The 144,179-nt window shown below is 40.4% G+C and overlaps 2 protein-coding genes across 2 annotated transcripts; both read left to right on the top strand.

Annotated features, from left to right (window-relative positions):
- The first annotated feature begins 52,203 nt into the window (after window positions 1–52,203).
- Ttpa (alpha tocopherol transfer protein) lies at window positions 52,204–81,386 on the top strand. Its single transcript, XM_057790660.1, has 5 exons — window positions 52,204–52,479; window positions 59,553–59,706; window positions 67,093–67,286; window positions 70,051–70,161; window positions 79,489–81,386. The coding sequence occupies exons 1-5, from the start codon at window positions 52,276–52,278 to the stop codon at window positions 79,660–79,662; spliced, it is 837 nt and encodes a 278-aa protein (XP_057646643.1). The 5' UTR covers window positions 52,204–52,275; the 3' UTR covers window positions 79,663–81,386.
- A 9,601-nt stretch (window positions 81,387–90,987) lies between these two features.
- Ggh (gamma-glutamyl hydrolase) lies at window positions 90,988–114,025 on the top strand. Its single transcript, XM_057790563.1, has 9 exons — window positions 90,988–91,171; window positions 94,488–94,602; window positions 100,913–100,963; window positions 103,250–103,334; window positions 104,565–104,703; window positions 108,306–108,412; window positions 108,509–108,599; window positions 112,112–112,249; window positions 113,636–114,025. The coding sequence occupies exons 1-9, from the start codon at window positions 91,063–91,065 to the stop codon at window positions 113,755–113,757; spliced, it is 957 nt and encodes a 318-aa protein (XP_057646546.1). The 5' UTR covers window positions 90,988–91,062; the 3' UTR covers window positions 113,758–114,025.
- The last annotated feature ends 30,154 nt before the right edge of the window (window positions 114,026–144,179 follow it).

Below are 144,179 nucleotides of genomic sequence, written 5' to 3'. Positions count from 1 at the left end.
CACACCTTTTGAAAAGGCCTAGCCTTTGAGTCAAACTATAAAGTGACCTTCCAGGCTGGTTGGCTCACCCTGCATTTTTCTAGGAAGAGTCAGAGCATTTAGCAGCGGTAAGGAAATGATTGACAACTGGAGGAATGATTGTTATTTCTCACCAGCAGACAGGTCCACAGCGTCTGGAGAAATGATTTGGCAGTTTGCAGTTGAGAGCTGTGAGATTAAACCCAGCAGGGGGTGGTTCTGTTGGAATCCCGAGGCTGCTTTATTTCCTCTGCCCTGAATCATGAGTGACTGTTCTTGCTGGTGTTTTCTTCCTCACTCTAAATCCTACCCTCAGAATTCCTTTGCTGTTTGCAAAGGTATTGAGACAGCAGCAGACTGAAAACTTAGGGGCTTGGGTGTTGGTCGTGGCGAGAGGACAGTGCTTCATCTGCCCCGTCAGTGAGAAAGGTACTTCCAGTTTTTTTTTTTTCTATAGTTACATATATTCTTTTTTTTATTTTTTTTAATTTATTTAATTATTAAAGATTTCTGCCTCTTCCCCGCCACCACCTCCCATTCCCTCCCCCTCCCCCAATCAAGTCTTCCTTCCTCCTTAACCCAAAGAGTACTTAGCCCAAAGAGGTACTTCCAGTTTTTAAAGCTGAAATTATTCTGCTCTACTCTCACTCCTGGACAAAAACAGGCCTCTTGTCCAGAGTTTTTCTTTTTAACAATTTCTATGAAAAGCCTTTTATCCAGACGCTGACATGACTATCAGAATACACATTTCAATGCAAGAGTGCTTAAAGGGCTATTGACATTCCCCCGTGGAAAAGAAAAGTGCTTAAAAAAAAAAATCCATCTGTCCATACACAAGTTAATGCTACTTCTTTCTTTCTTTTCTCCCCTCCCTTCTCTTTCTTTCTTTCTTTCTTTCTTTCTTTCTTTCTTTCTTTCTTTCTTTCTTTCTTTCTCTTTCTTTCTTTCTTTCTTTCTTTCTTTCTTTCTTTCTTTCTCTTTCTTTCCTTCCTTCCTTCCTTCCTTCCTTCCTTCCTTCCTTCCTTCCTTCCTTCCTTCCTTCCTTCCTTCCTTCCTTTCTTTCTTTCTTTCCCACATCATTCCCCGCCCTTTCTTCTTTCATCCCTTTCCAAGTTAAAGCCATAATCTGGTACAAGGATTGTATGTCTTCTATGAGCTGTCACTTTAATACATTCACTAATGGCTCTGATTAATTTAGGTTAGATCCAATGATACTGGGTAGCAAGGAAGCAAGCTTAATTTTGATCTAATGCTACTGTTGAGTTTCAATAAGCTGCTCCTTTGGAATCCGGGGCTCATCTCTCTGTCTCTCTGTGTGTATCGTGGATATGTGAGCAGAATGAGTAATCTGTAGATTAGAGATGCTAGACACAACAGGAGTGGCCTGCGGCATTGGTGAGCAGGAGCTCACTTTGCCTTGAGTTTATGAGGTATTAATGGGGACTCAGGCTCATGACAGATTGCTGAGTAGTGTAAACGAAAGGGTTCTGAAGCATAGGATGAGTTTGGTAAGATTTCGATTAATGTATGGATGTGTGATTATGGAAATGGTGATATCATATTTTAGTGAGAGAAGGTTGTATCTATTAACTACTCTCTCATCGTTGCTTTCTCTTGTCACCTGAAGTGTGGTGGTTTTATTCACGGGGAAAGAGTGCAAGCAGTGACATCCATAGCAGCAATGGAAGAAACTGCTACTGAACAGAAGCTTTCAAGTGACCCCCGCATCTCATCTTTCTTTTCTCTACCGTGGTCATGCTGCTTACAGACACCTTGTGCCACCTCCCTAGTCCTAACTACGCTCTCACTGTTGGTTCAGATCTTCTTCCTGCTACTGAAAGTCCCCCAAATTTACTTCTAGTCTGCTTTTTTAGCAGGTGTTTTATCTCATTAGGCAGGGTTTATTTATAAGCTACCAAAATCATTAGAATAGCTTTCTCTAGTTTTTTTCCTTCTCTTTTATATTTCCTCTATGTTTTATAACTTTTCCTCCCTTTCCTATTTCAGAGGGAGAAATACTTGGTTTTATTAATGCAGTTAATAGCTATAAATTTTTTAAAACTTGACTTATTCCAGGATTTTCTAAAAATTTGGTTCTACTTAGTCTCTTGACTTTTTCCTGAGCTGTCATCTTACACTTAAAAAAAAAAAAGCACAAGTTATTTACTTGGATGTACTGCCTTATACAAAATTTTAGTTTCATTTTAAAAAGTAGCTTCAGAGTTCCTTAGTTCCTTACTACCGTAGATGTTTCCTAGCTCAGGTTAGTATTTTCTGAGGTTTTCTCTGCCTACTGTGAAAGTAAAAGTAAGTCAGTGATGGTCTCCCTGTTCTAACAGTTTCTATGAGGTAAGGATTGGTCACAGCTCAAGAGATAGATGCTTTGTTGCTCTTGAGTGTTTGTGGCTTCCCCAAATTCTCATGTTGTAAGGCTAACCCCTAGGAGCAGGTATTAGGATGTGGCGTTGTGGGAGGTGCTTGAGTCCTGAAGTGGAAAAGGCGTGCATAGGAAGGCCAATTTTAAGGAAAGGATTCAAAAGAGGCACTTCCATCTTCCACCACATGAGGGCCCAGTGAGAATCAGAAACCGTACGGAAAAGAGTTTGCCATCTTCAGAATGCTGAGAAGTAGATAAGTGTTGACAATCTGCCTGGTAACCGTAGCATATTTTTTTTTTTTAAATAAAGTCTGAATGGATCAAGATGGATGCTACAGGAGCCTATCCTGATATTAACCAAGTGTCTTCAGTCTGTTTTTTCTCTTACCTCCTACTGAATGTCCAACTCTCCAGAAAAGGAAAAGAAGCTAATGATCTTTTGTTTTATTTTCATCATATAATCCCTCATCATCCCTCATGTGTGTGTGTGTGTGTATGATGAGTTCTGACTAGAATTATAACTATTTTTTAATAGAAAATGAAGTTTTAAAAAATATCTTACAATCTTTAGGCAATATAAAGCTTTTTCATGTGCCAGACTTAACAGAGCTTTAATGAGTTGGTGTTTGTTAGCCTATGTTTGCAAAACAGGCAGGGGAGTTTTCTTTTGATTTGAAGCTAGTCACAGTTTTCAGTTGTCACTAGTCCTTGGAGGGTTATCATTAAATGCCATTTCCTCTTAGAGATTTAAAAACCGAGTATGTCTTTATTTTTTAATATTGAAATGCTTTCTTTCTATCTTTTCTTCCTCTTCTTTTGTTTGTTTGTTTGTATTATTGTTGTTGTTGTTTTGTTTCTTTGAGACAGAGTTTCTCCGTGTAGCTCTGGCTGTCCTTGAACCATTTCTGCAGACAAGGTTGACTTCGGACTCACAGGGACTAAATGTGTGCACCACCACCCAGCAGAACGTTTTCTAAAAATGAATAGGCTTTTGTTTCATATTAGACTTTAGGTTATATAATAGACTTTTAAAAATATAATAATTATATATAATAATGGCTTTATTATAACATTTTCATACAGGCATATGATTTTTTAATCATATTTGGTTACTTTTCCTTTCTTATGACTCTTACTTTTTCTGATTTTTCCTTTTTTTTCCTATCTACCTTTCTTCTTGCATTACATTTTAAATTTTAGGGGAAGTTTGGTGTTGGAATATAGAGAACTAGAGCAGATACTTACCATATGCCTTCTCTACTCTCTAGTCATAACTGCTCCAGCTTTGTGTGTGTGTGTGTGTGTGTGTGTGTTGGGATCAAACCCCAAACTTCAGGCATGGGGAGCAGATGTTGACTTGCTGAGTTACACACAGCTTCTCCCTTAGTGTTCTGTCTTGCATTTGTGAGGCGTACTAGCTATAACTGATGGTCCAGCAATGAATTTATTACCAATTTAAGTTCCTAGCATTTGTCAGAATGCACCTTGTCCAGTGCTATGGGTGTTGATCTGCTCAGTGCCCATCATTGTAGCACTCTGAAGAACAGATTCACTGACTGTAACCCCATGTTCTTCATATGTGCATACCCATGACCTCTAACAACCAGTGTATTTGGTTTCTGTTGTTTGTTTCTTCCAGGGTGTCGTATGGGGTGAAACCTGTCACAGTGGCCCATTCCCCCACTCAGTACTGTGCACATATGACTTTTCTGTTTGTTCATGGCTGGTTGTTTTTATTTGCATAATAATTTCATGAACGTTCCTTAGTGTGTCCATCCGTCTTGGTTGCTTCAAAGTTTTGCCCAGTGAGACTGCAGAGCCTGTATGTGTTTGTGCACAGGTGTTTTCTATGGATTCACATTTCAAAAAACATCTTAGTGAAAGTTTCACAGCATGACTCCCAAGTTCCTTGGTGAGTCCATGTTCAGTTTTGCAGAAGACTGCTAAACTTCCCACAAGTGGCTCTGCTAAATCACATAAGCACCCACAGTGCACCAGCTCCTTGCATCGCACCCCAAGGTCATTCTACTGTCATCCCTGGCTTTTCAGATTTCAGTCATGAAGGTTTGATATGAGCCTCCTTTCTGTCTTAACTAGAGATTCCATAATCTTGCTGTCTTCATTCTTTAATTTGCTCTCTACCTTCTTTCATGAGATATTTGTTTAAGTCTTTTGTCTACAATCTAGAGTGTAGGTTGTCTTTTAATTCTCTTTACAGTGTCTTTTACAGAAAGATTTTTTATTGCTTTTAGTAAATTCCAACTTAGCAGTTTTTTTCTTTTTTTTTCACTTTTTTTTTTTTTTTTTTTTTAAATCTTTGAAGGATCATGCTTTTGGTGGTATTCCTGAAAAGTGGTTACTAAACCCAAGGGCACCCAGATTGTCTATATGTTATCTTTTAAAATTTGATTGCTTGTTAAGAGAAATCCATATGCATCTGTTTAAGGGGTACCAAGGATTTATTAAGATATAAAAGGGAGAAAACACACTCACAAATATAGGATATGGTAAATCCAGTTGTAGAGTCCTTGGAAAGCTGGGGACTGATTACACGCTGCATCACGCCTGACTTGGTCTTCACCATCCAAGAAAGCACAACCATCCTCCCTACTTCCTTAAAAGAGGTCACATAGGCAGACAAGAAGTACAACCTCTATTGGGCCAGGAGCCCAAGGTCATGGGTGGAGCAAATACCCACTACAGCTGAATATATAGGGTTGTTATGCCTTTGAGTTGGTTCTTTTTGTGAATGACATTACAGTCTGTGTATTGATCGATTTTATTGTGTGTAGCTATCTAGTTCTAACACTGCTGAAATTATTACCCTTTTTATATTGAGTTATCTTTATTTTCCTTTCAGAGATTAGTTGACTGTGCATGGGTGATTATGGATTCCTGTCTGTCTAGCTATTGTTTTTTTTCAATATATCATATTGACTTGATTATTATGGCTTTATGGTTAGTTTTAAGGCTAAGCATCCTTCTCTTCAACACCATGACTTTCTCTTCCTTATCTGTATTTTGCTGACTGTTACATGTCTTTTTTCCTTTCCATAGAAATTTAAAAATCAACTTGTCATTACTTACTAAGTATCTTGTGTAAGTGTTACAGCTCTGAAGGAAAAAGTATCCTGATAATCAGAGGCCAAAGAAAACCTATAGCTCTGAAGGGAAAGGTACTAGGTAGTCACAGGCCAAGGAACCTTCAGCTCTTAAGGGAAAGGTATCCAGGCAGTTGGAAACCAAGGGATACCTGCAATTGTTATATATTTAAAGGGCAAGGCATCCTGGTAGTCTGAGGTTAAGAATTACCTACAGTTCAGAAGAAAAAGGTATTCCAGAAGGGTTACAGCTCTGTTCTTGAGGACTGGCTTCAACAAAAAACACTTATTGCAAGGGTAGAAGTGTGGGAAAAATAAAAGCACAACCACAAGACAGTATTGGGAGGGAGTTTCAGGGGTTATTCATATCCCCAAATCATCCGTGTTTATTTTTCCACAGCTTTTTATATAAAATGTAAACCGGGGGAGAAGGGTATTGATCTTTGTCAAACACTTGCTTTACATCTCTTGTTAATGATCACATGTTGATCACCTGTTGATGTAAAAAATTGCATTGATTTTTGAATGTCAGGTCTTCCCTTTTTATCTGTAATAAGTCTCACATGCTGTGGTATATAATTCATTTGATATATATTATTAGGTTTGCATTTTGTTGAAGATTTTTACATCAATGTTCATTAGAGATATGGATTATATGTTTCCTTGTGGCACTACTTCTTCCTCCAGATCATTGGTGCATTGGTTCACAAGGGAGGAGGACACAGAAGTGGGAACAGGGTTTAGACAAGCTGTGGATATGACAGAGATAGCCCTCAGGGAGATGATGTCATTGAACCAGCTTAACTTTATTCCAGAGTTTAGGGAACAGATAGGATTGGGAAGCCTGGGAACAAGCTCTAATTTGCAATAAGTTGCAAGGTCTGATCATAAGGCTTAGTATGTGACAGCAGGGTCCTAGAGCAAAGTTCCCATTGTAAGTCTTAGTTACCAGCTGTTCAGCAGGGGGAAAGCTTCTAGCAGGAAACTATGCCAAGGGTCACGCTAAAGATAAGTCAAGCATCCAGGCCCAGAGATAGCTTTCAGATAAAGTCAATCCTCTAGTTGTAGAAACATTCCCCCAAATAAGGGCAGGTAAAGAGCAGGAAATCTCGCTGGAGTGATGTGGGAGGGAGGAGTTTGCCATGTTGCCAAGCTTAGAGAAAGCTGCCAGGCTATGGTAGACTGCAGCTCTGACCAGTAGGACCTCCCAACATTTCCTTTCTGCTATTATGATAATAATCCTGACTTCATAGGATGAGTTAGGAAGTAGTCCCAATGCTTTGTTTTTTTTTTTTTTTCAGAAGGATTTCGGAGAATTCTAGCATATCCTCCTTAGATGTTTAGCAGACTTCATCAGCGAAACAAGTAGACTTCTGGTACATTGAAAGGTTATTGATAACTGATTCAACTGTCTCAGTAGATAAAAGTTAATTTTCATATCAAGCTTTCTTGCATCTCTCAAGGAATTGCTCTTTGTTTATCTAACTTATCCAGTATGTGGATTTGGATTCATTCCTATTATTCTTTTGTTCTATTAATATGCACAGGCATAGTTGCTAGGTTGCTTAGATGCTTTTCTCTTATATTTCTGCTATTTGTAACTTCTTTCTTTCCAACCCTTGAAAGTATAAGCCTGGCTAGAGAAACATCAGTTTTTCTCCAAGAACCAATGTTGTTTTTTGTATTTGTTGTTTTCATTCTCATTAATTGATATTTGAGTATAATAATAATAGCTTTGTTTTGGTTAGCTGTAGTTGTGTCTTACTACCCTTTCTCCAGTTGCCTTTAGGCTCCTTTCTGCTTTCTGCCATCAGTTCTATGGGTTCCTGCCAGCACCCACTACTCATCTGTGCATCTGTATACTACACAACTTAAAATTAAAAATTTTTAAAAATATTTATTTATTTATTATATATACAATATTCTGTCTGTGTGTATGTCTGCAGGCCAGAAGAGGGCACCAGATCTCATTACAGATGGTTGTGAGCCACCATGTGGTTGCTGGGAATTGAACTCAGGACCTTTGGAAGAGCAGGCAATGCTCCTAACCACTGAGCCATCTCTCCAGCCCTAAAATTCTCTTGATGAGTAATAATCCATTTAATAGTTTCTCCATAATTTTAGTTTTTTGGAGTTTTTTCAATTATGCACAGAGCTCATAGTATGTATGTATAAGTATTTGTGTTGGTAACCAGCTTAGTCAATAAGTGAAAGTGCTGTTGTTGTTTATATGGTAAGTGATGTTTAGCTTTTTCACTATGTACCATATTGTAGTCCTAACATAAAATGTTCCAGTCTTGCTACTTCTATGGATTGCAGACCTTTTATTTTTTTTGGGGGGGGAAGTCATAATTTCATTTCATTGTTTTCAAGGTCTGATCATTTATTTGTTTCTTAAAGACTAGTTTTGACTGGACTCATACTTAGAAGTAGAAGCTTTCAACAAGAACAGACTACATTTCTTGATAATCTGTTTCTGGCATTTTTCTTTGGTTTCCTTCATCCTCTTGGTCAAAACTTTAGCATATTCTGCAACTTTCTCCTTTGTTTTCTTAGTGGATTGTTTCTTCAGACAGCAATACATTGATATTTGGCTTGCAGAATACATGGAGTAACAGGACTCTGAATCTTCGGTGCTTTGGTCCTGGGCTTCTTACCTTCTTTGTTTAAGGGCTTTCTGATAATACCTTGGAGGATATCATCTTCTTTGGTGAGATCGAAAAGCTTCTGGATTCTGCTAGTTCTTTTGGGTCCCAACCACTGAAGCACAGTATTATCTATCAGTCTAGGAATATCCTTCTCTTCCTTTCTGTAATGACCAAGTAAAGAAACCTCAGATGGTTTTCCATAATGCATCTGTGAACAGACTTGGGCTTACTCTAGTTCTTCTTGGTCAAGAATGTCCCTTTTTAAACAGTAGATGCATTCTGTCATGTATCTCAGGACACCTTACTCTTATGGAAAAACCTTGCTTGTTGTTCCACCATTGATTCAGACAACATAACCCTTCCACTCTTCACCCAGAGCACTGGCAACTCCCTTCTGTGGCTAGGTGTTTCTCATAGAAAGTGTGAAGTTTGAGTTCATCATCCATGTCAATGTATTTTTGATAGCCAGTGACCAGGAAGGATATGTGCTACTTCATCTTCAAACAACAAACTGCCTAGAAGGTACCATGCGAAAAAGCTGGCTATAGTTTTAAAATTACATAAGAGTCCCCCCCCCCAAAAAAAAGTGTAGTTGCTTCCCAAGTTCCTTCTTCTCTTAGGCCAATATATTAATGAACCATGAAACATTTGCATTTATGAAAACTTGAAGCTTAATGTTTATAGAAATGTGTTAGCTAATGCTAGAGCTTACTTACACTTTCTCAGTTTTTCCACTGCATCCATCATATGTTCCAGGAACCAGCTGAGGACCCTGTGTTGCTTGTAGTTGTCATATCTGTACAGGTTTCTTCAATCTGAGTCTATCCCTTAGTCGTTCCAAGATCATGATATCAGTCCATTGTTTTGGAGACCTCTTAGTTTGGATTTGTGTGAATCTCATATCAAAGTTGTATTGAGGTTCTGCATGATTTGGATGGACACAGAGTTAGTAAATGTGTCTCTGTGCATCATGTCAAGGCTACACAATAGTGGTCTGTCACCAGTCTTGATTCCTTGGTTATGTGGTATCTGTCAGAGCTCTCTTGTGTAAAGGTATTATCTCTTTGGAAGATTCTAAACACCTCTTGGCTGAATGTGTTAGTTCTTCCTCTGTTCTGTTTTGCTTTCTTTGTTTACCGTCTGTCTGCAACATGAACACATAATACATGGTCTTCCTGGACATGTACAATGAGTTTCAAAATCAAATTGTATAGAATCTCCAGTGTTGTTCCTGCTGCACAAAATTGTTTTGTCTCTTGAATACACTTTATATCTCTATCTTAAAATCAGTTTGTCAGTTTCTGCAAAAGTCTTGCTGGGACTCAGGTCCTTATGTTTGCTCAGTTAGCATTCTTTTCCAGGCAGTCACCTCTCCAACCCTATTTTTAATTTTTTGAGGGGTGACTAGCCTTGGAGTCTTCCTGGTCTGATTAAGGCTAGCTTTGAACTCTCCATCCTCCTGTGTCAGTCTCCCAAGCATTGAAATTACAGGGATGTGCCTTAATACCTGGCTTGTTAATAAGGCATGCTGTACCAGGAAATAGGGAATATAATATAATATAAAAATAAAAAAATCATAGTAAAAGAAGATGCTGCTTCCTTCATCGTTTAGGAAATTAAAGGTTTTGTGCCAGCTGCTAAATATGACCCAGTGGATATTTTCTTGTTTTTTTTTTTGTTTGTTTTTATTTCTTGGTTTTATCATAACATAATAACATTTCAAAATAGTGTTTAGGAGTCTTTAAAAAGTCTAAGATGGTGGTGTATTTTCTTGAAAAAGTAGCATTAAAGTATATGATTTTTCCAGTGCTGGGAATTGAACTCAGGCCTCACGCATGCTCAGCTTGCGCTCTACCACTGAAATGTATTCCCAACTCTCATATTTGTTTTTCCTGAGACTTGATGCGCTACTATGATGCTAGAAGATGCCAGGTCTCTGTGAGCAACTTAATCTGACCTCTGCTTCATAGTCGAGTCTAACTCTGTTCTCTTTTCGGAGTGTGCAGTTCATACTTTTGACACCCAGTTTACCAAGACTATTCCTCATTGACAGAACCTGACTGTTATCCTGGTTTTAGTCTTTTTTGTGTTTTTAAAAGAGAAATTTGGCCACTCCTTATGTTGGCAAATAAACTAACAAAAGAAAAAGAAAAAAAAAATAAAGGCTTTCACCATCGATCTTTTTTTGCTCATGCTGCAAGCAGTTTTGAACCTCGTCTGATGTGTTTTCACCACCTTTCTGGTCATGTCTGGTGTTTTGGGAGATGACTTTAGTATTTTGTTCATTTTTTCTTATCTATATTTTGTGTTCACCATCTCCAGAAGTGGACATCCTTTGCAGTTCCTTACCTTAACCTATGCTTAATTGAAATTTGACTGCATAATATATCAATTATATTTAAAAAATTTAGCATAGTAAGTGTATTTCTCCATATTCATTCAAGATATAAGTTTTCAAATAAATGGAATAATATTTCTTGATATTTATGTTGCTTAATTTTTATTCTTTTTTCCTCTGAATTATTTCCTAACTAGTTGACACTTCCCATTCCTACTCCCCCCCCCATTTCTATTTCTGGAATCAGAATTATTTACCAGCCCTCTACTGTATACACTTATGAGTGTAAACTTGGTCATTGCTGTTAGCCTCCATACCTGCTGTAACAACAAAACCAATTTCTGGTTAGAGAACGAATAGAAACTTTAACGTCAAGTGCAACACCTGTCTTTAAGTTAAAACTGGGAGCAGAATCTTGTGTGACTGTGTAAGTTTTACACCGAGCAAGAAAATATGTCTCCAGTGCATTTGAGGCAGATTTTATGTTTCAAATGCGTTCGAGCCATTCTCGCTGTCATATTGTATCAGCTTAGCTCTTTTCTTCTTAGGGAAAGCCTGTACTTTGTAACATTATTTTGAAAGAATATGACACCATTAAAATGGATATAGCAATCAGTGTTTTAAAGCTATGTCTGAGCTCATGAAAAGGTCTATGAAAGAATCACAGCAGAAAATGTGCAGTAAGCCGTCAGGCAGAATGGACTGTGGCTGCCGGTTAGCCCTGTTTGTAATCACTTCTGACTCTCAAGAGAACAGCAAACTAATTTGGTTTTCTTTCTGAAGCATGTTTTACTGGTTTCTTTGCTGTGTAACAGTAAAGCACTTAAGAATCACATTTATAGACAGGAAGTCCAAACTGGAAATTTCACGACTTCATTTTGATTGAACCTTACAGTCTGCCCTTTAATTTTTCATGAGATATTTTTATCAGCAACCTTTTATATTCTTTTATAAACTAGGCCTTATTTATAAAGCCTTGTGTTTAAGATGGCTTCGTTGTCCTTTAGGTTCTTCTTTTCTCTACATACTTTTCAAATCGAGTGGGCACTAGAGAAATGCCCCCCATGTTCTCTGATGCTTTTTCTAGCTGTCTGCCATTGTTTATCAAATTTCAACTGTTGTGGAAAATTTGGACCACACATTTTATTCACTTTGCTCTTTCTGTAAGGCTTTTCTTTTTTATTTATTTTTAATTAATTAATTTTTAATTAAAAATTTCCACCTCCTCTCCTCCTCCAATTACCCTTCCCCTCCTCCCTCCCCCTCCCTCTTCCTCTCCAGTTCTGTAAGGCTTTTCACAGATTGACTAAATTGCAAAGATGGTATTAGATTTTTCCATGGCTACTTAAAATTTTGGGGTAGAAGAAATTTGATCTCTGTGTCATGACATTCATCTTTGCAAGCTTATATTTTCTGTGGGTGAGTTGGTGGGAGAAGCCTTCAGTGTTAATGAAACTATTGATAAAACAAGCAAGTATTGGATTTTGACGGACTTTTTGGATGCTTGTTCTATGTCAGTCAGTGCTAGGTACTCTCATAAGAGTCAAGTCATGAAATGAGTGAGTGATATCTTATTTTTTGAAAACAAATGTATATAGCCAAGTCTGACTTTGAAGTAATGATTTTTCTGACTCTGCTTCTCAAGCACTATGGTTACAAGTGTGTGCTACTATGCTTGGTTTTGAACTTTGGAACTTTTGATAGAAACTTTGAATGTGGTTAAAGCTGAGCTTTGGAATCCACAGTCCTCCCAGCTTTCCTCCATCCCTCCCTGCCTCCCTCCCTGTCTCCCTCCCTTCCCCTCCCTCCCTCCCCCCTCCCTTCCTTCTTTCTTTCTCACCCAGGCTACAGTTTCCCCTCTCTCCTCGCCTCCCAGCCTCTCCCCCCCCACTCCCCTCAGTTCCCCACCTCCCAATCCACTCCTCCACTGACAGTGTTTTCTTTTTAACTTGAACTGTTCCAGGGGATTGGATTCGAGCACAGCATTGTAGTTGCAATTGTTTTATCATTGGAATTTCTTTCTATTCTGTGAAGGTCAGAGCTCTTTATAACCCTTCTTTAGACACTGTGTTATAGAATGTATATATAAGCTTTGCATTTTCAATAGGTTTCTACTCACATTTACAAACTATAGTGCTATGCACACGTGTCTTTTTACAGATTTGCTTTGTTATCAGTAGCTTATACAGTGGAAGACTGAGTTATAATTGCAATGTTTATCATGAGAGACTTTTTCTTTCAGAAGTTGCCTTATATGCATTTGGATTCCCTATCTTTGGTCTCAGCAGCATCTTATAAGGCCAATGGTATACCACTCAGTTTTGCATGGAATGACAATTATCACTGTCATGATAATTCACAAGATGTGAATTCATCCTGGTCTCTCTAGTTAGCCACAGCAAAGGTGGCACATGCTTTCTATGACAAACAGGGGTTGTCTTCTTCATTCTCTCCTTGTCAGAGAGCAGCTTGGATGTAGTCTTGGAATTTCTTCTTGTCTTTGAATGTCTTTTTTTACAGAAGCCTTTATTTGAAACAATGCTGCACAAATTTAGTTGGTATTAATAACAAAAACCCAGAGTCAGATATTAGGGGATGAAAGCTAAAAGATCAGAGAAGCAGAACAGCCAGCCACTAAAGATCTTAACTTTACAACTCTCAGCCCTAAAAGAGACCGAGTTCCTCTTTCCACACGACCTTATTATTTCCTTTCTCTGTCTGTCTGTACAGACCTCCAGACCTCTGTGGTTCACTAAGGACTAGCTCCTCCCTCTGATCTTGAAGTAAGCTTTATTTGCTAGAGCACAAACAGAATATCACCACGAAACAATGTTTAAATGCCAGTATGGCTTCCTCTCACATCATTTTTCATTCAGTGTCTAGTAAGCCACGTTAGATCAGCTATGTCATTTTTAATGTAAATGTATGAGAAAATAAAAAGAGGGTAGACGACACGAGGAGGTTGCTGGTGGCTTGTCACACTTGCAACAACCTGTTTTCAGATTTCGTCTAAGTTGGCTGTGGAAAGTTGCATGACACACACTTTACACACCACTAGAAGTCAGTGTTGTGTTGATAAACACAGGCACCTTTCGGTTCTGAGGTTAAGGTTTTGAACTCTAAATCTTACTGCTGGGAGTCTTGGGGCTTGGGACTTGCATTCTTTAATAAGCTTTTAATTGATGGTGTGTATAGGATGTTTCATAGGCAATTGACAGTGTTAATGGTGACTTCTTAGGTTCACTGCTCACATTAGGCAACATTTGTGGCTGTGCTCACAACCCCCTGCTGATATCTAGTAGGTTATCACAAAGGTGTGTTGGCAAAAAACCAGTTAATTTTTACTGTATCAAAAACTAAACCCTGATGACAACATTGTGGACAGGTATACACTTACATCTCTGAAGTTGCTTGCATCAGGAGACAGAACAGACATTGCAAGGTAAAGTGAGTTGTAAAAAAGGAAACTAAAAATGTTAAGACTTTTTACAACATCAGGAACTCTGCTCTAACAATGCACCTCTCAGAGAAGTGCTCTAAGAGGAGGGGAGATTGTTTACAGGAACACAGAACATAACTCATTTACTAGTGCTGCACTTCATAAGGGCATTAGGGCTAAGGTGAGAATAGTGTTAAGGTTAGAACAAGAACGGGACAGGAGAGAAGAGAGAAAGGATCTGTAACTTCAGCAGTACAAGGTACCGTCTTCAGGAAACATACACCCAGGTGACTAAACCACCACACAATGGTGTATTTGCAAAAACCAATCTACTTCTACTGTAGTGAAAACTCAATCCTGTTTACAATAGTTAGGAAAGAATTACCCAGATATCTCTGAAGTTGATTGCATCAGGAGACAGCATACATTGCTAGTTTTACTGAGTTCTTAAGAAACAGACTGCACACAGTAACACTTTCATTTAACATGAAGAGCTTCATTGTAACAGTGCAGAAGTACGGAAGGAAATTGTCATTATTCCCAAGAAAGCACAGCACAAGAGTGATACAGTAGAATATTGGTGCAGTGCATAACGGCATTAGGGTTAGGGTGAGCGTTATGGTTAGGGCTAGAACAAGAAAGAAACATGAGAAGAGAAGAGAGTGTCTGTAACTTTAGCAGCACAGTGACCTCTGTAGAAACCACAGGCACTATTGACTAAACCATCACAAGGTGGCGCATTTGCAAAAACCACCGTGCTTCTCCTGAGGTGAAAACAGTCTGATAATTCTTCAAAATGCTTGACATGAGTTTCACAATAAGAAAATACAGATCACACTAATCCTAGTTAACTGAACATCTTCTTGTCCCCTCCCCTTCTCCCCTGTAGTCCCTGTTAGCCCTGCAGTGACCTTAAAGAGTATGTGGTATAGTACGCAGGGTCCACGGACTATCCATGACGTTCACCATGGGACTCTCCTCCTGCTTTCCCTCTGTCATCCCTCTCCCTGTTGACCCTCTGTTCTCCCCAGCTGGTCCCTACATTCTTGCCCTTTTCTATGTATGCAGGTCTTGTGCAGGTGGCCATTACTGCTCTGTGTTCATGATTGCAACAGCCGTGTCCTATCCAGAAGAGCATACTTCACAGCAATCCTCCCCACCCTCCAGGTCTTGACTCTTGCATACCATCTGTCCCCTTGGACTTGGAGAAGGTGGTATAAACAGCCAGTTGAGGACTCAGCACTCAGAAGCTGCTTATTATCAACACGCTGACCTTTTATGAGTCTCCATGTTGCCAGCATTCACTGCAATAAGGAGCTTCCTTAACCAAGGCTTAAATCAGCACAGACACACATTTAAATACTCAGAAGGCAATTCCTCTTGAAATCAATTTAGCAACATAAGCTGGTCGGTGGTGGTGCACGCCTTTAATCCCAGCACTCAGGAGGCAGAGGCAGGTTGATCTTTCTGTGTCTGAGGCCAGCCTGGTCTACAAGAGCTAGTTCCAGGACAAGCCCCAAAGCTACAGAGAAACCCTGTTTTGAAAAAACAAAAATAACAACAACAACAACAAAAAAAAAAAAAACCAAAAAAGTATTCAACATAATCAACTATCATGTAAATGTAAATTAAAAATACATTGTGATTCCATGCATACCAGTCAGATTGACACTCATCAAGAAAACAAATAACAGCAAATACTGAAGATGATATAGAGAAAGGAAAACACATTTTGTATTGCTGGGTATGTAAACTGTGTAGCCACTGGGGAAATCTATATGTATGTTTCTCAAAAAGAAAAATTATTACATGATTGAACTATCTCCAAGTCTCCATATTGTATGACAGAGATATCTGTCTATGTGACCCTACTCACAATAAGTAGGAAATAGAAGCAGCCTAGATGTCCATCCAATGTGCAAAGCAATCCCACACCAGTTTGGCTTCAAAGGGTCATTTATTTGAGGGAAAAAAACCTTACAGAACATCGTCCTACACGGCAGCCAGGAAAGGAGTCTAGTCGCTGGAGCAAGAGAGCTAGCGGAGGGCTGCTGCTGCTTTTTTTTTTAAATTAGTTAATTAATTTATTTATTAAAGATTTCTGCCTCCTCCCCTCCACCACCTCCCATTTCCCTCCCCTTCCCCTGATCAAGTCCCCCTGCCTCGTCAGCCCTAAGAGCAATCAGGGTTCCCTGCCCTGTGGGAAGTCCAAGGACCACACACCTCCATCCAGGTCTAGTAAGGTGAGCATCCAAACTGCCTAGGCTCCCACAAAGCCAGTACGTGCAGTAGGATCAAAAACCCATTGCCATTGATCTTGAGTTCTCAGTAGTCCTCATTGTCCGCTATGTTCAGTGAGTCCTGTTTTATCCCATGCTTTTTCAGACCCAGGCCAGCTGGCCTTGGTGAGTTCCCGATAGAACATCCCCATTGTCTCAGTGTGTGGGTGCACCCCTCGCGGTCCTGAGTTCCTTGCTCGTGCTCTCTCTCCTTCTGCTCCTGATTTGGACCTTGAGGTTTCAGTCCGGTGCTCTAATGTGGGTCTCTGTCTCTGTCTCGTTTCATCGCCTGATGAAGGTTAATATTCTGGAGGATGCCTATGTGTTTATCTTTGGGTTCACCTTCTTATTTAGCTTCTCTAGGATCACGAATTATAGGCTCAATGTCCTTTATTTATGGCTAGAAACCGAATATGAGTGAGTACATTCCATGTTCCTCTTTTTGGGTCTGGCTTAACTCACTCAGGATAGTGTTTTCTATTTCCATCCATTTGCATGCAAAATTCAGGAAGTCATTGTTTTTTACTGCTGAGTAGTACTCTAATATGTATATACTCCATACTTTCTTCATCCATTCTTCCATTGAAGGGCATCTAGGTTGTTTCCAGGTTCTGGCTATTACAAACAATGCTGCTATGAACATAGTTGAGCATATACTTTTGTTGTATGATAGGGCATCTATTGGGTATATTTCCAAGAGTGGTATTGCTGTGTCCAGGGGTAGGTTGATCCCGAATTTCCTGAGAAACCACCACACTGCTTTCCAAAGTGGCTGCACAAGTTTGCATTCCCACCAGCAATGGATGAGTGTACCCCTTTCTCCACAACCTCTCCAGCAAAGGCTATCATTGGTGTTTTTTATTTTAGCCATTCTGACAGGTGTAAAATGGTATCTTAAAGTTGTCTTGATTTGCATTTCCCTGATTGCTAAGGAAGTTGAACATGACCTTAAGTGTCTTTTGGCCATTTGAACTTCTTTTGTTGAGAATTCTCTGTTCAGTTCAGTGCCCCATTTTATAATTGGGTTGATTAGCCCTTTATGGTCTAGTTTCTTGAGTTCTTTATATGTTTTGGAGATCAGACCTTTATCAGTTGCGGGGGTGGTGAAGATCTTCTCCCAGTCAGTGGGTTGCCTTTTTGTCTTAGTGACAGTGTCCTTTGCTTTACAGAAGCTTCTCAGTCTCAGGAGGTCCCATTTATTCAATGATGCCCTTAATGTCTGTGCTGCTGGGGTTATACGTAGGAAGTGATCTCCTGTGCCCATGTGTTGTAGAGTACTTCCCACTTTCTCTTCTATCAGGTTCAGTGTGTTTGGACTGATATTGAGGTCTTTAATCCATTTGGACTTGAGTTTTGTGCATAGTGATAGATATGGATCTATTTTCATTCTTCTACAAATTGACATCCAGTTTTGGCAGCACCATTTGTTGAAGATGCTCTCTTTTTTCCATTGTATACTTTTAGCTCCTTTATCGAAAATCAGGTGTTCATAGGTTTGTGGGTTAAAGTCCGGGTCTTCTATTCAAATCCATTGGTCGACTTCTCTGTTTCTATGCCAATACCAAGCTGCTTTCAATACTGTAGCTCTGTAATAGAGTTTGAAGTCAGGGATGGTAATGCCTCCAGAAGTTCCTTTATTGTATAAGATTGTTTTGGCTATCCTGGGCTTTTTGTTTTTCCATATAAAGTTGATTATTGTCTTCTCCAGGTCTGTGAAGAATTTTGATGGTTTTTTGATGGGGATTGCATTGAATCTATAGATTGCTTTTGGTAGAATTGCCATTTTTACTGTGTTGATCCTCCCAATCCAAGAGCAAGGGAGATCCTTCCATTTTCTGGTGTCCTCTTCAATTTCTTTCTTAAAAGACTTAAAGTTCTTGTCAAATAGATCTTTCACTTCCTTGGTCAGAGTTACCCAAGATATTTTATGCTATTTAAAGAGAAAGAGACCATGTCCCAGTGGGCTGGTATCTCAGCAGCTATTGGCTGAAGGTGCGGAAGGAGCTCCCGCAACATCCATCAATTAACAAGTTGGTAGTGGTAATGTGAACATAAAAGAGGGCCCCATTTTGGAAGAACAAGAAGTCAACAGGGAGAGGCATGAGAGGGTAGTGGAGTGTGAATATCATCGCAATACATTGAATACATGGATGGATTCAATTATTAAAATAAAAAGAGATGGCAATGGAATACATGGATGGATTCAATTATTAAAATAAAAAGAGATGGCAATGGAGGGGTGAAACTGTCAATTTTATCCTTTCAGGTTAGTTATAGAGAGCTTTATCATGGAGTCAAGGAAAATTTAAATCAAATTTATAATTTTGATTATTAAATGACACTTAATATTTTATTCCAAGTTATGGCGATGGCAAGGGGAAATGACAAAGGAAATTGCATTACATGAGAGGGACATGGAAAACACTTCCAATGGACAGTTGGAAGTTTGAGTGGGACAAAAAAATAAATCTGATTCTTATTGATTAATTTCTAAGTTCTTCTTACTCAATGTGTAGGTTACATTTGTGAAGTTTTCATGATGAATTTCTTGCTCTATATTGTAATGCTCATTGCTTTAGACGAGTCTTACTGAGGTGTAATTCACACAGAGTCTAATCTACATTTACGCTGTGCAGTTAGGTGGATTTAGTACTTCAGAGGTCTTTCCCTGCTGTACAGCCCTCCTACAGTGTATTTTCTGACTGATGTTTAATAACCGTTCATTCCCTCTTCCTTCACGATGTAGATCCTGGTTTCTTAAGTATCTCTTCTGGCATTTCTGCACAGATGGTAGTTTTAGGCTGTGCTTTCATTGTATGATGTTTGACACATACCTGGCCTCATGACAAATATCCCAGCTGTGGAAACAAGGAACATCTTGACGCATCATTAAATGTCCTCAAAGTATGAACTCACCCCTTGTGGGGAAACCATTGAGAGCTCCACCTGTGCCCCTTCCATTCTTGTTTTCTATCTGTGGTGTGTGTGTAATAGACACTACTCAACACATAAGTTGTGTTCAGCACATAACATGAAGGTGTCTTTGGAACTTGGGCTCTCCTGAAACTCTTCTTGAACAGATTTACACCATCCCAGGAAACACTAGTCCTTTGCCCTCACAGCTGTGAGGGCAACGACTCCTGGCTGCTGGCTCCTGTCTCTACAGCATCTATGAGCAGGGATGTGCATTGCTGTTTTCCAACCAAGAATCAGACACTGATCTGCCAGATCTCCTTTGTAATAGGAGAATTGCATCTAATCTCTTGGCCAACTCTTTGGAGAAGAAAAAGAGAAGCCTTTACTGAGTCCTACTGAGATAAAGTTTGAATCTCTTCTTCAGAGGCCTCCTCATTACATTGACTTCCCTTCATCTCCACTTTTGGTCTTTTATACTGCAAATGAAAATTCATGAAAAGAAGCTGAAGGTGGAAATGATCGGACGCTTAACAAAAAAAGGAATCTCATACTAGCTCAGAACTAAGAAAACAGATAGGTGTTTATTAAGGGGGTGGAGTTACAAGGTCAGGATGTTCTGCTTGAATGATGGATGAAGATCAGATCCAAAGCAAACCGAACAGCTAAAACGGGGCCCAGAGGCAAGCAGAGAGAGGAAGGAAGGGGGCTGGTTGCACTTCTGCATCCAGGTAAATAGTCCATGAGGCCATGCCCCAGTAGGTGGGTAGGTATTATGTTGGCAAACACTGATTGACTAAACTGTTCTGACCTGGAAAAATTGGGATGTTGCAGGACTAGAGCCAATTATCTTATTCTTTGCTAACCTTAGCATCCTGAATAGTAAGGCTTTGCTCACTTCTGTGTCATACTAGCATCCAGTGACTAACAGACAAGACCCTTTGAAATCTATTAATTTGGCAGACCTCTAGCTTCTACCAGTCCTGAAGTGAAGACTGTCATCTGATAGCGTTGGAAACCTATAGAAAAACTTCCCCAACTTGCTGCAACAACTTCTCTCGTGTTTCCCCCCTATGTATTTTACATGTGCCTTGACTTATGTTTCTCTTCATTTTATAAACCTGGAAACTGTGCCAGGTGGTGGTGGTGCACACCTTTAATCCTATCACTCAGGAGGCAGAAGCAGGTGGATCTCTGTGAATTTGAGGTCAGCCTGGTCTACAAAGTGAGTTCTAGGACAGGCTCCAAAGCTACAGAGAAACCCTGTCTCGAAAAACCAATTAAAACAAAACGAAAAACTAGAAACTGCTTTCGTGCTGCAATGTGAAATTTGTAGTAACCTAAATCTTTGTTTTGGGGCCTTGGTCACTCAAAATGCTCAAGAATAAGATATCCCTCTTTCCCTTTAATATGAGAGCTAAGATTTTGTTGTTGATATTGTTGTTTTGGTATTGACAATACCACACTCAGAAGTGAGTTATGAGAAAATGACTTTGATAGCCCTAAGAACAATTTTCGTATAGTTCAGTATGGCAATCTGGTATTTAAACACCTTGAAGTGTTCCATTTTATCTTCCCGTGGCTCTTGATCAGGTTATTTTCCTCTGTCAATTAAAGAATTAAAAGGCAGGAAAGAATTTCAAGTGTAACCGGAGAATCTTTTAGACTCAGCAGAGAGAATCAGCTAGCAAAGAAAGACTATTTTAGGTTTGAGGCAAGACGTACACAGCCTGCACACAGAGAAAGATCCTCTGCAAAGCAGAGAAGTAACTTGGGACCCCTGAAATCCAATCTCTCCACAAAGCGTGGGGCTTTTAAAAGTTCTTGAAGTGGTCTTTCTTTCCCAATTCAGGGTTGGTCAGTTTGAACAAGGATAGGGAGGCTTTTAGGTCCACAGGTGTGTGCTAAACACATTATCCTGTCTGGCCTTGAACTTGCTGAACCAATCCATAAGCAGAAAGTTTTCTGGAGGAAGAAAAACCTCACAAGGCCTTCGCTGAAAGCTGCGAGGCTGTTGTCGCACGTCAGCAGGGTGGGGAAGACCTACTATTTGTATGTGTACTTATGGCCCCTTTTCCCATCAGTCAGGCAATCTGCCTCTTAGTCCTTCAAAGGGTTACATTATTTATAGTGAATTCCATTTGACATTATGCAGCCATTAAACATTAGCATGTACAGAAATACTATCAGAATGTGCTAGCTGTAGAAAAGGCCATAGCATTTTCTTAAAATTTTAATATTGAGAATATATTTATGCCAGGCACAATTGGTGCACACCTTTAATTTCAGAACTTGGGTGGTAGAAACAGGTGTATCTCTGTGAACTCAAGACCAGCTGGGTGTATATAGCAAATTCTGGGCTAGCTAGGGCTACATAATGAGACCTTGTAGAAAAAAAAATTTTAAAGGAAAAGAAAATTAAAAAGATATTTCTATGCAGAAAACAAAAGAAAATACATTTAGGTAATGTTTGTGACAATCTATAGAAGCTAGAATTTTTCTTTTTTAATATCTGTGTGTGTTTGTATGTGCATTTACATGTTCATGTTCACATGAACTTCTGTGAGTGGAGATTAGAGGACAACTCAGGATGCTCATTCTTGACTTCTGCGCTGTCTGACGTAAGGTCTCTTCCGGTTCACTGCTGCTGTTTCTGCCAGGTTAAATGGCCTGTGAGTTTCTCTAGACTCGATTGTCGCCCAGTTCACTGTAGGAGTTCTGGGATTACAGGTACCCATTACTACGACCTGTTTTCTGTGTGTTCTAAGGTGAATCCCTGGGTTTGCTGCCTCACATTAAACAAACAAACAAGTAACATAACCCCCAAACAACAATGTTCCCTGGGTTGGTGGGGTGCCCTAAGCAAGGAAAAGCCTGAGGCCCCAAGTCTGTCCTTGGGACCTACATTATGCTACAAGAGACCAATCCTTACAAGCTGTCCTTTGACCTCCTAAAGTTTGAGGGGTACACACAAATAAAGATGTAACGCTTACTTTTTAAAAGCGCTTCTCCCAAACTATATACCACATGCATGAGCTGTAAACGGAAAGTGGTCATACATGAAAATTAAAATGAACCGAGGCTTATTCAGGTGTTCCTATTTTAAAACTCAAGTTCAGCAGACAGCCAGGCAAGTTACTCATTTTTTGCTCTAGAAAGCTTCTCTTGGTTTCATGGTTAAAGTCCAAACTCAGCCGGGCTACTACAGGCTGCCCGCCTCTCTGCAGGTTGCCCACCCTCCCCCCTCCTCTCTGCAGGCTTCCTGCCTCTTAACTCGCCCATCTGTGCCTTCTGTGCTTTCGGTATGTATCCGCTGGGAACCTTGTAAACTTCATTTCCCAGAATCCCATACCAGCTGATTTCAGGCCAGCTTTCAAGAAAGGAGAAAGATCTACTTAATCTTTGATCTGTGAGTATTTCTGCAGCAGCAGTTACAATCCCAGAGGACCTAGACAACAATGAGGACACTAAGAGAGACATACATGAATCTAATCTACATGGGAAGTAGAAAATGACAAGATCTCTTGAGTAAATTGGGAGCATGGGGACCTTGGGAGGGGGTTGAAGGAAGGGGAGAGGAAGGGAGAGGAAAGAAAAAAAATGTCTAGCTCAATAAAATCAATTAAAAAAAAAGAAAGAGTGCCTCTTTTGTTTTACAGGTTGAGGGTCAAACTGTAGGAAAGCACTCTACTACGGGGCTCCATTTTCAACTCCTGGGAATTTTGGAGGCAGCGGCTTCTGGGTAGCTCAAGCTGCTCCTTAGGTCACTGAGCAGCCAAAACTGACCTCCAATTTCTGCTCCTCCTGCCTCTGCTTGCCAAGTGCTGAGATGACAGGCATATACTACCACACTAGCCCAGAAGAGGTCTTTTCGAACTACAAGGTCACCAAGGGGCTTTACCTCCTCTTCAGTCCCAACAACAGCATACAGATCAACTGGAGAGTCCTAGCACGATCCCAGTGGCACTTTGTGGTCTTTCATCAGATCCAGTATCATTTTACAGGACTTCTGTGGTCCCAGCAACAGCCTAGGGGTGCTTCCTCCACAGTTCTGGTGTCTGATAACCCCTTTGCATTATTGTCCCAGATGCAGAGGGGTTAGGTGCTTTCTGAAGTTACTAACCCTGAATGGCTCCCCCACGCTCCTCAAAAACAAGCATCATTTATCATACTGATCACCACGCGGCAATGATTGGAGTCATACATACAATTAGTAACTTGGAAACTGTGATCAGTGTTCATAAGCCTCTTTTTTTTGTTCAGTTTAGAAAAGTATCAGTTGTTTAGACAATAATTTGCATTATTGGATTCTCTGAAGTTCAAAGTTTTTAGTGTTAGTGTTCATAGATAAAATAAACTCTGTATCCAAACTTGACTAGATGATAATCTATCTACATTGTTTTTCAAAAATAGCATGGAATATTGCTAAGATTTCTGTTAAATACTTTAAAATTTGTTTAAATTTAAAATGGCTGTTAAGAATTATGTCCCACTATAAACGAGTAGAAACCAACATTTGTGACCTTACGTTCCAGCCTAGTTTCTGACACCTTATAAAGGTGCTCATTATGTTTAATGAATAAAACAGCTAAATCAAAAAGTGGCATATTTGTGATGCTAACTGCATAGGGCAAAACTTATCATTTTCCTGCAATTCCCATATCTCTAGGTTCTCTTCTTTGTAAATCCAAACTGCACCACATATTACTTCTACTTTTAAATCCTGGAAAAATTCCTTCCACCCTAAAACACTCCCTGGAGATGTGTATCACCTCCCCCGTCAATCAAGGCAGTTCTTTGTATGTATTGCTATTGCTGCTGTGGCCGAATAGCTACTGCTGGCCGCTACTACTGAGTGTGACAGGCCCCTGCGGAGATACTGCACACTGGGCTTTCTCCACAGTCACACTCCTAGACCACTCATGCTGATACAGCTTGACCAGCTCCAGTGGGGAGGTGCCTCTTGTCATATCTGTTAGGGGGTTCCCATGGGGACTTCAGGCTTTAATTGACCTTCAAATATTTAGTGAGCTGAACAATAAACTTTCTTGAATGAAGACCTTTCTGTCAGGTCTGAGCACCTTCCCTGGGTGTCTGGGTCGAGTTGCATATCCTTCTGGTCAGAGCGCTTGGATTCCCGTCCACAAACAATCTAGATGGACTCTGCTAACTTAACTCCGTGAAAATATTGGTTTCCTAATGACTTTGTCAACAATCTGTTGATATCTCTCTTTGGACCAATTGTAACCTGATGCACTACAAATAACATACCACTTTATTTCTTTTGTCATGGTTTATGCAAGCTTTTTTTTTTTTTTTTTTTTTGGTTTTTCGAGACGGGGTTTCTCTGTGGTTTTGGAGCCTGTCCTGGAACTAGCTCTTGTAGACCAGGCTGGTCTCGAACTCACAGAGATCCACCTGCCTCTGCCTCCCGAGTGCTGGGATTAAAGGCGTGTGCCACCACCGCCCGGCCTATGCAAGCTTCTTAAAGGCAAACAAATATACAATGATATAAAAATGCCTTCACGAAATATTTAAGACTCACAGACCAATTTTATGTGGTGCAAACTTACATAAATGCTATTCCAAAGGATTATTTGAACTTGACTAAGAGGACGGAAGTTAATTTTCATAACTGGTCTCCAGAACTAACTGAAAGGGCAAGGCTGAGTAAATACGCCAGAGTTGGTCTTTGGATATTTACAACACCAGGAAGTGTATGAAAGGCCACTGCTGAATCAACAGACAGCAACTGTCACATTTGTCCCCAAAACTGTGCTCAGGCACTTCTGCTATTTCTGAAATACAACAGTATTTTCATGTAAGAGAAAAACTATGTGTAATTAACATGTAAGAGAAAAGCTATGTGTTATTTTATTGCTTGTTCGTTTCCCTTTTAGACAGGTCCAGCCTGTCCTCAGACGTAGAATCCTTCTTTATTGGCCTCCTGAGTGTCACTGTACCTGACTACAGTCACTTAAGTCCTGAAATAGGCTGTTTTAGTTTGATATTACAAAATAAAGTTCCATGCAGCCTTGCACAGGGCCCAGTGCAAGCTCACATTTTACAATTATTTATAAAATGAATTAATCAGCACTACATATGCTTAGTGTCTAATTTGCTGTGTAATAAATATTGGAGAATTTTGATCTCCCCTTAAGTCAGACTGCCAATCTATTATACACAAGACACATGAAGTTTGTCGTACTCTCGTTGGCACATTATGGGTATGCATGTGTACTTGAAATGTGAAACTCCCGCTCAAAGTTCTGTGGGCCTTGAGTTACATGACTCCCCCCTGTTCTGTGGTGCGGTCATGTTGACTTGTAGTGAACATAATTTCCAAAGGCAATACATTTGGGTTGAGTTTGGGCTCTCTGTGGTAGTGGTTCATAATTGTACTATTTATTGTGACTATGCTGACTTACATGATGGGCCCATGTTATGAATAAGAGCTCCCAAGAGATTTTGGTATTTCCTTCAATCTGTTGTGATTGACAAATACTGCTTTGTTGATAGATTTGATGAACTTTAGGGCACCTTTCATCTCAACAGCTCCTGAAAAATCCAGTTATGTGTATCTAACATTTTACAACAGATATACGTGCCTGTGTGGACAGGATAGAGGCTATGAGACACTATGTTAAGAGATATGGACATGTAGATATTATCCCTTAATCACTTCTTTAAACTTAATAGGAAAGAGTTAAAATGGTCCATCAAACATAAGATTTTCCAGATCTCAGATAAGTGGAATGCAGAAATTCCACTAATTACACATTTATGTTTAATTAACATTATTTAATAAAATAATTAATTAACATTAATTAATAAAAATTAAATATCTGGGGTTAATAAATAGATGAACAATATTGCTTAAAGTCGCATAGTATTTGGTCAACATTCAGTCCTAAGACAGACATTGTTCCCATCCTACAGGCTTGAATTTTGCTGGGGAGGGAGAGTATTATGTTTGATGAATAAAATCGGTTGAATCAAAACAATACTATAACTGTTTTGGATTGCCAGCTGCATAGAACAAAATGCCATTTCAAGTCTGGTATGCATTTGTTTTGAATTCATATTGCTGGAAGCAGTATGTTTTGTGTAGTGAGCATTGCCAACGTGTGATGTCATAGCTTAGTTGGCAAAGGTTTTGTTTTTATAACACACATAAAATATTCCCACAATGTGTGACAAGTTAGCATCACTATTTTCCTTAATGCCATTCTAGCTTCTTCATACCTAGATTACCCTTCTTTGGGGTCACCCTTTAGTTGTGCCATCCCTGTACATAGTTTCCAGGCAATTGTTGCTCTCTGGTGCATCAAGATAAGTCATTTGTTCAAGCAGCTCATGAAGGAGCTAAGTTACTTTGATCCGGAACTCTAAGTTGTCTTTGGAAGTAGTAAAATTACGTTATTCTGATATTGGGTTTGTTGATAAGTAGATGGTAGCACCAACTTCTATCTTTCTTCTATATGACCTTTTGGGTTCACTTGGGTTAAAAGATTCCACCTATGTGAAGACTCCATGAAAAAAAGTTTGTCAGTTACTGAAAAGGTTAAACAGAGAAGTACTACCGCAGCCATAAAGTTCACTCTTAGGTAAATGTCCAAATGAAATTAAATCTGGACTTTAAATAGGTATTTGTACACCAATGCTCATAATAACCTTGTTAGCGGCCAAGAGGAAGAAACAATTCAGTTGTGCACAGAGAGATGAACAGATAGAAGTATGGACTATAAAATGAGCTACCTGTGTATAAAATAATGTAAAGCTTAGCCATTGTTCTAGTTAGTATCTCTGTTGCTGTCTTAGAACACTAATGAAAAGTAACTGGGAGAGGAGAAGCTTTATTTTAGTTCATCTTTGAGAGAAATTAAGATTGGAACTCAAGGTAAGAATCTAAAGCCAAGGAAAGACAGAGACATGCTGTTTACAAGTCTGCTTTCTGGCTTATGTCCAGATACATTTTTAAAAATACATCTCAGACTCACCTACCTAAGGACAGTTGTCCACAGTAGGCTGGGTTCTTATGTATCAATTAGAAACCAAGAAAGTACCACAACATGCCCAAAGGCCAATACAATGGGAGCAATTCCTCAATTGAAGTTCCCTCTTCCTAGGAATGTCAAATTGACAGCTGGAAACTATGACAGTCATATAAATAATGTAATTTTGTATATGCTACATTAATAAACCTCAAAAATTGTATTACTGTATAGATGGAAGTTTCTGCCCTGTCTAGTCCTGCAGCTGTTCAGTTCCAAATAAACACACAGAGGCTTACATTAATTTTAACCTGTTTGGCCTAGTGCTCAGGCTTATTACTATCTCTTACAACTTAAATTAACCCATAATACTTGTCTGTGCTTAGCCATGTGGCTTGGTACCTTTTCTCATTAAGGTATTATCATCTTGCTTCCTCTGCATCTGACTGGTAACTGCATCTCTCTTTTCCTCCTCCCAAAATTCTCCTAGTCTGATTGCCCTGCCTATACTTCATGTTTGACTACTGGCCAATCAGTATTTTATTAAACCAATAGAAGTGACAAATCTTTACAGTGTACAAGGGCAATATCCCATAGAATTTCCTCTTCTAATCTCCTTTGCTTAGCTTTTTTCCCCCCTGACCATTATCCATAACAACTTGAAATCAAAACTCTAAACAAAGATAAATGTCCTTAACATTTGGAAATGTGGACATAGTTTTCTAGGTTACTTCCTGTTGATTGGGGTTGCTGGTAAACTTTGGAGAACACTGTGAAAATTTAAGATTATGGTCAAATCCTGACTGGAGTATTCAGTGAGAGTGGATTGCTTCAACCTTGAAACTGTTCTGAATGTAGAACTCAGAGAAAACTGCAACAGAGGTACTCTGAGATGTTGGATCCTCTGGCATCCACTCTTATAAGAGATTTTTCAGGGAATCTTCTTTAATCAAATCTGATTTTTCTTAACCCATAATGAATCTACAGCCTCTCATTTCCTGTGGAAATAAAAGCAGAACCTCCTTCCCAAAGTAACATATCTTTTAACTTAAATTTTGAAGTCAAGATATTTTAAAAATATATAGAATGTTTTAGTCCAGCAGTATTTATAATCAAATGTCTTTTAGCAGTTGTTGCTCATTCCTCTGCAGTCAAACAATTCAAAGATAACTCAATAAGATCCAGTATTCAATCTCTCTGTGTATTTTCCATTTTACATGGCTTTTTTATTATTCTATTTCTTTTTAAAGGACTTTTCCTATTCATTTTCTTTTCTCTCCCAAGCCTATTTATATTTTTAAACACATGTACATCATTTAGAGATTTTTTCCATTGGAATCTGTCTTTACTGTATATCTCTATCTTTTTCTGACCACATGAATCTTTAAGTTGCTAAGCAACATGGCTAGGATCAAAGCTGGGGATTTGATACCTGCCTTTGCCCCATTCCTTGGCTTCCTGAGAGTCTATCTTATTGGCAGAGGTACTGGCACATTTATTGCCACAATTCTGTAGAGTTTCTAGGCCCATGCCACCACCAAGAAGCATGCTGCTGGCTGCTCATAAACAGCATTTTAAAAAAAAATTTCAAGACAGGGTTTCTCTGTAGCTTTGGCACCTGTTCTGCAACTACTCTGTAGACCAGGCTGGCATTTAACTCACAGAGATCCACCTGCTTCTGCCTCCCGAGTGATGGGATTAAAGACTTACTCCACCATCACCCAGCCAATAAACATCATTTAAATGTCTGGTAGCAGGGTTTCTTAAAAGAGCCTCACAGTTTTTGCCACCAATGCTAAGTCAGGAAACCTCTCTTAAGGGAGACATGCATCTGCTTTCCTCTAGCAAACAGAGCCCACCTGAGAAATTGCTGCTACCAAGAAGCTGTACTTGACTCTGTTCTTTCATGTCTAGAATCCCTTTCCAGGTTCTCTCAGGTTTTATGTGGATATAGTTGCTGAACATTGGGTGCCATTTGTAGATGGAGGTTTCTGTCCTGCCTGTTCCCACAGCTGTTTGATTTTGAATAAACACTCAAAGGTTTATATTAATTATAAGCTGTTTGGCCTATTGTTCAGTCCTATTACTAACTAGCTCTTACAACTTAAATTAACCCATAATTCTTCGCTATATTTAGCCACATGGCTTGGTACCTTTTCTCAGTAAGACAACCTCATCTTGCTTCCTCTGCATCTGTCTTGTGACTGACTCTCTGCCTTTCCTCTTCCCAGAATTCTCCAGGTCTGATCAGCCTGCCTATACTTACTGCCTGGCAACTGACCAATCAGCATTTTATTAAACCAATATGAGTGACAAATCTCTACAGTGTCCAAGAGCATTATCCCACAACATTAAGGATAGTAAGTCTCACACAGAAGGACAATACTGCTTTATTCCACTTGTATAAGGTACGCAGAATAGGTAAATTCATAGAGACAGAAACTAGAAGCTATTAGGAGCTAGCTTGTGTGAGTACATTGTGGATGAATGGATTTTATCTCAAATATCTAGTTATTAGCTATTAAAGTGATTTTATAAATACATCATATAAAGTGATAATATAAATATTATGTGTTCATATTTTACTGCCAAAAGTAAATGTATGAAGATTATACCATGACTTTATCTCTAGCTTTATTTCAACATCCCTCACATTTCCTCTGCCAACCTTTCTGTCTACTCTCCTATCTTCTTTCCCTTCTTTTTTCACTTTTTCTAATTTTGTTGTTAACAAGGTATCACTATGTAGCCTTGGCAGACCTGGAATTTTCTATTTAGACCAGGATGACATAGCACTCTTTGAGATCTACCTGCTTCTGCTTGTCTAGTGCTAATATTAAAGATGTGCACCACAATTCCTGGCTGCTCTCCTTTTCCCCTCACTTTTTAACTGAAGCTGATCCTGAACTTCCAAGCCTGCTTTAGCCTTCCACATACTGGTATTTGAAGGGACATATCACTATGTCTGGCCTTCTTATATGTTGGAGCAACATTCATGATGCAACACGTGTGGCTTGACTGACGCTAGCTGTTAAGTTCATTGATATCTGGATTGGAGAGATGGAAGGTGTGAGCAGTGTATTCCTTAGAAGCAATGAAGTTCAAGGACTTGGAATAGACTTGCATGTTAGTACAAGCAAAGATAGAAATCAAAATAGATTTCACTAATAAATAACAAGGCAGATTCATGTAAGAACACTCATAACAAAGCAGTATTTATGAAGCAGAAAATCTAAATTATTAGTCAAACCATCTTTAGCCATAAATCAAGTGTGAGCATTCTGGTGTGTATCCATGTATCTATCTTAAGGTAAAGCTCTTGAACAAACAGAAAAATGCAGGTTATGTAGTAAACTTGTATATGCCTTCATTTAATCGATGCATTTTCTTTTGTTTGGCTAAAATCCCAACATGAAAGAACCAGAGGAATCCCACCCAGAGAAGACACTGAGTCTCCACAGTCTTTCACCAATGAGAACCAGAAGCTGACTCTAGCCCTGTATTTGGATTCTAAACAAAGGGCCTTCAGGCTTCATCACAGGAAAGATAGTATTATAGTATTGCCAGTTTTTGTTTTTTTTTTTTTTTTTTTTTTTTGTATATGAAGTCTTTTGAGATTGGGTTCTGAGTCAGATGAGCCAAGTATGAGTATGTAGAGGCATTCTGGGGTTCATTTTTGGCTCCAGAGTTTGATGTTATCAATCATTCACCACTCAGAGGCTGTGCTCAAACCCCCGCAATGTTCTCAAGTGGCAGTGACTCACTCATGTTGGGAGCCAGTTTTAACTATTCTGTGAGGCACACAAGAACCGATCAACACCGGTTCTCTTTTATATGCAGGTGATAAGCGTGTCTGTGTGAGTTTGTGTGTTTGTGTGTAGTCTTTCCAAGGATGGAGCCCCAGACCTCATTTGTACTAGCCAGTGTGCTAACATTTTGTTACACGCAGCCTGACACTGTCTTTCAAAGCAATAAATATTTGAAACTTGATAGTCTCATTTCTAAGCAGGGATGGTATTACCTGCATCACAGCTTTATGGTGAATTAAAGATAATGTATATAAAATAGTCAGTACAATAGCCGACACAGCAGTAAATATTAATAGCTTTTAATATATTCAGTCAGTAGTTTTAGTATTTCTCATAATGATGACAATACCTACCTGATCAGTCAATTCTATATGATAGTAATTTGATTTCTGTAGCTTAAGTTTATATAAAAAGTATTTATAGATTTGAAGATGCATACATATTGGTGAAAGGTACTGAGTCTGAGGTTTGATATTGAGGCCATGTCTCAGTTGTCAGAGTGCTGAGATTTCATGCATGAGCTCCTAGGCTTAGTTTAGATATTAATCTTAATTTGACTGATTACGAGCTGCGTGACTTGGGGAAAGTTCCTCAGCCTGGGTTCATCAGTTTCCTTTATAACATATGAGTAATAGAGTCAACTCTGTAGAACTGCAGTGAAAATGAAAGACTTGAAATTAAGCAAAGAAAACCAGCCTACAAATCACAATCCCAGAGAACCTAGACAACAATGAGGACCCTAAAAAAGACATACATGGATCTAATCTACATGGGGAGTAGAAAAAGACAAGATCTCCTGAGTAAATTGAGAGCACGGGGATCATGGAAGAGGGTTGAAGAGGAGGAGAGAGGAAGGGAAGGGAACAGAGAAAATGTAGAGCTCAATAAAATCAATGAAAAAAATTGTGAAGAACATATCATATTGCCCAGCATATAATAAGTGTGTAAGTCTTTGTTTAATGTATTTTCATATACACTATTATCACAAGTTGCTTTCAAATGAATTATTTTTTAAAATATTTATTTTATTTATTTATTTTACCATCTGACTGCTGTTTCCCCTGCTTTTTCTCCTCCCGGTTCCTCCCCCCAGCCCCCATCTGCCCTCACCATCCCGTCCTCCTGAGTTTTTATTCAGAAAAGGGCAGGTCTCCCATGGATATCAACAAAACATGGCATATCAAGTTGAAGGCAGGACAAGGTGACACAATATGAGGAAAAGGATCCCCACACCTGGCAGAAGGTCAGAGACAGCCCCTGTTCCCACTGTGAGGAATCTCACATGAAGATCAAGCTACAGAACTTTAACACACAGGCAGAGAGCCTAGGTCAGTCCCATGCAGGCTCCCTGGTTATTGGTTCAGCTTCTGCGAGTTCCTATGAGCCCAGATTTGTTGATTCTGTGGGTTTTCTTGTAATGTCTTTGATCCCCTGGCTCCTATAATCTTCCTTCCTCTCTTCAGCAGGATTCTCTGAGCCAGGCCCAGTGTTTGGCTGTGCATGTTTCCACCTATTGCAGGATAAAGCCTCTTTGATGACAGTTGAGTTAGGCGCCAATCTATGGGCATAGCAGAAAATCATTAGGAACCATTTAATCACTTTTTTTTTTTTTTTTTTTTTTTGTCAGTTGTGTTTGGTTCTATCCTAGGTTTCCAGACTCTGAGTCCTGGCTCGCTAAGCAGTGTCGGGTGGGGTCCCTCTTGTGGCAAAGGTCTCAAACTGTCATGGGTTAGCTACTCCTAGAATTTCTCCACAATCTGTATCCCAGCACATCTTGTAGGTAGGGCACATTATAGATTGAAGGTTATGTGGCTGGGTGGGTGCCCCAGTCCCTTCACTGGAAGTCTTGTCTGGTTACCGGAGATGGCCCATTCAGGCTCTGTATTGCTAGGAGTCTTAGCTAAGGTCACCTTCATAGATTTCTGGGAATTTCCATTGCACTAGGTTTCTAATTCATCCCCAAGAGGTCCCCCAAATCCAGTTGTCTCTTCCAGCACTCTCTCTTCCAACCTCCCCCAAAGCAATACCTCCTGTTCCCACCCCCACTGCCTGCTCCACCTGTGATGTCTTTCTATTTCCCCTTCCCAGGTACATTCAAATGGGCCCTTGGACCCTTCTTGTTACATAGCTTCTTTGGATCTGTAGATTGTAACATGCTTATCTTTTATTTTGCAACTAATATCCACTGATAAACGAGTACATACCATGCTTGTCTTTCTGGATCTGTGTTACTTCATTAAGGATAATTTTTTTCTAGTTTCATTCCATTTGCCTGAAAATTTTATGATATCATCATTTTTAATAGTTGAGTACTGCTTCATTGTGTAAATATACCACAATTTCTTTATCTGTTCTTGGCTTGAGGGACATTTAGGTTATTTCCAGTTTCTGGCTGTTATAAATGATGATGTTATGAACGCAGCTGGGCAAATGTCCTTGTGGTATGAGTGAGAATACTTTGGGTACATGCCCAAAATTGATATTACTGGGTCTTGAGGTAGATAGATTTCCAATTTTCTGAGAAACTGCCATATTGATTTCCAAAATAGCTGCACAAATATATACTCCCACAGGCAGTGGAGGAGTGTTCACCTTACTCCACATCCTCTCCAACATAAGTTGTCATCAGTAGTTTTGATCTTAACCATTTTGACAGGTGTAAGATGGTATCTCAGAGTCATTTTGATTTGCATTTTCCTGATGACTAAGGATGTTGAATAACTCCTTAAAAGTCTTTCAGCCATTTGAGAGTTTTCTGCTGAGAATTCTCTATTTAGATTTGTACCCTACTTTTTCATTGGATTATTTGATATTTTGATGTCTAGTTTCTTAATTTCTCCATATATTTGGAGATCATCCCTCTCTGTCAGATGTGGGATTGGTGAAGTTCTTTTCTCATTCTGCAGTCTGTTGTTCTGTCTTTCTGACCATGTCCTTTGCCTCACAGAAACTTTTTAGTTTCAGGAGGTCTCATTTATTAAATGTCAACCTCTGAGTTTGTGCTATTGTTGTTATATTTAGGAAATAATCCAATGCATTCAAGCCTACTTTTGACTTTCTCTTCTATCAGGTTTAGTGTAACTGGATTTATGTTGAGATCCTTGATCCATTTGAACTTGAATTTTGTGCATGGTAATAGATAAGGATCTATTCGCATTCTTCTATATGTTAACATCTATTTATGCCAACACCATTTTTTGAAGATCCTTTTGTTCCATTTTATAATTTTGGCTTCTTTATCAAAAATCAGGTGTTCACAGATGTATGGATTTACGTGTGTGTCTTCAATTTGATTCCATTGATCCACCCATCTGTTTTTATGTCAATAAAATGTAGTTTTTATTATTATACCTCTGTAGTAGTGCTTGAAATCAGGGATAGTGATACCTCCAGAAATTCTTTATTACAGGATTGTTTTCAGCTACTCTGGGTTTTTGTTTTTCTATATAAAGTTGAGGCCTTATTTTAAGGTATGTAAAGAATTGTGTTAGAATTTCGATGTGTTTGAATTCAATTGTGTTGAATCTGTAGTTGTCTTTAGTAAGATGGGCATTTTTACTATGTTTAATCCTATCAATCCATGAACATGGGAGATCTTTCTGTCTTCTGTTATCATCTTCAATTCTTTCTTCAAAGACTTGAAGTTCTTGTCATATAGGTCTTTCACTTGTTTGGTTAGAGTTACACCAAATATTTTATGATATTTATGGCTATTGTGAAGGGTGTTGTTTCCCTGATTTCATTCTCAGCACATTTATCATTTGTATATATGAGGGGTTCTGATTATTTTGAGTTAACCTTGTATCCAGTCGGCTCACTGGGAGTTTTTGTCAGCTGTAAGAATTCCATGTAGATTTTTTTTTTGGTTTCTTATATATATTATCATATCATCTGGGAAATATATGTTTTAACTTCTTCCTTTTTTAATTTGAATCCCCTTGATCTCTTCTAGTTGTCTTCCTGCTCTAGAGAGAAATTCCAGTATTGAACAGATATGGAATAGATATGGACACAGCCTTGTCTTGTTTCTGATTTTAGTGGTATTGATTTGATGTTTGTTTCAGCTTGCTATATATTGCTTTTATTATGTTTAGAAATATTCCTTGTATCCATGATCTCTCCAAAACTTCTGTCATAAAGAAGTGTTGGATTTTGTCTATTTTGTTGATTTTCTCGAAGAACCAACTCTTTGTTTCATTGATTCTTTGCATTGTTTTCTTTGTTTCTATCTCATTGATTTCAGCCTCCTTTCATTTACTCCTCCTGGTGAGTTTGTTTCTTTTTGTTCTAGAGCTTTTGAGTGACTACTAATATGGGGTCTCTCTAATTTCTTTATGAAGGCACTTAGCACTCTGAACTTTCCTCTTAGCACTGCTTTCATTGTGCCTCATCTCATAAGTTTTGGTATGCCATGTATTTATTTTCAGTGAATTCTGGGAGATCTATAGTTTCTTTATTTCTTCCTTGACCCAGTGGTTGGTCATTCAGTAGAGAGTTGATCAGTTTCCATGAGTTTGTGGGCTTTCCATTGTTTCTATTGTTGTTGAAATCCAGATTTCACCTGTGGTGGTTTGGAAGATAGAGGAGGTTATTTAAGTTTTTTTTGTGTTTGTTGAGGCCTGCTTAGTGACCAAGTATCTGGCCAGTTTTGGAGAAGGTTCTGTGAATTGCTGAGAAGAAGGCATATTCCTTTGTGTTTGGGTAAAATGTTCTGTAGTTACCTGTTAGGTCATTTTGAGTCATAACATCTGTTAGTTCCATTATTTCTCTACTTAGTTTCTGTCTGGATGAACTGTTCATTGGTGAAAGTGAGGTATTGAAGTCTCCCACTATTAATGTGTGGGGTTCATGTGTGATTTAAGCTTTAGCAATGTTGGTTTTACAAATGTGGGTGCCCTTGCATTTGGGGCATAGATATTTACAATTGAAATGTCATTTTGGTGGAATTTTACTTTAATGAATATAAAGTGTCCTTCCCCATCCATTTTGATTAATTTTGGTTGGAAGTTCATTTTGTTAGATACTCAAATTACTATCCCAGCTTCCTTTTTGGGTACATTTGCTTGGAAAACTTTTTTTCTAACCCTTTGTTTTGAGGTAATATTTGCCTTTTATGTTGAAGTGTGGTTCTTGTATGTAACAGAAGGACGAATCCTATTTTTGTATCCATTCTGTTAGCCTGTGTCTTTTTAATTGGAGAATTGAGTCTACTGATATTGAAAGACAGTAATGATCAATGATTGTTAATTCCTGTTATTTTATTGTTGTGTTGGAATATTCAGGGCTTATAGTAGGATAACTGGGTTCTGGTGGTGACATATTGCCTTAACTGTTGCTTCTTGTGTTCTTACACTGACTTCTAGACATCTGGGTTGAGAGTAATTAAAAGTCTAGGTATTGATTTCTCAATTTGTCTTTATTGGATGGGTGTTTTGTTTCTAGGTTTCTGTTTCCTTTCTGCTTTCTGGTCTATGTGACCTGGGCTTCTCCCAATCTGTTTGGTTTCTGGTAGTGTGGACTCTCTGTCCCAGTTGGAGTCTGGGGAAAGGCAACAAGGAGGACATAGGACAGGTGACAGTGTGGGTGGATGTTGAGATATTGAGTGAGTGGGAGAGTTTGACCAGCAGGCAGGCACTGATTGCATTTAGCATGAGAGGCCCCTCATGATCTAGATTCAGGGCTTCAATGTGGGAGACAGCAGCATTCAGACAACACCATTTAGAGTGAAATTTTATTATTTGTTGCCTACGTGATTTTTATTGTACAGTGACAAGATAGTGTGAAGTCTTCAAAACTGGACAAATAAATGCCCTGAATCTAGATCATGAGGGGCCTCTCATACTAAATGGAGTCAGTGCCTTTATGGGATTTTAAGGCACATTTATGCCTTCTGTGAGGGGACAGAGCAAAGGCACCAAACATTTTTATTTTATTTACTTTATTTATTTTATTACACATCTGAATAAATTTCTAGCTATCAAATTTCTGCATCTGTTTTTTATTTTCTTTTTTAAACTGAAAACACTCTTTCATACAATATATTCAGACCGTGGTTCACCCATCACCAATTCTTCTCAGATCCTCCCACCTCCTCACCTCCCAACTCCATGCTGTCTTTCTCTCTCTGAAAACAGATAAAAGGCAAACAAAAAGCAAACCAAACAGAATAAAAAATAATGAAGATAAATCACAAGAAATACAAGCACACACAAAGAGTGAGAGATATAAAATACAAAATCAGAAACCTTAATATATGAGTAAAAGACCAGTAAGACAAAAAACAAAACAAAACAAACAAACAAATTGATATGGGACAAAAGTCTACAAAAATAATCATTGAGCTCATTTTGTGTTGGCCATCTATTGCTGGGCATGGGGCCTCCAGTAAATATGGTTAATATGGCCATTGAGACCCATTGGAGAAAACTAATTTTTCTTTGCAGATGATAATCAGTTGGAGAAAGGCTTCTGGTTAGGGAGGAAGCTTGAGTCCTATTCCCCCTCTAGGCATTGGGATCCATTTAAACTTGAACCTTTGTAGTCCCTGTCTATTCTGCCACACTCTCTGTAAGTTCGTCTGTGTGTCAGTCCTGTTGTGTCTCGAAGGCATTGTTTTCTTGGCATCATTCATCCCTTTTGGCTCTTACAATCTTTCTGCGTCCTCTTCATGAGCCAAGAGTGAAGGGGTTTGATCAAGACCTCCCGTTAAGGACTCGGCTGTTCCAACATCTCTCCCCATCTGTATATTTTCCAGTTGTGAGCTTGTGTGTTAGTTTTACCATATGTGAGTTTTTTTTTTTTTTTTTTTTTTGGCTGGGAGCAAGTCAAGTCCCTTCCAGACACACACTGCAAGAGTGACTATGGGTCACAGCAATCCAAGGGGAACTTCAGCCATCATTAACTTCCTGCAGTTCTGTGTAGGGGTGAAATTTCCCTCTTCTGTGTTAACATGCCCATTCCTATTGGCATTGTTCCAGTCTTGTTTCTGTAGTCATTTTTAGGACAGACTGTTTCATACAAGACTTCTGGTACCCTGGCTCTTACAAGACTTTCACCCCACATTTCTGTGATGTTCCCCAAGCCATAGATTAAGGAACTATGGTGTGGATGTATCCACTGGAGCTGGTCTCATGATCAGCTGATCTCTGCTGATGTGGCATTTCCCTCTGTATGCCTGAATACCATAAGTGAATGAAGAAACTGCTTTGGGCCTGTTGATAAGGCAGAATTTACGTGGGCAGGGAAGACAGAACTGAATGCTGGGAGAAAACAAGGGTGGAGTAGAGAGATGCGATGGATCTGCTGGAGACAGGCACTGAGAATTTTACCCAGTATGCCACTGCCATGTGGCGATACACAGATTAATAGAAATTGGTTAAATTAAGATGTAAGAATTAGTCAATAAGAATCTAGAGCGAATGGACCAAGCAATGTTTGAATTAATACGGTTTCTGCGTGGTTATTTCGGGGCTAAACTAGCTGGGCAGCCTGGATGAACAAGTAGCCTGGCTCTCCTTTCAACACTCTTCATTATGTTCAGATGTGGTTTTCTATGATGGTTCTCATTTGCTATAAAGAGAGGCTTCTTTGATGAGGTACAGTAGCTACACTTATGTAGTAAGGATAAAATTTAGAATGTAGCAAGAAACTATACTGATTTAGCAATAGAAGATTATGTTCTAAGGTTCATGACTTCACTAGCCTTGGGAATCTGGCTAAGTTCTCAGTACCAGACATGAATTCCTTCTTTTTGACTGGATTTTTGATGTGGGAGTGATTTCTTTCTAATGGTTGCTTTCATTGGTTAATTAATAAAGAAACTGCCTAGGCCCATTTGATAGGCCAACCCTTAGGTGGGTGGAGTAAACAGAACAGAATGCTGGGAGAAAGAAGCCAAGTCAGTGAGTCGCCATGATTCTCCCACTCCAGACAGATGCAGGTTAAGATCTTTCCTGGTAAGCCAGCTCATGGTGCTACACAGAATATTAGAAATGGGTTAAATCAATATGTAAGAGCTAGCCAATAAGAGGCTGGAACTAATGGGCCAGGCAGTGTTTAAAAGAATACAGTTTCCATGTAATTATTTTGGGGCATAAGCTAGCCATGCGGGCAGCCGGGTGCCAGGGACATAGCCGGACGCTTCTTATTACAACAGGTTTTAATTCCAATTACACAACTATTGGTTGCCATTGACACGTGAGTATCACTGCACTTTTATTCATATCTTGCCATGCTGGTAATTGTCACGGTCCTTGGCATTACAGATAAGAAGGACAGTTTAACTGCTTCCCTCCCTTCAAAACTTATGACCTTAATAATCTTAATAGTCCTCTAGTAGTTCTGGACAGAAGCAACTGGAAATAATCAAATTGTATAATTAGTGTGGTTTAATAAAAGAATTGTATATCGCACCAAAAAGATGTGGAATCCAAAATCATTAATACCTGCAGACCTTGTTCTAAGTCAAATACTGTTCTCCTAAGGTAATTATCCTTCCTAGAATCTCAGAATATGGATATATTTGGGAGTAGGGCCTTTGTAGATGTGATTAAACTAAGGCCATACCTAATTCAGTATGCCCGGTAGCATGAAAGTATAAGAAGAGAAAATAGTCTATAGAAGCATATATAGAGAACACAAATGTTCACAGAAATTGATGTGATATGGCAAGCTATATGACAAGGGACATTAAACACCTTGGCAAGAAGCAAAAGACAGGAAGAGTGTAACATATTTGACCCAGAGTCTCCAAAAGAGGAGCAAGGTCCCACAACGCTTGGATTTCAGAGTTGCTTCAGGACTGCAGTGATGAATCCCTGTTGACTCACCCCTGATGGTGGTATTTTGTTACAGCAGCTCACACTAACTAATACAGTCTTGAATAGATAAAAGGTAGGTAGTTAAGAATACCTAGAAAGCAAGATCATGGCTACAAGTCAGGTACCATTATGGCATTCAGCAACGGAGTATATCCAATCTGTGAGTTCAGGTGGAGAACCAAGGGAGTGATGCCAACCTCAAATTCTCCAGCTGGTACCCTCTGTTCACCAAACATAGATAGGAACCAGAGGTCAAAAACACACATTGAGGAAATCAATGAAGGTCAACTTTAGGGTTGGAGAGATGGCTCTGGGGGTAGTATGTTTACTAGGCAAGCATGAACTAAGATACCCAACACTCACATAAAATGTCAGGACACCTACCTTTAACCCCAGTGGTAGTAGGCAGGGAGACAGGTGGATCCAAGGGACTCAGTGCTTAGCTAGCCTTGCTAAATTGCTGTGTTCCAGGTTCAACTTGTCTCAAAAAAAATCAAATGGAGAAAAGAAAACATATTTAACAAATGGTGCTGGCATAACTGGATATCAACATGTAGAAGAATGAAAATAGATCCATATCTATCACCATGCACAAAACTCAAGTCAAGATGGATCAAAGACCTCAATATAAAGCCAGTCACAGTGACCCTTATAGAAGAGAAAGTGGGAAGTATACTTGAATGCATTGGCACAGGAGACTACTTCCTAAATATAACCCCAGTAGCACAGACACTGAGAGAAGCAATTAATAAATGGGACCTCCTGAAACTGAAAAGCTTCTGTAAAGCAAAGGACACAGTCAACAAGACACAATGACAGCCTACAGAATGGGAAAAGATCTTCACTAACCCCACATCAGACAGAGGTCTGTTCTCCAAAATATACAAAGAACTCAAGAAATTGAACACCAAAAGAAGAAATAATCCAATAAAAAATGGAGTACAGATCTAAGCAGAGAACTCTCAACAGAGGAATCTAAAATGGCTGAGAGACCCTTAAGGAAATGCTCAACATCCTTAGTCATCAGAGAAATGCAATCAAAACAGCTCTGAGATTTCATCTTACACTTGTAAGAATGGCCAAGATGAAAAACACTGATGACAACTTATGCTGGAAGAGGTTGTGGGGAAAAGGGAACACTTCTGCATTGTTGGTGGGAATGCAAGCTGGTACAGTCACTTTGGATGTCAGTATGGCAATTTCTCAGAAAATTAGGAAACAACCTTCCTCAAGACCCTGTAATATCTCTTTTGGGTATATATCAAAGGATGCTCAATTGTGCCACAAGGACATGCACTCAACTATGTTCATAGCAGCATTGTTTGCACATAGCCAGAACCTGGAAACAACCTAAATGCCCCTTGACCAAAGAATGGATGAGGAAAATGTCGTACATTTACACAATGGAGTACTACACAGCAGAAAAAATGATGACATCTTGAAATTTGCAGGCAAATGGATGGAGCTAGAAAACATCATTTTGAGTGAGGTAACCCAAACCAAGAAAAACAATTATCATATGTACTCATTCATAAGTGGTTTTTAGACATAAAGCAAAGAAAACCAGTTCACAAATCACAATCACAGAGAACCCAAACAACAAGAGGAACCTAAGAGAGACTCACATAGATCTAATCCACATGGGAAGTAGAAAAAGACAAGATTTCCTGAGTAAATTGGGATTATGGGGACCTTTGGAGAGGGTGGAAGGAGAGGGGAGGAGAGAGGCAGGGAGGGGAGAAGAGAAAAATGTAGAGTTCAGTAAAAATCAATTAATTCTTACGGCAAAAAGTGTGATAGAAATCAATTAGGGGGAGATATGTGATGCTGACCTCTGGTCTCCATATGTACACATATGGAAAAGTGCACCCACATGCATATAAATATGCATACACATTTGCTCACACGTATGCCCACACACATGGTGCCATGCTGATCCTGCATATGTCTATCGTATCATATCCAAAGAAGACAGTGCTGAGGGAAGGATGTATTTGAGATGAGAGTGGAGATTGTTACATACTCCTAACACTTACGTGTTAGTCAGTGAGATACTCCTGATATGCTGTGTCTGTTATATAAAAAAACACATGAATTTCAGGGCTGTTACCAGTGCATTTGCTTTTTCGGAAGACCCACATTTGGTTCCCAGTAGCCACATCAAACAGCTCATAATTGCCTATAACACTCTTTCCAGGGGATCTCATGCTTCTGGTCTCCATGGACACTGAAAAAAAAAAAAAGCAAAACATGAATTTCATGTTTACTCTTGGATTTCATCCCTAAAATAGCTCAGATGTTTGGGTGTGATAGGAATGTCCTCGTCCTGCCAGGGACACTCTGGTGAAAGGGTTGGCACTGTGCAAAGTGGTAAAGTTTCAAGAGAAATCTTCAGGTCACTGGGGATGTGAGACAGTCCTTGGACAATCCACTGAGTTCTCCTGAGAGCAGTACTAGACAAAGATCAAGTCTGCCACTTGATCCTCTTTCTCTTCCTGCTCCTGCTTGATTCATAACACCTTGTTCCTACATATATTCCTACTCTTGCGTGGTGCCATCTGCTGCCCTCTGCTGAGGCAAAGTAAGTGGTGGTGGTTGGGGAGTCACCCATGTTGAGACTTTGATCCTCAAATCTGAGTTAAATAAACCTTCTTCTTTTGATAAGTTAGCTGCCTGCAGTATTTTTGTTGTAGTATCATTAAGCAGAGAAATATAGCAAAAAATTTTAAATTCAAAATCCAAAACCACTTCTGATTCTATATATTTCATAAAACCTATTTGTCACACAGCTTTTAGACAGGCAGTGTTGAAAGGGGCCTGGTATAAGAAAAGACTTAGCTGTAGATCCAGGCTCTGACACTATTGTCCTGACTTACTAAATGGTGTTAGAATTATGTACACATTCAAAGAATCACATTGTGATTTTTTTTTAAAAAAAAAAACTAACAGAAGTCAGATAAGCCCTGTCCTATTTATAACACTTTTTAATGAATGCAGCTGTTAGTCAGGCTTTCTTGGTGGGTACTGTAGTGTTAGCTTTGTTGAAAACTGAGGCAAGATGGTAACTTGAGTACATAAGTTTGATATCAGTCTAGGTAACATAGTGAGAGCCATCTCAAAACAAGCAAAAAATAAACAAACAAAAAAGCGGGACACAGTGGTGCATGCTTTTAATCTCAATATAGGGAGACAGAGACAGGGGAACTATCTCAAGTTAAAAGCATCAGCAAACAAACAAGAACAAAAACAACACACACACACACACACAGACACACAGATCCTCCTTTGATGTTGGGCCCTGTTAGAGTCAGAATGCTTGGACATAGAACAAGGAGTAATTGCAGTGCTGTATTGCTTATGATCAGCTTATCTGACGCACCAACCTATACCGTTCATGTTGTAGCAAAATGCTGTTATGTTCTCATCCAGCGATTCTCAACCTGCCCAATGACTCTTTCACAAGAGTTGCCTAAGACCATTGGAAAAGGAAGATATTTATATTACAATTCATACTAGTATCAAAATTACAGTTAAAAAGTAGCAACAAAGATAATTTTATGATTGAGGACCAGTAACAACATGAGGAACTGTATAAAAGGATCCTAGCATCAGGAAGGCTGAGAACCACCACTGTAGCCAACTGTACAACCCACACCACATATGAATGCAGCTTAAATTCTCCAAACACTTGCTCCTACTGATTTGTTATCACTCCCATCACTCCCATCTGAGGCATCATGGAGATGCCCCTTAAGTAATTAAATGGAGGAAAGAATCACATGGCAGAGTTTCTAAGACGGCACACACTGCAGCGGCGTCAGTTGGGTATGGACAATGATTGCATGACTGCCTGTTTCATGCCAATTTTGATAGAATGAAGAAAAATCTACCACTGGGCATTGTTCAGGAGGTAGAGCTCAGTTATTCATCTTTTTTATGCTGGAGGACTTCAGGCCCGAATGACATTTTTACTCTGACTTTCAGAAAGTGGCCAATGGTGGAGTCAAATGAGGGACTTGGAAGCAGTCGTCCTACAGAATTGGGAGGCAGGCCAATGGGTGGAAACATATGTAGTTGTACCTCTTGAGTAGGCACAGGCTGAGTACTAATGGTGTTTATATTTGTAGTGGGCAGGTGAAGTTAAAAGTCCTCCAAGGGCCTTTCCTGAGATGATGCTTTCCTTTTCAGAGGGTAAAGCAACCCTTCCTGGAGTTGATTATTCTTCTTCATCTAGACCTGCTCAATGCATCCAATTACAACATGTGAATTATGGCAAGAAAATAACATACACATGGACTCAAGACTCAAAAACATGGGCTTTTTTCAACAACTCTTAGATGCTCTTCACGGGTTTCCCCTCAATAAAAACTAGCTTTCAATGCTTAACGTAGCATTGTTTCCTGGAGTCACCCCTGAACCCTTTCCCTTGGTCGCACTGAGAAGCTTTCATTTGGGAGAAGCAGTGACAGGTCCTTAAAACAGTGCTACTATGTGTTTACTTTTCTTATAAGAGTAGTTTCAGAGAAACCATTATGGTCCTACAAGCAGTCCCCACAGACGCTTTGTCTTCAGTGTGGTCTCCCACACACATATTTTCTCTGACTGCAAAACTTGTTTTTTAGCACAGAAGAATAGCATTGGTCCACACAAATAGAATCTGCCGTGCCTTTTCTATCCCTACAGTTACAACAGCCGCTGACCTAAAAACCAGTTGTGTTGAATAATATTGAGTCAACTTGGCAGGTTCTAGACTCTCTGGGTATGCCTTTGAAGACTTATTAGATTAGGTCAGCTTCTGAGCATGCCTGTGAGAGACTTTCTTCATTGAGTTGATTGAGGTTGGAGATCCCTCTCTGGATCTGAACCAAAAGAAAAAGAAAAAGCAAGCTAAGTTTGGGAGTTCATCTCTCTGTGCTTTCTGATTGCCACCTCAAGCTCCTACTTTCTGACTTCCTCACTATGATGGACGGCACCCTTGAACTCTAATCCCAAATAAACCTTTCCTCCCTTCAGTGGCTTTTGTTGGGCCTTTTGTCACAGTAGCAAGAAAGGAACTCATGTAGTAGCAAAAACTGAGAAAGAGCAGCCTAAGGCTTAGTTCCAGTTCTACCTGGAAGAACATTCTGTTAGTTGGTGAGTTGTCCCAAAGATCTAGAAATACCTTAAACAGGGTCAGTCACTACATACTGCCTCAGCACCCACCATCCACTCAGGAAGCAGCAGTGATCATGTTCCACTTGCTGTGACATTTAACCTACTACTACAGAAATGTTTCCACGTACTAAACTCTGAAGTTTTGGCTTAGAAAACGTGGAGATCTTAATTTCATAAAGGAAAAAAATTTCACTGGGGAACACAGTAACTGAGTTATTCCAGTAAATAAACTGAAACTTCCAATAGTCAGGCAAAGCTTCTAAATAAACCATTAGAAGAAGGGAGTGATTGTTTGAAATCACCATAGGAAAGGACTTTCTGTTACACAACAGGGACAAAAGACTATGTTTGCGACCAGAAAGTTCACTCAGGAGTCCTCTGATCTGTGGCAGCAATCTACGGAAGCTCCACTCACTAACATCAGGACCACCGATGTGTCTGGATGCCTGGAGTCCATAGAAACAAAGGTTTGGACCATCTCTTCAGGTAAAGAATTTTGTGCCACTGAAAGAGAATAAAGGGACCATGGGATGGATAACAGATGAGCTGGCTATTAATATTAACTTAGATAAAACTAATCCATTACCTATTATCAACACGTTGCAAAACAGGCAACTTCAATAGGTTTATTGCTTGCGTTTCTGAGCTCAGCCAAGGTTGGCTAACAAGCTCTGCTGATCTATCTGGCTCACTCATATGACTAAGAATCACCTGACTGAAATAGCTTCAGTTTGGAACTTGGCTTTGCTGCAGGTATCACCCTGCAATGGGCACATTCTCATGATGATTTCAGAAATTCAGGTGGAGTCTCAACAGATGTATTGATACTCTGCTCAGGATGGCACAGCAATCTTTCTCCTGTTCTATATTGACAAGCACAGGTATAAGAAAGGGAGGATGGAGACCTGATCTGCTTACTGAGAGTAACTGATAATTCATATAGTGAAAAGTGAAGACTCAGGGTAAGATGGAGAGTATGGGTTGTAGGTAGAGACAGTACCTTCCTAATAATTTGGGTCACATTGGGTTGTACAATTATTCCTCTCCTTGTTCAAGTGAGTAGCATCAGTGATTTCCATTGTAGTGGACTCTGTTATGTCTCACGTTCCCTTGGTGATTTCTCTGCCTACACCTGTGAAATAGTCCCCTTATCTAAGCTCCAGTCAACTGGTCTCTTTGGATGTGTTGTCTTTTTCCTTCTGTGACCCTAACTGGTACGTTCTCTTGAAGATTGTCAAATGAGAGTAAGATGTTAAACGCATCCATACTGGAGGTGAAGGGATAGTTTAGCAGTTAAGAACACTAGTTGTTCTTCCAGAGGACCTGGATTCATTTCCTTGCATCTGCCTAGTGGCTCAGAAGCATCATAAAGTCAGTCCCAGGGGTCCAATGCCCTTGTCTGGCCACTGAGGACTCTGCAAGCACATGGTGTAGACATATATGTAGTCAAAGCTATACTTACAAGGTAAAAATTAATATTGTTATATTTTGTAAAAAGGTGAAGTATTTAAGTAGCTGAACAATAACCTGAAAGGTGGAGATTAGAGACGCTGACATACATACACCTAAAGTTTGTAACATTTTTTTACATTTTATTATTTTGTGTGCATGCCTGTGTATGGGTACCTGTGTGCATGAGCCATAGTGCATATGTGAAGGTTAGAGGACAAGTTTCCAGCATCTGAAGTCTGTTCTGTCCTTCTACCATGTGTGTTCTGGAGTCCTGTGAACTCAACTAGCTAGGCTTGCTGGCAGGCAGCTTTACTTGCTAAACCATCTTCCTGAACCAAACTGTACCTTTTGACTTCCACCTAACCTGTTATCCTGCTGTTTACTAGAAGCCTACATAATAACAGTTGAGTATTACATGCTTAGTATGCGGTGGCTACTATATAAGGGCAACAATATGTGGAAAGTTAAACAGAGATGTGTTCAAGGTCGAACAGACATATTTTAGATAAATGGGTGGTCTTCAAACACTTCAGAGCTCTACAGAATATGGCAGTTTAAGGTGTTTGAATAACCTAAGGCTTTTCATGACAGTGAGACACATCTGCTCCTGGCAGTATCAAATTACTTCGTAAAAGAATGTTGGGTATTGAAACACCTCCATATGGAATTTGCTTTCTTTGTGCAGAAGTTTGCCACTGGGCAAGAAATTGCTCTTGCCTCAATTGCTGACAGTATGCTGTCCAAATCAGATGAGCAGCACACAAGAGGTGACTGCCAAATTTTGTCAAGACAATGTAGGAGTTCAAAATTCCTGCTTCACAGAAAAGTCTGTCAGGTATTCTAGGCATGTAGACCAAAGATAGATGCATCAAATGTTGCAGAGGAACCTTGGGTAACTCTGCAGGCAGCCAGTTGTTTCTGTCATTTCTATAGTTTTAGGATCTGTTTGCTCTGTACTTCCTGTTTACTCAGGTAATATTACATCCTTTTTGGGTCTTTGATGGGGTTGAAGACTAGATAGTTACAGTTTTCCTAGCTACCAAATTCTGAAAAGAAACTTACAAAGGAGGTATGAAGTATATAAGGTTGAGAGACATAAAAGCTTAAATTATTTATCTAGGAAAATGTTTTGAGGTCTAAAAAGATAGTTTTGAGTTGCTAATACAAGTTAGGACAGTGAATTAGGTACAACACTTTGCACTCACCAAGATAAGGTAGATAATAGAGTTGTTTCTCTGAATTTGCCTAATAGAAATGGACTGGACATTGTGAATGAAATTCTTATGAAAATTGTTCTCCTTTTTACTTAGATAAAAGGGAAAATGTGGGATATTTTTACATGGTGTGAAAATGTATTGCTGTAATTGCTGCAATAAAAGTTGAATGACCAATAGCTAGGCAGGACATGGTAGGACTTCTGGGGGGGGGGGGAGAGCAAACTGGAAAGAAAAGAGCAGATCTCCAGGCAGACATGGAGGAAGCAGCCTGAACAGTACAGAGATGAAGTAATAATCCATGTGACAGAACATACATTAAAATAAATGAATTAGTTCAACTTATAAGAGCTAATGGGACAAGCCAAAACTAAGGAAAAACTTTCATAATTAATAATAAGCCTCAGTTTCAGGCCAGCCTGAACTACAAAATGAGACCTGTATCTCAAAATGCTAAAACAAACAACAATCATAAACCTTAATGACATATGAGAATCCTGAAGTTTTTATATAGATTCAAGATACATTATTGAAAAATCAGGATGTTTACATTTTCCATTAAGTAATTGATTTTTACTGTAAGAATACTTCTGTGCATATCTGCTCCACTACCCTTTCTCCAACTTCTCTCTGCCCTAACAGAGTTCCTCAGGTGGCTTGCTTTCCACAGTTCCCCCGCCACTTTCTGGTGTATTCTGAAACCTTTGCACCTGCCCGTGGGCTGCCAGTAAGCTCTGTTTATATAACCTTAATAGAATCAATAGGAATAACGTTGTGCGTATAAATTTTACAGATGCATAAATAACAAACACATATAGTGAACTTTCCAAAAAGGATGCCATATTCAACATGCTTGAATACTTTACTTTCTTCTTAAGTTCCAAGAAGCAGATGCTAATCCTAGGGAACCATTCAGAAGGTAATTTTGAAATAATTATTTCTTGAAGGAGAAGAAAAATGCTGTGTCTGTCTTGTTCTAATCTATTTTTCTGTTGCTGTGATAGAATAATGGCCAACAGAAAATGGTTTGAAAAAGGAGTTTCTTTCATTATATGTTTCCAGGTAGGAATCTATCACTGGGAGAAGTCAGGGCAGAAACTCAGGACAGGAACCTGGAGGCAGGAACTGAAGCAGAGAACACTGAGGCGAATTGCCTATTGGCATGCATTCTGTGGCTTGTTCGGCCTGCTTTGTTCCAAAACCTAGTATCCCCTGCCCTGGGTGGCTCCACCAATAATGGGTTGGCTCTCGCAGATAAGTCATTAACCAGAAAAATGTTCTATAGATGGACCCAGATACCGGATGGAGGTAATTCCTCAACTACCCACGTCAGACTAGTTTGTGTCATGTTGACAAAGAAACTAACCAGCACCCTTGTTATATATGATTTTTCTGTTGTCTTTACCCCCAATCCACATAAGAATGAAAACCTCTCCACCACAAGAGGAGTGTTGTTTTGTTCAGAGGGTGCCACCCAAGAACCACTTCATAATGACTGAAACATCTGATATTCTTTTTTTTTTTTTTAAAGATTTTTTATTTATTACATATACAATACAGTGTTCTGCCTCCATGTATGCCTGCATGCCAGAAGAGGGCACTGGATCTCATTTTAGATGGTTGTGAGCCACCATGTGGTTGCTGGGAATTGAACTCAGGACCTCTGGAAGAACAGTCAGTGTCCTTAACCTCTGAGCCATCTCTCCAGCCCAACATCTGATATTCTTGTTCCCTTCCCCCTTCTGAGTTCCTTGATGGCGAGGGTCTGTTTTCACCTGCAAGATCAGCCTTCTGTGAGCATGTGCTGAACATTCAAGAGAAATTAGTTTTATGGATTCTCCTCTGTCTAGGAGGCAGTTCAATTCTACGATAATTTCGATGGACGGAAGTGAAGAAAAAAGTTCTTTTATGCATTTTCAGGTTTCCGGGTCATCTGTTGGCGGTGATATTCTTCACTAAACATCCTGATACCATCACTTAAGAGTTTGGTGTCTCAAAGTTGTTTTAATTTGCATTTCCCTTATCGCTAAGGAGGTTGAGCATGACCTTAAGTGTCTTTTGGCCATTTGAATTTCTTCTGTTGAGAATTCTCTGTTCAGTTCAGTGCCCCATTTTTCAATAGGGTTAATTAGCATTTTAAAGTCTAGTTTCTTGAGTTCTTTATATATTTTGGAGATCAGACCTTTGTCAGTTGCGGGGTTGGTGAAGATCTTCTCCCAGTCAGTGGGTTGCCTTTTTGTCTTAGTGACAGTGTCTTTTGCTTTACAGAAGCTTCTCAGTTTCAGGAGGTCCCATTTATTCAATGTTGTCCTTAATGTCTGTACTGCTGGGGATATACGTAGGAAGTGATCTCCTGTGCCCATATGTTGTAGAGTACTTCCCACTTTTTCTTCTGTCAGGTTCAGTGTGTTCAGACTGATATTGAGGTCTTTAATCCATTTGGACTTGAGTTTTTTGCATGGTGATAGATATGGATCTATTTTCATTCTTCTACAGGTTGACAACCAGTTCTGCCAGCACCATTTGTTGAAGATACTTTCTCTCTTCCATTGAATACTTTTAGCTCCTTTATCAAAGATCAGGTGTTCATAGGTTTGTGGGTTAAAGCTAGGGTCTTCTACTCGATTCCATTGATCGACTTCTCTGTTTTTATGCCAATACCAAGCTGTTTTCAATACTGTAGCTCTGTAATAGAGTTTGAAGTCAGGGATGGTAATGCCTCCAGAAGTTCCTTTATTGTATAAGATTGTTTTGGCTATCTTGGGTCTTTTGTTTTTTCATATAAAGTTGATTAATGTCCTCTCAAGATCTGTGAAGAATTTTGATGAGATTTTAATGGGGATTGCATTGAATGTATAAATTGCCCTTGGTAGAATTGCCATTTTTACTATGTTGATCCTCCCAATCCAAGAGCAAGGGAGATCCTTCCATTTTCTGGTATCCTCCTCAATTTCTTTCTTCAAAGACTTAAAATTCTTGTCAAATAGATCCTTCACTTCCTTGGTTAGAGTTACCCCAAGATATTTTATGCTATTTGTGGCTATCATGAAGGGTGATGCTTCTCTGATTTCCCTCTCTGCTTCCTTATCCTTAGTGTATAGGAAGGCAACTGATTTTTTTGGAATTGATCTTGTATCCTGCCACGCTACTAAAGTTGTTTATCAGCTGTAGGAGTTCTTTGCTCGAGTTTTTGGGGTCGCTTATGTACACTATCATATCATTTGCAAATAATGAAAGTTTAACTTCTTCCTTTCCAATTCGAATCCCTTTGATCCCCTTATGTTGTCTTATTGCTATTGCTAGAACTTCAAGCACTATATTGAAGAGGTATGGAGAGAGTGGACAGCCTTGTTGTGTTCCTGATTTTAGTGGGATGGCTTTGAGTTTCTCTCCATTTAATTTGATGTTAGCTGTCTGCTCGCTATAGATAGCTTAGTTATGTACGACCCTTGTATCCCTAATCTCTCTAAGACCTTTATCATAAAGGGATGTTGAATTTTGTCAAATGCTTTTTCAGCATCTAATGAAATGATCATATGTTTTTTTTCCTTTCAGTTTATTTATATGATGGATTACATTGATAGATTTTTGTATGTTGAACCAGCCCTGCATCCCTGGGATGAAGCCTACTTGATCATAATGGATAATTTTTCTAATGTGTTCTTGGATTCGGTTTACCAGTATTTTATTGAGGATTTTCGCATCGATGTTCATGAGTGAGATTGGCCTGTAGTTCTCTTTCTTGGTTGGGTCTTACAATGGCACTAGGTTTCGATCCTAATACATGAACTGGCTTTGTGGGAGCCTAGCCTGTTTGGATGCTCACCTTCCTGGACCTAGATAGAAGTGGGAGGACCTTGGACTTCCTGCAGGGCAGGGAATTTGGGCTGCTCTTCAGTACCTAGAGGGAGGGGAAATGGAGTGGGGGGAGGGGAAGAGGAGTGGGGAGAGGGGGAGGGGGCGATGTGTGGGAGGAGGGGGAGGGAAATGGGAAACGGGGAGGAGGCAGAAATTTTAATTTAAAAAGAATAAAATAAAGAAAAATAAATAAATAAAAAGAGTTTGGTGGTGAAATCTAGACACATACATTTATGATGTTTAAAAACTGCCTGCTTTCACTCCCACCCCCTAGTATTTGTATATGACTCTAACAGAGCTAGATGCCAAGATCTGGGAAGCATTTTCCTGGACAGAAGCAAGGAGTGGGAGGAGCAGTAAGACTGCCAAGGCTGTTTCCTTGAATTGCAGTTTGGAACCAGTTACAATACCGGAGATGACCGGAACTCACTCAGTCTTAAGGAAGGAGTACTGTGGAGGGTGCCTAGAGTTTCTGCCACAGGCTGTTAGATAGCTGTTTAAAGGCTCTTTACTGCTTTGCAGAGAGGATCAGAGGGGGAGGGCAAAAAGGAAAGGGTGGGAAAGGTCCTCTGGCAGCCTACTCATAAACATTCCAAGTAACTTCTTGTCTTTCAACACCAGGACTTTCCTTAACTGGGACTGGCTCGGGCTACTATAGAAAGCCCTAAGAACGCGATCAGCACCCGAAGGCACCACGTGGGTTCTTTTAAGAGGGTGCCCTGTCCCTTGCCCCGGCGGGGTGAGAGAGTCCAGGGCTGCCTGGGTGAGTGTGCGTGAGGCGGCGGCCAGGGCGAGGGGCGGAGGGTGGCGCTGGGCCCACGCTTTTCCCCGCCGCTCTGGCAGCGGCGGTGGCTCGGCGGGCATGGCAGAGATGCGGTCGGGGCCAGTGGCCGGGCCACAACTCAACGCGCTGCCCGACAACTCGCCGCTGGTACAACCCGGCTTGAGGGAGCTGAGGCGCCGAGCGGAAGAGGCGGGCGTCCCGCAGACCCCACACCCGCTCACAGATGCCTTCTTGCTGCGCTTCCTGCGCGCCCGGGATTTCGATTTGGACCTGGCCTGGCGGGTAAGTGTGAACCGGGCAGGATCCACGGGAGCCGGGCTTGGAGATGTGGCTGCAGGTGCGCCCAGAGCCCCGGGTGTCCCTCCTTCCCTCCCCGCGGAAACTGGGGTCCCGACCGTCCGGTCGGACTTCTCTCCGTCCAAGACGGTCTCCAGGATTAGGCAAAGTGGAGATGCGGAAACTCAGCCCTTACACACCTGAGTAACTCCAAGAGAGGTCAGAGAAGGACGAGATGGACATCTGAAGGCATCTTGAAAAGGACTGTGCTAATAGAGCTAAATGACAGGGCTATCAGGCAATTTGGCATGTTTGGAATTCAGGGCGGGAAGCGCGATTCTTTTGTGCTACAGGTATTCACAGCACGCAGGGGAGGGATCCTCGGACTAAAGAGGTGCGACCTTGAGTTTGTCCATCAGGGTCAGAGCTCTTATCTGTTTAGTAACTGTGAGGACAGGACAGTAGTTTCGAGAATTGTACGTTAACCTGTAACTGCTAGAACAAGATGTGCCCAGCCCTGTGCTTGGCACAGAGTAAGTGGTCAGCGGTCAGCGGGAGATCTGACCATGACCGAGACCCTTCTCCAAGGGAAAACACTAGGGTGCTGAGTTCCAACATCTCTAAATTTATTGAAACTAATTTTATTGGATAAGTGCTATGTATGGCAAAAGCAACACAAATAATACAAAATAGTAAAAAGTGCACAGGAACTTCTGAAAAAAAGAAAAGAAAGAAAACTTCCCACCACAAACTTTAGTTAGTAGTTGAGTGCCCAGAAGTAACATTACCTGTTACTTCGCGCATGTGGACTGTGTTCTCTCGTACAGGTGCCTGTGTTTTTATTTTTTATTTTGGCTTTTCTGGGCCACTTGTTGCATGGAGTCATGTCGTGTGAGCACAAGCATACACACCTTACACTTTTTTGGATTCTTATTTTCTCTTAAAATGGAGGTATTACATTAAACATATCTAATCAGTTCCCTGTTTGTGGCTGTGGAGATTGTTACCAGGTGGTGCTAGGACCCGTGCTCACTGCTCATACCTTCATCCAGTGATGGGGACCCCAGTGTCACCATGCTCCCTGCTCATGCCTTCATCCAGTGATGGGGACCGAGAACTGCCATGCTCATCATTTAACCCTTCATTTAGTGTTCCTCTTTTTTTTTTCCCTTTTTTTATAGCCTCATTCTGTCTAGCTGAATAAAAAATGCCATTGGCAAGTGGGTGTCTATTTTCTTCTGTCACTGACTTTGCATTCTAGTTTGTCTTTATACTTCATACATAAATGGGAGCTAACCTTGATGCGTCCTTACTGCACAAGTTCATCAGTTGCCAAAGTATGATGCTCCTGTTTTCAGTGAAGAAAAATGCAGCAGCTTTGCAGAGAGCTTTCACGTTGTTTGCTACACCGATAAAATGTGCACTGCATAATGGTGTCTTATGCATAATAGTGCCTCCTAGATGAGAAACAGCTTTTCATTATAGCATGCATTCATTTTGTTATAACTGAGGTTAACCACATTTGAGATATCTAAAACTCATTTTTCCAGTTATCTTTATTGTTTTAGCCACTTGTTCCATTTTTTTGCTTCAAAAATACCTATCTACAGCAAACAAATAAGGTCTTTGTCCCAGCTTATAGCCTTTCTGATATTTAAACCCTGTCCTTTCTGAAAGACTAGAATGTTTAAATATGATTAAAAGTATTGACTAGTTTTTGTTTGCTCTTGGGTTTCATTGGTGTTTTGTTCTCTGGTGACGTCAGCCGGGCATCAGGAGGAGGCTCCCAAGCTCACCGTGTCATCATCAGGACTAAGTCCTGATGCGCAGCAGCCATGGAGCTGGGGAAACAAGCTTTCTCCATCTGTCCACTGTTCCTTGTTTTTATTTATTTTTATATATTTTATATACATTTATTTATTTTTGAAGAGCCTTTCACAGGACCAGCCTTTTCCTCTTATGGGACTGAACTCAAGTTTTAGACAGGACAAGCACTCACTATACTATTGTATGAAACCCTTACCCTCTGTTTGGGGTACTGCAAAATTATTTTTCTTTCTTTTTTGAGCTGAAGATTGAACCCAGGGCCATGTACATGGTAGTACAGTCATCCAAACTGAGCTGCATCCCCAACCCTTTTATAAATGCTTCTACCAACAATTTCTTTAGAAATGGATTATGAATTGCTCTTTTTTCAATGTTGATTTCAATTTAATGAGATTATTTTGATGTTAGGAATTAAATAACAGCTGCACCTAATAAATTTAATTACCACTTCACTTCTTTCCCTGTTCTTGCTGGGTGTGAAGTTTCTGAACATGGTGATCAATGAACGCACTAGCATGCACTTGGCAGCTACTGAATATTAAAACACAGTCCCTATATTTGAAAGAAGTTCTTAAAAATACAAGGAGCTATCTAATAACTAAATCTATGAACTGTTGGTCTTAGCTGCTTTTTAAACAGTCATGCATATGCAGGTAAGCATATAGAATCTGTCTGTAGCCTTCGCGAGAATGTGTACATTTCCTGTATTCCGTCTTTTGCTGAATGATTTTCATTGCACAGACCCTTGATGAATTGCCTAGTAGGGCTGTGTCTGAGACCGCTGGACAGAACCCAAGTCTCTGCTTGTGACCTCTCTGTCTTGTCTGCCAACTGGAAGGAAAGAGGAAAGGGCAAATGTCTGCAACTTTCTATTTTTTTCTGAAGTGGTAGTGCAATCTCTCCTCATGGTGTATAAGTTCTAACACTTTGTAGGAAGAAAATTCTAGAATACCCTCAGTTATATTCTTATTATTCTGGTTTTCTAAGCTTTGGTAAATTAGTATTTTCTAGTCTTAATAGCTTTCAGTACTCACTGTTAAGCTGCAGCACAGTAGAATAATTAACCCATCAGTACTCAGACAGCTGTAGAGTAACCCATCAGTACTCAGACAGCTGTAGAGTAACCCATCAGTACTCACACAGCTGTAGAGTAACCCCTCAGTACTCACACAGCTGTAGAGTAACCCCTCAGTACTCACACAGCTGTAGAGTAACCCCTCAGGACTCACACAGCTGTAGAGTAACGCCTCAGGACTCACACAGCTGTAGAGTAACCCCTCAGGACTCACACAGCTGTAGAGTAACCCCTCAGGACTCACACAGCTGTAGAGTAACCCATCAGTACTCAGACAGCTGTAGAGTAACCCATCAGTACTCAGACAGCTGTTGAGTAACCCATTAGTACTCACACAGCTGTAGAGTAACCCATCAGTACTCACACAGCTGTGGAGTAACCCCTCAGGACTCACACAGCTGTAGAGTAACCCCTCAGTACTCACACAGCTGTAGAGTAACCCATCAGTACTCACACAGCTGTAGAGTAACCCCTCAGTACTCACACAGCTGTGGAGTAACCCATCAGTACTCAGACAGCTGTAGAGTAACCCCTCAGGACTCACACAGCTGTAGAGTAACCCCTCAGTACTCACACAGCTGTAGAGTAACCCCTCAGTACTCACACAGCTGTGGAGTAACCCATCAGTACTCAGACAGCTGTAGAGTAACCCCTCAGGACTCACACAGCTGTAGAGTAACCCCTCAGGACTCACACAGCTGTAGAGTAACCCCTCAGTACTCACACAGCTGTAGAGTAACCCCTCAGTACTCACACAGCTGTAGAGTAACCCCTCAGTACTCAGACAGCTGTAGAGTAACCCCTCAGTACTCAGACAGCTGTAGAGTAACCCCTCAGGACTCACACAGCTGTAGAGTAACCCCTCAGTACTCACACAGCTGTAGAGTAACCTACCAGTACTCAGACAGCTGCAGAGTAACCCATCAGTACTCAGACAGCTGTAGAGTAACCCATCAGTACTCAGACAGCTGTAGAGTAATCCCTCAGGACTCACACAGCTGTAGAGTAACCTACCAGTACTCAGACAGCTCTAGAGTAACCCATCAGTACTCACACAGCTGTAGAGTAGCCCATCAGTACTCACACAGCTTTAGAATAACCCCTCAGTACTCAGACAGCTGCAGAGTAACCCACCAGTACTCAGACAGCTGTAGAGTAACCCATCAGTACTCAGACAGCTGTAAAGTAACCCATCAGTACTCAGACAGCTGTAGAGTAACCCCTCAGTACTCAGACAGCTGCAGAGTAACCCATCAGTACTTACACAGCTGCAGAGTAACCCATCAGTACTCACTGTTAAGCTGCAGCACAGTAGAGTGCTCATATAGCTGTTAATCTGTGGCTCAGGGCTTTGGTTGAAGCTCAGGAAAGCCTGTGCTACTGGATTGCTTCCCTGGATCCTTCCAGTCCGAACAATAAGCATGAAAATAGCCTCCATCTGTTTGACAAGAAAATGTCTAGTTCTTTACATTTCTGTCTTAAGCTTGAAGGATTCACAATAGAATACTGATAGTTTTTATAAGAGCAAGACAGACCATACTACACATGTGCGCATGCACACACACACGTATGTATGTGTGTATGTATGTATGTATTCCTTGAGTCTTGCCATATAATTCCTGGTATTTTTTGAGGACTCTACCGGCAAGAAGACCAACAGTGTATATGTTCCACTAGACTTTGGGCCAGAAGTGAACCGAAATAAACTTCATCTCTTTGTAAGTGGCATCATCTATGTTAGTATACTCTTAGCAACAAAATAACCCAAAACTATTTTTTCTTCTTCTCCATAATTTCCATCAGACTAGCTTCTTTTTGTGAGGTTTATCATACCATATGTAAATTTCAATCTTCATTTTTCTTGGTGGATAAATATAATTTCTTAAGGTTTCATTACCTATGTAATGGGATAATGGTAATTTCTTATAAGGTAAAACTGAGAAGATGGTACTGTACTTCATAAAAGTGGCATGAATACTTTGTGTGTGTGTGTGTGTCTGGTGTCTATGTCATGGTTTGAAAACAGACAGAAAATGTAAGAGAGTACCCACCATAAACAAAACATTTTAAGTAGACATTTCTAATTTTTGACTGAAATAGACAGCTTTCAGTAACAATAGTAAAAAATATTTATTTGCAGCTGTTTTGTTTTTTTTTTGTTACTGTTGCTATGGACTTGAGTTTGGTTTGAGAATTGCTTAGTAGCAATTTGTTTTTATTATTAACATTTATGCCAACTGTATTTGTGAATTTGTTTATCAATGTAGAATAAATGACCAGAGATTTGGATTCTTAGCCCTTGGAAGACTTAAGTGTCAAGATGCATGGCAGTGATTGTTCATATTTACAGAGATGATTCTTTTCAAGCGTGGGCCCAGCTGATGGCTTCACACATTGATCTGTTCTTTTATTCAACCTGTTTTCATCTCCTGAGGCCACAATCTGAAGATATTTGCTGAATGTGCTGCCTCCATTAGAACGACCCTCTCTAGCAAGACACACTTTTACATTCCCAGGACAATGAAACCATTATTCTATATGGTCACCAAGGTGTTGCTTTCAGCATTTCCACAGAATACAGATTTAAAGACTTAACCTTTGTCTGAGGAAATTGTCAAAATATAACTGAGTATCATAAAATGCTATTGACACTGATTCTGATGCCACCCAGGACAGGAGGAGCAAGTATGTGGACAGAATGAATGCATCAGAGCTACAATGTGCCTCTTGTTCTTGCAGCCTTTGGAAATGTCTATTTAGGTCACCAATTATTTTTGCTGGCAAATTGAGTGATTTTCTTCTTTCTTACTTTGCTGCATTTGACTATTAGCAAGTGTCTTGTGTAAGCTAAGGAGACTTCATTAGATGCTGAAATGACAGAGATAGACAGAAAAAGAAGATGACAACATGAGAATAGGAAGAGGAAGAGGAAGGAAGGAGAGGGAGGAGAGGACCACAGAAGCTCTGTCCTGTAGGATTCCATGGTGATACTTTTCTCATAGTCCAATTGGCCCTTCTCCAGCTCAGTGCTAGCCAGGGACTTATTCCCCAGCTCAGAATTCCCCTTCTGTTTAAACTATTATACAGGAGGATTATCTGGATTACCACTGTTTTATGGCTACAGCTATCATGTTTATGGTAACAGATTTCAAATATGAAGTTCCTTTGATGAAGATTCCCCAGATTAAGACCCTAAGTCAGTGAAGGACAAAGTTCCCATGCAGAATCTTCCTAGTATTTCCACAAAATGCTTGCCATTTCTTTGCCTTTCACCTAACTGAGGTTTGACATGGCTAAGAGCACCCTTTAAGCATAAAACAATTCAATGCCAATCTAGGAAATATGACAATGCCAAAAATCAAAAGAAAATTGATGATTGATAATAACTTTTGGTTGACTGGCCAATTATTATGGCACTTCTGTGGGTGGCACAGCGAGTTTCCTTTACACTGTATTTTGCCAAGATCTAAGTTGCAGTTATATAGCTTCTTTACTTCTAATTTGTTTGATTGGATTTCAGTCCTTCTTCCAAAAGTATTAGGGGTAGCATTTTAGTTATCTATTGCTAAGTAGGAAACCTCCCTTAATGTTTTTGATGTACAGCATGATTCCACACTTGCCTGTGCTCTGTGACTTGGCAAAAGCTCAGGGCAATGATGCATTTTGGTTCCTCATGGTATCCAGTAGGAATCTGACTTAAGTTAGACTATATAGGATGGCCTCTCCACTTCCTGGGTTTCTCTCCATGTGGTCTGCTCCCATCCAGTAATCTTACATATGCCTGGCTCAAACTCAGAAGGCACCAGGCTTTTGGGTCCAGCATAGTTTCATTTCCATAGCTCCAGTATTTGACACAGCAGGGTATAAGATCAACTCACACGCACAGCCAATTCCATGTCTTTCGGGAAGGTATACATCAGAAGGTCTGGACTTTCTTGTGACTATTTTGGGAGACTGTTAGGGAGGGCAACTAAAAATGACAGAGTCTTGAGTTCATGGCCAACTCCTGCGGTCTCGAATTCTTAATGAAAGGAGCTCTGTCTTTTATAATGAAAAAAACTTCCAGATTCTGATATGATAGATGACAATGTTCACACACAATATCAACCCTTTCAACTGTTTTACAGAATGTTTACCATGTACATCATTTATGGACACATTTAATTTTATTTTTCAGTTACTGAAGAACTATTATAAATGGCGAGCAGAATGCCCAGAGTTAAGTGCAGATCTGCACCCTCGGAGCGTCATTGGACTTTTGAAGGCTGGCTACCATGGAGTGTTGAGATCCAGGGATCCCACTGGCAGCAGAGTTCTTATTTACAGAATTGGTAAGTCATATGCAGCTCATTTCCCTCCTGTTTTGTTTTGACTTCTCCCTTTCATTACTCGCTGTTCTGGTGTTTCTTTTCGCCAATGTTTTATCTCATCAGGCTGCTATAGTACAGTCCCATAGACTGGTGGCTTAAACACTGAATTTTAGTTCTTACTGCTGGAGGCTGTGAAATCCGACATCAAAGCACCAGTGATTTTGATCTGATGAGGGACCATTTTTCTGGTACACAGAGATTTTCTCAGCCTGACATGACATAGTATAAAAAAAATATAGTCGCCCTTGGGGCATCTTAAAATGGCACTAATCTCATTCATGAGGACTCTACTTTTCTTCCCCAATCATCTTCCCAAATCTACTTCCCAACACCATGAACTACATTGTTAGGATAGCTCGGCAAATCAAAGTGTTTGCTACAAAAGTCTGATGGCCTGAGTACAAACTTTGGAACCCATAACAAAAGGAAACACCCGACTCCCTAAAATTATCCTCTGACTTCTATATTTGAACCTTGGCATACGCTCTCTCTGCCTCTGTCTCTCTGTCTGTTTGTATGTATGTGTTGTGCCTGTCTCTTTCTTTGTGTGTGTGTATGTGTGTGTATGCGAGTGTGCATGTATGTGTATGTGTGTCAGAGGGGTGCAGGCAGAGCACTACCATGAACTTAGAGGTAGATTTCTAGCATATAACTTTGGAGGAGACATAAATTTTCAGATCTGTCAGTGGTGACCTGTAATCTCTGTTGCTTCTTTAGTTCTGTGTGATTAAAACTTCCAGTCAAGAGAAGAGACTCTCACTCTCCCAGCTCTGCTTCATAGTCCATTTAAAAGAATGCTGCTAATCAACATTTCAGGAGCAGAATTTCCTTCAAATATACTTACGAAGAACTATCTCTGTCTGTCTGCCTGCCTCAATGGAGTCTCAAAATACTGGTCATGCAGACGAACTTTGAAGTTAGCTGGCTTTGAACTTCTGGGCTCAAGCGATCATCCTGCCTCAGCCTCCTAGTACTCAGTGTGATTCCAGGCAGGTACCATGCCCAGTAGCCCTCTCTTTAAAGATTTAAAATGCACATGTATCAGTGTTCACTACTTACCTCTACATAAGACCTCTGCCTTTATCTCAGTTGCTTGCTTCTTTGTCAGGAACAAGATACTGCTTTTAACTCTTGAATGTAAGTGAGTATCACTGGAGTCTGCATGTGATATCACCAACAAGCACAAAGTGGCAGCTTTCCTGTCCTTCTGTTGCTCCATGCATTCCAAAGGAAGCTTCTTAGGGATGGGGTGGCCAGCATATATGTTTGAATTAGCAAAGAAACTAACATATTACAAGAACTTAGGGTTTAACAGTAGAATTCAAATTTCAGATAAACCACAAAGAAGTTTTTAGTGTTCCCAGGACACACTTATACGAAATCTTGTACCCAGTTTACCTGAGATTCACCTTTAAGTGATGTTTATATTTTATGTTTATATTTTATGAGCATAAAAAGCGAAACATCCTGATGCTTTATTTTGTCCATCTGCCCCCTTTTAAGTGTCTGGGTTTTGGAGTGCCTGGCTGGGCATTTGTTGTTGTTTGCTTTGTTTTTCTAGTTTAGATACTGAGACAAAATAGGTGAAAACAAACTTTTTATAGTGAGAAAGCCAATACGATTTTTTGGTCGCCAATATCTTAGTAGCACATTAACAGCTCTATTGGATAGCCTAGGCTTCTGGAAGTATAGTTACTTAAAAGTGTGTTATTTAGGAGCTGGGACAACAGCTCAGTTGGTAAAAAGCTTGTTATGTAAGCATGAGCACTTGAGTTGAGATTCCCAGAACCCATGTAAAAAGCTAGTGCCCGCTCCAGTGCATGTCTATAATCCTGGTGATGGAGACAGTTGCCTGGGGCTTGCTGCCCATAAGTCTAACTGAATCAGTCAGCTCGAGGCTCAAAACATAAGGTAGAGAATGATAAAGACGTTCACCATTGACCTCTGACCTCCATGTATAGCCACATGTGCTTATTACACACACACACACAGAGAGAGAGAGAGAGAGAGAGAGAGAGAGAGAGAGAGAGATGTGTTGTTTAACTCAAAGATATTTAACCTCAAAGATACATAGGTTGAAGGAAGGTCAGGAAAGAAAGGTATATTATAAGCCTCCTGTGTGTTGTGTTATTCTAGAATGAAAGGAAGAAACTCAGAAGTATTTTATGAATAAAAGGACAGAATAAGATTTTGTAGATTTTCTCAATTTTATTGAATTGATGGAATAGCTGCATCTGTGATAAACTTTTCCCCTAGAAGCCTAGTGCAGTAACCTCCCCTCTGTACTATGTCTGCACAGTAAAAGCAGTGAGAAAATGCAGAGTCCTTCCTTTTGTGTGCACTTCTATCAGCACCATGACAGAGGATGTAATCTGAAGCCTTTACTACTACCATACTATAGCAGCAAAAGCAATTTTAGCAATGAAGATTCCGTTTCAATCATATTTTAATTGAGTTATTATGAGTTGAAGCTATGGGGCATGTTGACTTTATTGAAATCTACAAAATGCACATAGTAAAAACCTATAAACACAGAGTTGCTGTGAGAATTACATCTTATTTTATATAGCACATGCATGCACATATATATGTACACACACACATATATAATAAGAACATTAACTGACACACAATAGTTAATAAATGCTAAGTAGATTTAGGGAAGAAATAAAATTCTAATTTCTTATGTCTTTCTTTATGGCGCTTACTTAGCTTGTACCGTGCAATAGAACCTCAGTGATGCCCCTGTTTGACAGTAACTACTAGCCTGCACATAACTATAGCATATATATAGCAAAGTGGAATTGAAGCTGTTGGGATGAGGAACTGAACTTTTAATTTATACTCACAGGAGGTGAATACAGAACAGAACAGGTCTGACAGGTCACTGGCTCAGAAATTAGTCAGAAACTGTTTTATAGTCTGCAAATCCCCTTTGCGAGCTCACGTTTCATCATTGTTGCTTTCCGTTCTGAAATTCCTTTCCGTTCTGAAGTTCCTCAGGACACTGGCCTCAGCCTTCACTTCACATGCATCTTATCTCTAAAAATTAAAAAAGTTATGTGTATTTGTGCATATCTGTAGTGTCCTAGTTTTTGAGCTGAATAAATACTTCCCATATTCTTACCAAGAATCTGAGTTGCTGTAAATCAAAGGGAAATCTCATGGCCATCTCTTCCCTTTCTAGGTCTTTATCTTTTTCCACACAGCGTTTTAATACCAACTAGCAATTAGAGCTGTTAAGGCTCGGCCTCTGAAAACAAAAACTCCTCCTTGGTCCCACTCCAGCCTCTACCTGCCACCTCTGGTCTCAACTTTCCTGCCCTCAGCCAGACTCTTTGTGTTCCTGCCAGTCACCAGACATGGTTCTCAAGATTCTCATGTAAGCCCTGGTCTCATTTCCCTCCCAACTCTCTGAAAGGACTTTAGGCAACTGTGGTAAGCAATCCTCTTTCCAGCAAATCTGCTCAACGGGCCAAGTTCTATTTGGCTTCTGCAGTAGGCCAGCACTTCTCTCCTGTGAACCACTGTTCTGTGCCTCTGTTACCATGCATTCCAGGAGGCTTTCCTTCATCCAGAGCGGCCTTTCTTCATTTCTACCACAGGAAGTACCTGCTTTCATCGGCCTTTCAGTTCTGGAATTCCTTGGGACACTGGCCTCAGCCTTCATTTCACGCGTATCTTATTTCTAAAAATTAAGAAAGTTACGTGCGTTTGTGTATATCTGTAAAGAGGTTTGTGCACACGAGTGAAGATGGCCAGAGAGACCAGAGACAGTATGGGGTCCCCTGGAGCTGAGTTACAGGAGGTTGTGAGATGTTTGTGAGAAACGTGGGTTCTGGGAATGAAATTCAGGTCCTCTGCAAGAATAGAACACTCTTATCTGCTGTGTCATGTCTCCAGCCTATCAGCTTCTCATATGTATCTTTATCTCTCTCTCCTGTAAAGGAGGAAAACAGATCTATTCTAGACAGTCTCTATCATAGGTATATACACACAAATGATTACCAGAACTGTGTCTTTACCATGTTTTATTCTTTGGGGATTCAGATTAATGCAATTGGTTGTCTGTTCTTCCTGCATCCAGTTGGCAGTCTTCTGGGCAACATTCTAGAATGTGTACATATGATCTTTCTACCCCCAAACACTATCTCAATAAATAGCACAGACAACTTACTTGGAAGCCAAAGCAAGGATATTTGAATTTCTGAGCCTTTCAATTTCTTAGTTGTTAAACTTTCTTTTATTCTTCTTCCCTCTTTTCCTCCCTTCTTCCCTCCCTTTGACAAGATCTCACAGAACCTAGACTGGCTTTGAACTCAATGTACAGCAGAAGATGACCTTGAACTCCAAATCTCTACCTTCCAAGAGCTGTGATTCCAGCTGTGCACCACCACACCCGACCTGAAACATTTTCTGCTTCACATACCCTTTAGGCATTCAGTGGACTCCAGTCTGAATTGCTATGCATTTTTTCAACTAAGGAAAAATTTTTCTATCATTAATGTTCCATTCTTGTTTCCTGCTTTTTTGTTTGTTTGTTTGTTTCTGACTTATTTGGGTTTTGAAATGTCCAGATTCAGCTGCATTGGTCTCAATTTTTTTGACAGTACCAGATTGTGTTCTTTTATGTGAGATTGGGAAACATTCTTCAACTTGACTTTTTAAACCATTATTCTTTCGCTGGTTGGCTCTCTGCTGCGACTTAACTAACCCATCAACTGACGTTTTTCAGTTAATTTTTATTTCTAAGATTTCTACTGAATTTTTAAAATAGCCTCTCTTATAAAATATAATATTTTTATTTATTCTTTGAGAATTTCATTCATGTGTATATTTTGATCATATCTACCTTGTCAAGCTCCTCGCAGACATCACTCCACATCCCCTTTCCAAACTCCTGTCCTTTCTTTAATAACCCGTTAAAGTCCAATTAGTGCTGTCCATATGCAATTGAGTATACAACCATCCCCTGGAACATGGGCAGTTGAGCAGGGGTTACATCCCTGAGTACAAGAGGCTTTCTCTTCCCAGAAAGGTCATCTGACAATAGCTTCTTGCCAGGATGGGGGTGCACTGAGTCCTTCCCCTATTCACGCTGGAATGTTCACTGACTTGATCACAATTACCACAGCTGTCGTGAGGTCAGGAGTTCACCAGCATTGCCATACCCAGAGGACAGGGCTTCCCAGGAGTCTGAGCCAACTTCTGCTTCTTACAATCTTTCCACTAGGTCTTCTGAGATGGTCCCTGATGTGGGGTGTGTGTGAGTATGTGTGTGTGTGCACGCGTGTGTGTGCCTGTGCGTGTGTGTGATAGATGTCCCATTTATGGCTGAGGACTCTGCTCCACAGTCATTTAGTCTCTCCACTTTGACAGTTGGTAAATGTCAGTGTAACTGCCATCCACGGCAAAAAGAAGTTTTTCCAGTGAGGGCAGAGAGCCGCACTGATCTATGTGTATAAAGACAAGTATTTAGAAAACAGTTTGCTACTGTAACCATTTAGTAAAATCGTGGTAATAGATTCCCCCACAAGGGTTATGACCTTCCTGTCTATCGTCTTGTGACCAGATTTACAATACCAGGTATGTGGCAGGCCTCACATATAATTGGGAAGGAGTTGCTTGCATAGTGGTTATGCCACTATTGCCACAATGGGCAGATCTGGCTAGATCTGTTATTACGGAATCTCTCTGGGTTCACAGACGGGTAAGGGTGTTGATGACTTTTATCCTGCAGTAGCATATATTACACCTTTCAGCTCCAGGAAAGCTAGCTAGCTATGAGGAGGCTAACCGGTCCTGTGATGATGGAAGTGTGTGGTGTCTTCAGCAATATGGTCTTATCGCCAATAATTACCCTCTCTGAAACATTTCTTTATTTATTGTGTGTATGCTTGTGTGGGTGCAGGGGTGTCACATCATGGGTGAGGTCAGAAGTCTACTGTACTATCAGGAACCAGTTCTTCCCTTCTACCACGCTGCTTCCTGGTATCGGGCTAAGCAGTCCGACTTGGTGGCAGAAGACTACGCCCACTGAACCATCTCGCTGGCCCTATCTATCCTTACAAATAGCTTCTTCTTCATCCCTCACATCTGTGAAGCTATTCCTTCTTTTCATTCAGCTTCGTCTTTTAACTGTTTTCTTGATTTTTACTGCTTTGTCTATGGTGTTTGGTTCCTGTCTTCTTGTATGTGTATCGTATGACAATTTTTAATAAATCTTGATCATTTTTAAAGACAACGTCCTTCCCTGACCGTTACTACTATCATTTCTGCTTGCTATGACCTGTCTTAAGGATGGTGGGGAGGGACAGGCTGTGTGGACAGGAATTTCAGTACCTCCTCTTACCATAGGTACTGTGTTTTCCCTGGGTGTGTATAGCTGCCTTTCCAAGCCAAGCTTCCTGCCCAAGCCTGTAGGGGCATGACTGATGTGTGCTGGTCCCTGAGATCTGGCAGATGACCAGCTTGTCTATGTGCTCTACAGGCTTTTCCTTTAGCAACCTCTTTGGTTGCTGTGTTAGTCATCTGTCCATCATTGTGACAGGGTTCCTGAGGAAATCAGTGTGAGAGGAGGAAAGATTGGCTTCAGAGGTTTAAACCCATCATTAGTTAGCATCATTACTGTGGGCTAGTGTTGATGCAGAATGCTGTACCAGGGAGAATGTGATGGAGGACAGCTGACAAGAGTATGGTGACCAGGAGTCAACAACTGAGAACAAGAGACAAAATATCCTCGTCAAGTGCACACACATAATGTCCCACTTCCTCCAACCAGGTCCTACTTCCAAATTCTCAGTATCAGCCGCCTGTCTGCTAAGTTATGAATCCATAGATGCCTTAGTTCACGGATGAGCTTAGGGTCCTCTTGAGCTAGTTCCCTCTAGACAGCATGATCTCTGGACACCGATGGACATGAGCTGGTGGGTAGACTTCAGATCCAAACCACAAGCTGCTGCGATTCTTGCTGCTGATTGCAACCCAGGCTCACACTTTTTTATTTCTGATCTTGGAGCACGGTCAGAGGCATGTTCATTTCCAGGCACGACCCTCTCTTGAAGTGATGATGTGATCTCATTTATCAATCACATTTGATCTGCATTTCTGGATATGATTCTAGGCCATGTTCTTAAAATCTATTCATATCCAGAAATTTAAGGAAACAGGGAGAAGCAGGCAAATATTTGGACCTCAGTTCAATCTATTTATTACTTAATTCATGATTCTTTGTTCATGATTTTATTTTTACACATCCTTTAGGCCTTAAAATAATTTGTTCCCTTAAAGAATCTTTCTGATTCTTCACACAGTGGTAAGATGCAATGTCTTTTTAATTTATTGTAGCATCCTGGGACCCAAAAGTTTTTACAGCCTATGATGTATTTCGTGTAAGTCTGATCACATCAGAGCTCATTGTACAGGAGGTGGAAACTCAACGGAATGGAGTCAAGGCTATATTCGACCTAGAAGGCTGGCAAATTTCTCATGCATTCCAGATTACCCCATCTGTAGCCAAAAAGATTGCTGCTGTACTTACAGTGAGTATACATTGAAACTATTAGTGTGTATATACATATATGTGTGTGAGTATGTATATATATATGTGTGTGTGCGTATACATTGTAACTGTTAAATATATAACAGTGTTTAATTGTGTTTGTACATTTTTTGAAACAAATATTGTACATGATAGATATATTTAAAGAATGTCAATAGTAAATATGTTATTTATTAAAAATGTAACAAACCTCAAAATTAAATACTTTCAAACTAAGTAAATACAGAATATACACATTTAAATATAAAGTGATTTTATTTTATTTTTGTCACTTAAGTTTTCTTCCTAAACTAAAATGTTGACTCAAGCCAGGTGTGGTAGAATATATCTGAAATTCTGGCATTTAGCTGGTACAAGCAGGAGGATCAAAAGGCCAGCCTGATGAGACCTGGTGTCAGAACAATAATAACAACAGAATGATAATAACAAATTTTTGACTCAAAAATTGTTGTGGAAAAGAATATTTGTTTAACTCTGTAAAGACATGTTGCATTTGTTTATGTTGCAGAATATTTTCTAACTATGGAAAGATGTGTTGTATTTGTTCATGTTGATTTGTTTAACTATGGAAAGATGTGTTGCTTTTTCACCTTGCCTGCCTAATGCATTTGATTGGCCTAATAAAAAGTTAAACAGCCAATAGCCAGGCAGAGGAGGGATAGGTGGGACTGGTGGGCAGAGAGAAAAGGGGAGCCATCTAGGCAGCCGGCCCAGACCAAGTCAGCCAGACACAGAGGTAGCAGGAAAATAGGATGGACGGTACACAGATGAGGTAAACGAGCCTTGGGGCAGCACATAGATGAATAGAAATGGGTTAATTTAAGTTCAAAAAGCTAGTAGAAACAAGCCTAAACTAAGGCTGAGCATTCATAATTAATAATAAATCTTATGTCATGGTTTGGGGGCTGGCAGTCTATAAAACCTCCTACAAAAATATAACAATGGTGCAATGTCACATGTCTTGCTAGCTATAAATTGATATGCCTTTCTTGAGAAATCAAATCTTTGTGTATATACCTGTGTTCGATATACCTGTATTCTTGTGTGTATACCTACACATGCATGAATGTATGTAAGAAAGCCAGAGGAAAACCTTAGGTTTTGTTTCTCTGTTGCCATTTCCCGTATTTTGATACACAGTCTCTCATTGGTCTTCACTGATTAGATTCATTGACTGGCTGGTCAATGATCCCCAGAGGCCTTCTCCATCACTCCAGTGCTAGGACTATAAGCATATACCAACATGCTCAGTTCCCCACAGCTCATCAGTTTAGGGATCAAACCCAAGTCCTAATGTCTGCATGACAAGCATGTGAGTAACTAAGCCATCTTTCTAGCCCCCAAAGTCTTTTTTAAAATGCCATTATCGTTAACCTAGTAATACTACTTCTGGGACCCAGCTAATGAATTATCTTGAATACAGTAAGGGCACTGTACATTGTACCAATAATAGTTTACTATGTGCTAGATACTTTCCTAAGGCTTCCAAATGTTTTTATACTTAATGGCCATCCTGGGTGATGGCAGACAATGACAATTTCAAACCAGCAGTGACCCTAGGACCCTAGTGCAGGTCTGCAGAGTGTAAAAGCTGTTCCTCAGTTACGTCTCTTGCTAGGCACAGACAGTGCCTTGCAGCTTAACGTAGAGGAAAGTTAAATACAACTTACTTGCCCCAAAATAAGAAAGTGAGCACTTAAATGATGACATTCATTTAATGGACCATCCTAACAACGTTAAAACTCACGATGCTCACCACAAATTATATTGCAACAATGAGACAGGGCAGAATGCAAGAAGGCAGTTAAGTTTAAATAAAATTATACATAGATTGTGGGAAAAACCCAATTAATAATACATCTCAAAATGGCAAGAAGGGGAAAATTTCTTCATAAAAGAGAAAAAGTATGTATTAACCTCAATTACTAAACTTTTGGGTAAGAAAACTGAATGAGTTTATTTTTTTTAGGTATTAACATTTTAAGCTTTCTAAGCAGTGTATGACTTGGACACTAAAGATATATACCAATGTAAAAAATTTAAAATGTGTGTCTATTATGATATTGTTTCAGTTTTCATGGATGCTTGATGTTTTTCCTCTAAAAATATTTTTGGTAAAAATATTGAGTTAAAAATGTCTCAAATTGTGATTGTTTCCTTAGGAGAAGCTTTATGTGTGACTAGGGAGTGGATTTTCTGATCCAAGTGTGTAGATGGCTATTAAATACTTGGCCTAAACTAGGAGGATAAAGCCTTCCTACAGGTCTTTTTTGAGTCCACTGACAGTGATAGATAAACCAGGCTTTTGTGTTGATGGAATAAACCAGTTTGAAAATGGAGTCACACTTTAGAGTCTGTTGTAAATGTGTGTGTGTGTGTGCATGTGCACACACGCATGCATAGAGGACAGAAGTTAATGTCTTCTATTGTTCTCTATTTTATTTTTTGAGACAGGGTCTTAAAATCAACCTAGAGCTCATCATTTCTTCCAGGCTGGCTAGAGAAGCAATTGCTTGCCTCTGGTCCTCTGCTCTGGGGACAGGGCAGCCATGGCAACTGTTTATGTGACTGCTTGTTGCCTGAACTCAGGTCTCCATGCTTGCATAGAATCACTTTACGCATGGGCCATCTTCCAGACCATTGCCATAAACTTATAATGTGTTCATGGAAGAGACTTCTCTTTAGGAATGTATCTGCAGTATTTATGTTGTGTTCTTAAGGTTGATTCTTTTTCCTTTCAAAAGGATTCCTTTCCTCTGAAAGTTCGTGGCATCCATTTGATAAATGAGCCAGTCATTTTCCATGCTGTCTTTTCCATGATTAAACCATTTCTGACTGAAAAGATTAAGGGCCGGGTGAGTAAAATATATTCAACCTATTTTATCTCCTGAGAACATTCTTGCCTTTTCCCATTTAAGGACAGTTTTACTATATTCCCATGTCCCTTGGCCATAAACCATTGGAAAAATATTGAAAATCTTATCAAACATGTCAAGGACTCTTATAAATTAAAATTTACTTTAAAAAATCTAGCATTCCTGGCTGTGAGACTCTGGGGAAACTGACGTGCATTTATCACTGGAGAGTAAAATATATTCCCTGTAGAGGGCAGTGTGGTAATAGTTATGACAAACTATGTCAGCATTTTCTGGAAATTCATCAGCTAGATATAGCTGTGTACCAACAAAAACATAGATACAGAAAAAGATTAAAACCATCAAGCATTCACCATGAGGGGCTGGTCGAAGTAACTGTGATAGATTCACACAAGACTGCAGGGTGTGTTTCAAGGTGAGATGTATTTCATGCAGATCAGTGTTGATATTAGGCTACCTTTTTTTGGGAAAGTGGGAGAGTAAGAACATATAATTATGGTTGCACCAAAATGTATTTTGTCAGGATAAACAGAAATATGGGTGATTTCCAAATGATCCAGTGAGGGTGGGTGAAGGCAGAGTTAGTAGCAAAATCCCTGCATGTTTTTAATCTTGTTTTGATTTCTAAGTTATGTGAATGTGTTGCTTATATAAATAAGAATTCATAGTGTCTTAAGTATCAAACACACGTAACTGAAACACATTATGCCTGGGGAGTATGATTTCATGTCTGACCGCTGAATCAAAGGGGTTGGCTTTCACTAACCTGTCCTGCTGAGCTTTATGTAGAATTTTTTGATTCAAGTTTTGTTGTTTATAATGTTTGAAAGGTTTAAAAGTTTGTTCTCCACAACAGCAACTGCTTCCCTGCACTGATCCGCAGAGGATCATTCTTACAGCTTCCATTCAGGGTACTGTTAAGCTGTCCAGCTTGTCCCTTACTTCTAGGTTCAAGTGACCCTCTCACTTCAGCTTTCCCAGCCGCTGGGGGATGCACAGGTTGCGCCATTTGCCTGATGCAAATGGTTCTGGAGGATCATTGTGACTTAAGCCTAAAAAAATATAAGTAGTGATGGTATTTATTATGATGGTGTTAGTTATAATGAGATACTTAGAAATTTTTCTTCCATCTTTAGAAAGCATAACATCTTATACCTGGTCAGAATACTATGATCCTATAGAGGTTCTTTGCAGTTTAGATGATCCAGCTGGTATTTCTATTTATTTCCTTAAACATTGACAATTCTAAGCATGTATCTCATCTATTTTGCTCATTCCCCGACCCCTTACCCTTTTCTCAGGCTACCCCACTGCTATTGAACTACTTCTTCCTACCCAGTCCCTCTCCTTCTTTCTTGTATTTTTATTGCTATTTGTGACTTCCAGTGGGTATTTCTGTCTTAAAGAAAAGATTTGCTCTATTCTTTAGTTATTTGTATGTCTGTGGGGAGGTATGTATCTATGAGTGCAGGTGCCCCTGCAGGCCAGGAGAGAGTATCAGATCTCTTGGAGCTGGAGTTAGGTGTGGTTGGGAACCACCTGATACAGGTTTTAGAAACTGAGCTCTGGTCCTCTGGAAGAGCTTCAAGCACTCTTATCTCTCCAGGCCAATTTCTTTCTGTCTTTCAGAAAAATCATACCTAAATTCTAAGCTCTAGTGAAGCTGGCCACTTCTGGCTACTTTGAATTTAGGATTTTATGTAGGCAGTATTGTTGTCCCTTCGGTGTAACTTAGTAACGTTGGATACCATCTGAACTCTTAAAGTTCTAAAAATAAGTATATCTATTTTGGGTTATATTCTGAACAATTAAAAAAATTGAGAATAACTAAATCGAATGAAAAGAGAGAATAAAAGCCAAAAAGAGAAAAACTTTAAAGGCTCAGATGTTGGGACTGGAGAAATGGCTCAGTGATTAAGAGCAGTGCCTGCTCTTCCAAAAGTCCTGAGTTCAATTCCCAGCAACCACATGGGGGGGGGGGGGCTCACAGCCATCTATAAGTGAGAAACGGGTGCCCTCTTCTGGCCTGCAGACATACATGCAGACAGAACACTGTATACATAATAAACAAAACAAAAAACAAACAAAAAACCCTCAGATGTTAAGTGAAGCAGCTTGGTGAAAGTCAACTCACATCAGACTTGCCAAGATGGGTAAAGAACCCAGGCACTTTTCCTTCTCAGCCTCTTGGCAAACAATATACATGTCAATATTTCTCCTTTCCATAGAAGATAGAATTTCTTCTCCGCTAACTGATTGCATCTTAGATACTCTAAAAATGTCAAGGGGTTGCAATCTGGAGTTACAAACTGCCCAGTGTTGGTGCTGGGAATGAAGGTTCGCTGAGTATCTCTCCCTTCCCAACCCTCATTGTTCCTGCAGTTCTGCAGGGAAATGATCCACAGAGAGGCAAGAATGAAACTCGGTTCAGCAATGACTTTAGTTAGTCAGGCTGGCTCAAATTTCTGGAGTCTGACTCCAGGCGGTTTATCTCTTAGAAAGTTAAACACAATAAACTTTGGGGAACAAGTTTCCTCCTGACAATTGTCACAACAAAGCTTAAAGCGGTGCTACGTGGGAACTATTTTGCAAACTGTGTCTTATTTGGAAAGCACCAGTGACCCCTTTCACAAGAACGGGTTCTGTTGACTGAGGCGGGTCTAGGGATCAAAGGTTTGTAATAAGCATAACAGCAAAAAAGACAAATAAGCCTCTTGGGGGTTGGAGAGATGACTCAGAGGTTAAGAGCACTGGCTGATCTTCTGGAGGTCCTGAGTTCAATTCCCAAAAACCACATGGTGGCTCACAACCATCTGTAATGAGATCTGGTGCCCTCTTCTGGCCTGCAGGCATACAAGGAGGCTGAACACTGTGTACACAATAAATAAATAAATAAATAAATAAATAAATAAATCTTTTTTAAAAAGCCTCTCTTGCAAAATACGTGTTTTTTTTTTCATAAGAATGTGTTATAGTGACTTAGAAACAACACTTAGGAGTCTGCGGGATTCTGGTGATGGCTGGCTCAATAGAACAGCTAAAGGTTACCAGATTGTTAAACAACATCCGCTCCACCCAGATGTCAATTTTGCCCATTGAAGAAAAAAGCCTGTGTGTTTAGCAGTTCTTGTTTCTCTAGTGTAAGCCTGGGGGCCTCGTGCCCTTCTACACCCCTACCTGTGGGAAAGATACTTTTGCTTATTCTTTAGTAAGATCCACTTTTGATTTCTATGCCTTGCTTTATTTTGCCTTTACTGGTATTCTACTCTTTTAAAAATTTTAAATGAAAATTTAGGGTTCACAACTGTCATAATTTCTTGATGGTATTGCATCCATTGTCTGCAATTATATAAATTGCTCCTCATGAGCCTAATTGTGAATGCAACTATATGCTTCTATTTACTATGAATTAATATCAGGTAGTAAATTTTATCATCCTTTTGTAAATATACAAATGCAAATCTAAGAAAACACTAAAATTATCATCTACATCAGCATAATCTAAATACAAGTACCATTCCTAGATAGGAGAATAATAAAGGATGCAGTATCTATATGTTCCTGCCAGGCTCAGTGTATCCTGTTTTGTGAGGTTTGTTTTTCCACTGGAAATGCTTCTATTATGGTGAAGTCAAAGATAACACCTTCTTTTCTTTTCTTTTCTTTTCTTTTCTTTTCTTTTCTAATTAATTTATTTATTAAAGATTTCTGCCTTCTCCCCGCCACCGCTTCCCATTTCCCTCCCCCTCCCCCGATCAAGTCCCCCTCCCTCATCAGCCCTAAGAGCAATCAGGGTTCCCTGCCCTGTGGGAAGTCCAAGGACCACACACCTCCATCCAGGTCTAGTAAGGTGAGCATCCAAACTGCCTAGGCTCCCACAAAGCCAGTACGTGCAGTAGGATCAAAAACTCATTGCCATTGTTCTTGAGTTCTCAGCAGTCCTCATTGTCTGCTATGTTCAGCGAGTCTGGTTTTATCTCATGCTTTTTCAGACCCAAGCCAGCTGGCCTTGGTGAGTTCCTGATAGAACACCCCCATTGTCTCAGTGTGTGGGTGCATCCCTCGCGGTCCTGAGTTCCTTGCTCGTGCTCTCTCTCCTTCTGCTTCTGATTTGGACCTTGGGATTACAGTCTGGTGCTCCAATGCGGGTCTCTGTCTCTGTCTCCTTTCATCACCTGATGAAGGTTAATATTCAGGAGGATGCCTATATGTTTTTCTTTGGGTTCACCTTCTTATTTAGCTTCTCTAGGATCACGAATTATAGGCTCAATGTCCTTTATTTATGGCTAGAAACCAAATATGAGTGAGTACATTCCCTGCTCCTCTTTTGGGGTCTGCTCACCTCACTCAGAATAGTGTTTTCTATTTCCGTCCATTTGCCTGCAAAATTCAGGAAGTCATTGTTTTTTACTGCTGAGTAGTACTCTAATATTTATATATTCCATACTTTCTTCATCCATTCTTCCATTGAAGGGCATCTAGATTGTTTCCAGGTTCTGGCTATTACAAACAATGCTGCTATGAACATAGTTGAGCATATACTTTTGTTGTATGATAGGGCATTTCTTGGGTTTATTCTTAAGAGTGGTATTGCTGGGTCCAGGGGTAGGTTGATCCCGAAATTCCTGAGAAACTGCCACACTGTTTTTCAAAGTGGTTGCACAAATTTGTATTCCCGCCAGCAGTGGATGAGTGTACCCCTTTCTCCACAACCTCTCCAGCAAAGGCTATCATTGGTGTTTTTTATTTTAGCCATTCTGACAGGTGTAAGATGGTATCTTAAAGTTGTCTTGATTTGAATTTCCCTGATCACTAAGGAAGTTGAGCATGACTTTAAATGTCTTTTGGCCATTCGAACTTCTTCTGTTGAGAATTCTCTGTTCAGCTCAGTGCCCCATTTTATAATTGGGTTGATTAGCCTTTTATGGTCTAGTTTCTTGAGTTCTTTATATATTTTGGAGATCAGACCTTTGTCAGTTGCGGGGTTGGTGAAGATCTTCTCCCAGTCAGTGGGTTGCCTTTTTGTCTTAGTGACAGTGTCCTTTGCTTTACAGAAGCTTCTCAGTCTCAGGAGGTCCCATTTATTCAATGATGCCCTTAATGTCTGTGCTGCTGGGGTTATACGTAGGAAGTGGTCTCCTGTGCCCATGTGTTGTAGAGTACTTCCCACTTTCTCTTCTATCAGGTTCAGTGTGTTTGGACTGATATTGAGGTCTTTAATCCATTTGGACTTGAGTTTTGTGCATGGTTGATAGATATGGATCTATTTTCATTCTTCTACAGATTGACATCCAGTTTTGCCAGCACCATTTGTTGAAGATGCTCTCTTTTTTCCATTGTATACTTTTAGCTCCTTTATCAAAAATCAGGTGTTCATAGGTTTGTGGGCTAAAGTCAGGGTCTTCTATTCGATTCCATTGGTCTACTTCTCTGTTTCTATGCCAATACCAAGCTGTTTTCAATACTGTAGCTCTGTAATAGAGTTTGAAGTCAGGGATGGTAATGCCTCCAGACAATTCTTTCTTGTATAAGATTGTTTTGCCTATCCTGGGTTTTTTGTTTTTCCATATAAAGTTGATTATTGTCTTTTCCAGATCTGTGAAGAATTTTGATGGGATTTTGATGGGGATTGCATTGAATCTATAGATTGCTTTTGGTAGAATTGCCATTTTTACTATGTTGATCCTCCCAATCCAAGAGAAAGGGAGATCCTTCCATTTTCTGGTGTTCTCATCGATTTCTTTCTTCAAAGACTTAAAGTTCTTTTTAAATAGATCTTTCACTTCCTTGGTCAGAGTTATCCCAAGATATTTTATGCTATTTGTGGCTATCGTGAAAGGTGATGTTTCTCTGATTTCCCTCTCTGCTTCCTTATCCTTAGTGTATAGGAAGGCAACTGTTTTTTTGGAGTTGATCTTGTATCCTGCCACATTCCCAAAGGTGTTTATCAGCTGTAGGCGTTCTTTGGTAGAGTTTTTGGGGTCGCTTATGTATACTATCATATCATCTGCAAATAACGAAAGCTTAACTTCTTCCTTTCTAATACGAATCCCCTTGTTCCCCTTATGTTGTCTTATCGCTATTGCTAGAACTTCAAGCACTATATTGAAGAGGTATGGAGAGAGTGGACATCCTTGTCGTGTTCCTGATTTTAGTGGGATGGCTTTGAGTTTTTCTCCGTTTAATTTAATGTTGACTGTCAGCTTGCTGTAAATAGCTTTTATTATATTTAGGTATGATCCTTTTATCCCTAATCTCTCCAAGACCTTCATCATAAAGGGATGTTGAATTTTGTCGAATGCTTTTTCAGCATCTATTGAAATGATTATATGGTTTTTTTCTTTCAGTTTATTTATATGGTGGATTACATTGATAGATTTGCGTATGTTGAACCAGCCCTGCATCTCTGGAATGAAGCCTACTTGATCATAATGGATAATTTTTCTGATGTGTTCTTGGATTCGGTTTGCCAGTATTTTATTGAGAATTTTTGCATCGATGTTCATGAGTGAGATAGGCCTGTAATTCTCTTTCTTGGTTGGGTCTTTGTGTGGTTTTGGTATCAGGGTAACTGTATCTTCATAAAAGGAATTTGGCAATGACTCTTCTGTTTGTATATTGTGAAATACATTAAGAAGTATAGGTATTAGCTCTTCTTGGAAGTTCTGGTAGAATTCTGCATTGAAACCATCTGGTCCTGGGCTTTTTTTGGAAGGGAGATTTTTTTTTTATTTTTTTAATTTATTTTTCATTTTATTTCATGCTTTTTAAAATTAAAATTTCCGCCTCCTCCCCGTTTCCCATTTCCCTCCCCCTCCTCCCACATATTGTCCCCTCCTCCCACTCCCCTCCCCCTCTCCCCACTCCTCTTCTCCTCCCCCCCACTCCATTCCCCCTCCCTCTTGATACTGAAGAGCAGTCCAAATTCCCTGCCCTGCGGGAAAACCAAGGTCCTCCCACTTCTATCTAGGTCCAGGAAGGTGAGCATCCAAACAGGCTAAGCTCCCACAAAGCCAGTTCATGTATTAGGATCAAAACCTAGTGCCATTGTCCTTGGCTTCTCATCAGCCTTCATTGTCCGCCATGTTCAGAGAGTCCGTTTTCAACCCATGCTTATTCAGTCCCAGTCCAGCTGGCCTTGGTGGCCTCCAAAATTTCGGTTCCACTGTCACAGTGGGTGGGTGCACCCCTCGTGGTCCTGACTTCCTTGCTCATGTTCTCCCTCCTTCTGCTCCTCATTTGGACCTTAAGAGCTCAGTCCATTGCTCCAAATTGGGTCTCTGTCTCTATCTCGATCCATCGACAGATGATGGTTCTAAGGTGATATGCAAGATATTCATCAGTATAGGATAGGGTCATTTCAGGTTCCCTTTCCTCAGTTGCCAAGGTACCAGCTGGGGACATCTCCCTGGACACTTGCGAGCCCCTCTAGAGTCAAGTCATTGCCAACCCTAAGATGGCGCCCTTAATTAGGATATATATTTTGCTGCTCCCATATCTACCTGGAAGGGAGATTTCTGATAACCATTTCTAATTCTCTGCGACTAACTGGTCTATTTAGATCATTCACCTGTTCTTGGTTTAGCTTTGGTATATGGTACTTATCCAAAAAAATGTCCATTTCTTTTGCATTTTCCAGTTTTGTGGCTTACAGGCTTTTGTAGTAAGAGCTAATGATTCTCTGAATTTCCTCTGTGTCTGTGGTTATGTCCCCCTTTTCATTTCTGATCTTATTTATTTGCATGTTCTCTCTGTGTCGTTTAATTAGTTTGGATAGGGGTTTGTCAATCTTGTTGATTTTTCTCCAAGAACCAACTTTTTGTTTCATTAATTCTTTGGACTGTTTTTTGTGTTTCTATTTTGTTGATTTCCACCCTCAGTTTGATTATTTCCAGTCTTCTACTCCTCCTGGGTGCTTCTGCTTCTTTTTTTTTCTAGAGTTTTCAGGTGTGCTGTTAAGTCCCTAATGTATGCTTTCTCCATTTTCTTTAAGTGGGCACTTAGTGCTATGAACTTTCCTCTGAGCACTGCTTTCATCGTGTCCCATAGGTTTGAGTATGTTGTTTTTTTATTTTCATTAAATTCAAGGAAGACTTTAATTTCTTTCTTAATTTCTTCCTTGACCCAGGTGTGGTTCAGTAGTTGACTGTTCAGTTTCCATGAGTTTGTCAGCTTTCTGGGGGTAGCATTATTGTTGCCTTCCAACTTTAATCCGTGGTGATCTGATAAGACACAGGTGGACACTGATTTTTTTTGTATCTGTGGAGGTTTCCTTTGTTTCCGAGTATGTGGTCAATTTTCGAGAAGGTTCCATGAGCTGCAGAGAAGAAGGTATATTCTTTCCTATTTGGGTGGAGTGTTCTATAGATGTCGGTTAAGTCCATTTGCTTCATTACCTCCAACAATTCTCTTAATTCTCTATTAGGTTTCTGTCTGATTGACCTGTCCATTGGTGAGAGAGGTGTGTTGAAGTCTCCTACTACTAGTGTGTGTGTGGTTTGATGTCTGCCTTGAGTTTTAGTAATATTTCTTTTACTTAAGTGGGTGCTTTTATATTAGGGGCTTATTCAGGATTGAGACTTCATCCTGATGAATTGTTCCTGTTTTAAGTATAAAGTGTCCATCTCAATCTCTTCTGATTGATTTTAGTTTGAAGTCCATTTTGTTAGAAATTAGTATGGCCACACCTGCTTTTTTCTTAGGACCATTTACTTGAAAAGCCTTTTCCCAACCCTTTACTCTGAGTAGATGCCTGTCTTTGTGGTTGAGATGTGTTTCTTGCAAACAGCAGAATGTTGGATCCTGTTTTCGTATCCAATCTTTTAGTCTGTGCCTTTTGATAGGTGAATTGAGACCATTAATATTAAGTGATGTTAATGACCAGTGGTTGTTTACTCCGGTTATTCCTATTGTTTTTGGTAATAGAGTTTGTGTGTCTCCCTTCTTTGACTCATGCTGGTGAAGGGTCGCTAGATGCCTGAGTTATTGTAGGCAGTGTTGGCTATGTTGGATTCCTTGTGTTGTGATTTTCCTTCTATTGCTTTCTGTAGGGCTGGATTTGTGGCTACGTATTGTTTAAATTTGTTCTTATCCTGGAATGCCTTGTTTTCTCCATTGATAGTGAACGATAGCTTGGCTGGGTATAGTAGTTTGGGTTTGCATCCATGGTCTCTTAGTTTCTGCAGTACCTCTATCCAGGACCTTCTGGCTTTCATGGTTTCCATAGAGAAGTCAGGTGTAAGTCTGATCGGTTTACCTTTATAAGTAACTAAGATAACACCTTCTAAAATACCGTGGCTCTTTCAGATTCACCTGCATGGGAACAATGACAAATCAAGCCTACTTCAGCACTTCCCAGACATTCTTCCTGTGGAATATGGTGGTGAGGAGTTCTCTATGGAGGATGTTTGCCAGGAGTGGACAAATTTTATAATGAAGTCTGAAGATTATCTCAGCAGCATTTCTGAGACCCTCCAATGAGAAGTTATTTCCGGGGAATGACTTCCTCATTATAACTTCAAGGATGGGATCCTGTCTGGTTACTAAATTCAAGAGCAAACCTTCTAAATGAATTGAAGCTTATCAGACCTTTAAACATGCAACATGGAGATCTGGGGAATGTTTTAACTCTACAGTGCTCTGTTCCTTTTGAGTTAATTAATGTTAGAAGAGATTCCTGTTTACATGCGAAGAACAAACATGGCCACATCTAAAGTGCCTGTCCCCGTGTGTCTTTGTATGGTTCGGGAAATTTCATTTTAAGCAAAATTTTATGATCACATTGTTTAATACTAGATTGATGACTAGTCCAGCACAAAGATACTGTGCATATTGAGTGATGGAGAAACAAACTGTGCTCAGTTGAGGATGGTGTCAGATTAAAATTCAGACTGCAATCTGAATACAGCTTTCTGCCGGCAGGATAGTTTATCTCAGGAAAATCCTATGTTAGCATATGAACAGCAGAAGAAGCCTTTGAATGTAAGACTACACGTCGCCGTATTGTATGCAATGAAATCACTATGGCTGATAGAACTGATTTAAAACTTTAGAAAATATTCTGGCCACAGTCGATGCTGTCTTATGGAGTCTTGTGTTTTCGGATAAGTAGAGGATAGAACTGTAGCTTCTGTTTATGTTCTACACAGGCTTCTCATACCTGAAAAAAAAAAAGAACTACACAAATAGTTTACATGATATTTAGCCATCAGCAGTTATAACCAGCACTTTTCAAATTAGTCATAAAAGAATTTGAATTTTCCTATTATCTCAGAATAGTCTAAGTTCCATGATTCACGTTTAATTTAAACAGTCATAGGTAGGGTGTGCTGTCTGTGCCACAGTGCGGTGCATGGTGCATTTTTAAGACTTTCATTCACTGGGAAAGATGTAATCTTATCCCATATTCAGTTCAGTCTTAAATTCCTGACATAATTTTGTACTCAATGCTGTCTATTAATTTTATTTTAAACTTGAAAGAATACAAAGTAGAGAATTTATTAAATATGTGCTCAACATTAATCATATATTAGTATCTTTGTGCAAGGATAGTTTTCATTGCACAGGGTGTTTTTCTTTATAAGAAAATGAGTCTAATCAGATGAGCTGATACTTATGATTCTCTGTACATATACTTCTGACAAAATCAAAGAGGTGCAGATGTTCTTCAGAGAACGTGTTTAATTTTGATTTAGCAATTCGATGCTACCTTTACTATTAATTTTACTAAAGGAAAATCTTGCTTTTTTTCTTAAAATGTTAGTCTTCTTTATTAAATCATAAAATTTAAATTGTATAAATAAAAATAGAAAACCAGTTAAAGGACTAAACAGCAACAAAACACCTCCAGCTAGTGAAACTTTTAATCTTCGAGGGAAACTCAGATGTTTCTTTATTTACATGTGGCTGTTCAATCACTTGCATGATTCTGTGGAGGCATGGCACATGCCTATAAAGGCTAATGTTGCAAATGCCTTTTTAGTGTGTTCATTAGCGATGAAATTTTTCTAAAATGCAGCAGTTCAATGAAGACCATTGATAAACAGTGTGAGTAGACAGTTCTGAATGGTTCTGGGCAAATAACTGGAATTCTTTATGTGCCTTCACTGCAGTTGTGCCAGAAGTGTTTTCTGGAAGGTGAATTCCATAGGTGTTTACTATGTAGTAGAACTTCACAGTAATTTGTTTTAATATTGTTAAAAATAAATATCTTTCTCATACACCATGGTGTCAATTTTTTATTTAAAATGTAAATGAGGCACTATTTAAAAACGCCTTTTCTTTCAGAAAATAATGAAGACAAACTACTTCTCATTGCCCATTATATGAACGTTGATTCCTTTCTTTCTAAGTCTTAGGTGCAGGCTGCTTTATCCTGCTGCTGAGCTTGGTGGCCTTGGCTGTGTCTAGTACGGACACTGAGCCACACACTCCAGTTCTGGCCTGGGGTTATCTGTCTTTGGAGTTCGTGTGCAGTTTTACATGGAAAGTTAAAAAATACCTAAAAAATAAAACCTAGTCAAGAAAAACAAATCATTTGGTTGATACAGTAGCATGCTGATTTGTGGTTTTCAGTTTTATTTTCATGTTGCTTAGACTTTTAACTCAAGTGTGTACGGCTTAGCTTCTACAATTAGCTTTGTGGCTCCTTGTATGTATGTGCCTGAGGACATGGGTTCTAGTTCCAGCATTTCATAAAACTTAGATAATCCAATTTTAGAACTGTTTCCTACCAACCCAGATCATGATTTTAATGGTTAAACTAGATTTTACTGATGGAAATAGAATTAAAGTTCTTTCAAAATATTCTCTTTACTACTTACATTAAATATATAGATCAAAAATTAAATTATAGAAAGAAACCAACCCAGCTGATGAGTGACATTATGCTTTCTGGAACGCTCCTCACAGACTGTATATGCCGAGTTTTGCCTTTTGTTAGATGGCAGAATTGGGGGTACTGGGAGCTACAAACTTGGAACCAGAAATGAAGCTAATCATATTAAGACTGGTGGAAACCACTGCTTAACCAAGACACAGACCTGCCTACTCCGCCACAGCCTCAGTGCTCTTACACACACAGCCTCAGCACTCCCCCCCACAGCCTCAGCACTCCCCCCACAGCCTCAGCGCTCCCCCCACAGCCTCAGCGCTCCCCCCACAGCCTCAGCGCTCCCCCCACAGCCTCAGCGCTCCCCCCCACAGCCTCAGCGCTCCCCCCACAGCCTCAGCGCTCCCCCCACAGCCTCAGCGCTCCCCCCCACAGCCTCAGTTCTCCCCCACACACAGCCTCAGCACTCTCCCCCCCCAGCCTCAGCACTCCCCCCCAAAGCCTCAGTGCCCCCCCACAGCCTCAGTGCTCCCCCCACAGCCTTAGTGCTCCCCCCACAGCCTCAGTGCTCCCCCCACAGCCTCAGTGCTCCCCCCACAGCCTTAGTGCTCCCCCCACAGCCTCAGTGCTCCCCCCACAGCCTCAGTGCTCCCCCCACAGTCTCAGTTCTCCCACACACAGCCTCAGCACTCCCCCCCACAGCCTCAGTGCTCACACACACACACACACACAGCCTCAGCACTCCCCCGCAACCTCAGCACTCCCCCCACAGCCCCAGTGCTCCCCCCACAGCCTCAGTGCTCCCCCCCACAGCCCCAGCGCTCCCCCCACAGCCTTAATGCTCCTCCCACAGCCTTAGTGCTCTCCCCACAGCCTTAGTGCTCCCCCCACAGCCCCAGCGCTCCCCCCACAGCCTCAGTGCTCCCCCCACAGCCTTAGTGCTCTCCCTACAGCCTTAGTGCTCCCCCCCACAGCCCCAGCGCTCCCCCCACAGCCTCAGTGCTCCCCCCACAGCCTTAGTGCTCTCCCTACAGCCTCAGTGCTCCCCCCACAGCCTTAGTGCTCTCCCTACAGCCTCAGTGCTCCCCCCACAGCCTCAGTTCTCCCACAAGGCTTCAGTGCTCTCACCCAGTCTCAGTGTTCCCACCACAGCCTCAGCACTTGACTAATTGCTCTTTTCTTGTCAAGTCAATCATATTGCTTACTTTTTCATTATTACTTTTATTTTCTGTGTATGGTGTTTTGCCTCCATATACTTCTCTGTACCACATATTTGCCTGGTGCCAATATAGGCCAGAAGAGGGTACCAGATCATCTGGGACTGGAGTGACAGATGTCTGAGACCTACCATCTGCTAAGAATTGAACGTAGGTCCTCTGGAAAGCAGCCAGTGCTCTTCACTGCTGAGCCATCTCTCCAGCCCCACATGTCTTGTTTTTGACAGCACTGTGGATTAAATTCTCTGTTGTGGCAAAATAAATAAATAAATAAATAATAAAAAAAAATTCATGACCAAGGCAACTCTTATAAAATAAAGCATTTAATTGGGAGCTTGCATACAGCTTCAGAGGTGGGCCCACTGACATCACGGTAGGGAGCATAGCAGCAGGTAGGTAGGCTTGGTGCTGAGAGCTATATTCCTGATCCACAGACGGCAGGCAGAGAGAGGGAGAGTGGGCCTGGCATGCACTTTTGAACCCTTCCTGCAATAAGGCCATACTAACCTTTCTAATCCTCAGGCAGTTCTATCCCTGGTTCCACCAAGCATTCAAACATTCCACTCCCTGGTCTCTATGGGCTAGTAATCATATCAAAATGCAAAATGCATTCAGTCCAACTTTAAAAGTCCCATAGTCTTTAGTCCCAAAGGCAATCTCTTAACTGCAACCTCATGTCAAAACAAAAGCAAAAAGCAAATCATACGCTTCCAACATAAAATGTAACCGGATATATACTACCATTCTATAAGGGATGAAGAGGAGAACAGTGGGGAAATGCTGGCCCAAAGCAAGGGCAAAAACCAGGAGGGAAAACTCCAAATTCTGCATTTTATGTCTGATATCAAAGTGCTCTTTGAATCTCCACTTCCTTTCAGCTCTGCGGACTGCTACACCCTTCTCTCTCAAGGTCCAGTTCAAAAGCCAGTGTGCAGCTCTTCTTGGCAGGAATCCCATGCCTCTGGCATCTCCCACATCTAGCGGTCTACAACACAATGCAGGCTTTACCCTCGTAGTTTCGCATAGTGGCTTCTTTGGGCCTTCACGCAGAAAGACACATACCTGGCCTCCGTGGTTTTCCTTTGCTGCACAGGGAGAGTCAAAAACCCCTTTCTTGAATCTTCAACTTTAAAGCCAGCCCCATATGGCCAAATCTGCCAAGTTCTGCTGCTTGCTGATGCTACTTTGCTTTCAATTACATTTGCAACAGCTTTCTGTTGTTGATGGTTTCCTTCACTGCTTAAGCTTTCTTTTACTTCCTTCTCACAAGTCGGAAGTTTAGCTGATGGGGTCTTGCCCTGAGGTTAGTATTCCCTTTATTCTATTTAGAATTCAGTTTTTCTTTAAACTTTGTATGTCCTTGGGCACTGGACTTGCCTCAAAAATTAAAAAAAAAGTTTCTTACTATTCCTTTTCTCCTCAAACTGTGTATTTTATATTTCTTTTTGCTGTGCTTGCTCTTTTTCATTTATTATGGACTTTGAGACTATGGGTAAAGACCACAGACTCAATCCAAATTATGATTGAGTTTATTATTACTGTTAGCAAGGAAAAAGCCATAGAGCCAGGTTGAAGGCATGCTATCCAGAAGGAGCTACACACAGGTTTTTAAAGGTGGAATTTGCAGGCGCTTGAGAAAGGGCGTCACACCTCTCAGCTGTGAGGAGTTGTCCCTCTTGCTCACTGCTACACAGTGATAAAGGAGCTGTCTCACCCTCACACTCACAGAGATAAGCAGGTTTACAAAAGCCAAGGCAAGTGGTTACCACACAGTAGCCACACCATTCAGGGGAGGGCACAGGTGGCTTCAAAGGCCAACAGCTCCTAAGGAGGGTACCTGGTACAGACTGTAGATCTGCCTAAGACTGAGCCCTACTAACCACATGCCAGTCAATCCTAGGCCATCTTGAAATCTCCTCTGCCAATGGCATTAATCCAAAACTCTTCAATTCAGCATCAGGCAAATTTTTAGGGCAAGGGCAAAAAGCAACCACATTCTTCACCAAACTAGCACAAGAATGGTTTCCAGGTCAGCAGATAATATTCATCCCCTCTGCAACCTTTGCATTGGGCCCTGACAATTCACATTGCCCTTAGCACCTTTGCTAAACCTAAGCATGATTTCCTATGCTCCTACTAGTATGGCTCTTGAAGCCCTGCTTCTGGTTTTCTAGTCCAAAGTCCCAGAGTCTTCCACATTCTTTAAGCAATCAGCTTGGGCAAGTCTATCACAGCAATACACCACTTCCTGGTACCAACTTCTGTCTTATTCACTGTTCTATTGCTGTGAAGAGACATGGTAACCAAGGAAACTCTTGTAAAGCATTTAGTTCGGGATGACTTTCATCATTGTGATGGGGAACATGGCAGCACCAGGCATGGAAGGCACGATGCTAAAGAAGTAGTTGAGAGTTAGATCCTGATCCACAGGTAGTAGGCAGGGTGGAGGGAGGGAGGGAGGGAGGGAGGGAGGGAGGGAGGGAGAGAGAGAGAGAGAGAGAGAGAGAGAGAGAGAGAGAGAGAGAGAGACTGGGTCTTGCATAGACTTTTGAAATCTCAAAGCCCACCCCCAGTGACACACTTCCTCCAACAAGGTCACACTTCCTAATCCTCAGTTTCACTCCCCGGTGACTATAAATTAAAAGATATCCATTACAAACACTAAGCAGATATTACTTAGGAGAGAGAAAACAGTCTACCAGAAATAGTTGGGTAACAGTACATTATATAGTAAAGGACATCTGAGTAATTCCAATAATGGCAGCAGGAATAGCTGAGAGCTCACATCTTGAATAGTAAGAGGCAAAGAGCACACAGGGAATGTCATGAGTCTTTTGAAACCTCAAAGCCTGTCCCTAGGGACATATCTCCTCCAGCAAGATCGCACTACCTAATCCTTCCTAATCAGTTAGTTCTACCAACTGGGGAACAAGTATTCAAACATATGAGCCTGTGGGGCCATTTTCATTCAAGAAAAAACAACACGGGCAAAGACAAAGAGAGGTGAACAAGTAGGACATTTTTGAGAATAATAAACAGCCATGCATTTTGTCAAGAGGGATGGTATGAGAGAGTGGCTCAGTCATCTTGGAATATGGGAGGCCTTGGATACCAATATCATTAAATATTATAGACTATGCACAGTAGATTTGTAGACAATGAGTCAGTGGTAGTTCACAGTTCTGCATTATATAAGAACACTTTCATACAAGTATTTAAGGACTAAAGTTATGTTTTAAGTTTAAATTATTGTGATTAAGAGATCTGTAAAACAGAAATACATCTAACCTGTAAGCCCTTTTGCCCAAGGACAGATAAATTCCTGGAATGCTGGGGGCTGTTTATGTAAGATAATAATCCAGGTGTTTCCACTTCTATAAACAAGCTTGGTTGTCCCAACTGCACAGGATGTACTTGATCACACATAGGCAAGAAGTATGTCAGGATGTATATTTGCTCCGATTGGGTGAAGTCAGGAAGAATATAGCCTTGTGGGTTTTGCCTTTAATAAGCACCCAACATAATTTGTGGCCATTCTCTGGGAATCCTGGTATGGACCTGGTTAGTGTCTTTTGTCCTGGCCAGTATTTAATCAAAGTTTGCTTCAAATTTGGTTCAAAATTTGTGATCGTGGTCTTATTCTTGCTAGTGGGATTAACAGTATGCACTGCATGCTGAATATATCCCGCATCCTATTCTTAACTCTTCCCTTTCCCCTTCTTATCTCTTAAGTTCTCTTTGTTCCTTTAGAAAATTTCTACTTCATGCCCTATATACATAAATGATCTTGTATACCTTTATAAAGATTAGAAACCATAACTGAGAGAAAATATTAAATATTTGCTTTTCTGACTATCTCAATTCACTTTATATGATTATCTCTAGTTGCATCCGTTTTCCTGCAAATGACATAACTTTGCTCTTTATGGCTGAAAAAATTCCATTGTGTATATATACCACCTCTTCAGTATCTACTCTTTTGTTGCTCCATCTCTAGGTTGGTTACATAATGCACCTATTGTGAACAGTGCTGCAATAAACATCAATATGCAATAATCTCTGTGATATGCTGACTTGGAGTCTCCTGGGTAAATACCCAGGAATGCTATAGCTAGATTTATGATAGATCTACTTTTAACCTAGTTTTAAATTAACTTTTGTTACATTTTATTTATTCTGTCTGTGTGGAGTGAGCATGCCCATGCCACAGTACATATGTTGTCAAAAGATAACTTGAATGAGTTGATGCTCTGCTTTCATCACGTGGGTCCTGGGAATTAAACTCAGGTCATCACACTTCGTGATAGTCATTTTTACCCGCTGAGGTTTCTTTTTTGGTTTTTTGAGAAAGGGTTTTTCTGTGTAGCTTTAGAGCCTGTCCTCGCTCTTTAGCTCTTTAGGCCAGGCTGGCCTTGGACTCACAGAGATCTGCCTGCCTCTGACTCCAGGGTACTGGGATTAAGGGTGTGTGCCACCACCACCCAACATCCACTGAGATTTTTAAATAGTCCCTCTTTTGTTCTTTGGAAATATTTCCATACTGATCTGTGTAGAAGAGAAACTACTTTATACTTTAGTCAACAGTACCTTAGTTCCTTTTTGTCCGTATCTCACTTAACATTTATTGTTTCTTTAATGTCATTAATGACTGTCATTCTGATTGAGGTGAGATGACATATCCATGTAGTTTTAATTCATATTTCTCTGACAGCTAGCGGGTTAAATGTTTTTTCATGTATTTATTAGTTATTTGTGTTTCATCTTTTAAGAACTATTTTATTACTCAAATTGTTGAATAGGTAGTTTAATTTTTGCTGTTGTCTATATTTTTTGAATTTTTAAACATGTATTCTAGGTATCAGTCCTTGACAGATGTACAGTTGGTAAAGACGTGGCCCTACTCAGTAAACTATCTCTCACTTGACTAACACTTTCTCATGCCTGACAGAAGCCTTTTGATTTTCCGAGGTCTTGGAATGGTTGATCGTAATTGCCAACTTGATGGGATTTAAAATCACCATGGATTCAGAAGTGGTGGTAAATGCTTTCAATCTTGGCACTAAATGACAACATAACAGGTCCTAAAATGAGAGGATTCTCTTTAAATCCTGGACAGGTGTTTCAGTAAGATGGAAACCTTAATGTGGTGACAGGGGAAGCCAGAGGAGCTTTCAGAGAAATCCACTGGACATGGGAAATACGTGGCTTTCATACTTAAAATATACATCACGTGTACACACATCCTTATCTACAGAATTTCATTGTGTAATTCAGCTGACCTTGACCTCACAGTGATCCACTTGCCTCTGCCTCTTGAGTGCTGAGATGAAAGGTGTGCACCACACATCTGACTTTCTTTTTTTATAAATTAGTTTTGATGGTTGGTAGGACATTTCACATCACTTGATTTGATCCGGGATTAACATGTGACAAAGTGCACAGAGGAGCCAGGTAGTGATTAGGAACACAGATTTGTGGCAACTTCTTGACTGCCTGTCTCAGGGAGAGAGCTGCATTGCCTGATTTTAGGCTGTGAGATCTGGCTTCTTAGTGTAAACAGCATTTTTTTTATAATCAAATCACTGCTTGGCCCATTAGTTCTAACTCCTTATTGGCTAACTCTTACATATTAATTTAACCCATTTCTATTAATCTGCATATCACCAGGAGGTAGTGGCCTACCAACAAAATCTCAGCACATCTATCTCTGGTGGCGGGTCCATGGTCTCCTGACTCTGCTTTCTTCCTCCCAGAATTCAGTTCTGTCTTCTCCGCCTACCTAAGTTCTGCCCTATTAGGCCAAGGCAGTTTCTTTATTCATTAACCAATACAAGCAACACACAGAGGGGACTCCCACATCACCTCCCCTTTTCTGTTTAAATAAAAAGGTTTTAACTAAAGGATAGGTCTCTGTTCTAACAGAAACTAGAATTTGTTGGTTTCAGGTGAGCCTTATGGCCAATGCCATTACAGTTAGCAAAACACATAGGAAGTGAAGAGCTGATATGGTAGAAAAGAGGAAGCAGGAGACCCCCCAAGGGGCTAGTCTTGCTCCATATACAGTAACACTACACTCCTACCAGACCAGATCCACACCTCTGAGATAATATCAGTTGATTTATGAAGGTGGAGTCGGACTGACCTACTTACCTTCCATTAGGCCCTACCTTTTAAATTTTCCATGTCGGCATGGTCTCACTGAGGACAAAGCTTCAAGCGTATGTGTGAGGGGAGAAGGGTGCCACACTATAGCAAGGTTACATGTTAGGCAAATACTTATTATCTGAGAAATGGTAGATTAAGAAAACGTGGTATCTGACATTACCTAATAGCTTCCTAAAAGAGTTAAAAAAAACTAGCAGTCTACCACTTTATCATGGACCAACCCATTCATTTTCAATAATACTTCATTTTAAATGTTTTTGATGGTCGTAAGCTGGTTTTATGAACACATCTGACCATCAAAGTTATGAGCACACACATACACCTATATTTACCTACCAAAGTCTAGTACTTCACCTTTCCCACTTATCACTTCTCCAAATCGAGTTGATTGTTTTGATTAATTGCAGGCAATTATCTCCCTTTGTGAAGAGTCAATTTCTCCTCCAGCATAGATGCATACTTACAATAGATCCTTATCAACTCAATTAGGCTCAAACCTGCTTGGCATTTTCTCACTATCTTTCACCACATCCTTTAGGACTTATCATTCACCACACCCTTCTGCAGTATTCTTCCTTTGCATTTGTTTTTCTTGATGCATGTCAGAACTTTGCTGTTGTTCTTTCCACAAGTCACACTCTGCCTTTTTTTCTAAAGCGTAAGCCTTTTACAGAAAGACACCATTCAATAGATCTGTTCATCTTCAATAGATTTTTCTGTTTTAATCTGGAGTCTAACTGAGCCTTGACAAATAGGAACTTCCGTGCTGTAGGCTATGAACGCATGCATTCTTCCTGTACCTTCAAAATACATTTGTCAACCAGAGCCTTTAATTGTTTAGCTATTGCTCTTGTCATTATTTTATATGATGACTAGTACTTTTCTGGGACTGGCGCTAACAACGACGCTTATCAAGGACCATGCATTCTTTGAGTGTGGCCTGATCATGCCCTTTTGGGGTAGGTTCCAGGAGTCAGTCCTTCCCTTAACCCAGTTCTAAGGCAAGGGGACCGGCGCGTCTGTGGTCTGCTCTTCAGTTCCTCCAGAAGTCCGTGTGCCTAAATAGAGATCAGTAGAATGTCTCCAGGAAGTCATCCCGCGTCCTAACATCGAATGCTGTCAGCATATCTGAGCCAGGGACCTATGCTTTTATGCAGCAGAGTTCTTTGGCGACTTCTAGAACCTCACAGGCCTCCGCTACTTGGTTACCACACAGGAACAGGCAGGACCCGAGGTCGCCGTCAGGTCCTGGTCTGGTCGCCTCGGTTCTGTGGTTCGGTGTGGGTGACCTCTCCCGGAGACATAATAGTTCTCAGGGAGAACTCACAGCACGCGGAGGCCAGCAGGAGTCCACCCGCCGAGTCTCCACAGTCTCAGCAGCGGTCGCCCGGCCCGTGCCTCTCGCGGGGCCGCGGGTCGCGGGTCGCGCGCAGGGCGATGGGGCGGCGCCGAGCACGCTCCCTGAGCCGCCCGCCCCCGCCCCGCGGCCGCCGCACGCGCGCGCCCGGACTGCATTTCCCATAGGCCTGAGCGGCGCGGCCGTGCGCGCCCTCGAGGCCCGAGTACCGCCCAGGCCGCGGGGCCGCGCCCCCCTCGGCTCCCCCTGTGCGCGCGCCGCGCCGCAGAGCCTTTGAAAGGCGGCCGGAGGCGCGGGCGGGCCAGGGGACAATGGCGAGCCTGGGTCACCTGCTGTGCGTGCTGGCTTTGCTGCTGTGCGGGTCCCCGAGCCCCGGGCTATCCAGACCCCATAAGCGCGGCCCGAAGAAACCCATCATCGGTAAGGAGGCCCGGGACCACGGCTAGGACGCCCTCAGGGTGGGGACGGGTGTCGACGAGGGGCAGCCCGCGAAGCTGTCACTGCTCCGGAGAGGTGTGCGGATCCCCGACGCCCGCTGTTTCTCATCAAAGCAGCCTGGGGTGGTCCTGTGAACTTCAGGAAGCACACAGCTCAGGCAGACTCTGGATTTGAGGCTTCCGCTTTTGAGCGAAAAGAATTTTAGGGAGAGCGAGTTGTGAAGCCGAACTGGGATTTATCAAAAGTGTTAAGAGAGACTCTCAGTGTAAAAATGAAGCACACGGGAGAGCATGGAGTCTACACAGAAGACGCCACTTTTAATGACCAAGTGGTCATTATTCAAGAGGTGTCCACAGGACCTCCCTCTCTATTCCTGTTCTCTTTTTCCATGATGATAATTAAGATTGTAAGGAGGATGCAGAGATGTTCTGAAAAGGATAAAACCAGAATTTCAAGGGTTGAGCAAAGTAAGGGGTTAGGATGTGTCTTACTGTAAATGAAGTGAAACTCCTAGAAAATTAAAGGTTTACCGCAGAGAAGGGAGAAACACCTTTATAACGTGAATCCACTCTTGAGTGTTAGCTGGTGGGAGGATTCAACCAGACTCCAGTGTGAGGGGTACTTTTCCTGCCCTGTGTCCCCACCATTTTCCCTGCCTTTCATGTCCCAGAAATTCTGCACATGGTTAAATTTACTCACATTTCCTTGGTTGAGGACATAAATGAAGGCACAATAAATAAAATAGAAAAATGAAATAGGTAAGGAATTAAAATGTGACTTGGACTTTGCCGTTCTTAGCAGCAAGCGACAACAGTGGTTCTGAGAATCCGAATGTCAGTTCTGTTTGAAAAGTAGAGCGTGTAATAGTTTTCAGCATCTTTGCATTTCAGATGGTAACATTGGTTTGCAATCATGTCAGACATTTGAAAAACCATCAAGGAGAAATTTTGATTAAAATTGGACAAAAGATGTTTATGGGTAAGCATAAGTAGGATTATGCCGTTTGATTGGTGTTACAGTTGAGCACTAAACAGAAACTAGAAAATTTGTTTATGAATTTGGGAATGACCCAGTTTTCAAATGGGTTGCTTACTAACATTTGGAACCTTTTTGCCAAAGCTGTTTCTGGTGATGGTTAGGTTCTTCAAGTTGAATCATGTAACATATGTAGTGAATTGTATTTGTAGGTTTAGGGAAAAGAAAGAAAAAAGAAATGATGACAGGAGATTGATTTTATTTTTTAGAATCGAAGCAACTCTCAGTTGAGTATGGCAAAAGCATGCTTTTGGTTAACCTGATCAATTGCAATTTTTCGTTTATATTTATAGTTATTTTGCATGTGTAGTTACTTTTTTTGTATATTTACAGTTATCAGCTATATTGTATGCTTGTCACATGCACCTGTGAAGGTCAAAAGACAACTTTAGGAGTCACTTCTCTCCTCTCTCCATATGGGCCCTAGGGATTGAACTCAGGTCCTCAGGCTCAGCAACAAGTGCCTGTACCTACTGCTAAGTCGTCCTGAAGCCTCCTCCACCCAATCAATTAAGATAATATAGTTGATGGAGCACATAGTCTGTGTAAGCTACTACTTTAGGAAATGCAAAGGACAAGACAGCCACAGAAGTTGTGAGATACCCTGAAGTGCACATGGTATTGGGGGCACATGTTGAGAAACAGGGCATACAGCCTGAACTCTTTGCCTAGGAATGGGAGAAATAAAGGGGCTGGGGTGTGATGGTGGAATTAATTTACTGTTGCAAGCACTTATGTTCCCACGATTCTTCATGCAGTCCTTGTAGCACCTCCCCTCCTGCTTTACATCACTCTGTCTCCCAGGGTACCGCTGTGCTCTTCTTAGCCAAATTTCATTTTTCATTGTGAAGACTATCTTATCTGAGGGGGAGGAGAGAAACCTTCTTACTAGATACATTTGGACATTTGATATTCATGAGTGATTCCCGTCAACTATTGTAAGACGTCAAGAATACCAATACGATTGTCTCACTGAGACAGTTCGAGTGACAGGCTATCTCACAGAGTCACAGATAGTCAATGCGCAGATGTGATGTTTCTTCGTTGTTTACTTTCTGGAGGCCAGGGCTGGATCCAAGACATTGTACATGTTAAGCATGCCCTGTCATTCATTGATGTATGTTGGACGTCAGTGTGCTGGACTTGGGTTTCGCTGGTAAGGGGAATTCAGAGAGATGAGAGGGACAGAGCATGAAGTCGTAGAGTTTATGAAGTTCCAGTAACCTCTGAGGAATATAATGAAGATGGTAGCCTCTATTGGCCTGCGTATCTCCGTTCCATTAACCATTGCCTTCTTGCTTTCTCTGACATATTTCCAGTCTGATGGACTTCTTGCAGAGTGACCAGCTAACTCATGACCTTGGCATGGTACTGTTCTTTGCCCAGAATTTCTCTTCTTCCAAATGTGGGTGTATGGTTCATTGCACCACCCCACTGATGCCTTGGATTAAGCGGCACATTGTATCTTCCTCAGAAGGACTTGCTCCACCACTCTGAAGACTCATTCTACTTTCCCAGGGAGGACTTGCCACCCTGTTTAACAGACATTGTAAATGGAACACCTATTTCTTTGTCTTCCTTCTTGACACAAGCACCAGCCCTCATAATTGGATCTAAAAATAAATCTCTGTATTGTTTGTCTTAACCTCTTTCCTCTTCCACCCACTAGCATTAAAGCCTGCAGGGTAAAGATTTTTCTTTTCTTTTTCTTTAATTCCGGTGTCTTTAGCACCTAGTTCAGTGCCTGGCATACACTGTGAATAAACCATAGTGAATGGACGAGGGGACGGTGATGTCGTCAGGTTTATTTCTGTGGGAAACTAAAGTTTGAGGGTTCCTTCAGAAAGGATAAAGACCTGTTAATAGTCTCGATGGGTTTGGTGAATGCTGGTTACCTAGATAGATGGTTTAGAGAGATGGAGATGAAAGGTATTTTCACTTTGACTTTGCTGGCAAGTATAGAAATGTGTCTTTGTGGGGGAAGGGGTTGGCACCCTATAGACTTAGTGAGTGGTCTACGGTTGTGTGAAGAAAGCTGGGGCTGTTATAAACTTACTTTGGGGACTTCTGAAACATTCCTGGTGTGGTAACAAACTGCGACCACCCTTCTCCACTGCTCTCCCAATGACTATACGTAGACTTGGAGGAGATGCAGGTCTGTGAACTGAAAAACCAAAATAGTGACATTTGCATTATGCCACCATTCAGCTTTGAGGAAGAAATAAATTACATTGCTTGAAATTAATACTTTTTTAAAATTTAGGAGTATTGATGCAAAAATGCCGTACCAAGGAGATGAGAAACCTGGGAAAATACTACATTGCTGCATCCTATGTGAAGTACTTGGAGTCCGCAGGTGCGAGAGTTGTACCCATAAGGTATGCTTCTGGGGTTTCTACCAAGGGTGTAAAGAGCCGTCTTTTATCTCTAAAATGAATGCCTTCTTTCCTATGATTGCATCATTAAATGAAATGATGTGGCCTTTGATTTCAGCCATAAACTTATTGCCTGGAGACTCCCATTAAGTTGTTTTTAAAGTTCTGTATGTCTATAATGTCACCGAAAGTATGCTATATGTCTGTTAGCATTGAGAAAGACATGATCGCTTCCTTCACCCCAGAAAAGACACTCCTCACAGACACCATAAAAATCATAATAGAATCTCCAGTTTAGTCAGCTTCCTGCTGACTACTAGCATAAGGGAACCCTTCAGGGATTAGGACATATTTTAGAAGATGACTATAAATATATTTACACATGTGCCGAAAGCTTGTCAGTGATGACTGTATTAGTGTTGCTGTAGTGTCAGTGAGAGGTATTTTAGTTTTAAAAGAGTTCAGTTCGGGATTGGAGACATGCCCCAGTGGTTAAGTGCGCTTGATGTTCTTCCAAAGCCTCCCTGAACCTGTGTAGGGCAGCTCACAGCCACTTGGAGCTTTAGCTCTGTGGATCCAACTCACATGCGTGCATGCACACAAACACACGCACGCACACACACACACACACACACTTAAAGAAATATAGTAATAAAAACACCTTTACAAAAGTATTTATTTTATGATAATATGACTGAGAAAAATAACACAATCTTATACTTTCAGCTCAAAGGCGTTGATTTAATCACTCATTTTTCACTTGAAAAAAGTTAAAGAAAAATCTTATAAGCACACTTACTTTGTCAGCTAAAATCAGTGCATGAGAATCTTGTAGAATTCTCATCTAATCTATTGTGAAAATTCATGTACAAAACACTATTGCAACCTATTGTGCAAATAATTGCAATAAGGAGTTATAATTTATATACTATTAGTATTCAAAAGGTAACTATTATGATTTAGAGCAGTGGTTCTCAACATTCCTAATGCTATGACCTTTTAATACAGTTCCTCGTGTTGTGGTGATCCCTAGCTATTAAATTATTTTCTTTTGCTACTTCATAACAGTAATTTTGCTACTTTATCTGTCCTAATGTAAATATTTTTGGAGATAGAGGTTTACTAAAGGGGTTATGACTCACAGGTTGAGAATCTCAGATTTAAGGCTTTATTAAAAAAAATAGTCTTTATGCTGAGATTCTTAAGGATTGTCTTGTTTCATCTTTCACATTTGACTGTCTTTACCCTTAAGGTTCATGTTTAATTTGTTTGTGCTGAATCTGATCTCATGTGAAATCATTTACTCAAGTTATAGAGCTGAGTAAGAGGCCCCTGAGAGTCTCCAGCACAGTGTTTCAATGTTTATGGAAGTTTTAAACCCCTATTTAAGAGGTTAGTGCAGATGTGGGAGAGACACTGCAGAGCCATCACAGTGCGCAGTCCTGTCCAGAGGCTGCTGAGAGGGTGGGTGTGAAATAAAAGACGGGGGTGCCGCTGAGGTTATGAGTTGATAGGTACGTGGCCTTAAAAATAGTACAAATGACGACTCATCAAATACAAGGGTGCAGAGAAAGAAACAGGTGGGAGTGATGGAAGCTGGGGAGTCTTGAAACCAGATGACTTGTGGAATATTAGCAGTTATGACAAGATACTGAAAACCTGATTGGCAGCACGTGGGCTAAACTCCAGCATTTGCACCAAAGTTGATTTCCAGACTTACTGCTTGAAACTGGGATCATGTGATCCTGTAGTAACTGTAATGTTTGGGGCAGAGATTCTACGTGTACAATGAAGAGACTTTTTGCAGCGTTACTGTTAGATTGGTTGCTGGGGCCACTTTCTGATTCAGAGGGGAGAAGAAGGTGGATGGGAGACCTGGGCAGAATTCAGGTGTAGGTGATGCTTGACCTTGGTTTCAGCCTACCCTTTCTGATCACCTTTCTCAGGACTTGGTGCCTTCAGGTTGCCATTCCCAACTGTGGGACTATTAGAAAAGACAGGGTCCTGAAAGGTTGAACACCACAGCCCAAGCTGGCTCCATCTATTTTAGAATACGCTCAGTCAGTTCACAAAGCATTTAAAATAGTTCTGAACATAGTTCCCTAGGTCTTCCTGTCAGTGGGAGAGCTGTTGCCATCTGGCACTAGTGACTCCATGGCTTTCCATGCCACTGAAGCTAGACTTGTGCCATCAGCATTGGGCTCATTTTGATTGTGGAGACAGGAAGCTATTTCTCATGAACTGTTGAGAAGGTTTTTAAAAAATTATGCATGTATATAATGCATTATGATCACACACTCATTCCTACCCTTTAAAAAATAATAGTTCAAAGTTTCTTTGAAAATTTCATACATGTATACAATGTATCCTGATCATATTCACCCCTTCCCTCTTCCAACTTCCTGTAGGACTCCCAGCCCACACCAAGCGTATTTCCCTTTCAACTTCATGTCTGTTGAAAAAATACATTTTTCAGCCAGTACATCCAATTAGGGGCTCTTATTCATATCCACTGGGGCATGGACAACCTACCAATATCTCAAAAGAAAAGTGACTCTCCTCTCCTATCAGCCACCAACTGCCATCAGCTCCTTCGCTAGGGTAGGGGCCTTGGTAGCCCCTCCCCCATATCTGCTGGAACTTTTAACTGGCTTGATCTTGTGTAAGTTTCATGCCTGTAACCATAGCTACTGTGAGTTCAGCCATGGGTTTTAACTATGTTGACAGTACCATTGGTGAAAGCCCTCTTGTGGGACAGGCTTCAAATTCAAGCAAGGGAATGGTTGTTTATTCTCACAGACAGTCTTGCCACTATTGTTCCAATGTGTACATCTTTCTTGGCAGGTCTGTTATTTCATCATGTAGAATCTAGTGCTAGGTAAGACCGTTGGTGTCTTTCCTCTGCCAGAAGCCAGTGTAACATCTTTCAGCGCCAGGAAAGCTAGCCAGCAGGAGAAATTCCTGCTCAGTTCAAGACTGATTTCTTTGTGTCCTACAACCAAAGTGTATGATGTTGTGAGCAGCCTTGTCTTTCACTATTTCCTTCCACCCTGCCAACCACCCTCTCATCCCAGCAAACCCCTTCCCATCTTCATGTCTGCTTTGTTTTTGTTTTGTAACCCTCCTGGTTTAACCAATGGACATTGTGTGGAGAGTTTGTGTAGAAGTCCATCCCCAACATAAACTATCTGTCTGGACCCACATGGAGGCATGGGAATAAAGACACAACTCACATAGCTTTATTAGGAGGGAGATTCTTAGTGAACCCTCATGAAATCCTGAGTTCACATACTGAAAATTCCTCTGCATTTATTCTCCAAACAGCCATATATATCAAAACATAAACTGAGGGGGAAATTCATTAGCATTCTGTTTCCCAGGTAACCAGGTGAATGGCTTTAGTCATGCTCACACCTTTGACCACACCTTTCTATGCCCATTTTGTCACGTCTTTCTATCTTCCTCCTCCATATGCCAGCTCTGTCATGTAGGCCGGAATTAGCATCTCTATCCCAGGTGTCCTCCAAATTACAGAGGAGCAGAACAACATCCTGACCCTTTGCTAGGGTAGTGATAGCCTGTCTGGAAGGCTACATGACCACCTCAGGTACCAACTATGGCTTGAGAGACTGGCGGCCATACCATATAGAAATATGGGCCTACAAGCCTGGACAACTCAATAGTAGCTATACCACTGAAGACTTAACTTTCTTCCCTAGGCAACCATGACTGCCTGTAGTTCTCAGGGGAAGGATGAGGTCCTCTGAGACCTTTTTCCATACTTGGTTGAAAGCTTATTTGCCCAAGCTTGTGCAGGCTCTGTGTAGACACCTGAAGCTGCTGTGCGTTCCTGGATACGGAGACCCTGTCATATCCACAAGACAGCATCTTAGAGTCCTCCCTTGTGTCCTGCTCTTAAGTTCTTTAAGTCTCTTCTGCAGTGTTCCCTGAAATTTGGAGTGATCCCAGTATCCTGATAGAGCTGGGTATTCAACAGTCACTCTCATCACCTTGGTTTTGAGTTTCTGCATTAATCACCATTTGCTGTAAAAATGAAGCTTCTCTGACCAAGGCTGGGGCAGCACTGGTCTATAGGTGTAAATAAATATTTAGGGAACAGTTTGACAACATGTCCATTTAGTAAAACAGAAGAAGCAGGTTTACTCTTAGAGCCTGTGATCTCCCCAGCCATGGGCCTTTGCCCACACCCATAGCACCAGGCATGAACGACCTTTAGAGTAGCCTCACACTGAATTAGAATGCAGTTGGTTATCTTCCAAAAGCCATGCCATGACTGCACCAGTGGACAGTCCTGCCCGGCAGGCTGGTACTGCAGTCTGTAAGAGTCTCAACTGAGGTGATTTTTTTCTTCTCTAGCTTCCTGCATACTGCCTTTTGGCACCAGGAAAGCTAACCAGCAGGGAGTAAGCTTTCAGATTAGTTCAAGCTTGATTTCTTTGTGTTGTGCAATTAAAGTATACGGTGTCTTCAGCAATAAGGCCAGTGGGCAACCTGACAAGAATTTTTGTGTTTAGAAACACCTGACAGGAAGCAAATGACCTCTTTTTTCAAATCATGCCTTGTTTTCCCTGGCATTTTCTTGAGACAGGTATGTTCATGCCACACTCCGCAATCATGTGACCTATTAGTGAGGAGCAGGGTTAAAGCATAGTCACAGATGGTCTGGATGCTACTTGGTTAGCCGGCTCGGGGGCTTTGGTATGCAGCTGGTGGTAGTGACTGCCAATCATGGTCCATGAGGAAGAGTTTGAGATTTGTGGGAGTCTGAAGAGGTGGGATTGTCAGGATACTGAGAGCACATGAACTTTATCCACCCCAAGGCACAGTCACAGTTAATCATTCTGTAGGAGCTTCACAGATGGCTTTGAGGCTCTGAACCGAAAAGAAGTTTACTATGACTTTGGAACAACCCACGTGGATTTCAAGAGTTTACTGCGACTTAGAGGAGAGCCAGGAAAGTTTACTGGCAGAGCATAGGCACATGCTAGGAATTAGAGATCCCTTAGCAACAACAGGAGCCATGCTCTAATTCACCTGTATCCACCTGTATCTCTTTCCCGGGGCAGAAATGGACCATATTCTACTGAGGAGCGCAAGCTTTTATCACTCTGTGTGTGGACAGGTGTATGGAGAGGTCTTGTGGAAACAGTGTCGGAGAGTTACTGTGTTTCATACACATTTTCTACAGACATCGCATTGTGATTTAATTAAAAGTTGTATGTGGATTAGTTTCTTTGGATTTTCTCTGGGGAAAAGAAATAAAATCATCAGCAATATGGTGATTGCTAAGAAATCTTGTAAGGATTCTTGATCAAGTATGCTTCAGAATAACTGAGTCGTGTGTCATTAGATCTGGATTGTTCTGGATTTCAAGTAAAGTACTCAGTCCTTTGCAGTTGGTTGGAGGGGATGAGATGTTGGGATTTGGTGTCCATACATACTGTTTCCATTTCTCCAAGCTACCTGTAGGGAAGATGTGTGATAGTAAAGCTTTTTAAAAGATGTATTTGTGTGTGTGTGTGTGTATGTATTTGTGTGTGTGTATGTGTGTGTATGTATGTGTGTGTATGTGTGTATGTGTATGTATGTGTGTGTATGTGTGTGTATGTATATGTGTATGTATGTATGTGTGTATATGTGTCTGTATGTGTATGTATGTGTGTGTATGTATGTGTGTGTATGTGTGTGTGTGTATGTGTGTGTGTGTGTGTATGTATGTGTGTCCCGTGCGCACATGCGGGTACTCACAGAGCCCAAAGAAGGTGTAAGAGCCGTATCTGGAGTAACACAGTAGCCCGTGACGTGTGTGAACAACTGGACTTGGATGTTCCAGAAGAGCAGCAAGAACTTTATATTGTTGAACCATTTCTCCAGCCCCATAAAACTTTCAAATTTTTTTGTTTTTATATAAAATGGCTGAATATTTTTAGGTTTCTTGGTAAATAGATATTACTAGTGTCCAGTGTTTGATTATATTAGCATCTGCTTTAAAATATTGAATGTAATTAATCCCAGAAAAACAGATTAACATTTTTGATTAGCTACACAGGGTATAATCCTGTGATTTTCATAGCTTGACAAGAATACCTCTAGTGTAGAAATGCAGTATTGTCCGATATTTAGGTAAAAGTGTTGTAGCACTTGCCCTGTATGTTCAAGGCCTTGGGTTCAATCTGCAGTACCTGAAAAGACTTAATTTTTTATTTAAATGTCTAAAAATTAAGGTGGTGACTTCTTTTCTCTTAGGCTTCAGAAATGATTTCCTTTATAAAACTGTTTTTATTATTTTCAGGCTCGATCTTTCACTTACACAATATACAGAACTTTTCAGATCTATCAATGGGTAAGTTCGCTTGATATTGTATCAAGTCTTAATACAGTGTGCACATATTAAAGTTTTCTGATAGCTTCCCAAGTCCTTCTGTTGGCTGTTTAGAAGGGAGATGTAAAGCTGCAGTGAAGAATGAGAGGTAGGACAAGACCTGGAGGCTGAAGCCTGTACTGTAATTCCAGTTCTCTGGGAGCCCAAGAGAAGAGAGCAGAAAGTTCACCAGTCTGAGAAAGAAAAGACAAGAAGGCCGAGAGTGCAGCCCAGTGGTGGAGGACTTGCCTGGTCTGTAAGGTTCAGGGTTAGTCATAGTCCTGAGCAGGAAGCAAGTAGGAATGTGTAATTGTTACTTACGGCACCCATGATTTTTAACTTAATTTTTGTTTAAGTGCCTAAATATTTTGAAATATCCAAGTCCTATGTCTGAGGTTACTGGTTGATCATCTTTCAGAGGTAATTTGAATAGTTCTTAAAAAAAACTCTTAAAAATAGTTCTTAAAAAAAGTCTCTGCTTCACCATAAAATATGTGAGTAGTTAGTCCATAAAATGGTATTTGAAATCCAATGAAATCCAGCTTGAGGAGTTATGTTAAGACACCTAGGAAGTTAAGACACTGACCTCCTCCCAGAGACTGACTCCCTCTCCACAGCACAGACTCTGAAAGCTGGGCACTAGATTGGTGAAAATTACACTAGACAGTTGTAATTTACTGTCTCTGAATGGAAACAGAAAAAAATAAAGTATAATAATGTAAGCTCAAAAATTACTTTCCCTGAGGTAACGTGGAGTTAACATCATACTGTCTTATGGAAGAACATATACCAGACAAAGTATGGAGCCTGTGCTCAGAGAGACTGTTATCTGGGTATGTTGGGCCAGTTTTACTGTGTAAAGAACTATAAGGTCCCATGAATTGGGTGTGGTCAGAGGCAGCTTTTAAAATACAGAGTTAATGGGGATTGGTCTCTTCCAGTCATCCAGGGCTTCCTGCTGTGGTCTGGAATAGTGTTTCAGCACACAGACTTAGTTTCCTGACAATGGAAACCAGTCTTGTCACAAGTTGACACGAAGCCTGAATCATAGAAGAAGAATGATGTATTTCTTCAATGCAAAAATGGCCTCTGGCTGGTAATAGGGCCTAAATGTACTTGTCACACAAGCCTAGTGAGCTGAATTCATCCCCCCATGTGGAAAGAGAACACACGTTCTGTGCTCATACACCTCTCTCTCTAACACACACACACACACACAGAGAGAGAGAGAGAGAGAGAGAGAGAGAGAAAGAGAAAGAGAGAGAGATAAATTCAAAATAAAAGACTCCAGTGTAATATTACAAACTCATATTCAAATATTTTTAGAAATTTAATATGTTTAGTCCAGCTTTTGTTGGCCAGAAAAACCAGACCACTTTTGAATAGCTTTGTTATCTCAATGATATATTGAAAATTATTGTATTTTCAATATAGTGGTTATTTCAATATTTGTTAAAGAATTAAAACATTTAACATTAATCTAAAAACCTGATATAAAAGCATCATTGTTTTATATATTTTATTTATTTGGGTAGAATAAAAAGAAATCTAACATTTGTGACTCATCTAAGACTTCTGAGAATGACAATTGTGTGGATTTTCAGGATTTCCTAATACAGTGCTCATTTCTTTCTTTGTGTGTGTGTGTGTGTGTTTTGAGACAGGGTTTCTCTGTGGCTTTGGAGCATGTCCTGGAACTAGCTCTTGTAGACTAGGCTGGCCTCAAACTCACAGAGATCCGCTTGCCTCTGCCTCCCAAGTGCTGGGAATAAAGGTGTGCGCCACCACTGCCAGCTCTGTGTTTATTTCTTAAGAAGTATCAGGACTGTGAAGAAGCAAATTCTTGTAGATATTTAATTCTAATCAAAGTAAAGGTTCTGATTATTATGTGCTTTGTAGTTTTATTCTCTCTTGGGACTTAAAATAGATGTGTATTTATGGTTGGCTTGGCCTTGCTGATCACCTTAATCATAGCCAGCCACACCTGGAGACTTGTTTCTTCATCTCCACCTCTTCAGTCTCTCTCCCTTTATTTTTTCTGCTTTTGTTTTGTTCAGATTATATTTTGTTCAACGAGCTTGTTTATTGAAGAAGTTTTAAGAGAATATGTGCAAAATTATTAACCACAATAGTTTCTGAATGGCTAGAATTATAAATATTATATCTGTATACTTGAGTATATATATATATATAGTAATTATGTAATAGTAATAACGACATTTTTAAATGAAGCATATTTATTTACTTGGTAAATGGATTTTGTTTCAGAATCCTTTTTCCTGGAGGAAGTGCTAGCATATCACATTCAGAGTATTCCAGCACAGCCAGAATATTCTTCAACAAGGCCATAGAGGTAAATCTGCTGTTGCTTATCACTCCAAATGGGTTGTCTCTTTTCATAGGGATGATTATCTTTCATAAAGTATACAGTCTTGCTTTCCTTCACAGATACCCCAGCCTTACTCTCCTTAGCAGTCAGACACGTGCTATGCAGGAATCAAGTGTCTGTTTCAGCCTGTTATTTTTGTTTCATGTAATTTAGGGATTCTAAGAGTGAGCCACACCTCGTAGCTAGTAGAGCTGTAGCAGAGCTAGTACAGCTTGTCCCTCTCTTTGATCTGTTCTTTTTTGTATGGGGTGTGATGCCTGCACTACTAACTCCCCTCTTCTTGGTTGTTCCATCCAGCTTCACCCTTCTTCAGAGCCACATGTTGACACCAGACGCAGCTCATGCTAGAGAGGTTTTATTCTGAGCCAAGTACAAGTCAAAGATAAAGAGTTACAGAACAAACGGAGTTTAAAAACTGGTTTGCCAAGTTGATGGTGACACACTACAGCAGAGCAGACAGGTCTCTTATGTGAGCTTCAGGTGCTAGCTTACAAAAGTTATAGCTTTAGGGCTGGGGGAAGCCAGATAGTCGCTACGTTCAGCATTGTATTTCAAAGACTGTAGCTAATAGTAATAAACATATCAAGTGATAGGGTTGGTAATAAATGCCTATTAAAACAGATTAAAGATAGCTCAGGATAATTCAGGCTCTTAATCTGCAGCATGCTGTCTCGACACAGGCACAAAGTTCTAGTTAGTCAGTCTAGACTCTGCAAGACACATATGGCTTTATCAGAAAACTTCAGTTCATATACATATCTGTCTGTTAGCCATGCAGAGCCCGTAGCCACTATGCATGCCTCGCCTTGGACTTGCACTTCTGCTGTAGTTTCTTAGATTCCTGTTTCTCCCTTGAAATATTGCTAGCAATTTTTCATTTATTGTTTCTGGCCTCTCCTAAACATTTTCCTCAATAACAACTCTTTTAAGATACTTGCTTAATAACTTTTAATAGCTAGACTAAGTAACTCATGGTCTTTTAAACTCCTTGGGTCAAGGCATAATGTGCCTACAACTGCCCTTTTCCAACCTGCCTCAGAGTATTTCTGAAGACAGATTAAGTGTAGCCTACTTATGAATCCCAGAAAATTCTACAGAAATCTGTGTTGCAGTATCTTGTTAGAGACAGACAACAGACAAAGACATACCTGCAAAGTTTGAATGAACATAGCTTTCTCTTTTGTTCTCCCAAAGAGTTATGATGATGGAGACTATTTTCCTGTGTGGGGAACATGCCTTGGATTTGAGGAGCTTGCCTTTCTGGTTAGCGGAGAGAGCTTACTAACGCTTACAAACACTGTCTCCGTGCCATTGCCATTGAACTTCACTGAAGGTAAAAATACACTCCAACTCTTCTAAAAATATTTCTCAACAGCACTAGTAAACACTGAGTATCAAGTCAGAAATATTTATTAGTATTTGAATTATTTGGTGACCAAAGTCATGAATTCACTCTGTTACTCATTTGTGGAGATGACAGGAAAGTTTGTCTTTTGATAATTAATATATTGCTTCTAATGGTCTCAGGATCATGTGATTAAGAATTCAGAAACCATCAGTTTCTCTTAGTCTCATGTCTTTTCACTGAAAAAGTTTTTACCTCTATAAATTCTTTCTGAGAATTAATCAAAGTGATGATTTCCAGTTTGCATGTGTAATCCTAAAAGTACAAATCTTATAAGTAGATATTATTGCTCTCATGCCAGAATTCTCTTTGTCTACACATGTTGTTTTGTCTTGAATGTATTATAGTGCAGTTTTCTTCTGACACTAAACACTTGGAAATAGCAAGACTTCACAAATTAAAGGGCTTGGTGCCCAACAAGACCATTGTGTTTGTGTGCTACCGACAGACAAATCACCAGGCTACACGCACACTCTTGCTAGGTGCTGTAACTTCACAGAGCTCAGGAAGGTACTTATATTTGCTTACCATCTTGGAACTTCCATGAGCTTGGGTTTCTAGAGTTCCAGAATTTTTATTGACATTTTCTTTCAAAGCATGTTTGAATTATTGTTCAAATGGCTGAATTCAGTCTCCTGAACCTCTCCCATTTCCAGAGTTTGGGTTGGTTGAAAGTCCTCTAGTTACTGATTAGTCTATCTGGTATTCAGCCCCATTCTGAAGTAATGTAAGGGTTAAGTATTAATCATCTCATTAGCATACTATTACTCATGAAATTTCAGTGGTTTGAGACACGCTTAGAAATCTTAAACAAATTCCATTCAAATTCTAGATCATTTTGATTAAGTGCTACCGACTATAGATGTTCTCATTAAGGATTTTGGGAGGGAAGAGTAGTGATCATTCATAGAATTCATAGACTGTCCCATACATTCCAAAGTCTTATTTTCATTATTTCAATCCTTGCAAGAGTATTATGGGAAGTATATGTTTAAGGTTGGGCTTTTGGGGTTGCAATATAACAGAAGCCCAGTTTATACAACAAAGCAATTGTTCAGGGTGCTTGGGTTCTCAACTGAAGCTGTTAGCAAGAATGTAAGCCTGACTTGGCATCAGCCTTGAACACTCGAGGACTGTGTTTTCACTCCTCTGCAGGTATTCTGATCTCTGTGCCTAACTATAGTCCCTCATGCCTCTCCCAGTGCCAGAGGATGGCTCCTTCAAAGTTCTCTAGTCACACGGTTAGTCTCTGGTAATCAGCACCATTCTGAGGTGTTTCGTGGAGAAACACTGCTTCCTTTGTCTGTTTGCAGAGCAGATCTTTTCTTTGGCTTAGTTGGTGCTCCTTCCTCCTTAGTTGGTATGCTTAACCTTTCTTCAGTTGATTAAACTCATTCTTTGTCAGTTTAGTACATGAATATAATGTATATTTATTCTCCCACACCCTCTCCTCTCCCTCTCTTCCCTCCTACCCATTAACTGCCCTCCTCCCTTTCCCTCATTTATGTCTTTTTGATTTTTGTTTTGTGACTCACTGATTTTAACCACGCCTCTCTGTGATCATGGGTTTTGAAAGGTATTTCACATTCCTTCTGTCTGTTGACCTTTGCACTTTTCCTCCTCCTGCTGCCATGTCCCTTGAACTGTGGAGAAGGTGGGATGAATGTCCTGTTTAGGACTGAACATTCTTCTGACCTTTATACTTTTCCGCCTCCTGCTGCCATGTCCCTTGAACTGTGGAGAAGGTGGGATGAATGTCCTGTTTAGGACTGAACATTCTTCTGACCTTTATACTTTTCCGCCTCCTGCTGCCATGTCCCTTGAACTGTGGAGAAGGTGGGATGAATGTCCTGTTTAGGACTGAACATTCTTCTGACCTTTATACTTTTCCTCCTGCTGCCATGTCCCTTGAACTGTGGAGAAGGTGGGATGAATGTCCTGTTTAGGACTGAGCATTCAAGCATCACTTATTCTCATCACTTTGATGAGCCACGAGTCTACATTCATTGCAAAGAGAAAATTCTTTAACTAAAGGCTAGCATTTGTCTGTAGGTATAAACACAAATATTTAGATTGTGGTTTCTCATTATATCAATTTAGCTAAACAGCAGTAGTGAGTTTCCCTTTAGGGCCCATGATCTTCTCAGCATCCATGTTTTACATGCATTGGCCCAACCATAGACACTTCTCTGGAAACACTGTGTTTTGTTCACCATTTACTCATCCAGATTATGTCTTAATAATGTTTGCTGTTGAAGGTCAGTGACTCAGTGGATTTTATTTTTTCATGTATAAGTCGTTTCTCCATACTTAAATTATTTTAGGTGCCTGGATTTTATAGGCCCAGGTGTATATTTTCTCCTATGAAGGCAGCCTTAAGTCTAATCTAAGAGAAGTTGCTTTACTGCCGTAGCAATCATGACACTTATCATCCCAAGGAGCATATCTTGCTTTTCAGGTTGGCACTGTAGTTTACAGGGTTCACAGCTGGGTGAAGCCATTGTTGCCTTTTCTCCCTCAACAGCTTACACGGCACTTTCTGGCACTATGCAAGCTCTCCAGCAGGGAGGAAGCTTCCATCCCAGTTCCAGCTTGGTTTCTTCATTTTATGTATCCAAGGGGTGTGGTACCCTCAGCAACAGGATCTTACTATTGAGTTCTGGGGGCAACCGAGAGGAATGGAAACAGCTTATATTGTTGTAGGAGTCTCGTTTCCTCCCTGACCAGCAATTCATAAGGCTGTGTCCCACATCTACCACTGGGATTTGTAGAAGCAGCATTTCCTAGTCATGCAGGGTGTCTCTTTTTTTTTTTTTATTTTTTAAATGTATACATTTTAAAAGAAGATTTATTTCTCTCTCTCTCTCTCTCTCTCTCTCTCTCTCTCTCTCTCTCTGTGTGTGTGTGTGTGTGTCTGTGTGTGTGTGTGTATACACCAGAAGAAGGGGTAGAATCTCCTGAAGCTGGAGTTAGAAGTGATTGTGAGCTGCTATACATGGATGCTAGGAATTGAGCCTGAATCCTCTGCAAGAGCAGCAAGTGTTCTTTACTGCTGAGTCATCTTTCTAGCCCTGTCCCTTAAAAGTTTGAATTGGTTTACAAAGCAGTAGGTTATCTTATGGCCTTTGGTTTTCCTTAATCTGTTCTCCGTGTCCTCTTCTTTTAAGTTCTATATACCTTTGAAAATACATTGGAAATGCTACGTCCTTTTCTGGGAACACAAGCATACAGATTTGGAAATTGTTCTTATTTTTCAGAGGTTTCTGGGACCCAGAGTTAAGATTCTCTGTTCTTTCATGGCTAGCCTGTTTGTAGTTATTCATATTAGAAACTTAAGACAGGGAATTCCATCTGGAGCATATCACCTTTGTATGCATGTTTGCCAGGCCTTGGCCCGACTGCACGGCTTACCATTTACTCAATCTTAATTATGTCTTAATAATGGCTGCTGTTTGGCTGCAGGTAAGTGACTTAGTGGGTTTGATATGTTTATGTGTTTCAGTCATTTCTCTGTGCTTAAATTATTTTAGGTGCATTGCGGGGCAGAATGTTCCGGAATTTTCCTGCCGAGTTATTGGTGTCACTAGCATTAGAACCTCTGACTGCAAATTTTCACAAGTGGAGTCTCTCTGTGAAGGTATCCCGTGGTCCACCATCAGTAGCATCTCCTTGGGGAGAAGAACACATTTTGGAGAACTACGGAATTGACCCTTGTTCTATTCTTCTATTTTAGAACTTTACAGAAAATGAAAAGTTGAAGAAGGTTTTCAATATATTAACAACAAATACAGATGGCAATATAGAGTTCATTTCATCCATGGAAGGTATGTGCCGCTATCGAGCATATAGACTTAAAATTTCCTCGCTTTAATTTTATAGACCTCTTTTCTTGGGAGTGAAGTTATATGACTTTAGAGTTCAAAGACGGAACATCCTGTCCACATTCCACATCAGTTGAGGCTGACCTGGGGCGATGATGGAGAGGAAGAGAGAGGGTCAAGGAAGGGCGAGGATGAAGAACTGGATGGAGAAGGCACTCTGTCATTTAAGTCAGCGCACATCTCTGTGCTCCTCATTGCGAATGGTCTTTGAAAAAATTTTGAGTTAATAAAAAAACGCATGGCAAAATATATACTATATTTTTGTTTGCTTTTTGAGGCAGTCTCTCTCTGTAGTGCAGGCTAACTAGGAATTCTCTGTCCCAGGCTGGCCTCCAGCCTGTAGCAGTCTTCCTGTTTCAGCCTGCGGAGCTTTGTGGTGACAGGTGTGTGCTACCATGCTTCCTCCTAGATGGTGAAATCTATTGAATTTAGTTTTCATTTCTATGATCTTTCAAAGCATGATGTCAGGGCAGATCTATAACTCTTGATGGTAACTTGAAAATATTTTTCATAGAGGAGATGTATAATTATTATAGTAGTTATTGCACCAAAGAGGGGATTTGCAAGTGTTCGTAACACTTGATTGTTTTAGTGTGTGTGGTGGTGAATATGGTTTTCAAGAGATGTTACTTTCCTGACTTTATGTTCTGGCTTTCAGAATGTGTGATGACTGCATGGCTGTAAACTTAAATGGGACTATTGAGAAAAGGCTGATGGGGTTTTTGGAGGAGCTGGAAACAGGAAAGGGATGCTTTTGTATCATGTAGACTCTTTGATTTGGTGAGGCTGGAGAGAGGAACCTGAGAGGACAGAGTCCTAGAGAGGAGAATGCCACAGTAAGGTGGGACAGTGATTGTTACTTGGAGATTGGCCTTGCCACTGTGACTTCGTCTGTTTTATGTTGCTGTGACTGAATCTCTTGAGACTGCATAATCTAAAAGGAATAGAAGTTTATTAATCTCCACTTTTCTGGAGGTCAGTGGGTCCTGGAACATAGTGTTAGCATCTGGTTAGGACTTCATAGCTATAAAGATTATCACTGAGTTTCACATGGCAAATCACGAAGGGATGTCAGGGCAGTTTTCCTTCTTACAGAATCACTAATGTTATTATGGCCTCACCTGTCTAACCTGTTCTAATACTAATTCCTTCAGGTTCCACTTCTATATACCAGTAACAAGATTTAGGAATTAACTTTCCAGCATCCAAATCTGGGGGAACACTCCTAAACCATAGCATATTTGTTAAATCAAGAGGTGGGAAAAATATCTATGCAGGAAATCCCGAGAAATGTTGGTCAGCTCAGGGTGAAGTGAGGTTGTTATCTTTCTACCCAGTTGCTAGAATCATCACCTCCCAAACATCTTGCAGTATAAATCTTGAGTCCACTTTGGCTTCCCTGCCTCATTGTCTGCTTCTAAAAACTTTAAGCTGATTTCTGTTTCCCAAGTCTATCTTGTATAGACTTTCTCCTCTCTACCCAGCTTCCTCCTAACTGCCCATACCTTGCACCTAGGCATGAAATCTCACTGAGAAACAAGCCTCGACTTACCTGGTCATGTAACCCATGCTCTCTGCTGCTTTCCCTGCAGACTGTGTTCCTTTGAGATTTGTACATCCATTTCTGCCCTCTCCAGACAGAGCAGTGTTTCCCACCTCTCTTTTCTCCCATATTTTCTCATGTCACCCAAAGCTCCTCATGTCCCTGATGCCTTCTGGTAAGCTCTCTCCTACCTTGAAAAACTCAAGCTAGCTATCTCATCTTTGAGAAGCCTTCATCATTTTCCGCTTTATGTCTTGGTGCTCTGTGTGTTTGCTTTGTGTTCCTTGGGCATGTTGCTCTTTACTTGTATTTGTTCAAGCTCTTTCTTTCCCTTTAGACTAAGAGCCCGCTGAGAACTGGAGTCTTGTCTTTCCTTTTTCTAGGGCTTTGGGGAAAACAGAGATAATGAATGAATGGCCATTTAAAGTATAGGGTTGGAAATTAGAGATTTGGGTTCTTTGGTTCTTCTGATCATGTCATCATACCAGACTTTTGTGAAGATTTCAGAGCCTGACACTTTGATGACAGCCGTGAGTTAGGAGCCCTTGATGCTCTGCTTCTTGCATATTTTTATCTCACTTTTGATCTTGTTCTAAATTAGTGACGTGGGTTATAATTTCTACAGTTGCAGAGGAATGCCTTTGGGCTCTCAATAACCATTTTCTAAACAGCAGGCCTTACTTGTTTCTGAATGTCAGCATCTATATGTCTGTGTGTGCCTGATTATCAGATAAATCCTCATTTAGACATTTTTAATCTCAGCCGTGCTTTTGCCTGTGAGTCCTCCCAGAACAGACAGAGACAGTGCAGCAGCTTGAGAGGGAGAGGAGGCAGAGGGATGTGAGGGGTGTGTGTTTAGAGCTGCTCGCTGGCCGTGTTTGTTTCTCGTGCACTCCAGTAAGGCTGGATGCAGTGTTTACTTTCTCTCAACCTGCTGTGCAAGTGGAGAGTAGGAGTGACGCGTGAGAGGATGGCATTCTTTCTCTGGATAGCTGTGTTTTCCAAGTGCTTTCTGAGAGCCATCATGGTTTCCATTCTAAAGCGCGGATGGGGGAGGGGCAGACGTTTTCTATTCAAACGAGGAAAGACACATGTGGATAAAGACTTTCAGAGATATATACTGTCCTAAAAAACTGAAACTGCTAAAGCATGTAGGAAAGGTGAGGAAGTGATGCATGACCTTTTCTCAGTTCTAACCAGTCAGCATGCAAATGGCCATTCTCTTATATGACTTCCTCCCCACACTGAACTGTTTTCATCCTAATCCAAAAGTTTAAATAATTTTACTTAGCTAAGAGTATGTAAGATATCTAAGAGTTCTAAACATAATTGACCTACAATCACTCAGAGTACAGCTGTTTTTAAACCATCAAAGTTTATTTTAGCAGTTGTTTCCCTAAAGTCACTAATCATCCCATAGGCTGAGACAGATTGGTGAATATAAAAATGATGGCATGATTTGTTCTTATTTCCTTAAGTCGTTATGGGCTTAGAAAATGTATGAAGAGGGGCAAGGTACAGACCTAGAGTTGTGTGTCACCATCTGCGTGTGCACTCGGGCCTGAACATAGACCTCACTGGTAAAATGTATACCTGGCGTGGGTGTGGCCCTAGATTAGATGCACAGTCAAAGAAACCGTTCACCTGGCTGTTGAACTGGAAGGATTCCCAGGCCAGCTGTTTTACTTCACTCTCATTTCCTGGAAATACAACTCACACTCACGTTTTAAGAGGATACAAACCAGTGAGATGCCCTGGCCATGAGCAGTGCTTTGTGTGAGACCATATGTGCAACTTTAGGGGTTTGTGATTTTGGTGAGTTGTAATGTTTTATATGGCATTTATATGAAACAGTGTAGGAACATCATTGCAAACCATTCTTTGTGCTTACTGGTGTGTGTTCTCCACTCAGGATTTACGTATCCAGTATATGCGGTCCAGTGGCATCCTGAGAAAGCCCCATATGAGTGGAAGGACTTGGAAGGTATTTCCCACGCACCAAATGCTGTGAAGACTGCATTTTACTTGGCAGATTTCCTTGTTTCTGAAGGTAATGTATATATGGGTGTAAGATCTCTTTATTCCATTATGACTTTGGAGGGAAACTGTATGCCCTTCTCTTGGCTCCTGTATATTTTTTATTCTTTAGCTGTTAAATAAGGTCTATAGATTTAGTTAGAAAATATTAAATAATGTGAAGGCCTTGAAATTGAGATATTAGGTAGTCATTAAAAATCAGGGCAACTATTTAACAGAGTCATCTGTGATCTAGTGGCCTGAATCCTTGTACAGTGATTTAAAGAATGTGGAGTTCTTATTTCTCCTTGAATATTTTCAATTCTGATTTTTCAAGAACAAACAATGATGTAATTATAATAACTTCGGGGGCATTATTTGTTATTTTTTCAAGACAATGATATAAATGGCAGTATATCCTGTCACAGCCCGGGGCTTTATGATTGTCTGTAAGCAATGGGATCCTGAGAAAAGTTACTAGCCTGGATTTTCATGCATTTTATATTTGTGGTTAAATGGGAAATTTGGGTGTAGGTATGTTGAGTGATATTGGTGAGAGCATAGAGGCAATATGCAGGGGACAGACATCATTGAGGTGACCAGTTGAGGACTCGATGAGCCCAGTGTTCATCTTAGCCCCAGCTTCCCCCTATGCTTTTTGTCTACCTTCTTGCTCATATTAGAAATCTAACAAACTCTATCTGGTCTGTGTTTGAAATGATATATACTTGAATGGAGGAATTTGTGAAAAACATCCAATACGTAGTGTTGGTCCAAAGGGGCATCTTCCTCTGTGGGTGGGAGTGGATAGCCATAGTGGGCAGAGCAGGCTTTGCTGTAGCTTAAATATTATGGTGGTTGTTGGATCTATATCTGCCAACATGCTTTATAAAAATATCAGGACCTGTATTGACCCTGACATTATTCTCAAAGCTTAGTTCTCACCCGTCTACAAACTTCTCACTGGCCCCCTTTGTTGAATACTTTCTTGTTTCCTCTGCTGGCGATCATTTTAGTTTCTCCACTCCTTTAACGTGTGCACCCTCCCAGTGCAGGTGTGCTATAAAGAGTCCACCATTTAATTCTGCGTGTCCGCTCAGCTATACTTCCTTGGTAATGGGTCCATGTCCTGTCTCTACATTCATCCCAGGCCTTTATCAAGTCCTGTGCACATGTAGCCTTGTGATGAATGGTAGACTGAATTGGGGGCGAGAGCCGCTCTAACAACAGCCACTGTAGTTACATCGGCACAGCTGTACTGGTGTTGTATGCATCTCTGAGGCATTTTTCTTCTTGCGCTTTCTTTCCCAGTGAATAGTCCTGATCTCAGGAAGAACTATTATAAAGTAGTCTTTTGAAAATCTTGTCAACCAATCTTTTATAAAAACTGAACATTATTTTTCTAATTTTTCTCTTGCAGCTCGGAAGAACAATCACCGCTATGAAAATGAATTTGAGGAGATGAAATCCTTGATATATCAGTTCTCTCCAGTTTATACTGGAAATATTTCTTCATTTCAGCAATGTTACATGTTTGACTGAAAGTCTTCATTTGGTAACAAAGCAACTTGGCGTAATTCAGTGACAGGGATTTCTGTCTACAGATTGAATTGCTAAATCACTGCTCTCGGCACTGTGAGAAGGCCACACAAATGCCTTTTCTGTGCCTGCTTCTGATTATTCACTTAATACATGATTATTTTTTATCAGATTTGATAATTTGACAATGAAAAAGATAAATAGTCATGGTGTCTTTCATAAATAACTTTTGGTGTCTAAAGATTAGAAAAATATAATTTTTTTAAAAATATACTTTGTGTGTGATTTCTTATTGTTTCCAGGAATAAAAGCCACCCCAAATCTACCCATCTTATTTTGACTAAAGTCTTTTCAAGTTCTCCCTCCAGGTTTCTACGACTTGAATGACAGGCGTGTGTGTGAGCGTGTGCATGTATGTGCACGCACCTGTGTGTACATAAAGATATATAGACATTTTTCTTTCTTCTTTGTTTTAGCTCATGATTAATTTACTGAAATCAGAGTCTGTATATTTTAATTTTTATCTGCCATAGTACGTAACACTACACTGCCAAGAAATACCTCTGGCTACTTGTAAAATGAGAAGTTTCCCCCCCATGGAAAATAATTGGAAAACATTCATACATACATTTCTGGTGTGTTCCAGTATATTCTCTTTTGTGCTACTCTCCTCAACCACTTCCTATCCTACATACATCTGAGCCTATGCTTGTACATTAAAACTGTTTTCTGAAAGAAGTCTAGGCATCATGTCTTTGTTCAAAATCCTATAATACTAAAATAAGACATGAAGAAATCAAGTTGGTATTGATCTGGAAGCTTCCTCCTTGCTTGCTAACTTTCAAAGTACCAGCAGGTGCTCTACACGTTGCTGGGAAGAAAGTTCACCAATGGTCTTACCTAGTTCTGACCCCTGCAACCCAATGTAATGACTAGCCTGACAAGATATACCCATGCGTACAATAGTGGCATGAATGTTATGGGGGTAATCATCTGTGTTCCGATTGGATTTAAGGGCTACTCTACAGGAGAAAATCCATGCTTGGTATTGTAACTCTGGTTAAGACCTGGGAAGGTCATAGGTCTTAGAGGGAACCTAAATGGACATAATATCAAACTGCCTTCTAACGATGTATTTCTACGCATAGGCTCTAGGTCCTCATCAGAGAAGTTTCTTTTTACAGTGGATGGCAGTTAATACAGAAACTCTAAACTGGCCAAAGTGTAGAGAATGAATATCTCTGGAATACTCCACCATAAATAGGATGCTTATGTTGCATACCCTCCTCAAAGCTCAGGAAACTTGGAAGAGGAATGGGAAGTGTTTAAGAGTCAACAGTTGGGTTTTATCCCGTGCTTTTTCAGACCCAGTCCAGCTGGCCTTGGTGAGTTCCTGATAGAACATCCCCATTGTCTCAGTGTGTGGGTGCACTCCTGGAGGTCCTGAGTTCCTTGCTCGTGCTCTCTCTCCTTCTGTTCCTCATTTGGACCTTGGGATTTCAGCCCGGTGCTCCAATGTGGATCTCTGTCTCTGTCTCCTTTCATCGCCTGATGAAGGTTAATATCCAGGAGGATAACTATATGTTTTTCTTTGGGTTCACCTTCTTATTTAGCTTCTCTAGGATCACGAATTATAGGCTCAATGTCCTTTATTTATGGCTAGAAACCAATTATGGAACATAGGGGACAATGAGGGCTGCTGAGAAGTCAAAAACAATGGCACTGGGTTTTGATCCTACTGCACGTACTGGCTTTGTGGGAGCCTAGGCTGTTTGGATGCTCACCTTACTAGACCTGGAAGGAGGTGGGAGATCCTTGGACTTCCCACAGGGCAGGGAACCCTGATTGCTCTTCGGGCTGACAAGGGAGGGGGAGTTGTTTGGGGGAGGGGGAGGGAAATGGGAGTCGGTGGTGGGGAGGAGGCAGAAATCTTTAATAAATAATTAAATAAATTAAAAAAAAGAGTCAACAGTTTAGGGAGCACTGGGGTGAAGCAGTGTCTTCTGGGTGATGAGCTAACAGCAGCTGTGATTGCATCCCCAAGAGCTGTACAAGACCAAATCAGTCTGCATCCCACTTTGGCTGGGGGAGGGGTTCACAATCCTTGTCCTTGTTGCTTTGCCAAAGTGGCACAGCCTAGAGTAATATGAGAAGTGAGCTTCAACTGAGGGTTTGTCCAGATCAGATTGGTCTGTGGCGAACTGCTTGAATTCTTAACTGATGTTGGTCTCACAGTGTTCTGTGCCATTCCCTGAACTGGGTGGTCCTGAACTATCTAAGAAAGCAAACTCAGCATGAATCCAAGAATAAGTAGCTCCTTCATAGCTTTTGCCAAGTTCCTGCTTGAATTATTGTCTTCATTTCCCTCAATAATAGACTAGTGGGGCTGGTGAGATTGCTCAGGGGTTAAGAACACTGGCTGCTCTCCCTGAAGACCCAGATTTGAGTTCCCCATTCACATGGCAGCTCACAATCATCTGTAATTCCAGTACTAAGGATCAAATGCCTTCTTCTGGCCTCTGTGAGCCAAGTACACATGAGGTGCACAGACACACATGCATGCTGTCCTGAGTAGATTTTTATATCAGTTTGATACAGGCTAGAGTCATCTGAAAGGATGAACTTTTTTTAACTGAGAATATGCCTTTCATAAGATAAAGCTGTAAGGAATTTTCTTAGTTAGTTATTAATGCAAGAGGGTCTAGTCCGTTGTGGGTAGGAACATCCTTGGACTGAGATGAGAAAACAGGCTGAACAAGTCATGGGGAGTAAGCCTGTAAACAGTGTGCTCCTCTATGGCTTCTGCATCAAATCCAGGTTTCTGCTCCGATTTCTCTCAGGGATGTACTGTTCCCTGGAAGTGTAACTGGGATAAACCCCAAGTGCTTTTGGTCATGGTGTTTCATCACAGCACTCTTAACCCCAAGACACCGGCAAAACACCCGTACTCATACAACACATAAGCAAAATATTGTTAAACATTTTCTTGTAAAAAATGAGACTATAGCCTGTAAACCAAAGAAATTCTTTTCTCCTTAAGTTGTTCTGGTCATAGTGTTTGTCACAGCAACAGAAAGGAAACTGGAACAAGTCTTCATCCCCAGCCAAGGAGATATTACTAGTTGGTGACTGATTGAGGAGACACAATGGCTTTTGGTATGCTCCAGTGGATGGTCTGATACCCATGAGGATATAATTATACTCAGTGAATTGACAAAAGACAGAGAAGATGGGATATTGGAAGGGAGGATATGCTTGTTAGTTTTATGTCAACTTAACACAAACTAGAGTCACTGGAGAAGAGTGATCCTCAATATCAGTAAGAAAATGCCTCCATAAAATCAGGCTGCAGGCAAGACATAGGGTAGTTTCTTTTCTTTTCTGTTTCTTTCTTTTCTTTGATTTTTCTTCCTCCCTCCCTCCCTCCCTCCCTCCCTCCCTCCCTCCCTCCCTCCCTCCCTCCCTCCCTCCCTCCCTCCCTCCCTTCCTTCTTTTCTTCTTTCGTTCTTTCTTTCCTTCCCAGGATGCAATTTCTCCTTCTTGTTCTCCTCCCAGTACCTCCCCACCGTCACCACTCTGTACTCCGTAATCCACACCTCCCCCATTTCTGTTCAGTAAAGGGCAGGCCTCCCATGGTTATCAACAAAGCATGGTAAATCAAGTTGCATAAAGACTAAGCACCTCCTCGTGTATTAAGGCTGGGCTAGGTGATCCAGTGTGAGGAATAGGGCCCCGAATGCCAGCAGAAGGGCCAGAGGCCACCCTTGCTCCCACTGTGAGGAGTCTCACAAGAAGACCAAGCTATACAACTGTAACATACATGCAGAGTGCCTAGGTCAGTCCATGCAGACTGGCTGTTGGTTCAGTATCTGTGAGCCCCTATGAGTCCAGGTAAGTTGATCCTGTGAGTTTTCGTGTGGTGTCCCTGGCCTCTCTGACTCCTATAATCCTTCCTGCTCATCCTCTGCAGGATTCCCAGATCTCTGCCTAATGTTTGGCTGTAGGTCTGCATCTGTTTCCACCAGCTGGTGAATGAAGCTCTCTGATGCCAACTGTGCTAGGCACCAATCTATGAGTAAAACAATATTGTTACACTTCATTACATTGACATCTTTCATCAGTCATGTTTGCTTCTATCCTAGGTCTCTGAGTCATCCAGTAGGGCATTTTCTTAATTAGTGATCGATGAGGAATTCCCATTGTGGGAGGGGCCATCCCTGGTCTGTTGGTCCTGGGTTCTATAAGAAACCAGGCAGAGTCACTAAGCAACACTCCTTCATGGTGTTTGCATCAGCTCCTGTCTTCTGGTTCCTGTCCTGTTTAAGTTTCTGTCCTGACTTTCTTCTTTTGATGATGAACAGTGTGTGGAAGGATAAGCCAAGTTGTTTTGGTCATGGTGTTTTATCAAAGCAGTAGTAACTTGGACAGAGGGAGATGTGGGGTGGTTGTCTGAGAGGAGGTGGAGGCAGAGAGTGGGAGATGAATATGCATCAAACTACATTTTATACATATGTGAAATTCTCAAAGGTAAGTGTAAATTATTATATTAAGAATATTGAATTAGCTGGGCGGTGGTGGCACACGCCTTTAATCCCAGCACTCAGGAGGCAGAGGCAGGCGGATCTCTGGGAGTTCGAGGCCAGCCTGGTCTACAAGAGCTAGTTCTGGGACAGGAACCAAAATGCTACGGAGAAACCCTGTGTCGAAAATCCAAAAAAAAAAAAAAAAAAAAAGAATATTGAATTAGTAAGAAAGAAATAGGAAGGAAGGGAGAGAAAGAAAAAGAAAAAAAAAAGAAAGGAAAGAAAAAGGGAGGGGGGGAGTGTTGGAACATGATCAAAAGAATAACGCATGGTGAACAAGGCCTCGAGGACCTGTGAGGGGGGCTCCAGGAAAAAAAAAAAAAAAGGACAGAGGGCTTTTTACCTCAAGTGCATTTTGTTCCCTGGATTATTTCTGGATGTGATTTCCTGTGATGACCTGTGACAAACATTTGCATTCAGTTCATAAGACATGTTTATTCCTGTTGGATGTCAGAACACAGCTATAGAACCCAATCTGGTGAAAGGAAATGCTGCGTGCTGTTTTCAGTGTAACTTCAGTCTGGATATGACTGTCTGCCTTGCTTTCATGCTTTCCCAAATATAACCTATAGTATGTGCCAGGCATTGTGTTTAAGTTGTGTGTTTCCCAGAAAGTTCTGGGGAAGGGCTGCTTTGTTAATATTTAGTATGTGCTTACTGACATTTATTTACCCGTTTTTCTAAACCCAAACAACTGTCTTTAGATCATTACTTTCTGCATTTCATTCATGCATAAAAGTACATTGAAACTTACGGCATTAGACTGTGGTCTGCCCCATTCTTTCAGGTCCTCAGACCCCAGGTCCAGCAGATAAGATCTGCTCAGGTTGGTGGAAAAGTCGACAAGAAGGAGGGAGGGAGGGGAGAAGGGAAAGATGAAGGAAGGAAGGAAGGAAGGAAGGAAGGGAGGGAGGGAGGGAGGGAGGGAGGGAGGGAGGGAGGGAGGGAGAGAGAGAAGGAAGGGAGGGAGGGAGAGAAGGAAGGAAGGAAGGGAGGAAGGAAGGAAGGGAGGGAGGGAGAGAAGGAAGGAAGGGAAGGAGGGAGAGAAGGAAGGAAGTCTATCCCTGCTCAGAAGCAGCACTTTGTTGACTATTCCTTGGACTTGTATTCATCTTATTGAAATTATTTTATACTGAAGAGTATACAGTGTTTATTCATGTATAATTTCCCCATTGACACTAGCTTAACACATATCTTGTAGGAATACATGAGAAACACTAGATGTCAGGAGAGAACCAAATCCTCTGGTGTTTAACCAGTTGTAGATTTGAGGAAACTGTTAGAACTCAAACAATAGCTACCGTACAGTTGTGATTATTTAACTACTTACGGCTGTATAAATGTAGGCTTACCTCTAGTACCATCCGACCTATGAGGAAGCTCTGACTAAGTCAAAGTCAGAAACAAAATAATTCCAACCATCTATTAAGAGACAGGGCTTTTACACACAGAAATAATTGTGTAGATTATATCTAATATTCAAATTTCATCTAGGCAGAATGATTCATGTCTGCAATCCTAGCATCCAGGAGGCAGAAGCAGAAAGATTGCCAGCATTTCAAGGCTAGCTTTGGCTATACAGTGAGCTCTAGGCTAACCAGGGCTCTGTAACATGATGCTGTTTCAAAACAATCAACCAAAGAAAGCAAAACCCCAAAATGTGTTATTTCCTCTTTCTTTCTAACTGGGCAAAATTCAGGCCCAGAGATGGTTTTCTGGGTAGTGCAAACCAGCTGCTCCTGTGCAATGTGCTCCTGGGGATGTGGTTGCCTGCAAGGAAGGCTCAGTCAGTCAGGGACCATGGGGATGTGGGTGCCTGCAAGGAAGGCTCCAAGTCAGTCAGGGACCATGCCTTCACTTCTATAAAGACATACAAGTGACACTTTAAGCAAACGTGGGCACTCTGTGTTATTTCCCTGGAGGGTGAACCTTGTCAACATGTGCTGAAGAACATGTTTTGGTTTCCCTGGGTTTGGGACAAAGTTCTTACTGCCTCTTGTTCCTGGTGGCTTTGTTCTCTGCACATATAATTGGCAGAATTTTAGGCTTCAATTTTTTGACATTTGTAGTAATTCTCAACTTCAGTTTCACAATGAAACTGATCTTTAGAAATCGCTCTGTCACACTAAATACCTTTGGTTGGAGTTAATTCAACCCAATCCCATCTGAAAGCTGTTCCGTAAGAAATGCAGGAGGGTTAGAAAATCTCAAAATGGAAGCGAACATTGATTATCCCAGTGAGCAGTGGGGACATTTGATCCCCACTAGTGATACCTAAACAATATTAGCCACATTACCTCTGCATTATAATGAACTGTTCATAAGCTACAGGTGACAGTTCTTTCTTGTCCAAGTCACGTGTTGTCTCTTGTATACTCCCAGAGGGTAATAGGGAAAGAAAGTACCAAAAGCCAGGGTGGCACAGATCAGGCCCTATTTCTATCCTTGTCTTAACTGTAGTCTTAGCCTTAAAACTTTATACTGCCCCTCTTCTAAGGTCCAATGACAACCAAAGTTCAGTTCCACTGAAGTTTATTGACCTCTGGAGCCTGGGTGAGGGATTATGGGAAGCAGGATGGGTGACTCCAAAGCAAACACACTGGAAAATCTGTGCCTAGCATGGGTGATGGCCTTTTGGATGAGTGGATGGTGTGCTTTTCCACTAGTCCTCTCAACTTATATACTCCAGCCCCTCCTCAAGCCCCCAAGACCCCATGCATTTAGGACAGAGTTATTATATACACAAGCTCAGGAAGAGTGGCTGGATCCTCTGGTGAGGGTCTTTAAAGACACTCTCTCCACCCCTCCTGCTAGCAGGGAATGCAAGTCAACAAGCCCAGCTGTGAGGGTGTTTTGCGAGTAGACCCAGCTGGTCTTCGGAAGATTGCTGTTATTTGACTCAGCACAGTGCTTGCTGTACAACCCCAAATAGAGATTTTTATAGTGTTTGAAAGTCTGGGGAAAATATGCTTTCTATAGAGTTAAACAGGAGTTTTTGTCCTGGATCAGAATAGCAATCTGACATTTCCCATAGAAGAACCTATTATTTCTCCTCCAACTGTGAAAAGTGAGTTGAAGAGAGGAGGGTCATTTGCATTCTTTTTCTTCTGTTGTCAAAGGAATCTAAATTGCTCTTTCTTAGTCTCTAGGCAAGGCAAAAGGAGCTTATGCAAATCTACTGGTAAAATTAAAGATAATGAGTGACCCCAATTTTGAGTGAAAGTAGTTGCATAAAACACATTTTTGAACTATTTTAGAATAGACATTAGAACAATACCAGTACAATAATGATAATTTTAAAATATTGAATTGAAAGTCACCTTCTGTGACTTCCCCTTGACATGTTTACATACAGTTGTACATGAAATTTGTACCCTGTTTCTTTCATTTTTACTGGATCAGAGAAGGATATTTTGACATTGTCACACTGTTAGCACTAGCTGTTCTTTGGGATGACGGGACACTTGAGCTGCTGAGCTGTGCAGGTTGAGCTGAGCAGGTTGGGATTGGTGAGTGTAGAAAGTAGAAGGGCTCAACCAGGGCAGGGACTCTTATTTACATGGTCCAAAGTCAAGGAAGGAGGCGATGTAAGTCAAAGCACACATGTGGCATCAGAAGTACAAGTACAAAAAGACTATGTCTTAATTTTTTTTAATCTGGGTCTTACATTTGTTTCATTGGAGATCCTCTAACATGTTTTACATTATCTGAGACTATTGTAAATGGTGTTGTTTCTTTTCCAAACTGTTGGTCATTTGTATGTAGGAGGGAAACTGATTTTTGTTAATTTTATATCTAGCTACTTTGCTGAAAGTGTTTATCAGTGTTATGAGTATCCTGATGGAATTTTTTAGGGTTATTTGTTTATACTACACACCATAAAAGTATCAAATAAAGATACTTTGTATCCCCTTGATTCCCTTTCTTTGTCTTAGGGTTTACATGGAATTGGAATGGAGAGAGTGGACAACCCGTCTTGTTCCTGATTTTAGTGGAACTGCTTTGAGTTCTCTGCATTTAGGTTGATACTGGCTATGGGCTTCCTGTAAATTGCCTCTATTATGTTGAAGAATGTTGCTTATATCTCTACCCCTGACTAGGATATTTATCAAGAAGTTGTGTTGGATTTTGTCAAAGGCCTTTTCTGTATGTAATGAGATGATCATGTGGTTTTTGTCTTTCAGTTTATTTATATGGTGGATTACATTAATTGATTTTCATATGCTGAACCATCCCTGTATCTGCAGGGTGAAGCTTACTTGATTATGGTGGATGATCTGTTTCGATGTGTTCTTGAATTGGGTTTGCAAGTTATTTTATTGAGTATTTTTACATCTATGCTCATAAGGGAACTTGGTCTGTAATTTTTCTTTGTTGGGCCTTCGTGTGGTTTGGGTATCAGGGTAACTGTGGCCTCATAAAATGAATTAAAGAATGTCCCTTCTGTTTCTCTTTTGTAGAATAATGTGAGGAGTACTGGCATTAATTCTTCTTTCGGCACTAAACCACCTGGCCCTGGATTTTATTTTTTGGTTGAGAGACATTTATGTACTGTTTTTATTTCACTTGGGATTGTAGGTCTGTTTTTTTAAAAAGGCTTATCTCATCTTGGCTTAACTTTGATAAGTGTTGGGGCTGGAGAGATGGCTCAGCAGTTAAGAGCACTGCCTGCTCTTCCAAAGGTCCTGAGTTCAATTCTCAGCAACCACATGGTGGCTCACAACCATCTGTAATGAGGTCTGGTGCCCTCTTCTGGCCTGCAGGCATACAGGCAGACAGAATACTGTATAAATAATAAATAAATAAATATTTAAAAAAAACTTTGATAAGTGTTATGCATCAAGACAATTATCCATTTCTTTTGGCTTTTCTAATTTGATGAGGTACAGGGTTTTAAAGTATGACCTTGTTATCATCTGGATTTCTTCAGCATCTGTTGTTATGTGTCTCATTTCATCTCTACTTTTGTTATTTTGAAAATGTACTCTCTGCCATTCAGTTAATTTTGATAAGGGCTTGTCAATCTTATTAATTTTTTTAAAGAACCAAATCTTTATTTCATTGATTCTTTGTATTGTTTTTTGTTTGTTTGCTTGTTTGTTTCTACTTTATTAATTTCAGCCCCAGGTTTGATTTTTCTTGGCATTACTTTGGGGTATGATTTTTTTCTTGTTCTAGTGCAATGGATCTCAACTTGCGGGCTATGAACTTTTTGGGAGGTGAGTGCCAGATATCCTGCTTATCAGATATTTACATTACTATTAATAACAGTAACAAATTAAGTTATGAAATAGAAATAAAAATAATTTTATGATTGGGGGTCATGCAACATGAGGAAAGGTATTAAAGGTTCACAGAATTAGGAAGGCTGAGATTTCTAGTGTGCTATTTTGCTAATAGGAGACTAGTCCAACTTTTTTGTGTGTGGACATTTAGTGCTATGAACTTGCTTCTTAATGAATACTTTCATTGTGTCCCATATATTTGGGTATGTTGTGTATTCATTTTCGTTCAATTCTAGAAGTCTGTAATTTTTTTTCTTAATTTGTATCTTGACCCATATTTTTGTTCTGGAATAAACTGTTCAGTCTCCATGAGTTTGGCAGATTTCTGATGCTGATATTCAGTTTTAATGCATCTACAATGCTCAGATAGGATACAAGGTGTTACTTCAATTTTCCTGTACCTTTTTAGACTTGCTTTGTGTCTAAGTATGTGGCCAATTGTTGACGGAGGCTGCTTGTTCATTTCCCAACTGCCCAGACCAGAAATAATCACACTGAAATATATTAATCACAACACTGTTTGGCCAATGACTCTAGTGTATTCTTAGCTAGCTCTTACATCTTAAATTATCCCATTTCTATTAATCTGTGCATCACCACAAGGTTGTGCCCTACCGGCGAAGTTCTGGCAGGCTCCAGCAACCATCTTTCTCTTGTGGCTTCTCTCTGATTTCACTTCTTCTCTCTCTACATCTCTGCTCAAATTTTCTGCTGGCTTTACTCTCTTAAGTCACTGGCCAAAAGTAGCTTCTTTATTAACTAATGGCAATAAAACATATTTACAGAATATAGAGGGGAATCCCACATCAGCCAATTTTGGAGAAAATTCCATGAGGTGCTGAGAAGTAGATATATTCTTTTGTGTTTGTGTGAAATGTTTTGTAAATATTTATTAGGTCCATTTTGTTTATAACATCATTTAGCTCCAGCATTTCTCTCCTTATATTTTTTTGGATGTCCTGTCTATTGTTGAAAGTGGGGTTTTGAAGTCTTCCTCTCTCAGTGTATGAGGGTCAACATGTGATTTAAACTGTAGTAAAGTTTCTTTCATGAATTTGGATGTCCTTGTGTTTGGCACATAGGTGTTAAGAATTACAATGTCATCTTGGTGGATTTTTTTCTTTTATGAATATTTAATGTCCTTCCTTAACTTATCTTCTGATTAGTTTTGGTTCAAAATCTATCTTGTCAAATATTAAAATGACCATATTAGCTTGTTTCTTAAGTCCATTCGCTCAGAATTTCTTTTTTCATTGTTTTACCCTGAGGTAATGTCTATCCTTGATGTTATATTGTGTTTCTTAGATACAGCAGAAGGATGGATTCTGCTTTCATATCCATTTTGTTAGGTTGTGTCTTTTTATTGGAGAATTGAGACAGTTGCTATTGAGAGATGTCAATGAACAGTGTTTGTTCCTGGTATGTTGTGGTTTTGTGGTTGTTCTCTCTCTCTCTCTCTCTTTCTCTCTCTCTCTCTCTCTCTCTCTCTCTCTCTCTCTCTCTCTGTGTGTGTGTGTATTTCCCATCTTTTGATTGGTTTGTTTGGGATTCTTTATTTCTTGTGTTCTCTTGTGTGTGGTTAATCTCTTTAGGTGGAGTTTACCTTCTAGCACCTTCTTTAGGGCTAGAATTGCATACAGATATTGCTTATAAATTGGCTTTGTCTTGGAATATCTTATTTTCTCTATGATGATTTAAAGTTTTGCTTGGTATGGTAGTTTGGGCTGTCATCTGTGTTCTCTTAGAATTTGTAGAACACATGTCTAGGCCCTTCTGTCTTCTAAAGTCTCTATTGAGAAATCAAGTGGTATTCTAATAGTCTGCCTTTGTATGTTACTTCATCTTTTTCCCTTGCACCTTTTGATATACTTTTATCTTTCTGTATGTTTAGCATATTGATTATTATATGTCAAAGGGACTTTATTTCTGGTTCAATCCATTTGGTGTTCTGTGTGCTTCTTGTACCTATATAAGCATATACTTCTTTATGTTCGGGAAATTATTTTCTATGAACATTGAAAAATATTTTCTGTGCCTTTGACCTGTAGTTTTTCTCCTTCCTCTATTCCTATTATTCTTAGATTTGGTTTTCAAATAGTGTCTCAGATTTCCTAGAGTTTTTGTGCCAGGATATTTTTAGATTTAGCGTTTTCTTTACCCAAGTTATCCAGTTCTTCTATCATGTCTTCAATGCCTGAGATTCTTCCTTCCATCTCCTTTATTTTTTTTTTTTTTGGTGAGGCTTGCCACTGAGATTTATGTTTGAGCTCATAATTTTCTAATTTCCATATTTCTCTCAACTTATGTTTCTTTATTGATTCTATTTCTACTTTCTTTAGGCCCTGCAGTATTTCATTCATTTCCTTCTACTGTTTGTTTGTGTTTTCATATATTTCTTTAAGGGATTTATTTATTTTGTATTTAAGGACCACTATCATATTCATAAAGGCTGTTTTAATGTCTTTTGCTGTGCTTTAACTATGTTGGCTATAAGGGTAGGGTTGCTAGGCTCTAGTGGAACATATTGTACTGTTTGTTATTGATTGTAGTTTTATGTTGACATTTAGACATCTGGGTTTGGGAAGGTTATTATTCTAGGTGCTGATATCTTGTCTTATTATTGTCTGGTGGGTGTTTTTTTTCTTAGTTTCTGTTGCCATCTCTGATTCCTAGAAGGGTGTGGTGGATGTGTGTTGCCTGGTATGGATTCTGGTATTTTCCCTGGAGTTTCTGGGTAAAAATGTGTTTCTAGGTATTGAAACTTGATACTTAAGAATGGGGAATGGCTGAAGAGGTCCATGGGAGGGAAGAAAACAAGATATTCCATCAGGATCATTTACTCAACTAAGAATGGGGAAAAATAGTGAGGAGAGGCCCCAACAGGTAGTGAGAATGAAACTGGGGGACTGGATATGGAGGAGAGGGGGGAGAGTGAAGATCTGAAGCTAGCCCACCTGCTTTGCTGCCCTACTTGCTTCTCTAGAAGGCTTGGCTGGCAAGTTTCCAGAGAACTCCTGATAGAGTTGGGTGCTGGGATAAAGTCATGAGTTGGGAGGATGGTTAGAAGAGATCTACCTGGAGATGGGAGCAAGGAACGGGGTGAAGCTGCAGGATCTGGTCTATTATGAAAATGGGGGTGAGACTTGGGAATTAGATTTGGGCTGGAGAGATGGCTCGGTGGTTAAGAGCACTGGCTGCTCTTCCAGAGGTCAGAGTTCAATTCCCAGCAACCACATGGTGGCTCACAACCATCTGTAATAAGATTTGGCACCCTCTTCTGGTGTGTGGGCATACATGGAAGCTGAATGTTGCATACACAATAAATAAATAAATCTTTAAAAAAAAGGGAATTAGATTTGAAGGAGAGAAGAGAGAGGTGAAGATCTGCAGTTAGTCTGATGCACAATTAATAAAAACTCAGTATCAGAAATTGGGGTAATACCTAACGATCTGAAAAGCAAAACAGCCAGCCACTGGCTCTTACCTCAATCTCAGTTTGAAATGGTGATCCTTCCTCCTGGAATCTCACAATGAGCCTGTCTGTTGAGAGCTGTTTTCGCCCATTTTATAATCTTCTCTAAGGCTGGGGCTAAAGGTGTACACCACCGTCATTAAAGGCATGCACCACCCAGTTTCTATGGCAACTAGTGTGGCTACTGGGATTAAAGGTGTATTTTACCATAACCTCATCTGTAAGGCTGAGTAGTGGAACTGTTTTACTCTCAGATCTTCAGGCAGTCTTTATTTATTAAAATACAGTTAAAATGCCACCATATTAGTCTACATGTTTCCCTAGCCCCACTGTCCTTTCAATTCCCAGGGAATGCCTGCTGGAGCTGGGGACTGGAAGTAAACCATGAGTGTGAGGGAGAAATGTTGGGGAGGGGGAGGTCTGGATGATTCATTGGAGATGAGGGCAGGAAGGGAGGTGAGGCCGCAGTAAGTGTTCTGTTACAGAACTGGAGAAGAGACTAGGGATTGGATTTGGAGGACAGGAGGAAGAGGTGAGATCTGCATTTATCTAATCTGTTTCTCTGGCCTGGAAGGCCATGCCTATTCTATGATTTAAAGGAACTTTAGAAATTATTTGTTTCAAATAATTTTTTGAAATTATTTTTCCATATATACAAAATCTGAAACAAATAAAATCCAAGCGTTATGGATTCATAGGATAGTAATTTACCAAAACTCATATACAAAGCTCAAAAATTATTATTTCGTGTTTTTGTTTGGGGTGTATTTTTGAGACAGGGTTTTGTTATGCAGCTGTGGTTGGTCTGGCACTCACTAAGATCCACCTGTCTCTGACTCCTGAGTGCTGCGATCCATGTGCATGTGCCCATACCCAGGAAAGATTTCATTTGAGGTTGCTTTTATTTCTTTTTATCATTTCTTTTTATCTTTGTAGCCTCTGAAACAGATGCAACCATTTCCCCCATGTGGTTTTTACATAGTTATGTTCTCAGGAAATGCCTGCTGATGTTGGAGTATGGGATAATGAAATAAGTTAGAGGAAGGAAGGTTGGAGGAGTAAGTCCATGTGACCCATTGGAGATGGGAGTCTGAAAGAAAGAGGAAGCTATAGTAGGTGTTCTTCTACACAGCTGAGGATAAGACCCTGGCACTAGACTTGGAGGAAGGGAGGGAGAAGAGTTTTAAAGAGCAATTAAATCACAATGGTTCTTTAGTTCCTTCCTATTTGTACAGGAAGGAAGAGAGAATAATGAATCTCCCTCAGAGCCTATAAGAGCAAACCACAGAAGTCTTCGATTCATCTTATCATTGTGGCTTCTTCTTAGAGCTATTCTCAAAGTGAGGTCTGTTATGAATTGCTCTCATTGCACCTTCTTGAACTGAGCTATATTGCCAATCTCACAATGCCCCTAGTGCACCTGCACATGCTTTATGGCTGCCAGGATCTCATTCTTTTAAGGTTAACATCTTCAAGGCTTGCCCAGCTGTCTATCTTTAGAAAAGGAATGCTAACTTCCAGGGTGTCGGGCAGGATTTCTGATAATTTCGTGGTGTAATGACTCATTCCTGTCCCAATTTAATGGTTTCAATTCTTTAGAGAATCCTGCTGTTGTGACCATTCAGTTGTTGAGATATAAACCGTTGAAAAGAAGCTGGACCTTACAAAATGGTAGGGCATTAGGCAAACTATTAGCAAAGCAAGAGGTGAAAGTCTTAAGATTAAGTCTGTCATGGCATTCTTGCTTGTGGTGTAAATAAAACAGGAGGGGCAAATGTTGCCTATTATTAGGAAATTCAGCTTGCTGGTTTTCCCAGCACTGGGTGTGGAATCTAGGGCCCTGTGAATACTAAGCGTGTTCTCCACTCCTGAGCTACCTCTGAGGTCTTTTTTATTTATTTTCTTCAACAAATGTCTGTCCCATCTGAAGAACAAATGGCTCAGTGTTCCACTCATCTGTGTAAGCAGGCTGCCGAGAGCAAAGAATCAGAGAGAACAACAGAATGTGTATGGGTCAAGAACCATGATTCTTGGAAAGATGAATGAATCATTGTACTAAAGGGGAAGGATACCATTTGCTCATTCTTTCATTCAAACATAAATCATTTGTTCTTTGAGATAGAGTCACACCCGATAGCTGAAACTGGCTTACTATGTAGCCCAGGATAGCCTCTAGCTTGTAGCAATACTGCCTCAGTCTCTGGAGAGATAGGGTATACAGGTGTGAGTCACCACCTTTATCTCATATGGACATTCAGCTTCTCAAACTCAGCAGCTTGCGAAAAAGAATGGAAAAGCAGTAATGATGAAAGAACCCCATATCTGTGTTTCATGCACAACACAATCCCTGACAGCCAGCCAGAGATGTTATCAGGTGATCATTGGGAGGTCGAGCATGTAGGACTTGACACTAAAATAATGGAGCCTCAGTGCTGCTGAGCAACCTGAATGTACATTCTGAGTCTGTGGCTGTCTCGTTGTCCTAGTAAATTATTCCCCACTCATCCTCCAATGTTCCAGCTACTTTTCTTTCTCCTTCCTTTAAGAAGATCCACTTACTCCTATGAACTCAGATGAATCAGAAAAGAAAGAAAAATGCCTGCAGGCTTCCATTACTCAGCCATGCCAGCCTTTACATGCACATGAGCTGTCTGTTCTCCCTGTATCTTCTTTCGGCATTCACATATTGTGTCTTACTGAATAGCAGGTCCTTCCCATTTCCCACTGTTTGGGGATATCACACTAACCCGCATTTTTCCTACACCACTAGCTCTCCCCAGATCCAGAATCACTGTGGTCATTATGCTCATATATAATCTCCAACTTTCAAAAACCCTGTTGACTCCATTCTCTCTATTTTGTTTTCTCAATTTACTAGTAAACCTATTATTTGAAATTTTCTGGGTAGCCTCAGCTGTCCTGGAACTCTGTGTAGATCAAACTGGCCTAGAACTCATAGACATCTGCCTGTCTCTGCCTTCTAAGTGCTGGGATTAAAGGTGTGCACTACCACTACCCAGCTTGCTTCCATATTCTTGCAGAACTATTTCATTGGGCTTAGACATTTTTTACCCTCATGTCTCATTATCAAGGTTACCAATACTTTCCACAGGACTAGTATAATATATCAAATCCCTTTATAATTCTTCGGGTAGCATTTTGTGTCTTTTCCCTCTTTGGAAAACACAATCTTTATTTGATGTTATCAAAATAAATTAATTTAAAAAATTGTTATAATTTGCAAATAATAATTATATGTATTTATGGAGTACGTGGTGATTTGGCTCATAATGGCCACCATAGGCTCATATATTTGAATGTTTAATCATCAGGGAATGGCATTATTTAAAAGGATTAGGGGGTGTGGCCTTGTTAGAGTTAGTGTGGCCTAATTAGAAGAGGTGTGTCACTGTAACTGAACTTTGAGATTTCGAGAGCCCAAGCCAGGCCCTATGACTCTTGCTCTTCCTGCTGCCTATGGATTGAGATGTAGGAATCTTAGCTACTTCTCCAGCACCACGTCTGCTTGCATGCCAACATCCTCCCAGCCATGAGGATAATGGAATAAACCTTTGAAACTCTAAGCAATCCCTGATTAAATGTTTTGTTTAATAAGAGTTGTTGTGATCATTATATCTTCACATAGCAATAGCACACTAAGACAGAAGTACAATGTGGTTTTTTGATATATGTATAATAATATGAGAGATTAAATCAAATAAATTAATGTTATACACCTTTCATTTACTTGTCTGTCGTGTGATATTTGATGTTTACTCTTTTAGATTTTTAAAAATACAAATTATTGTTAACTGTAGACACTCAATTGTACAATAAATCTTAAAAATGTATTTCTTCTTCCTAAGAGAAACTGGTTTCCTATTGAACCAAAATTCCACATTTTCTGTTGCTGTTCCTTTGCTTCTAGTAATTTCTATTCTAATTTCTGCTTTTGTGAGTTTGACTTTTTAAAGATTTAACTTATATTAGTCTTGATTGCCAACTTGACATGACCTCAAATCAATGAAGAGATACACCTGTAGGTGGCTCTGTGAAGGTATTTATAAGAAGGATTGATGACTGAGGTGACCCTCCCACAGTAGATCGCACCTTCTGGCAGGTGGCCCAGGTAAAAGGGGCTTGAGGAAGAAACTGTGTGCTTACCCACCTGTCTTCAGTTCTTGCTGTGAACCTGTCTGCTCTTTGCAGACTTCAGACTTTAGCTTCTGCAGCTGTCAAACATAGACCTAAGTCCAGCAGTTTTCCAGGAATCTTCTAGGCCCTCTGAATTGAATTTGGACTGATGAGGCATTCAACTTTGTGGACTGAACTACTGCTGGCCTCTCAGCCTTGCCCAGCAAGCAGATGGCCATTGTTGCATTGCCAAGTCCCTATCAGTTAGCTGTAAGCCCTTCTAGTAAATCCTCTTTTATGATATACACACATTCAATCAATTCCATTCTTCTAGAGAACCTTGCCCAACACGCCATTTGTGAGATCACCATGTATTTGTATTCCCGTGCTTGACTTTTACAGTTAGCATAACACCCTGCAGGGTATTGTTACAAGTGATAAGATTTCATGTGTTTAATGATGAAGTGTTATTCAATTTTCATATATCCTGAAGTTTGTGTATCCATTCATTTACTGACTGCTACTTGGACTGATTCCAAGTGCTGGCTCTTAGCAACTGTGTTGCAAAAACAGAATAAGTGCACAGAGATTTTGACACTGATTTCAATTCTTTTGGATAAATTTCAAGATGTAGGATTGCTGTCTCATGCAGTATTTTTATTTTCAATTTTTGAGAAATTTCCATATTTTTCTCCATAATGACTGAATTAACTTATATTTGCAACAATAATCTATGAGTTTTTTCTCTCTCTCTATATATATTTTTTCTATATATTCCTGCCAAGACCAGAAACAATCCATGTATTTACAATCAATGAATTTTGATGAAGATGTTTAAAACACACAATGGAAAAAGGATAAATGTTTCAATAAATAATTTTGTGATGTGGGATATCTTTCTGTATGCTGAAAATATGTGAGACTTTTATGGGTTGATGAATAAAGCAGTTTTGGCCAATGGCTTAGCAGAATAAATCCAGTTGGGGAATCTGAACACACACACACACACACACACACACACACACACACACACACACACACATATATATAGAGAGAGAGAGAATAGGTAGCATCAAAGAGCTGTCATGTCACTGTTGGGGAAGCAAGATGTGAGGTAACAAGCCACAAGCCTCATGGTAAATTATAAACTCACAGAAATGGATTAATTTATAGTTAAAGCTAGCCAGTAAAAAGCCTAAGCCATTGGTCAAACAATTGAAAGTGATATTTAGCCTCTGAGTGATTACATCATAAGTGGCTGAGGGGACCCAGGGGGTGGAGAGAAACTGGTTCAAGGGGACCAGAGGGACAGGCAATGCTTCTAGCTACATCTGGTGCCTGAACATTTGGGGATAACCTAACTGTGTTAGCCAACACGTGGCCCCCTATCCACTTCTGATCCAGGTGCTTATACACCTGCTTAGGGTGAGGAGGAGCCTCAATGGTTCTGCTAGGGGTACATAGACATTTCCAGGCCTCACCAATGCATTACATGGCAGATTTAGCTTTTACTCAGAAAAAAAAAGAATTTATGTGTTGCTCACTGCTTCCCAAAGTTGAGGTGATGAGCACAACTCCTACCTGGTGGCCGCAGAGCTGCCAGTGAATATACCTCCACCATGTTGAATGGCTGAATGGAGAGAAGCAAAGCCAGAATCCAGGTCCACGCAACCATGCTGCTTACAATTTTTAAAACACTCCTGGTCAGAAAAGGATTCATATACACGATAGAATAGATTTAAAAATTAAAAAAAACCCTCCTAAATAGGTCACAGTGTGTTTAAAAATGTACATGGGCTTAAGAGAGAGAGAGAAAAAAATAATATAGACAGTCATAGATTAAAAGATTAAAGATAATAAAATAATTATTTGAAAGAAATAGAGAGAAAAGCCATGTAAAGATGGAAAATACATGGAGTCTGGATTATGTATATTGCTATGTTTTCTTTGAATTTTTTGACTACAGAGAGACATTTTATTTTGGGGGGCTGCTAAGCTAAACCAACATAGATATTTTAAAAGTATCTTTACTTCAAAATTTGAGTTTAAGGATGTGTTGCTTTGGAAAAGAAGTTCTAATTTGTTTTCACAGAAGAGAACCTGTGGATTCTCTTCAGGCTAAGGTGATTTGATGGAACAAGACCCTGAAAAGGTCTTTATGAACCCTAAAGATACTTTGTCCATGGATAGCAAGAAGTGGTTTGGGAAAAACTATGCCAAAATTCTCTAAATATTATTTGTAAATGTTTATTTTCATTTAAGAGGGGTTGATTGTAAATGGTTAATGGTCACAGTCAATTTTTTTCTAAAATATAAGCGGAATGTGATACAGAGATAAATATTTTACATTAGTATGGACTTTGTTTTATTGATTTTAACTTAAGGTCAATTTTGTTATATGTGTATTTCTACTCTTGTTTGTTTAATGCATTATGTTTATGCAGCTCATTTAAAAATGCAATGTATAATTAAATTCAGATTGATAGTCATCTACAACAATCTAACTTTTAGTTATGTTAGGTTTTCTATATATACAGATATATTTCAGTTAGATATATAATCTTCAACACTTCAAAGACCTATGAAATATGGCATTTAAAATGTTTTAAGAATTTAGGCTTTTCTTGACCATGAGACATGTCTATTTCTGGTGTCACCAATTTACTTTAAGAGGATGATGAGCTACTTATAAAGTTTGCTACCCATTTGGGTGAGAAACTGCCCTTGTCTGAACTGCTTGACTGTACACTGTATAGACTGGACATTCAGGACTCACAGGACAGTACTGCTGACTTGTCAAAAGACAAAATGGTCCTTGAGTGTTCCTGAATCATGGAAGAAAACAACTAACCAACTTTATCAGTAAAAGGCAGAACAGATCTCCAAATTTCCTGCTTCATGAAAAGTCTGCCAGATACTATGGGCCTCTAGACTGAAGATGGATGCTCCTATGTTACAGAAGAATTCTGGGTGACTGTTCAGGCAGCAAGATGTCTCTCTCAATTCTAGAGTTTTGGAAGTTGATTACAATGCACTTCCTGTTTACTTAGGTATTTTTATATCCTTCTGCAGGTCTTTGATGGATTTAAAGACAGATAGTTATAGTTTTCCTTAGTTATCATAAAAGAGAAATTAGTTATAAAACTTTAGACTCATGAAGGTAGACTAGATTCTCCTTAATTTGTCAAATATAAATGAACTAAATATTGTAGCTACAATTTTTGCTTGATAATTTTTTGTATATGTAATTTTACTATGTTAAAAGAACAAACAAAGGACCTCATTACATGACTTTTCCTGGGAAGTTGTTAAAAATATATATTTACCCCAGAGAGGAAAATGATGACAATTCAAGAAATAATTTTTCTAGATCCATAGTCATCACCCCGAATAAAACTCAATTCCAGAAGTGTAAGCCAGATAAACCATCTCTTGCCCTAAGTTGTTTTGGGTCAATGCTTTATCAGAACAGAAAGTAATGAAGAACAGCTGGAGAATGGAGAATTCCATCAGCTCTCAGCACTGTGGCCATCACTGTGAGGGGAAAGCCACCTTCGTGTTTTAGTGGAGAGAATACCGCCTTGTCTCCATCTCCTCATCCAAACCTATCTTTACCTTTCTTCACTAGTCTCTGGTTAGCAAAGGATCCTTCTGTTCTCTTGCTCCCTTGTCTGAACTCCGCAGCTGATTCCTAGCTTCCTCAGAGTGACATCTGATTTGTACACTGGCCTGTGAGGTCACAGGATCTGGTCCTGACCAACTCCTCCATCTCCCCTCCATCCAGCACATACTTCCTCATTCTGTACCCAAGCATCGACCTTACACACATTTCTGCTCCCTTCCTGCCTGCCTTTCCTGAGCTCTGCGGTAAGTGGCGTCTTTTCTTGGCACTGTTGCTCCCGTCTGCCGCCTCATTTGTCTTCACAGTCTATAAAACTATCCAACATAATTTTATCTACTTGTTCGTATAATTATTTTCTGCCTCCTTACCTGGAATGCAATTTGCATGAAGACAAGGACTTTATTTTGTCCTATATCACTGTCTGCATATGCCTGGTGGCTCATAAATAAAGGAAGAGCTGTGTGCTCCGTGCCAGCCACACTCTGGACTGGGATGAACATGGGAGAACAGTCACATTCCTGAGCTCTATGCTGGAGGGCTGAATTACAGCGTCATTAAGGGAATTTTCCCTACTTTTAACACTATGCACTCTTTTTACACTTAACCTCTGGGGAGACTCTGACCCCATTCTTAGATGGCATCCAGACTGACTTGTTCATAAAATGAGTGACAAGAACCTGGTAACCCGAAGGTGTTTAAAACCTCCTGTAATATACGGTAGATAAGTGCTGAGGTCAGTGGCTCTGAATACCAGGCATACTGAAAAATGTACTGGGCTCATGCTCTCAATTTTAACAACTCTGCCACAATAATACAAATCCATTAGCACTTGTAGGGGAAAATGTAAGTCTGATTTTTTTTTTTTAAAGAAAGAAAGCACCAAAGATTAATGTAGGTGTCTGGATGCTATCTTATTTTAATTTTAAAAGGTTAAGGAGGGAGCTTATTCATTGTGAACAATATACCAAGATTTGTAATCTACTCCCCAAGCATTGTTCCCCCTTTTCCTCTACCCCACGCCACCTCACCCATGCCACCACATAGTGTGTGGGGAAGGAGGCAGGGTCAGCTTTCCTGTTCTCAGAGATAACTCTCCTGTGCCCCTCAAAACAGGGTCAGTTCTACTCTGTTGCCTGGGCGAGGGGCAGAGCCCATTCTCCTGAGTGCGGCAGTTAGTGAGGGGCAGGACCAGTTCTCCCACCTGTCACAAGCAGTGAGAGGGGAGTGGGGAGGAACACATTTCTCTCTCACCCACTCTAACACATGGCAGATGAGAGGTGGGGCCAGATACTGTCTGTCTTCATAGCCTTAACTCACCCAGCCCTCACTCTGCAGTCATTTGGAATAAACTCCCAAGGAGGACAGGGAACACACAGCTCAAATATCCACTGGGATTAAGCAAGCAACAGATGTCTGTGCCAAGCCCATCTAATTGAGCCTTAATGGTTTAATCAAAGAGTTACATAGGCTTCTGCTTTCCCTAGGCCTTGATGGGCTAAGCATGTGTATAACTACTTCCCTTCACGTTGTCAAGGATGGGGATGGACTCATGCAAATGCCAGGTGTGAGAAGTTTCTCACATTCATCAAACTTTACTGTATCCTTAGTCTGGAATTGTCTACTGGTAAAACTTCACAAAATCACTAAATGGATGCTCACCTTACTAGACCTGGATGGAGGTGGGTGGTCCTTGGACTTCCCACAGGGCAGGGAACCCGGATTACTCTTAGGGATGATGAGGGAGGGGAACTTGATGGGGGAGGGGGAGGGAAATGGGAGGTGGTGGCGGGAAGAAGGCAGAAATCTTTAATAAATAAATAAAAAAAAGTTTCATTTCAATATTTAGACCCAGAATGACAAATTTAATGGCTTTAGTTAACACTCCAAGGCCATTGGATTAATTTTGTATTTCATCTACTTTTGCTTTTTGTTTTTCTGAGCTGTCTTCACGTTGAAAAAGTGGTAAGAAGGCTGTTTGTCTGTGGAAAATATTCTAACCTACCTCAGTTAAAGAAAAAAAAATTCTCAATACCCCTTTCTAGTGAGCACCTAGGAAAAACTGCACTTGGGATAGAGGGAAGGTGGACCACAGGGTCCCCACACTTTCTTTTGGCAATGCCTTAAGCAAAGGGACGTCAAGGTTATGACTTTTCCCCAAAATGTAGCAGTTACAAAGGAGTCCCTGTGGCTCTTCTCAGTGCTCTATGGTTTGGGAAGCTGTCTTTGAAATCTCTTAATGCTTATGAAATGAACATCAAAATAGGTACTCTGCTTGCTAAAATATGCTTCCAAGTGCCCCGAATTCTGTATTCACAGCCTCTAGTCCCCGGATGCCAAACGTGTGTGTGCGTTGAGCGAGGCATGGGAAGCGCGTTGTCTTGTGGATGTCAGGGAAAGAGAACAAAGGGCCATTGGAGGGGTGAGGCGGGTGTGGAAATTCTGAAATTTGAGGAGGTCTTCTCCTGATGTCAAGGCCTATCTTGTCTGCTTTTCATAGATTTTTCTCTCTTTGTAATTGGTGTTGGGTTTCTATTATAGATCAGAAAACTCAGACTGATAAAAAAAGCCAATTATTTATAAATGGTGTCCATGAAACAAGTGTAGAAATCACGATTGGTGAGTCTGGAGACTAGAATAACATGGGTTAATAAGAATGGTGACCACATAATGCAGAAAGCATAGACGCAGGAGGGAGGAAGTGCAGAGAAGAAAAGCAAAAGATAGAAAGGAGAGCATAGAGCAGGGGTGGGGCATGAGACGCGGCATCACTTGCTTCTCTCTTCACTGTGCAACCTGGACTGCCATTCAGGGAAACTATTTCCCTCAGTTTTCATTCCCCAGGACAGATTGTCCTTAAAGATGTATTCAGTCAGAGTTCTTAAAGGACTGCAGTAACTGGAGACATGCCATCATCTTCTATTTCTCATCAACAAAATGACAAGGCCAGAATCAAGTACCATTAATGCCAGGCTTCCTCATTAGAGACCTTTAATACAACTCTTACAGGAGATGGCAGCTTTATGGGAGAGGCATTGTGAAAGCTCACTTAATGAAGTCACTCTGACACAATCTGAAGGCAGAAATGTCTTCTGTGACTGAATTTCCGTATCGACTAATGTCAAATTCTTATGCATCACTCGGAGATAACCAAGAGTGTCCTTTGTTGTGTGTTGTGCCACTGTGTCAGTTCGGATGACTTCAGAGAGAAAGATAATTAAATTTAATTTCTGCTTTAGTAAGGGAAAAGACTCTGTATCCTTTGTCAAGTATTCTGTTTCCTAAAGGTACATGAGGCAGGATGCCTTAATACTGGCTTGTTTTTCCTGACCTGGGAAGCCAGAAACAGGAAGATTTTAAGTTCAAGACCATCTTGAGCTGCAGATAGAAACACTGTCTTCAAATCAAACAGACAAACAACAAATAAGCAGGCAATAAATTCAATTCTTAGCATTTACTATTTATTTTTCCCCTGAGCTAACTGGGCCCTGTTGCAGGTGATCAAATGTGCCCAGTCATGATTAAGACCTAATGTATGGTGTCAGAGAAGAGAGCTGGAATACGACGCATGCGTCATGAAAGCAGAAGAGGTATGTCACTTTGAGAGAAGTAAACCAGTGAGATGGGAACATGGAGCATGGGAGAGACAGATAGAGCAAATTATAAAGAACACACATATATGAAAATGCTATAATGATACCCACTACTTTGTATGCTAATTTAAAAAATAATAATAAAAAAACAATCCACTCCAGTGGTTTCTGCCGAACAACTCTTGGCTTTTTGCCACCTGCAAGGCTTCTGAGCTCGTGAGACCCTCCTGCCTTTTCACCAGGTAGCCTCACCGTTACTTCTTCCTCAGGTCCAAAGGCATCTTCCAAGGTTATCCTCATTGCTGGTTGCTCAGTCTTCAGGTCTTGGCTCAGTGGTCCACTCTCAGAGGAAGGTTACGTGGTCATTCTGAATAGGAGGCCTACCCTCCATCCCACCGCATGCATGGTTGCTATCACATCATTCAGTCCATTTTCTAAATCACTGTCCCAATACGAACTGATTTTTTAAAATCAATTTATTCTTTGACCATTTCATACCATGTTCTGTGTAATACACTCTAGCTGCACTCAACCACCTACCCTTCCTTACCTCATTGCTACTGTCACAGTAACAAGTCTTTATTCGGTTGTTGGTTTTGCCCGTCCACACTCAGTATCGTGAAGATCCCATGCAACTCCTGTGAGCTAATGAGTGCTGTGACTATGTCACACTCACAAGACAGACAGCATTTCATGATTTTCTCCCTTCTTTCCATGATATTTTCTGAGCCTTGGAAAGGGTGATGTGAGTGGCCCAAAGTGAATGAATTTTAATAGGCTTACTAATTTGTACCATTTACATTTTTCTTGGGATTATTTCCCATTTAACTTCTATCACACAATTCCTCTAATTTTTTGATGGCACTTGTTATCATCACAATTCATTTCTATTTATTTATTTAAAACATGGACCATTCTAGGGGAACAGCATACCATTCCCACACAGGAGCCATATTACTCTTTCCTGTATTGTTCCAAATTATAAAATCTGACTGCTGAGGTGAGCAAATAAAATTCTGTTGCCTTTGCGGGTTTGTTTCAAGTTTACATTGAAAAATAACTTTGTAGCTGGTATCACAATGACTTATCCTCTAAAAGAGAAAATCAAAAATTTTCTGTCTGAGTGACTTGAAATGATCCTCTGACCCAGCACAGTGACTGGAAGAGTCTGAAGATCCAACAACTACTTCAAAAATGTTAGATGCCCAGAAGTGCAGGTGGGACCAGTATTCTTAGTGAACTTGGAGAATATTAGAGAAAGAGAGAGGTGCCAGAAGACAAAATGAGTTATTCTAAAAATGGAAGAAAAAAGGATTTTATAAATTATCACCTATGAATTTAGAGAAGATCCCAAGGAAGATGTTAACATATGAAACAATAGAAAGTCAATGAAAGACTTCAGAGACAGTATGACAGAACACAGAACACCTTAGACCAGACAGCTAGCATTTTCATAGCATTAATGCATTAGCTATGGAGAGATGAGAGAGATAATGAGCCCAGGCTTCAGAAGGGCCCTCCACCTAGTGCCATGTACAGCCTTAATCTAAGAACTCACTGGGTCCTGCCTGCTGTGAATTATGTGATAGTTTTATTAACTTTTTCTGGATATAAAATTTTGAAAATTTTGCAAATGACATGAGCCTGAGCATAATAATTGGTAAGTTGATTCCTTAGAAATTACTATTCAGATGTTACGCATGTTCAGAATTTAGAATGATGTATTGTCTTCATCTGTTTGCACTACTATAAGAGAATGCTACAGACTATGGAATTTACAAAGTGCAGGGATTTATTTCTTATAATTCCTTCTTATAATTATTTCTTGAGGGTAGCAGCTGGTGAGACCTTGCTGTGTTGTCACGTGGTTGATCGCCTGTGAGACAGAGCATGCTGGAGTAATACATATTTGAGCATTTTGTATTATCCTATATTAACTGCACAAAACAATAGGTTTCATTACAATATTTTCATATATGTGTATTTTGTCATATTCGGGGGGGGGCATTGTTCTCCAGTCTTGCCTTATAATAGATCGCTTCATATTCGTGAAGGCAGACCTCTCATGACCTGACCCAGTCACACAGAAGAGCCACTTCTCAATATGATGCTACAGGGATGACTTTTGAGTACATGACTCTCAGGGGACAAGTTAAGTGATTGGACAAATTATGGTCATGTAAGGATGAGAGAGGAGGGTGATGCTGGACAAAATCCAAGCAGGGACCCATGCTGGGATAGGGGAGCAGCAAGAAAGGAGGCCAATCATTCAGGCTGCGTCAGGCCATGGAAGATCTCAGACACCAAACTGAAAAGCTTTAATCAAGTCCTTGTTTCTGTTCCAACATTTTAACTCTATAGGGACTTTCCCCACCCTTTGATGTGAAACTCAGATGACATTGAACTCGTGTTGTTCTTTCTGCCTCATCTTCCCAGAGGCTGTGATCACAGGTGTGTGTCATCATGTTGGGCATCTACTCCAGCATTTTAAGAAAACAAAGTCCAGATTTGTTATTTTAGAAGTACAGCATTACTTTGCCACGTGCAGAAACATGCACCTGTCTTCCCACCCTTTGAAGTCTGAGATGGAACATTTTCTTCTGTCAAAGAATTTAGAGCTAGCCTGGGAAAACAGTGGCGCTCTCTCTTAATGTGTGTGTGTGTGTGTCTGTGTGTGTATGTGTGTGTGTGATATTCATAGCAAGGCATTTGGGACACTTGAGTTCCAACATGAAAGCATTAAATGCAGAGATGATGAGACCCATAACTGAAAAAGGGGTGTGGGGTTTCAGAGTAGGAGCTAAAAAATGAGCCATACTATCAAAGTTACTTTGACAAAGGCAGAAAATGAAGGAGTGAGAAAACTATGTGATTGATTGTGGTTTAATCCCATATAGGAAGAAATAATGTCATTGTTTTTTTTTTTTTTTTTTTTTTTGCCAAACTAGACACAAGAATTCACATGCTAAGTCAAGGTAAACTCAACATGATAATTTAAATTGGTCTTTACTTTGTTTTGGAGTGAATTGGTGCTTTGAGAATAGACTGTATTTTAGTCTTTGATCAATGGAGATAGGGACATGGTATTTATGAATTTTTATATCGTTATGTTTATGCTGCTAAGGGAACACCATTGTGTTAGCCTTCTGCTATTGTAACAAATATCTGAAAGAAGCCAGCTGACAAGGAGATTGGGGTGGCTCTGGCTCACAGTTGTGAGCTCATGACTCATTAGCCTCCTTCCTCTTCCGCTCCTGGTGAGACAAAGCATCACGGTGGAGAGCAGGTGGTGAAACAAAAAGCCAGGAGCTTGCAGTAAAGCAAGAAGAAAGAAGGGTCATGTTATCTCCTTCAAGGGAACAATTCCAGTGACCGAAGAGCCCCCTTCCCCCAACCAGGTGACATCTCCTACAGTCTCTACTACCTTGCTGTGGTGCACGGGCTGTAGAGTGAGCCTTTAACTCATGGATTTTGGGGGACATTTAAGATCCACTCAAGAGCATCACTAGAACAAGCAACATGATGACAGGCAGGGGGAAGGAGGAGAGGCCTGGCCAAGAGAACTCATTATGACTCTCAGCACACTGGGCCTACTTTTAGGCTTTTCTTTCCTGTGCTGCTGTGTTCTACATAGTTATATGGTTAGTATCAAACCTTGGCATAATTAGTTATAAGGCTTTATGCTCACCTTGCATGGAGACTAAAATGATAGCCCTAGTTTCTGCTTTGGAACAGGTAGCACGAGTGAACGGTGGAGGCTGAATGGATCATTGGCTGAGAAACCAGCTTAGCCATGTCTAGTGGCAAATCAGCTGAGTGGGTACGCAGTATTTCAAGTCTTCTGGGACTTCTTGGAAAAGGGACTGGTTTTGTCTGGCCACAAAAGCCATTGTCTTTCATTGCATGTGAAATAGAAGTATAAACGCTTGATCTGAAGAACTCAGGAACACTCGGAAGCACAGGTCTTGAATTTTGGAATATTTATATTTTTCAATGAAATTAAGGATAAACTCTAAAGTTAAATACAGCATTTCTTTGCTTTGGATGCCTCAGAAGGTAATTTTAACATATGCAGATTACTTATTTGACATGTGAACTACAGTTTCATGGTTTGGAATTCTGGACCTGTGGCATCGTGCCAGTGCTCAAAAAAGTGTTAAATTTTGAATTTGGGGATTCAGGTTTATGAGCCATATTACAAAGAAAAGCATTAAAAATAACATTCGCCTTCTATTTCAATGAACATCTTTATTCATGGTTGAAAATAATAGTTTATTACATCTAACTTGTAAACTTATTCAGAAGCAATGCGTTCAGAGAGACATAAAATGTATGTATTTTCTAGTAAATGACAATGTTCTGATGACTGTAGAATTTAATATACAAGTATATGCACAAAAATGTAAAAAGTAGTTGCGAAAACAAGACCTATTACCAGTGTGTGTGAGAAAAAAGACTCATTTATTCATAGGCTACCAATATTATACATGACAGTCCTTGATCGAGTTTAGTTATTTTCCTTTAATTCACTTGGTAGGTAGCTCAAGATGAGATAGAAAAGACACTAGTATACAGTGAAGTCACTTCACAGTGTTACTTGACAGTAGAAACACATATTAATACAAAATATCACTTGAGTTTCACATAGAGGTCCAGGGCCAAATTTGAGAGACATCTTGGTCAGCAAGCAATCTGAGAACTATTAAAGATTGATTATTTATAAAAAAAACACAAATATTTCTGCTGGTAAAAATGTTGATGGTTTAAAAACAACTAGAAGTCGGCACAGATGCTGTCATCTGTCATTTTACCAGCCGACACAGTGCAACGCTCTGGGTGCTTCCGTTCCTTTCCACAAGATGGCAGACTGGGTGTAGCAAAGGAGAGAGCAAATTCATTGTTGGTCACAGCTACAAAAGAAGGCTTGGAGTCATTCTTGCCTTTTCAATATTGCTATCTGCACTCAGCAACAGTACTAATAGCTCCCAGTTTGTCAGAAACGACAGCAAGGGAACAGCTGTGTGTGTGTGTGTGTGTGTGTGTGTGTGTACCCCCAAGAATACCTGGGTTCACCGAGGATCATCCTGCTTTGGTTCTCTTACACATAGCTGTCTCTGCTGGGTTTCCTTCATGCCCAATCACACCAGGTCCCGTGGCAGGCCTCCAAGGTCATCAGAGCTAACTAGAGGGTATCTGTGTGTGGCTGAGGTAAGTATAACTGTCCGGACTGGCAGGGACTGCGAGTGGCCTACTTTAATGACAGCTCAGGAGTGTGGTGGGCTGCCCTTGGCTCGTGTGCTGTGGGTGATGGTGGTTCTCAGATCTGTCCCTAGGGTCCCGAAGGACAGGGCCCTTATTTTCAAATGCACGCATGCTCAGATGGGCATGTGGCTCAGACCTCAGTGTCCTGAGCATCTCAGAGTGGCAGTGGTGTCTCAGAGGCTGCGCTCTGTAAGGAAAGAAGTCTGCCCAAAGCTCTGAGGATTCCGATAATCAACTTCTCGGGTAGAAATCAGACATTTGATCTGTTTTCATTGCTCCCCCTTGGGCTGAGGGGTTCTTTCATTAGCAGATTCTTAGCAAGTGTTTCTTAGCAAGCAGGTCCTGAAAGAATCCCAAGGTAGCAAAGGAAGTCGCATTTGGGCTGAACATCATCTTTGCTCATCAGAACTCAGAATCTGTGGGAAGGGAAGTCCTCCATACTTCCTGCCAGCGCCCAGATAGTCTAGAATGCTAAAT

This window comes from Chionomys nivalis, chromosome 16 (genome assembly GCF_950005125.1).
Source record: "Chionomys nivalis chromosome 16, mChiNiv1.1, whole genome shotgun sequence".
In the NCBI taxonomy this organism is placed as follows: domain Eukaryota; kingdom Metazoa; phylum Chordata; class Mammalia; order Rodentia; family Cricetidae; genus Chionomys; species Chionomys nivalis.
The sequence above is the reverse complement of the archived record's forward strand: the minus strand, read 5'-3'. Positions and strand labels throughout refer to the sequence as shown.

Excerpts from the sequence above, each read along its gene's own strand:
- Ttpa (XM_057790660.1), top strand. The coding sequence starts at position 52,276 with ATGGCAGAGATGCGGTCGGGGCCAGTGGCCGGGCCACAACTCAACGCG. Across the intron at positions 59,707-67,092 it reads AGTTCTTATTTACAGAATTG|CATCCTGGGACCCAAAAGTT; the intron begins GTAAGTCATATG and ends AATTTATTGTAG. Across the intron at positions 67,287-70,050 it reads AGATTGCTGCTGTACTTACA|GATTCCTTTCCTCTGAAAGT; the intron begins GTGAGTATACAT and ends TCCTTTCAAAAG.
- Ggh (XM_057790563.1), top strand. The coding sequence starts at position 91,063 with ATGGCGAGCCTGGGTCACCTGCTGTGCGTGCTGGCTTTGCTGCTGTGC. Across the intron at positions 94,603-100,912 it reads GCGAGAGTTGTACCCATAAG|GCTCGATCTTTCACTTACAC; the intron begins GTATGCTTCTGG and ends TATTATTTTCAG. Across the intron at positions 103,335-104,564 it reads TCTTCAACAAGGCCATAGAG|AGTTATGATGATGGAGACTA; the intron begins GTAAATCTGCTG and ends GTTCTCCCAAAG.